This window comes from Echiichthys vipera (genome assembly GCF_963691815.1).
Source record: "Echiichthys vipera genome assembly, chromosome: 11".
In the NCBI taxonomy this organism is placed as follows: Eukaryota; Metazoa; Chordata; class Actinopteri; order Perciformes; family Trachinidae; genus Echiichthys; species Echiichthys vipera.
In genome coordinates this window covers 29,702,676-29,822,488 of record NC_139836.1, presented here as the reverse complement: position 1 = coordinate 29,822,488, position 119,813 = coordinate 29,702,676, and the positions used below count along the sequence as shown (strand labels likewise).

The 119,813-nt window shown below is 42.1% G+C and overlaps 1 protein-coding gene across 4 annotated transcripts; it reads right to left on the bottom strand.

The window, feature by feature from the left end:
• Positions 1-17,400: 17,400 nt before the first annotated feature.
• Positions 17,401-107,287, bottom strand: hspa12a (heat shock protein 12A). Of its 4 annotated transcripts, none has more exons than XM_083923214.1 (12): positions 107,203-107,287; positions 61,552-61,628; positions 60,461-60,588; positions 56,063-56,249; positions 53,467-53,571; positions 52,677-52,793; positions 41,257-41,428; positions 25,133-25,219; positions 21,857-21,961; positions 21,508-21,766; positions 19,051-19,154; positions 17,401-18,689 (listed from the first exon to the last, which is right to left on the bottom strand). In XM_083923214.1, exons 1-12 carry the CDS (start codon positions 107,243-107,245, stop codon positions 18,058-18,060), a joined length of 2,016 nt encoding a protein of 671 aa, XP_083779340.1. In that variant the 5' UTR covers positions 107,246-107,287; the 3' UTR covers positions 17,401-18,057. The 4 variants fall into 4 exon arrangements, with proteins under 4 accessions (XP_083779340.1, XP_083779341.1, XP_083779338.1 ...); XM_083923215.1 differs by having other exon boundaries at positions 60,461-60,585; XM_083923212.1 differs by having other exon boundaries at positions 21,508-21,961.
• Positions 107,288-119,813: the final 12,526 nt, after the last annotated feature.

Here is a 119,813-nt window from a genome sequence, read left to right as displayed (position 1 = left end):
ACCTCTTTAACCTGAGCCTCCACCTTCAGAGAGTGCCAGTGCTCTGGAAAACATTTTGCCTTGTTCCAGTGCCCAAAAAAGGACATCCTTTGGCACTGGAGGACTACAGGCCGATTGCACTGACCTCTTACATTATAAAGGTGAGAGGCTGGTTCTTGCACACCTCAGACCCCTAGTGTGCCAATCACAGGACCCCCTACAATTTGCATATCAGCCCAATGTTGGGGTTGATGATGCACTCACTTACCTTTTACAGGAAGCCTACTCCTCCCTGGATAGACCAAACACTGCTGTCCGTGTCATGTTCTTCGACTTCTCCAGCACCTTTAAAACCATCCAGCCCAAGCTGCTGAAGGCCAAACTGGAGAACATGCAGGTGGATTCCCCTCTCGTCACATGGTTTAATGACTATGGATTACTTGACAGGTCGACCACAGTATGTCAGACTTCTGGACGGAGTGTCTGACACTGTGGTCAGCAGCACTGGAGCTCCACAGGGAACTGTTCTTCCCCCCTTTCTGTTCACCCTGTACACCTCAGACTTTCAGCTCCTCTCTGAGTCCTGCCACCTGCAGAAGTTTACTGACGATTCTGCAATTGTTGGCTGCATCAGTGAGGGGAAGGAGGAGGAGTACAGGGGCGTTGTGGACTCCTTTGTCGACTGGTGTGCAGCTAATCACCTGATTCTAAACGCCACCAAGACTAAGGAACTAGTGGTGGATTTCTGCAGGAGTAAATCTGCCCCCACACCCATCTCCATCAACGGCGTGACTGTGGATGTTGTCCAGGATTACAAATACCTTGGAGTATACCTGGATAACAAACTGGACTGGTCCAAGAACAAGAAAGTCTAAAAACATATAGGAAGGCCCTCCGTAATGCCAGAGCAGCCTATTACTCATCTTTAATAGAGGAGAATAAGAACATCACTGTAGCCAGGCTGACAGAGAGCCACAGCTCTATTGAGCCATGTATTCCTATAACCCTCAGTAGTAACGACTTCATGACCTCCTTTAATGGCAAAATTATAACAATGTTTTCTTCAAACCCAGGAACCTTAGAAACAACTGTACGGCCTGATATATTCTCTGGAGTGCTTGTCTACAGTTCAGCTTAACAAATTAACCTCTACTATTTAATCATCCCCTAGACCAGTGGTTCCCAACCTTTTTCTTAAGGGACCCATATTTTTACCATTGTAATCCCCCATGAAAATAAAAATAAAATAAGGAACATCATAACTTCTTTTACATGAAATACTTTATATTTCAGTTATTTAATAACAGCATTGGACAATGAGGAGAACCTGTGTATGATTAGAACATATTTCTTCAGAACTTGTACTTTTAGTCTTAAATTTGTTAGCCACCTGCAGTCCACACAGTATCTCAGCCATTTTAATGCACGTAGGTTTAAGGTGTTTCTCCGATGTTGTGTGGCTTTTTGGCTTGGGCAATTAGGAGAGAGCACTCAAAGGATGAAACCGTTGCCTGCCTCTGGTCGCTTCCCGCCCTGAAGAATCTCTCCTTTATGTTTTGGCGCCTGCTAGTGACAACAAGCTCTCTTTTTCTGATGAAAAACTCTTTGGGTTTACCCACCGTCTCGGGATGTTTAGTTGTCTGGTGTCGCTTCAGCTTTCAGGGCTTCAAACTCTCATTTGCCAGTTTCTCACAGCAAAATATACATTCTGCTCTAATTTTATCCATTGCTTCTATGAAGCCAAACTCAATATAACTTTCTCGGTAGCCCCTCTTTTTCTTTTTGACATTTTCCGCAGTCTCCTCTACCTGACGCTTCGCCATCTCTCCCTTAGCTCCGCCTAGCAACGGCTGCTGCACGTGAGGCGTTCAAGTCACAAACACGTTCCTTGTGATATAGGCCTATAACTTATTCATTTATCTAAAATTTGAAATACACGAATAAATGTTTAATGTGGCCCTTGGATTTAGTTGATTTTGTCACATATATGAATTAAATGCTTAAATTACATTAAAATTATTAAACCCCTTAAAATCAAGAGGGCTTCGCGACCCCCCCTGGATCTTTGACGCCCCCCTTGGGGGGTCGGGCCCCCCAGGTTGGGAACCACTGCCCTAGACAAGTAGTTAGAGTCTGGTGCTGTAGGAGACGGCTGCAATTCAATTCAATTCAATTCAATTCAATTTTATTTATAGTGTCGAATTATAACAAAAGTTATCTCAGACCCAGCTCTGTGGAGGACGGCCATCTGTCTTGACCAGTTGGGGAGGAAGAAAAGGAGAGAGAAAGAGAGAAAAGACACACATATGGACAGAGAGAGACGGACAGACACACTTCCAGAGATGCAAGCAAAGCCTAACAGTGACTATAATAATATTTATAGTAATGTGAATATAACGTATATGTTAAGACAGTAAATACACAGAACAGAATAGTAGAAACAAGCACAGCTAAGGTGACAGAATATGAAAATGATAATAATTATGGTGGCAAACATGATCAATGATGAGTAGTGGCAATAGCAGCTACGATACAGCTACAGGCTGCCTCTCCAGTAGCTCCTTTTACCCTATTTAACCTCTTTCTTTCTACTTTTTAACTCTTTTTGTGAAGAGATTGTGTGTTTTATATATATCCTATGGATATTTCTAACTTTAAAATGCGACCAAGAGCCATTTTACTCAATTACTCAAGAGAGGAACTGCTGGCTCTATGCACAAAGGGAAGAGCTGGGATAAGATACCCTGTCCCGGCGGAGCTGAGGAGGAGACCCAGGGGCTGCAAGGCTGGGGCGAAGCTAAAGACTGAGCGAGTGGAGAATCGGAAGCGCTACAAGCCATCAATTTCCTCTTTAATAATGTGGATTGTGAACTCGCTGCCGAACAAGAATGACGAGCTGTCCGCACTGAACAACCAGCGGATCTACCGTGAGAGCAGCTTATTCATCTTTACGGAGAAATGGCTAAACCACCTCACACTGGATGCTAACGTGGACCTGCCGGGATTTACTGCTGTGAGAGCTGACAGAGACACAGAAGCGAGTGGAAAAAGCAAAAGTGGGGGACTCATCATGTATGTGAACAACTGCTGGTGTAACCCAGGACATATCTCAGTAAAGAACGTCTCATGTTGCCGGGCTCTCGATATGCTAGCTGTCAGCCTACCGCCATATTATCTGCTTGTGATAAGATCCACTCAGTCACTGCAAGGCTGCAGACACAGCACCCTGAGGCATTTATGGTCATCTCTGGGGACTTTTTTCACTGGGTTTTAGACTGTCCCACCAGAAACAACCGGACAATTGATCTCCTGTATACTGCTAGTTTTAGGGATGCATACAGAGCGACTCCCCTCCCCCCACTGGAGGAGTCTGATCACAACCTGGGTCACCTGCAGCCACTGTATACCCCCCTGGTCCAAAAACAGCCGGTGAAAACTTGCACCATCAGGAGGTGGTCCCCAGAGATGGAAAGTGCCCTGAGAGAATGTTACAACACCACAGTCTGGGATTTGCTGATCAACCCGCACGGTGAGGACATAGAAGGGTTGACACATTGTCTGACGGAGTACCTGACCTTCTGTGCAGATGTGGTCTCCCCTGTCAAGACTGTCTGCTGTTGCCCTAATAACAAGCCATAGGTAAGGCAGGAAGTTAAGGCTGTCCTCAACAAGAAGAAGGCTGCCTTCTGTGCCTGCTGTGCTGCCTTCTGCCATAAAGGCAGCGCAGTAGGAGATGAAACACTGTGTGAGGGAAGCTAAGGACAGCTATAGGAGAAAGGTGGAGCAGAAGCTGAGGGAGAACAACACGAGGGAGCTCTGGGAAGGTAAGAGCACCATCACAGGTCACAACACAAAGACCAGACGTACAGGGGGGACAATGGAGAGGGCGAACAAGCTAAATTACTTATTCAACAGGTTTAACCAGCCCTTGCCCCCACCCCCCACCCCCACTCTCACTGCAGCCATCTCTCCTTTTTCCCTCTACATACCTCCCCCTGACACCACAACACCCCCCTCCTCCTCCTCCACCGCAACACAATCCCCGCCTCACATCACCACAGACAAGGTCAGAGGACAGCTGAGGAAGCTCTGGCCCAGGAAAGCAGCAGGCCCTGATAAAGTGTGTCCCAGACTACCGAAGACCTGTGCTGCAGAACTGGGGGAACCACTACAAGGGATCTTCAACCATAGCCTGCAGCTAGGGAGAGTGCTTACCCTCTGGAGACATCCTGCATCGTTCCAGTACCCAAGAAGTACAGGCCCAGCGAGCTGAATGACTTGCGACCGGTGGCACTCACTTCACACCTGATGAAGATGTTGGAGCGGCTCTTCCTCAGCCTCCTCAGACCCCAGGTACAACCCGCCCAGGACTGCCTGCAGTTTGCGTACCAGCTAGATGTTGGTGTGGAGGATGCCATCCTCTATATGCTGCACCGAGTCCACTCCCATCTGGATAAGGGAAGCGGCATAGCAAGGATTCTCTTCTTGGACCTCTCCAGTGCCTTTAATACCATCCACCCCCCTATACTTCAGGACAAACTTCAGGATGGGAGTGGACCCCTATCTGGTGCACTGGGTTAGAGACTACCTAACTGACAGGCCACAGTACATCAGGCTGAAGGACACCACATCTGACAATGTGGTCAGCAGCACCTCCAGACTGGATAAACTGATCAGACGGGCCGGCTCTGTGGTCGGCATGGGTATGTAACAAGACTCGTTGGTGATGGTGGCAGAGAGGAGGACACTGGACAAACTGCTGGACATGATGGACAATGCCAGCCAACCCCTGCACACTGTCATCAGCAACCAGAGGAGCCTGTTTAGTGGAAGGCTGCTCCCGCCCAAGCGTAGGACCAACAGGCTCAAGAACTCCTTTGTCCCTCAGGCCATCACACTCTGCAGCTTCTCACTCCGGGGGAGGAGGAAATAAAGAGGACGGAAGGGAAGGAGCGGGAGCCACTCACATTGCAATTAGTAATCTACTCTTACATACCTGGACACTTATCTTCTTTTCTTTGCGCAATAACTTTATCCACCACTTAAGTGCAATAATTTAATCTTACTGCTAATTTCTGTCATATACAGTCATACATATTTTATCTTATACATTTTCTCTACATTTAATTTATCTGATTTCATTTTCCGTGATTTTTATTTTACCTTCATTCTTACATCTACCTCATATATATTTGACTGAGACTTTATTGTTTACTGTATATACTGTACAATTTCTGTATCTATTTAGCTAAGAGTTTATAGGTTATCCTATACTGTATTTTTTTATACCTCCCTTGCGTTTTTGTAAGCTGCTGGAAATTCAATTTCCTTGCGGGAGTCATCCCAAAGGGATCAATAAAGACTAAGTGTAAGTCTAAATCTACATTACCGTTCAAAAGTTTGGGGTCACTTAGAAATTTCCTTATTTTTGAAAGAAAAGCACTGTTTTTTTTAAACAGTGCTTTAAACTAATCTAAGTTTAAACTAATCTATACATTGCTAATGTGGTAAATGACTATTCTAGATGCAAATGTCTGTTTTTTGGTGCAATATCTACATAGGTGTATAGAGGCCCATTTCCAGCAACTATCACTCCAGTGTTCTAATGGTACAATGTGTTTGCTCATTGGGTCAGAAGGCTAATGGATGATTAGAAAACCCTTGTGCAATTATGTTAGCACAGCTGAAAACAGTTTAGCTGGTTAGAGAAGCTATAAAACTGACCTTCCTTTGGGCTAGTTGAGTATCTGGAGCATCACATTTGTGGGGACGATTAAACGCTCAAAATGGCCAGAAAAGAGAACTTTCATGTGAAACTCGACAATCTATTCTTGTTCTTAGAAATGAAGGCTATTCCATGCGAGAAATTGCCAAGAAACTGAAGATTTCCTACAACGGTGTGTACTACTCCCTTCAGAGAACAGCACAAACAGGCTCTAACCAGAGTAGAAAGAGAAGTGGGAGGCCCCGCTGCACAACTCAGCAAGAAGAAAAGTACATTAGAGTCGAAGTCTCTAGTTTGAGAAATAGACACCTCACAGGTCCTCAACTGGCAGCTTCATTAAATGGTACCTGCAAAACGCCAGTGTCAACATCTACAGTGAAGAGGCGACTCCGGGATGCTGGCCTTCAGGGCAGAGTGGCAAAGAAAAAGCCATATCTGAGACTGGCCAATAAAAGAAAAAGATTAATATGGGCAAAAGAACAAAGACATTGGACAGAGGAAGATTGGAAAAAAGTGTTATGGACGGACGAATTGAAGTTTGAGGTGTTTGGATCACACAGAAGAACATTTGTGAGACGCAGAACAACTGAAAAGATGCTGGAAGAGTACCTGAAGCCATCTGTCAAGCATGATGGGGGTAACGTGATGGTCTGGGGTTGCTTTGGTGCTGGTAAGGTGGGAGATTTGTTCAGGGTTAAAGGGATTCTGAATAAGGAAGGCTATCACTCCATTTTGCAACGCCATGCCATACCCTGTGGACAGCGATTGATTGGAGCCACTTTCATCCTACAACAGGACAATGACCCAAAGCACACCTCCACGTTGTGCAAGAACTATTTAGAGAAGAAGCAGGCAGCTGGTATTCTATCTGTAATGGAGTGGCCAGCGCAGTCACCAGATCTAAACCCCATTGAGCTGTTGTGGGAGCAGCTTGACCGTATGGTACGCAAGAAGTGCCCATCCAGCCAATCCAACTTGTGGGAGGGGCTTCTAGAAGCATGGGGTGAAATTTCTCCTGATTACCTCAACAAATTAACAGCTAGAATGCCCAAGGTCTGCAATGCTGTAATTGCTGCAAATGGAGGATTATTTGACGAAAGCAAATTTGAAGGAAAAAAAATATTATTTCAAATAAAAATCATTATTTCTAACCTTGTCAATGTCTTGACTATATTTTCTATTAATTTTACAACTCATGGTGGTAAACACACAAAATTTTCTGGGTGATCCCAAACTTTTGAACGGTAGTGTAAGTCTAGACTTTATCCAACTAGGTTACTTAAAGAAGTGTTATCTTTATTTAGCCCCCCGTACTAGATATGATTAATGTGTCTTTATCAGCAGGTTATGTACCACAGTCTTTTAAAGTAGCTGTAATCAAACATCTTCCTTAAAAGCCCAGTCTTGATTCAGAGGTTCTAGCCAACTATAGACCTATATCTAACCTTCCTTTTCTCTCTGAGATCCTCAAAAATTAGTTGCATAGCACTGAGACAGCACTGGTAAAAATTACTAATGACCTTCCAATTCATGCATCTTACTAATTTACAGTTTTTCTCAATTGCTAAAACACTAAACCCTGTTGTTTGAACCAATTTCTCTGTTGCCTGAACCCACTGATTGAATAAATCACTCTTTTGGCAAAACCATGAGCATTTTTCACCTGTTTAGACACAACTTCCCAACACATTTTCATTGTGATGCACCTGTGCTGCATAATGGTAAACACAACAAGTGGCAAAAGTCAAACACAATTAAAGCACGGTTGTCACTACTTGAACACAACAACTCAAAATTGATCACACTTGTGGCTAATGATGTGAGGGAATATATAAAGCCAGTTCAGAGAGCACTGATTTGTGAGGCACTTACAATGGATAGAAATCTGAGAGGAAGAGATCGTGTGAGAGGAGGTCGAGGAGGCCGAGGTGGTCAAGGTGGTCAAGGTGGTTAGCGAAGACAAAGAACAGTAATATCTGATTAAATCAGAGCTACTGTGATTGACCATGTTCTTGTCCATGGTATGAGCATGAGGGAGGCCGGACAAAGGGTACAACCAAACATTGGTAGATTCATTGTGTCCACCATAATCCAAAGATTTAGAGAAGAGAACAGATATTTATCTTTTTTGACATTATAGTACAGTTTGTAAATGTTGAGAGCAAATTACAGTATGACATATTACATTATATACTGTACCACAGTATACTGTAAGTAAATATATGTTTCAGTACATCACTGTGCCAATGTACTGTAGTATTGTAATGGAGGGTTAGTCTAACTGTCTGTAGGCCTAGTATTCCATGTATATTTTTTGTAACTGCATGTTCTCTTTTTGTAGAATTGAAAGACTGCCACATGGGGGTGGGAGGACAGGTGGCGCATGTACACAAGTGGCAAATGCATAAGATTTCTGTTTGTATTATACAAGTGCTGCGTGTAAATGCACAAGATTTCTGTTTTTTGTCTTTGTGTGCAAGTGCTAAATGCACAGGTTTTTTGATTTGCAACATGCATTCAGCTTCATTTCCTGAGCATTGTGTTTTCTATTTTTCTATGTAGTGTTTAGTGACTGCTCAGTAGTGTTTTTAATTTTGATTGACTTGGGGCACGATTTGACAACAAAGTTCAGTTTTGGGCACAGATTGAACTGTTTTGAGGTGAAAGTTTGGTTTTGCAAGAAGAGTCTGAGGTTTTGTGAATGTAGCTTGAAAATTGGGGTCTGTGCTCACAGTTTAGAGAAAAGGAGAGAAGCTTTAAAGAAATGTGTCTTAGCAATCGAGAAAAACTGTAACTGAGTTGTTTGTACTTTGTCGTCTCGCAGGTCTCTGCTGATCGTGATGGTGCCTGCTGCCGTGGTCTTGCATGGCGCTTCCTGCTCCTATTATCACTATAATTCATATATACTGTCATTAGTTGTATAAATTCTAAAATTCATAGCCATAAAAACATTATCAGTCAAGATGATGAGATGATGAGACGATGAGACGAAGAGATGATGAGACAAAGAGATGATGAGACAAAGACAAGAAGAGATGAAGGAGACAATGAGATGATGAGATGATGAGACGAAGACACGAAGAGATGAAGGAGACAATGAGATGATGTGACGAAGAGATGAAGGAGACAATGAGATGATGAGATGATGAGACAAAGAGATGGAGACGATGAGATGATGAGACGAAGAGATGAAGGAGACAATGAGATGATGAGATGATAAGACGAAGAGATGGAGACAATGAGATGATGAGACGAAGAGATGGAGACAATGAGATGATGAGATGATGAGATGAAGAGACGAAGAGATGGAAACAATGAGATGATGAGACGAAGACAAGAAGAGATGAAGGAGACAATGAGATGATGAGATGATGAGATGATGAGACGAAGACACGAAGAGATGAAGGAGACAATGAGATGATGTGACGAAAAGATGAAGGAGACAATGAGATGATGAGATGATGTGACAAAGACACGAAGAGATGAAGGAGACAATGAGATGATGTGACGAAGAGATGAAGGAGACAATGAGATGATGAGACGATGAGACAAAGAGATGGAGACAATGAGATGATGAGACGAAGAGATGAAAGAGACAATGAGATGATGAGATGATGAGATGATAAGACGAAGAGATGGAGACAATGAGATGAAGAGACGAAGAGATGGAGACAATGAGATGATGGGATGATGAGACGAAGACTGGAAGAGATGAAGGAGACAATGAGATGATGAGACGAAGAGACAAAGAGATGGAGACAATGAGAGGATGAGATGATGAGACGAAGAGATGAAGGAGACGATGAGATGATGAGACGATGAGACGAAGAGATGAAAGAGACGATAAGATGATGAGACGATGAGACGAAGAGATGAAGGAGACGATGAGATGATGACACAATGAGACGAAGAGATGAAGGAGACGATAAGATGATGAGACGATGAGACGAAGAGATGAAAGAGACGATGAGATGATGAGACGATGAGACAATGAGATGATGAGACTATGAGACGAGGAGATGAAGGAGACGATGAGATGATGAGACAATGTAGCTGACGGAGATGGGGGTGGGGGTGGAGGTGTGCGGGTTGCTTTAGTGTTTCCACAGTCTTATTTATTCCTGTCACTAGGAGTCAACAAGAGTCATTTTTCAAATCCTACTCATAGGGGCTTAATTGCTGCTGTATGTGAAAGTATTAATTTTCAAATACCCATACAAATATTTCACAGTCATGTTTGATTGCTGGCTTTGTCCTTTCTGTTTATGGAGTTAAGTTAGTTTTTGTATAGCTTTCTGTTCGCTTATTGTTTTTAGGAACCTGTCTATTTCCATGACACACAAACTTTTTTGACAAGCATGAACACCATTGGATAGAAGCTGCGTTGAAGTGAGTCTACACCTGGTTCAAAAGTCTGACACACCAAAGTTTGTTTAGAGGATACTGCTGCCATCATCAACACCAGGCAACACCAGCCTGTGTTTGTGTGTGTGTGTGTGTGTGTGTGTGTGTGTATGTTAAGTGTTGAGATGTACCTTTACACCTCAACACTTGAAGGTTACACAAATATTCAATTCAAACAAACACATTCTAATGAACTTCCATTCTGTCTGTTTTCAACCAAGTAAAGCTTTAACAAGCACAAAGTGTGTCAAGCCCCCTGTTATCATCCCATGATTTCATTGGTTAGTCATGTAGCTCTGAACCCTGCCATTAACTGGAAGAGAGTGCGCATGTGGGAGGGCAGCCGAGCCGGCAACTAAAGGGCCACTTGGAGAGTTTGGGTCCCTCCAGATTGCCGTAGCAACTATTCTACTTCATAGCTATTTGAGGGAAATCGGCCACACCTATCCAACCCTCTCACCCTGTCTCCACAATGCCCTTTCCCTGACCCCTAACACACACACACACACACACACACACACACACACACACACACACACACACACACACACACACACACACACACACACACACACACACACACACACACACACACACACACACACACACACACACACACACACACACACACACCACATCCAAGCTAAAAACAACCTTGCCCTGTAGAGGGTTGAGTGGCTCTCTACTGCCACTTCTGTAAGAATAATACACTCACTGCGTAAATGTATTCAGGTTACTGAATAAGTGCCTGTGTTTAGTTTCATATTCCACTGGATGAATCACTGGTGGGGGTGTTTGAGGGGAACTAAGAGAAAAAAAACTGGGTTTAATGGAAAAGTGTATGGGAGTTTTTTCTAACCTACAAAGCACAGTAACAACAAAGGGAGTTATTTTTTATTTAGAAGCTATGCAGTTTAGTTCCAAATCTACCTGAAGCCATCTCTGGTATGAATACAGTAACTGCTCTGTTACTGGTAGGAAAGAAATAGGAATATGTACCTGTAATCTTATATGGTAAATTGTCTTGATTGTTAATCTGAAGAACAGCAGGTTGTTAGCTTCATTTAGCGTGTAAAATATGTGTTAAAGCCTGTAGCTAATGTTAACACACTGTTAGCCACTACTAAGATAGGCATACATCTATAAAAAGACACTCAGTTATTAAAAAGTGTTCTTTTCTAACTAAGAAAGAGGCAAACTTATTCACACTTCTTTTCATGGTCTTGCTCTACCATCTGTTGTCCAAAAGGAGAGTTTCCAATATGGCTGCCAAAAGGACATCAAAGAAGACCTCCAGAAACTTAATGAAATGGAAATGGACTCTAAAAATCCATTGCAGGTATGAAAACCACAGGTGTGTCTGCTATGTGGACGGGTTCATGTCAAAGTGGACATTTCTGGCTGGTTACCACATCAAGTCTTATTCTCTTTAAAAAACAAAAATGAGCAATAACATGACTTATGATGAAAACATAATGGATCAATTATTATTACTTTGCTAGATGTCATGGTGCTTAATTTCTCACAAAAATACTAATAGATTGTATCACTCTTGTGCACTCAGGACATATAAAGCATACTCTTAGAAATTTAAAAATAAGTATTTGACACTTTTTGTGCTCATCTGTGAAACTCTTCCCTCGTCCACTTGGTGGTAGTGTTTCCTCACAAAGACTTTAGGCCAGAATGTAGGTTTTTCTCCAAGAGATCTGATGTTCCAGTTGAATGATTGTGTAATCAGGATTAAAGGACACGTCAGCATGGAACTGCATTGCTCTCTCTTTAGTTTCCACTCCATACCAATCAGATCTGACTGAACAGCTCAAAGTGATCCACTTTTGCATTGTTTCTTAACCATGTAAAAAAAAATGGACCACCTCCTTAATGTAGCAACTTCCACTGAGGACACTGAGGTCATGTCCTCCGCATTTTCTGGGGTTTCAGGTGAAGCTAGCCTACTTAGAAAGAGTTTACATTCTGCTTATGGTGTTTATTTATTCAACTGTAGTTCTTACACTCAATATAGTGCTATTCTGTCAACTCTTTGGCTAACAAAGAAATGAAAGATTCATTATTTCCTCACCATAATTTAATTCCTGGCAGTGTGCAGAGTTGCAGTCCAATGAAAACCAACTGTATTGTCTAATTTGGTGATTGCTAGATTTTTTTGTTGTTTTTGTTACAAAGCTAAAAACAAGACTGTTTTGTTCATGAATTGATTTATTTCTGAGGAGGTGGGATTAGCACTATTTGTACGGTACATCTGTCCATGCCTAACCATGGTTTGGGTCTGCCTTGGCAATATGATCAAAGAAAACACAAAAGACACTGCACAAAACAATGTTCTTTGAAATACACATACATTTTATTGGTGACAGTCTGACAGTGTATACCTGGCAATTAGCAAAATACACCCATTATTGTGTGAAAATTGCAAGAGAGCAAGACATTAAAGTAACTCAAGATTAAAAAAAACTCCTCTGCATCATCAGTAAAGAACTCAAATAACAAAGTGTACATTGTGTTGTGTTTCAGAGTGGCTGAAATGATCTTAACAATAAGCTCAATCGTTCTAGCAGTAAAGTTTTCTGAATTATTATATATTTTAGATAGTGTTAAGCAGATACTTGTACATGATGCAAGCTGGCTAGACTGCTACCTCAAATCACATCCACTGAACCACATGACGTCAGGCTGATTGACTGAAAAATGTGACATATCAACCGAAATGTCAAAAGCTGCCTGACACACTGAGAACAGAAGGCTAATGTCAGCTAAACATGTCTTCATATTATTTGACCATAGTATGATCAAAGTATAAAGCTGCTATATAACAGTATCATGTGCACCACATAACACTCAAGGTTGCACACAATACATTGTAATTTTCCAACCAAAAAACAAACAAAAAAATGTGTTAATGAATAAAAGGTTTTTAAGTTAAGCATTTGAAGTGAGCTGCTGTCAGTTATGAGCATTAACATTCAGTACATCAGCTCAGCAAGCAGCAGGCTGTTAGACACAGCCCAGGCAGGCTCCAACACTGTGATAAGGCTGCACATAGGTTATTCCAGAAAACACTTCCACCACCACCACCACCATCATCATCATAAGTGGTAAACCTTGATTTTGTGTATTGTGTGTTGCTTGTTGTTGTTTAGTCATTCCTATGCGACACATGCAAAACATGCATTGCAGCATCTTATGCAACTTTGTACATTGACACTAAAAAGCGAGACAAGACTTGATTCACAGTACAAAAAAAGAATTGGCTTAAGAACTGGCTATTGGATAATAATATTATTAAGATATCAAGATCCTGGAAACACTTTAGAACAAAAGTTCTAATATATGTGTGGGGCCTGCTGGGCAATACCAATTGTTTAAAGATTACTTGGTCTTTTCCTCGAGCCAAACGAGCAGACCATCTAAAGGAGGTTCTTCCAGTATTTATCATGGTGATATGGTACCTCTTTAGTCTTTACGGGATGTTTCAGGTCTAGTGCCACACATCATTTAGCTCAGAGACTTGAGAAAGTCTTGTGAACAGCTGCCTCCTTCAAATGTGTTGAATATGTTGACGCTCATGGTTACATATACACATTGAAGTGGAAGTATCCAACTGCAACTGCCACAGTAGGAAGTATGTGCAGCATTCCCTTTGCAGGCGCTGTGTCAGGTGTAAGGGCCCTGTCACACCAACATTTATAACAGCACATTCTTGGACCAAAATCTTTTCCTTTCAATGGAATCATTGGATTCACTCATGGAGGTAAAGCACATTTGTGCAGCACTTTCGTATTGTCTTAAACAGACAATCTGACAACCATGCCTACTTTATCAAGCATTGTCGAAGCATTACTACTACTTTGGTCAGACTTCAGCCAAGACTTTCCTCTGAAATGACAAGTTATTGCACTGCACTGAGACAACAAAGGCCAACAAAAGAGTTCTTGACAAAGTTTAAGGAGGCTGTAACCTACTGCAGTTACTTTGAAGCATTCTGTGAGCTTTACAGACAAATTTGCACTGTTAACCACCACCAACTGATTTGACAGTGTTGTTTGGATAGTGACGGTGGAACTCCAACTTCTGTTTCTGTTATGTTATGCCATGGGGCCCAAAAATACTTTTCCCATTGACTTACATGGTGAAAGAGACGTCTGTAAATCAATTGACACATTTTTTTGGGGTGTCACAACACCCGCAAAATGCCATGTTTCACTATCAGAATTTGATCAATTCAGTCAGATGACATTTTGAAAGTCTGGAAGAGCCGCACACAGGGTTCCTACACCTTTTCTAAGATCAAATTCAAGCACTTTTAAGGTCCATTTTCAAGGTTTTCCAGCACCTAAAAGCTGTGGTAAATTACATATTTCTACGAATACATAATGTTTTTTATTACGTTGAAAGATATGGTATTACGCTATGAACAACTACAATTGTGTCCCGTCATACCAGAAAGATAATAAATTAAAGTAAAAGTCTAGTCTAATCTCTTTGTTGTGAAAGAAATTAGGATACAATTTCAAACATTTTCAAGCACTTTATCTAGAATTCAAGCACTTTTCAAATCTTGAAAACACAACATTAAAATTCAAGCATTTTCAAGGATGTCAAGCACCCGTAAGAACCCTGCGCACAATCAAATCATTTAATCCCCATTCAAGTTAGCTGCAGGGCCTAGGAAGTCTGTAGTGTGCTCGCTCTATGGGCCCCATAGCATGGAAGCAGTGCAGAGCAACTTCCATAGGAATGAACAGGGCTCTGCCTCGAGTGCTGTATACAGTTCTCTTTACACATCCATGGTCACTCCTTCCAACTTTATTAAACTTTATTGCCATCAAATGAGAAGAAACACCAACAGAGCATTTTACAATGGATGACTCTACCCGTAACCAAATGTACCTGCTGCATCACCAGGCTTGTTTTGTTATTCTACCACTGTTGTTCCACCTGGCTTCCAGCAGAGATACGTGCCCCTTTAATTCAACCTGTGTAGTTTTTTACCAGAGGAAGTTCCATGAACATGCTGAACATTTAAATGGCAAAGGCCTTTGATAAATTCACAGTCAGTGTGATGCTCAGTGATTACTTCTAAAGAAACACATATATAAAGAGAAGTCTATTGTTTGGTGGGTGAAGGATGTACTGTATGCTCTGATAGGGTGATGAATCACAATTTATTCATACTAGGCACTGTTTTACTTCAAAACCTTTCATAATCATCTGGAAATTGTATGATTATTGCTGACTATTCCCCTGTCTTTAACAAAGAAATAACACTTTCTAAATGAAATTGCCAGGTTCTTCGCAGTGGGTGTAAACTAACATCTTTTTATTTCTTCAATGGATAATGTAATAAATCATTATGAAACTTCTACAGAACATACTGGCCTACAGTACTGCAGGTGGGATGGGAGAGGGGACTGGACACATTTGGATGCTGCTACCATTTCAATATTTAAATGCTTTTTTAAGGACAGAGGTATTCAAGTTTCCTTTGAGACTGCGAAAAAAGGAGGCAACACATCCAATCTCTCACTGTGAATGAGCAGAAGAATGTTGAGAGTTGTCACACACACACACACACACACTCTCTTGGTTCTAATGCAGAAACAATGCTAAAAGTCTGTACAATATTTAAATACTGTATTTACAGAAATAAACATACTTAATTGTTTGTCTCAACTGGCTTGCACCTTTGTGCAGAATCACACCTGGATACAAAATATTCAGGTGGGTAAGTGGCATTTTGTCCACATCTAATAGTCAGAAGCATAAAGAAATAAAGGCAACATTAAGCGCATTGATGGCTGGACTTGCTTTTCTGATTGAACTTGCAGCACTTCTCACATTCAAGTAGGGCTGGGTGTGCATTCAAGAACCTCACAATGCGATTTTAATTCTTATGGTCAGAGTTCCATTCAATATAGATTTGATGCAATATTGATCTAAAAGCTTCGATATTGATTCAGCGATAAGTGTAGATGACAGAAATACACCAATAAAAAAAACAACAAACAAACTGACCCCAACAGAAATCCAGAGTAGATAGTAGGTAGTATTATTATTACTATTAAAATGACGTTGTACGAAAAGTTATGCACAGAAATTGGTAAATGTTATTGGTGAATAAAGATGGTGACCGGCCGGAAGTCAGTCGCTAAAAGCTGCCGGACTGGAAGTGGGGAGTGACATGGATGCCCCAAAAACACCGTTACGTGACCAAATTTAGCCAGGAAATTACCCCACTCGCCCGGGTGAAAGTCCTCCTGCTGCTATTCGCTTTGGTAGCCATTGTGTTTGAATAAACATGTTTGGTCAAGTGGGGCCTCCGCACAACGCCAAGCACACTACAGCGTTGCCCACAGCTCACACACTCAACTAGGGCTTCATTACAATGAAAATAATGGATTTCAGGATTTTCTGAATTGATAGTGAATTGGAAAATATTATATTGTCCCCACTTAGGCTGTATTATGTAAATTCCACAGGTATGTCACAACGACACTAACATGCAATGATAACAAGTGACGCTGACTACATGTTTACTGCAGTGGATTACTGTTGGATTTCTGGAATGAAGAAAATCAATAAAAAAGTAAAAAAGTAAAATAAAGTGGCATGTTTTGTAAAATGGATGGAAGCGATGTGACGTATACACTGTGTTGAATCGAGCAAAACCACTGGCATGGCCTTCAGAACTAGTGGTGGGTTTCTTCATTTGAATAATCTGATATTGATTCATAAAGAGAATAATCGATCTCCGTTGGTCCCATCCATATCATTCTACCCTGTCAGCAAGGGGGCTAAATAATGCTTCAAAATTAGACATGAACAAAAAACTATGGTGCCCTTTGACCTCCAACATCAAAATATCTGAATGAGCACATTCATGTAACCGCTTTGGGGTCAATCCTAAATGTAAACATTAATGTTGTTATTCTGAGAAGGCTATTTTTTTTTAATAATGCACCAGGTTAAAGGCTTTCTTATACACTTTACAGCATTAGTTCTCTGACAATATATTTCATATCTAGCAGCATTGGTTTTGTAAGTGAAATATAACTGATTAAATCCATAATTAATTTAATGGAATTAGAATCTGAATGGAAACAGGACCTTGTGAATCAGGATTGTATTGGCGATACCCAGCCCTGTTCAAAACTGTAGTGAAGTGGAGCTGACATGTTGTCATGATGACCTTTTATACACCAGGGCTGCCCCCAAATAGTCGACCAAAAAATCATTAGCCGACCAAAATTTCATTGGTCGATTGGTAGCAGGAAATAAACAATACCCTGGGGGCGGGGGTGTTGCTATATATATATATATATATATATATATTATATATTTGCGTCGATTAGTCGACTTATCGCTCTATAGACCAAGAGAATCCTTGGTCAGGGGCAGCCCTTTTATACACAAAATGATTTGTAGTGCACAGATATACAATGATCTGCTGTTGATCTGAGACAAAAATTGAAGCATGGAAAGAATGTGTATCTACCATGTTAGAGTTGGAATATTAAACTGTATGCCTTGTTTTTTTCTGGTGTTGAGAGCCTTTCCTCCAGAATGCAAGCTGACCTCTAAGACATTATGTCTGAGGAGTGAATAAGCCTTCATCTGTCCTGTCAGGTGCCCTTCAACCTGACTCAACAAAGCTGTAGCTTCGGCATTGGGTACATCAGTTTGTTATGAGTATGTGAACACTAAAGAGCTCCAGACTTTTTCTTTTCCCTGTCATGACATGGACTCTACGGTTGAACGTTTAACACTTTAATTCTACCACCTACACTAAACCCAGAGTGACTGAGCCTTGAGATTAATTATCATTAACCGCTTTCATATCCCCAGCTTGTTGTGTGTTTGTTTATGTATGTACTGTATGTGTGTGTGTTTTTTTTTCCATTTCCCAAACATTTTTGAACACTCCCTTCTCAATGGCTTAAGAAGTCAATGCTAGCTTTAACAGTGCGACCAGTGGACACATCCACTGCCATGGCCCGAATCTCTGTGTCACCAAACTGCATGAGCGTCTGGATCTCACGGCGTGGCGCCGTGCTTTCTGTTCCACTCACATCCAAGCGAAGTGTCCCACACTTCCTGACGCCGGGCTCGCTGATGAACCCTGCTTTCTCCTTCTCAGAGCAGTAGACGTGGATGACGATAACCTGCTGAGACGGCTTGGCCGGTGTGTAGCTCCGCTTCACCATCTCACCCAATGCCACAGACTGGTCGGCAGCGATGAAGGTATCAAAGACATCGGTGCACCAGCGTGTGCCGTCCTTCACCAGCAGCTTCTCCGGTGGGTGCTTGCCCTCCACAAAGCGATTGAGGACGCCCACGCCGTATGTGAGGGGTGAGCGTCGGACTTTAATGATGCTGGGGTCGAGGCCGAACAGCACCGCACCTTTCAGAATAGTGAGGCCCACGTCATGGGGTATGATTATGCGGCTGCGGCCCTGGAGCATTTCCTGGACAGCGTGCTGCAGCAGGGGAGACTCAGCAAAACCTCCCACTAAGAACAGGAACTTAATGTTGCTCACCTCTGGCTTCTCAAATAGCTCAGCTGCAGGAGAAAAAAAGACTCTTAAAGAAGAAAACAACTTACAACTGTTAAATGTTCTATGAGCGACTGTTGATGTATTGATGTGATGAGTGATGTATTTAAATTTTTGTTGTTGATGATATGGTCTTGGCTTTAATTCCCATTCATATAAAACGAAGCACCAACAATGTAGTTAGTTAACCCGGAGTCTATACTATCTACTGGCACCTGTACCAGCTCCTCTCATAGTAAAGTCCATTCAAGTGGATTAACAAAGTCAATCCAAAAGGAAGGAGCCCATTGTTGCTTGGTTTTATGTGTAGGGACTCTTGTGTGTGTGTGTGTGTGCGTGCGTGTGTTGTAATGTTGAAATGTAGCTTACTAAGATGTTGGATGATGTGGTCTATGGTGGGCTTGAAGAGGGAATTCATGGCCTCTGGACTCATCCTCAGCATACCCTGAGATGACCATTTCACAAAATCCACACTAGAGAAGATATGAATATATGAATGAAAAAGTTCAATATGATAGAGCTAAAAAGCAAAACAACAATATCAATGTGAATACATTTCAAACACGAATACATCACAATATGGCATTGGACTGTTAAATTATATATTAAATACAAATCAGTTCACACAGTTTTCAGTTGCAATCTGCTTAGAATCATCAACAGCCTTGCACAGCCAGACTACAAATGAATGCTTGGACACTACCACCATAGGAATCTATGCAGCATCAACAGATCAATCAGCAACTATTTACGAGGGGTGGTCATCCAAATGAAGCATCATTGTGTGACTGCAGAGCTTCCAATTCATTCATGGAGTTATTGTGGGGGATAGATAGAAGAAATAGAAATGTGTTTGTTGAAAACCAGAAGCAGAAACCACAGACTCTGTGCTCTGTATAGAGTAGGGATCGACCGATCAGCCTTAGCCGTTGACCCATACAGACTGCCAATTTTCTTGAGCCGATTCTACTTTTGCTCCCTCAATTAACATCAAAAAAATTGCACAATGATGATAACAAATGTTACGAGTCTCAATTTAAAAAGGGAACATTTATTGAACTTAAAAAAGGCGTCTCCGGCAAAACGGCAAACACAGCAGCCTGCATCAGCCGATGCACCATTCTATCAGAAGTCAGTTGTTATAGTACTGTTATTGCTGGAAGTGAAAACTTATGGTGCTTATGTCAGCCGTGCTTTTTCTGTGTATATTGGTATTTGCTATCTTGGTATTTTGGAGCCAGAAGTGACCGAACTTTGATAAGAGAGCAGAGCTGGGCGAGTCACACTGTGGACTTTTGCCAGACGATAAACAGGGAGCTCCCTGCACTGGTTCTGCTCATCTGCATACTGCAGTGACACAGAGCCAGTTGAAAATCAGCAGTTTCCCTTAAGTTACCAGCGCTAGTGCTAGCTAAGTTAGCAAGGTGCAACCGGTCATGTTGATCAAGACATTTTTAGGTGTCTAGAACGTTATAATTAACTTTGATGAAGTGAAAACGCACAGAGACTGAAATAAATAACACTGACAGCACACAAGTTCACGGCTGTTTTAATTTACACAGTGCTGTGGATATATATCGCTAAATCTCTATCCTGATTGACAGGTGGCCTTGTAGCCCTGCCCTAACCGTGCATTCACATCAAAAGCGATGGAGGCGATGAAAGGGTCAAGCTGTCATTCAAAATCAATGTAAATGACGCGATGACACGCAATGTCGCTTCGGGCGATGTGATTTGAGCGATAAGAGCGATGCAATCGTGTGTGTCGCTTGAGGTCGAAAAGTTTGAACTTATCAAGCGTCATTGCGTGATGCTGTGCCGCGGCAGCCAATGGGTGTTGAGATTGAAGTTCTCTGTGAAACATCCAGGGGCTCGCAGAAGCCGCCATTGTTGCAGTCCTTGGGGAAATCAGACTGTCCCTGTGGATATAATATAATGGATATAACTATGAACTGTGGATGGCAGCGACGTGCCTTTAGACATCTAGTCTGCCAGAAATCCAGAAGAAGAAGAAGAAAGCCGTCTGTTCTTTTAAAAGCATTCAGATTCCTGTTAGCACTAGCATAAGTTCCATTTAGCACAACAGCCGTGTAGGCTGAGCCCGGGGGTTAGCTTCAGTTAGTTAGCTGCCTCGGCTGCTACCTGCCAGCTGCTACCTGCAATGAAGTTATGATCAAAAATGTCACAAATTTGAGGTCCCGGTGTAAATGCACGGTAAAGCATCCCCTGCTTTTTGGCCTATTTGACTCTAAATGGGACTAGACTAAATGAACATCTGTCCATCCCATTCTTGTTGACAGAACCTTCAGGAACCCCTGGAGGGAATGTCTCCAAATGTGGCACAAACATCCACTTGGACTCAAGGATGAACTAGGGGTCAAAGGTCAAGGTCACTGTGACCTCATAAAATGTATTTTTGTCCATAACTCAAGAATGTCTGAGCTAATTATGACAACATTTTACACAATGACTAATTACGACATTTTATATCCAAAACAAAGGTCAACTTCACCGTGTCATCGTAATGTTCTACAAAAACAATTTTCTAGCAACTTGATTGGTTGGCAGAGGTTTAAGGCGATAATTGTAGTTTTTTATTGTGTATTTATATGACAATATTTAATACGACTAAATAAATATTCAATAAAAAGGGTGTTTCTCTCTGCTGCAGGTCTTCTTTATGATCCACGTAGAAAAGCTGTATGTTTACACAAAAATAGTGCAGCCTTACCCTCTTATCTTCTAACCACCTATTCCTGTTCAGTATCCTACACACACTCATACCAATATGACAGGATTTGTCTCTGGTTTTCTACATGTACTCACTTGCTTTTGCGCAGGGCATGTTCCACGCTGTGGCCTCTGAACTTCTTGTAGTAGTCAATGAAGGAGAAGGGCAGGTTAATATTGAGTGGGTTGGTTCTGTCAGGAGCTGCTGCCCTCTTCCGAGACTCAAAAGCAATCATCAGGTCCACCCAGGCGGCTGGCCTCTTGATCTTAAATTGGTCAATGAAATCCTGGCCAAAGATCTTACACAGCAGCTTCTCAAATTCATAGTCAATCCCAATAGAGCCATAGGGACCGCCTGGGAAAAGAGGGGATTGTGATTGTGAATCAACTAGAAAAAAGATGCAACCTGAGCTGCGTAAAGCAAAGAAATATGTTATGCCTTTACCTGAGGCCTTGTAGAGCTCCTTTAGATGTCCCTCAGGGAGACGGATCTGATGGACAGTCAGGTCCACTGTTCCTCCACCACAATCCACCACCACATAACGGTCACCTGCACAGAAGACATGGAACATGGTGTGTAGTAAACGCAAGTGCAAGCTGCGCAGCCACTGTCTCTTATCTACCACAACTGTGCTGTATGTACAGTAGGAACATTTAGGAAGCAGACCACATAAAGTACTGCTAAGCTACACTTCTGTGGCTGAAGTATCAGCAGCCCAGTGCTAATGTGATGAGAATAGAGACAGTGGATGAGGTAAAGAATGGGACTCAGGGTTGGCTTTGGCAAAGACAAGATGGTGGCCAGCAGCTGACAGTTTGAACATCAGATGATTCAGAATCAGAATCAGAATCAGGTTTATTGCTAAGTATGTTGGACATACAGAGAATTTGACTCCGACTTATGCTTTGCTCACAGTTTCCAAACATTTAACAGGACAAACCTAAACATAACAATAACAATAACATTTACATAACAATAACAGAACAATAACAGAACAACACAGAACAATAATTTAAGATAAAAAATAGAGGTAATATTAAAAATAGGTTAACAAGTAAATATGAGAAATTTAAAATAGAAAGATAAAATAAGTGTGTAAAGTAAAGTGACCAGGCTGTTATAAATATCTTTGTTATATTATTTTACAATGATATACATAAGGTGCATAAGGTGCATTTGTCTTTGGCATGTGTGTGGGATGTGTCGGTTGGGGTCAATTGTTCAGCAGTGTGACGGCCTGGGGGTAGAAACTGTTTTTATGTCTGGCTGTTTTTGTGTACAGAGTTCTGTAAAGCCTGCCAGAGGGGAGAAGTTCAAAGAGGTGATGTGCAGGGTGTGAAGGGTCTGCAGAGATGTGAACTGCCCTTTTCCTGACTCTGGATGAGTGCAGGTCCTGGATAGTGGGCAGTTTGACACCAATGATTCTCTCTGCACTCCTGATTGTCCGTGTCAGTCTGTTCTTGTCCTGTTTGGTGGCCGATCCAAACCAAACAATGATGGAGGTGCAGAGAACAGACTGAACTATTGCCGTGTAGAACTGGATCAGCAGTTCTTGGGGCAGGTTGAACTTCCTCAGCTGACGCAGGAAGTACATCCTCTGCTGGGCCTTTTTGATTATGGAGTCCACGTTGTGGCTCCACTTCAGGTCCTGGGAGAGGATGGATCCCAGGAACCTGAAGGTTTCCACAGCAGACACGGTGTTGTTGAGGATGGTGATGGGGGGCAGTGTGGGGGGGGCGGCTCCTGAAGTCCACTGTCATCTCCACACATCGAAACAGATTCAGGGTCACATTTTAATCAGTTCTCTATGACTACATTTAACAGAAGTTAATGTGGGTGCGCAGCTGGGTGGTCCATTTGCATTTGACTGGAATAATATTTCTCGGTGCGGTTGTGATGCACGTTAAAGGGTAAAATCCAACTGAAATAATGTCCAAGAGATTTTTTTTTTTTCATTTTTAGTTCAAACTTTTTATGAATGAACGGAAGGAGATCGGTCTTGTCAGGCATGTATCGGAAGTCGTCCCTTTCTCTCAGCTTGTGAGTGGGCGTGTCATTGAACGTGTTTGATTGACAGCAGAGCCAGCAGGTGGTGGCATGAGTTACTAACTGTAGCTCTTCAAGTCCAGTGATAGTTTGTGTGAAGAGTAAGGACCATTTAGACGACAAATGAGTAATGTCACAGGGAGGTGTTCAATGAGCGACAGCTGACCTGCTATTGATCACACTTTTCTTCTTCTCACCGCACTTTTGAAATCCAAAAATAAAAAATATATATGAATCCCTTTTGGGGTACTATTTCTGTATAAGCTTGTATGCTTGATGCTTCCTGCTGCTAGTATTACTATTATTCCTATATATTATCATTAGTTTTATAAATTCTAAAATTCAGAGCCATAAAAACATTATCAGTTGTATTACTCATTGTATCACAGCTGTTATTACTACTACTCATCATTAATCATATTTACCACCATAATTATCGTTATCATACTCTGCCACCTATACTACTACAGATATTATTATAGTTACTGTTACTTTTGTGGTTGCTTGCATCTCTGGAACTGTCTGTCTGTCTGTCTTTGTCTCTCTCTGTCCATCTGTCTGTCATTTATCTCTTTCTCTCTCCTTTTCTTCCTCCCCAACCGGTGCAGACAGATGTCCAACGTTCCTATCTGTTAAAGGGAAGGTTTTCATCGCCACTGTGTGCACAAGATTGTTGGATTAATACTGTATATAATGACTATAATAAGTATGGTTATTATTATTAAATATAGTGTGACTTGTTGCTGCTTATCGGGGGATTGTTGGTTCTCTGTAAATCATGAATAAGTCATAGAGTGTGGTCTTGACTTACTCTATATGTAAAGTTTCTTGAGATGATTTGAATCCCCTCGTCCCCCCTCATCCCACCTTGTCCCCTCCCTCTCTGTAAACTCTGAGCAGCTAGTGATTATCTTAGCAGCTCAGCTACCTGAACTTCTGTTACCATGGAGAAGGAAAAGAGCGATACCAGCAAGAGGCCTCTGCTCGCCACAAAGGAGAAGGTTAGAGAAAATGCAAGTGGAGCGAGGAAAAGGCAGAAATGTTACCTCCATAGGAACCAAAGAGGAGTCAACATGGGGTGGAGAAGGCTACACCAGGATCTGGGACTGAAAACAGATGCTGAGACAGCAGACTTTTTGTTCAATGTGTCATTTTTGTGTTTTATTGTGGTAGATGTTCCATAAATAGCCTCCATTAGTCTGTTAGTTGTGGAACACTGAGGGGGGGGGGGGCTTTTTTCAAATCTAGAGTAAGTCTGAGATGAACCAGGACATGAGTCATGAAACTGATGGAGGTCTACGGTACATAATAAACTGTAGTTTTACATCCACTTTAGAAATTAACTTAAGAAAGAAAGATGTGGGAGGTAAAGCAGAGGCATAGTGTACATGGTCTCTGTGCAATGAATGTTAGCTTAAGATATCATACAATGAAATAAAATAAAATATGATGAAGATCTAAATCATTTGAAAAAAAATATTTAGTTTAAAATCATGACCTTTGATGATACATTTTCTACAGATCAACATGCTCCATTTATACCTCTTTAAATCGAATATCTATAGTTAGTACCTTACAGGACAGAATGGCAGCAGAGGAAATAGCAAGAACATTTATCCTAGAGGAAGAGGGAAAGGAAATCACATCAGAAGTAAAAGAAGAGAAAGACTCTACCTTCTTCCAGCTCCGACCAAAGCTCCCCTATGACATTTTCCACCAAAAAGGTGCGGCTCTGCCGGTTGCGCCGAACAAGCTCCTTTGCTGGTTGTTAACAGAGAGAAAATGTTCTGGTGAGTGTGATGAAGCCATGAAGCTCTGCTGTGTGGCTCATATACAGTGGTATGTGAGGCAAGAAGCAAGCGTAGGTGCACATGTATCCACACTGTGAGCAAGTCTGTCAGATATAATAATAGATTATTCAATCTTCAAAAACAAATTAGTTTAAATGAGAAATAGATCATTCATCTGTCCAACACATACAGTATGTGTGTGGAGTACATACCAGTATAGAGATCTGTTGCTCACAGTGGTAACATGCAGTGGAAGAGACATACACAATTCTACATTCATGCTGAGAGGATGGGTTAAATGCACTGATTCTCACTCTGTTGTGCTGTGCATTCATGTATATGTGACAGTAAATAATAAACTAAACTAAGCTGAATGGGAAGGAAATTGCATTCATTTCACCGAAATCAGTCCCGAATTTAACAAGTAAATATTTATTTTTGCAGAGGTGGTTTTCATTAAAATAACATCTAAAAATAAGCCTAATAACTAATCAAATAACCACCGTCAGCTACTACGGGCCACTCAATATGGAGCACAGGGATGCCTGTGAGCAGAGGCTGAGTTGGAGGAGCAGGAAGACCTGGCAGAAGTAAATGTCAAAGTGACATTTCCTCCACTTATCCTCTCCACTCTGACCTGAACTCTCTTACTGGAACACCGTAAGGCCTCCGGCCTTCCTGAGTCCTGGAGCCCTGGCGGGGCCTGCATGGAACAGAACAGCCTGGAGTAAACAGCTGATCAGCAGACAGGAGTGCCTGCGTTTTCCCCTACAACTACTGGTCACGAGGACCACCTGAGTAGAACAAGGAGCGACCTGATTCCTCTTTTGTTTTAAGAGCAACACATTAAGTACAACAACACCAATTCCTCTTTCCACAAACCGGTAACTAAACTGCAACTGAGCATTAGTACATGTTATGAGACTTACATGAATGGCTAAGCACAGGACTGTAACTTTGTTACGACTGATGTTTTGATGATGATTATGGTATGATCATGTTGAGTAAGTTAGGTTAAGGAGGATTATGTTAGCAGTGCTACACACAAGTCTTTAACAAGAAGAGTGGCAGTCTTACACACCTCTCTGCGCTCCCTGTGGAGCATTTTCCAGCTCAGTTTAGTATACAAACACTGTCTGCCCCAAGATCATATAAATTAAACAGAAAAACTTGATACAAATCAAAGCAAAATCTGCGACTATGCAACAATATCAGAAAATAAATATCTCTGTCATCTATCATTAGTAAACGATCTGATATCAGATAACCATATTGATTTACTCTGTCTGACCGAAACATGGCTGTGTCATGAAGAATATGTTAGCCTAAATGAATCCACTTCTCCCAGTCAAATTAATACTCATATTCCTCGAGGCAGTGGTCAAGGAGGAGGCGTTGCAGCTATTTATCACTCAGGCCTATTAATAAACCCTAAACCTAGACTAAATTATACTTCATTTGAAAGTCTTGTTCTTAGTCTTTCACATTCAACCTGGAAAACTGTGAAGCCAATTATATTTGTTATAGTGTACCGTGCTCCTGGTCCGTACTCTGAATTTCTGTCTGAATTCTCAGAGTTTCTGTCAAATTTAGTCCTTAAATCTGACAAAGTAATCATTGTAGGTGATTTTAATATTCATGTGGACAGCGATAATAATAGTCTTAGTATTGCGTTTATCTCACTATTAGATTAGATTGGTTTTAGTCAGAGTGTATATAAACCTACTCACTGTTTTAACCACACCCTCGACCTTGTTTTGGCTTATGGTGTGGAAATTAATGACTTAATAGTCTTTCCACAGAATCCTATTTTATCAGACCATTATTTAATAACTTTTGAATTTACATTACAGGACTACTCACCTCTGGGTAAAAGTGTCTACACTAGATGTTTATCGGATAGTGCTATAACTAAATTTAAGGAAGCGATTCCATCTGCATTTACTTTAATGCCTTATTCTAATATTCAAGATTCCTGCACTAACGTTAGTTTCTATGAAATTGATCACATTGTTGACGGTGTTGCAGGCTCTCTATGAACAACACTCGACTCTGTTGCTCCTTTAAAAAAGAAGATAATAAAACAGAGGAAGTTAGCTCCGTGGTATAACTCACAAACCCGTGAATTAAAACAAATATCGCGAAAGTTGGAAAGTAAATGGCGCTCCACTAAACTGGAGGAATCTCACTTAGTTTGGCAAGAAAGTCTTAAAACATATAGGAAGGCCCTCTATAATGCGAGAGCAGCCTATTACTCATCTTTAATAGAGGAGAATAAGAACAATCCTAGATTTCTTTTCAGCACTGTAGCCAGGCTGACAGAGAGCCACAGCTCTATTGAGCCATGTATTCCTATAACCCTCAGTAGTAACGACTTCATGACCTTCTTTAATGACAAAATTATAACTATTAGAGACAAAATCAACTCGCTTGGCATCAATTTTTCATCAAACCCAGGAACCTTAGAAACTGTACGACCTGATATATTCGTGGACTGCTTTTCTACAGTCGACCTTAACAAATTAACCTCTACTATTTCAGCATCAAAACCTTCTACTTGTCTCCTAGACTCTATTCCAACTAGGTTACTCAAAGAAGTGTTACCTTTAATTAGCACTCCTGTATTAGATATGAGTAACATGTCTGTATCAGCAGGTTATGTACCACAGTCTTTTAAAGTAGCTGTAATTAAAGCTCTTCTTAAAAAGCCCAGTCTTGATTCTGAGGTACTAGCCAACTATAAACCTATATCTAACCTTCCTTTTCTCTATAAGATCCTCGAGAAATTAGTCGCCAATCAGTTGTGTGACTTTTTACATAATAATGAGATATTTGAGGATTTCCAGTCAGGATTTAGAGCAAATCATAGTACTGAGACAGCACTGGTGAAAATTACTAACGACCTTCTTATAGCTTCAGACAAAGGACTTGTCTCTGTGCTTGTTTTACTAGATCTTAGTGCGGCCTTCGACACTATTGTCCATCACATCCTGCTACAGAGACTGGAGCATCTAATTGGCATTAAAGGAACTGCACTGAGCTGGTTTAAGTCATATTTATCAGATAGATCTCAGTTTGTGCATGTTAATGACAAATCCTCCATGCACACTAAAGTTAGTCACGGAGTCCCACAGGGTTCTGTCCTTGGACCGATTCTTTTCACCTTATATATGCTTCCCTTAGGAAATATTATAAGGAAGCACTCCATAAATTTTCATTGTTATGCTGATGATACACAATTATATTTGTCGATCAAACCAGAAGAAACCGATCAGTTGGATAAACTTCAAATGTGCATTAAGGAAATAAAAAGCTGGATGACCTGCAATTTTCTGATGTTAAACTCAGACAAAACTGAAGTTATTATTATAACCTATATAAATATAAATTATATTATTATTATTATTATTGTACTTGGCCCCAAAGGCCTCCGAAACTCAATAGCTAAAGACATTGTTACTCTGGATGATGTTGTGTTGTCCTCCAGCACCACAGTAAGGAATCTGGGAGTTATTTTTGACCAGGATATGTCCTTCGTTTCTCACATAAAACTAACGACAAGGACCGCGTATTTTCACCTGCGTAATATTGCAAAAATTAGGAACATTGTGTCTCAGAAAGATGCAGAGAAACTAGTCCATGCATTTGTTACTTCTAGGCTGGACTTTTGCAACTCCTTATTATCAGGCTGCTCCAATAAGTCTGTTAAGAGTCTCCAGTTGGTCCAAAATGCTGCAGCTCGTGTACTGACTAAAACAAATAGAAGAGAACATATTTCTCCTGTATTAGCTTCTCTGCACTGGCTACCTGTAAAATCTAGAATAGAATTTAAAATTCTTCTCCTTACGTACAAAGCTCTTATTGGTCAGGCTCCGTTGTATCTTAAAGAGCTCATAGTACCGTATCACCCAACTAGATCTCTGCGCTCTGAGAATGCAGGGCTACTCGTCGTTCCTAGAGTCTCCAAAAGTAGAAGTGGAGGCAGAGCCTTCAGCTACCAAGCTCCTCTCCTGTGGAACAAACTCCCAAATGTTATTCGGGAGGCAGACACTGTCCCCTTATTTAAGAGTAAACTTAAAACTTTCCTTTTTGATAAAGCTTACAGCTAGGACTTACGATAAGATTTTATTCTGCTTAATTATGCTGCTATAGGCCTAGTCTGCCGGGGGATAATACTGTTCCTGATACTCTGAGCTTCTCTCCTCTCTGTCTGTACCATTCATGTCTCAACAATGCATGTTACTAATTCAGCTTCTTCCCCGGAGTTGTTTGTGCTTTGTCGTCTTGCAGGTCTCTGCTGATCGTGGTGGTGCCTGCTGCCGTGGTCCTACATGACGCTTTCTGCTGGTATTATCACTGTTACTCATATATACTATCACTAGTTTAATAAACTATAAAATGTGTAGCTGTATCATAGCTGCTATTGCCACTACTCATCATTGATCATGTTTGCCACCATAATTATGATCATTTTCATATTCTGTCACCTTAGCTGGGCTTGTTTCTACTATTCTGTTGTATTAACTGTCTTAACATATATGTCATATTCACATTACTATTAATATTATTATAGTTACTGTTAGGCTTTGCTTGCATCTCTGGAAGTGTGTCTGTCTGTCTGTCTCTGTCCATCTGTGTGTCTTTTCCCTCTTTCTCTCTCCTTTTCTTCCTCCCCAACCGGTCAAGACTGATGGCCGTCCTCCACAGAGCTGGGTCTGTCTGACGTTCCTGCCTGTTAAAGGGAAGGTTTTTGTTGCCACCGTACTCTACAGAGGAATTGTTGGGTCTATGTAAATCATAAATAAGTCATTGAGTGTGGTCTTTACCCACTCTGTAAAGTGTCCTGGGATAACTTTTGTTATGATTCAACACTATAAATAAAATTGAATTGAACAAGGTCTCATTAACCTTCTTAACTATAACTCTATCTTAACGATCACACATATATAACTTTGATCTGGCCTTTTAAAGCAGTCAAAGACATTCAAGCAGCCTGCTGCTTCTCTATTCACAAAGGTTCCATCTTTGAGCCAATCCCAGCTGACATTGGGCATAAGGTGGGCTACACCCAATCTAATAATCTGTAATACTTTTAAGAAAGCAGCTTTATTACAAAATGTTTTGGTGAATGGGAATTCGGTCAAAAGCAACTGGACTTAGTTATTTGTCTAAGAAGACGTTTCACCTCTCATCCAAGAGGCTTCATCAGTTCATGTATGCATCTGACCAGGCTGGGACTGGTCCAACTATCTGGTGTAGAGATCCAGGTATTTAACCTTTCACAAGGAAAATGATGTCACTGGAACCCTTTGAGTGGCAGTCGTTGGTGGGAAGTTGGTTTTGACTTTGTTAGTGCTCTATTGGATCTTAACGACAATCGTTGGAGTCACAGGAGGCCATTTGTGAACAGTTGTTCTTTGAGGTTAGATTGTTAAATCTCCTGGGAAGGGATGAAAGGTGTGAGTGGGTTTTCTGTATACCCCAATGTGGAGGCTCCTGTCATTCTCCATATGGACGTCACAGTCTAAGAAAGGCAAACTATTGTCCTTGACTTCTTTGGTGAACTTGATGTTTCTGTCCACTGAGTTTATAAGTTCGGTAAAAGTTGGCACCTCTTGAATTAAATTTTAAACCCATGTGACGTCCACATATATGAACCAATGGCTCGGTGTTATTCCTTTGAAGGAGTACAAAACCTTGTCCTCTACCTCCTCCATGTATAGATTTGCCACAATAGGGGATACTGGTGAACCCATGGCACAGCTGTGTTTTTGTCTGTAAAAAGTGCCATTAAACTGGAAATATGTGGTATTCAGGCCCACATCCAGAAGTTGGCAAATGTGGTCTGGTTCTAGATTTGTTCGGTTGTGTAAGGAGTTGTCCTGTTCGAGCCGCTCTCTTACTGTGGCCAGAGCCTCCATGGTTGGAATACAGGTGAACAAGGAGGTCACATGGTAGGATACCATGGTTTCATCTGGATCCATTTTTAAGTATCAGACTCTGTTCACAAAGTCTATGGAGTTTTGGATGTGGGGTGGGGTGTTGCCCAGCAGTGGGGCCAGGATATTGGCTACATGCTTGGCAATGTTGTAAGTGACCGAGTTTATGCTGCTGACAATGGTTCCAGGTTTGCATTCCGGCCTGGGCCTTTCTGTGTGGAGTTTGCATGTTCTCCCCGTGTCTGCGGGGGTTTTCTCCGGGTACTCCGGTTTCCTCCCACAATCCAAAGACATGCACGTGTGAGGTTAATTGATGACTCTAAAATTGCCCGTAGGTGTGAATGGTTGTCTGTCTCTGTTCGTCTCTATGTGCCCTGCGATAGACTGGCATCTTGTCCAGGGTGTACCCCGCCTCACGCCCGATGTCAGCTGGGATCGGCTCCAGCACCCCCCGCGACCCAGACCCTGGGATAAGCGGTTGAAGATGAATGAATGAATGAACCCAAACTGCTGGTAGGGTCTCGTTTCAGAGTGTTAGAGTCACTGAGTAGTGCATAGATCATTGCCTGTTGTATTGTACTGTTGTATCAGTTGTATTAAGAACAACTACGCATCTACCCTCGTCTGCTGGAAGGATTGTGATGTTGTGGTCTTTGCTCAGTGCTGTTACTGCTTTTCTCCCCTCAATGGTGAGGTTGGACCTTAGCTTGGGAAAAGGTTGCTGACACTTTTAACCTTAGCTGTTCAGCCTCAGTTCCACTTAGGTTGTTTTTCTTTATAGCAGATTCTGTAGCTGTAATCTCCACTTTTTTAAGTTAACTCCACTCTGGGTACCTCTTTCGGTGTCATGGCAAAGTTCAAGCCCTTGGCTAAGACCTCCTTTTCTGGGTGGGTAAGATCTCTGTCCGAAAAAAATTCTTAACCCATCTGTTATCTTTCTTTTTGTGCTAGAGTGTCAGATTTTTGCCTCCAAGTGAGTATTTCTGTGTTTTTGTCAATATTCCGGGATTGTAAATTGTGAAATATCTTTGTTTGTCTTTCTTTGCTCTTGTTGTGTTGAGATAGTTGTGCTTTCTGGGTGAAATCAACAACTTTCTCCATGATAGAAACCAATAATATTGATACTACAGTCTCTCTTTTTAGCCCTCCTCGCTCATTGAGGAGTTGGTTTTGAGTCTTTTCTATGATTTTCTCCACTCTAAGCCCGCTCATAGTGGAATTCAAGCATAGGCTAGTTGATGTAAGCCTTTGTTGTTTGCATCTCAGACTAAACTGTAGGTGGTTTCTGTAATCTGCAATTTTCTGAGCCAACCTTTCATGTTCCTGCACCATTTTAAGGGTTGCCGACCCAAATAGGTGTGCAATAAGCCTGTGAATATTCTCATTTGTCCAGGTCATCGTTAACCTTTGATGACAGCAATCCACATCCTGGACAGAGAGGACAGATTGTTTGAAAGAGGAGTAAAAGAAGAGAAGAGTAAGGGCGCACTCACACTGTCCTTCCGCACCGCGCCCCGGGCTTTAGGGTACTTGTCCCCCCCTCCCTCTTCCCCCCGCTGGCCAACCCGTTTGTACTCACACTGCCTGGGCCTCGCGCAAATGCTTCTTGCCTGTCCATACGTCATCACGCCGTAACATGTCACACGCATTGATGACGTCATCGCGATGCGTTGCTTTGTTTACAAATCTCTCCATAGACCTCATAGTTTTTGTGCGTCTTGTCCGACTGTTTTTTAATATTTTCATCTGACCAAATCTGCAGTAAACACCCCACCTCCGCATCACACCAACGTGAACCTTTCGCCGCCATTGTTGTTGTTGTTAAATGTCCCCACATGGTCCGTCGTTTTTTTTTCTATGTCCGAACAGGCGCACATAAATGACGTGAGAGCCGTTGTGCTGGCCGCAGCTAGGTGCGGAGCGGTTGCACTCACACTGGTCAAACGCACTAGGCTTTACCCGCAAAACCTGTTTTGGCCCAGTGCGGAAGAACAGCGTGCTCACACTATCCTTTTGGCCGCGGCCAAAACCGGTTTTTCAGCTAAAGTCCAGTACCTTTAAGTAGTGTGAGCGCACCCGCTCCGCGCTCAACTGGGGCCAGCTGGGCCGCCACGGCCCGCTTGAAAGAGGTGGGCTTTAGCGGAGCCGTTTGCACATGTACGAGCACGAGCGTGCGCACGTGCACGCGCACGCGCACGAGCCCTACGGCAGTAGCTTTATGTCCGCCTGTTCCGACATGTAAATAGAAGGAGGGACCATGCGCGAACATTTAACAACAACAACAATGGTGGTGAAAGGTTCACGTTGTGTTTACTGCAGATTTGGTCGGATGAAAATATTCAAAAACAGTCGACAAGACGCACAAAAACTCCGAGGTCTATGGAAAGATTTGTAAACAAAGCCACACACACGCGATCAATGCGTGTGACGTGTTACGGCTTGATGGCGTGTGGACAGCAAGAAGTATTGGCCGAGGCCCTGGTAGTGTGAGTACAAACGGGGCTGGGGCGCGGGGGGGAGAGGGAGGGGGGACAAGTACCCTAAAGTCCGGGTCGTGGTCCGGGAGGATAGTGTGATCACGCCCTGAGTGGGCCCTAAAAGAGGCCGTCTTTCTCCAATTTACAATGCTGCCCTTTCATCCCTTCCCAGGAGATTCAACAATCTAACCTCAAAGAACAACTTTTCACAGATGGCCTCCTGTGACTCCAACGGCTGTCGTTAAGACTCAATAGAGCACGAATGAAGTCGAAACCAACTTCCCACCAACGATTGTCACTCCAGCACTCGTTGGCACTTGGAGCCCAAATGGTTCCAGTAACATCATCAGCCTTGTGAAAGGTTAAATACCTGGATCTCCACACCAGATAGTTGGACCAGTCCCAGCCTGGTCAAATTGGTACATGGACTGATGAAGCCTCTTGGATGAGAGGTGATACGTCTTCCTAGACAAATAACCAAGTCCAGTTGCTTTTGACTGAAATTGCTTTGGGGATAACAATGACATGAACAAATGAGATTCACAGGCTTATTTGGTAATATTCTAATCATTAAGTGAGTCACTGCAAATCTATTACTAATTATTTATACACTACAAAGCTATATCAGCCAGGAAATCTGTGTCTAATAGGAGAAATTTAATAACAGGGGTAACATTTGCAGTGAAATGTTAGGTAGGGGAAGCATCAGTAAGATTGCCTATTATGGGAAAGTCAAAAGGAAATAGCAGTAGTAGGTTCAAAGTTGGATGTTTATATTGTTTTCCCCACAGCAGCTTAAGACTTGAGCTGAAAAAACTTATATAATATCCTGATACATTATTAAATATGGACTAAAGGACTTTTTTATCATCCTTAATCACTGTAGCATTTTAACACATAGCTCCGACACCTCAGACCTAAATAATAACATACAGCATCCTTTCCAAGCTGTGGGTAAGATTTCAATCAGGTCATCAAGTATAATTTCAGTTAAAAAACAAAACTAGGTAAAAAAATGAATGGCTTGAATTATGTCGTAAGGCCCCCAGGACTGCACCCTGGCAAAACCTGTTGTTCAGCCCTTTACTGTGATGCTTGGTAAATTAGCGAATCACCAAATGTATCACGAAAATTGGAAAGTAAATGGCGTTCCACTAAACTGGAAGAATCTCGCTTAGTTTGGCATGAAAGTTTAAAAACATATAGGAAGGCCCTCCGTAATGCCAGAGCAGCCTATTACTCATCTTTAACAGAGGAGAATGAGAAATCCTAGATTTCTTTTCAGCACTGTAGCCAGGCTGACAGAGAACCACAGCTCTATTGAGCCATATATTCCTTTGACCCTCAGAAGTAACGACGTCATGACCTTCTTTAATGACAAAATTCTAACTATTAGAGACGAATTCAACTCGCTTGGCATCAATTTTTCTTCAAACCCAGGAACCTTAGAAACAACTGTACGACCTGATATATTCTTGGACAGCTTTTCTACAGTTGACCTTACAAATTAACCTCTACTATTTCAGCATCAAAGCCTTCTACTTGTCTCCTAGACTCTATTCCAACTACGTTACTTAAAGAAGTGTTACCTTAAGTTAGCACTCCTGTACTGGATATGATTAATCTGTCTTCATCAGCAGGTTATGTACCACAGTCTTTTAAAGGAGCTGTAATTAAACCTCTTCTTAAAAAGCCCAGTCTTGATTCAGAGGCTCTAGACAACTATATTCTACCATATTTACCATATTCTTTCTAACATACTCAAAAAATTAGTCACCAATCAGTTGTGTGACTTTTTACATAATAATGAGTTATTCATACAGCATCAACTGTATAAGTTATGGAAACAAAATTTTCAGGGGAGGTATAGACTGGTGCCCCCACAGAACACACCAAAAATTACATGTTCACCACAAGGTGGCGCTATAATCAAGGAAAATGCTTTTTTGGCCTCTAACTTCCTGTTTTCTGCAAATATTGATTTCTTAGATCCACATCTTCTCTGAAAGGCGCTGAATCTTGGGATTATCACAACGGCACATGTTCGCCGAGTATTTTTGCAGAAATTGCAAAAAAAAAATGAAAAACCTGTTTTACGAAGAGTCCAATCACCAAGATACTTTGCAGGAATTATCCTTTAGTCATCTTGATGAAAAGTTATCAAATATTTGAAATAATCTAAAACATTTGTATTTTATGAAGAAACAACTTCCTTTATGTTGTACTCATAACAGGAAGGTTTTGTATATCTTCGCAATAATTAGTCCGAATAACAAAACTAGGACTGATAGTTCACCATGGAAACTTTAGGCTCTGTGCAATCAGACATTAGTTGGTGCTGTAACACAAAACTGAAAAATACACAAACGTGCAAAAAATATTCAAAACCTACTTTTGCAAACTCGTCCTAGGCCAAGAGTCTCATCAGCACGAAATTTTGCACACATAATCTTTATAACCCTACGATCAAAAATTATCAAATTATTTTCATAATCCAAACAATATGAAAGTTATGGAGGAAACACTTGGTACAATATCTACTAATTGCACAGGAGTCTAGCGCTGCACGGTCACACGTGTCAGGCAGAGAGATGTGATATCTGATTTCTGATAGGAGAATCTTATTAAAAGTATTTATTGTTATAACATAAATGTGTTTTGTTTGTATCTTTCTTTGACAATAACTGACGGTATATTTAGAACTGTAGTTTCACTTTCACAGCGCTGTGTCAGACTGTGTCGGAATGAACTTCTATAATGAAAAACAACAAATGAGCAAATGTTCAAAGGAAATGATGCTGAGGATTAAACAGCAGCAGACTGTTGTATTTCTGACGCCCAGATAGATTTAAAGCCCAGCCAAGATGGGCTCTGATGGTGCCGGTTCCTGGATAGTAAAACTTAGTCTTTAAGGGGGAGGGGGTTATTCCTGCACATTAAGGAGTTCAAGCCCTTGGCTAAGACCTCCTTTTCTGGGTGGGTAAGATCTCTGTCCGAAAAAAATTCTTAACCCATCTGTTATCTTTCTTTTTGTGCTAGAGTGTCAGATTTTTGCCTCCAAGTGAGTATTTCTGTGTTTTTGTCAATATTCCGGGATTGTAAATTGTGAAATATCTTTGTTTGTCTTTCTTTGCTCTTGTTGTGTTGAGATAGTTGTGCTTTCTGGGTGAAATCCACAACTTTCTCCATGATAGAAAGCACATGAGTTATTTTCACATTTTTAGCAACAGTATTTATTAATAGGCTTATATTTATACCCAAACAAGCTATTTATCATGGTTAATTGGGAGAAACCAAGCATATACGTAATATAAGACATTCAGCACCAAAGCCAGAATGGAATAATCCATTGTTTCATATTCACATTTTGCGCATTTTGCGACTATTCAACTGTGAGATTGGCAGTCGAATCAGGCTCCTCTGAGCGAATCGTCAAAAAGTTGACTATTTGTGGTCACCCCTAGCTACATGTATTTATTTTTATTTAACAAACTAAAAACTAAAATTATTTTTTAAATGGCTGTCTGCTTTGGATAACAGAATCTGACCTGTTGTTCGCATGCAAGTAAATGATAATGTGACAGTCATTACAGAGAAGATAAGAGGTTGGACTGAAAGGGAACTTTTAAGGCTCATTTGTGATGGTGGTGATGAACAACAACTAAATAAAAGTAAAAGAAAAAAGGAAGGAAAGGTGGGTATTTGCTGTTGCTGCTTCACATTGCCAAAACTGTGTGATATGTAATGTACAATGCAAGAATAATGACTAAAAACAGCCATGATGGTACAACTAGAAGTGTAATGGATGGTCTTTATGTAATTTGTAGGGCTGGGACTTTAACATGTTAATTAATAAATTAATTAATTATTGAAAAAATAACGGGACAAAAAAATAACGATAAAAATTAATTGCAATTTATTTTTACAAAGTGCGGAACGTTGCTCATTGCACAAGTTCCTGCACGACCCATAATATTGACATTGGATGCAACAGGAGAGAAAGGAAACCGATGAAAAGCCAGATGATGAGTTGTTGGTGGGTTCAGTGGGTGGACATTTGAGTTCTAAGAAACGACCAAGTGGAAACATGGACAAGAGCATGGCTGTGTAAAAATTCACCTCCCACCGGTGCTCTTCAGCCTCCGCTCCACCCAAATGCTGAACATGCTGCAGCTAACATTAGCACAGACAACGCTGAACATGCTGCAGCTAACCTTAGGACAGACAACGCTGAACATGCTGCAGCTAACGTTAGCACAGACATAGCTTCTAGGACGGACTGTCATTAGATGATGGATCATTTTTGTTTGTGTTTTTTGAAAACATGGGAGAAAAAGCAGTCTATGTTAAACTGTTAATTTTATGCTAAGGAGTTCTGCCGACCTTCCAACAGTACGTGCGCTGTCCTACCAGAGAGGAAAGGACTCTTGACCTGATGTATGCTACCATTAAGGATGCATACATCTCCTCTTCTCTCCCCCCTCTGGGCAGGTCATATCATAACCTGGTTCACCTCAAACCCTGCTCTGTGCCTCTGGTGAAGAGGAAGCCTACGACCACATGGACTCTGGGGTGGTCTGAGGAGACTTATGAGACACTGCAGGGCTGTTTTGAAGTGACAGACTGGCCTGCACTTTGTGAGCCGCACAGGGAGGACATTCATGGGCTCACTGAGTGCATCAGAGACTACTTTAATTTAATTTTTGTGTGGACTGCAATGTCCCAGCTCGGACCTTAACCTGCTACGCCAACCATAAGCCCTGGATCACCAAGGACATTAAGGCCATTCTGAATGAAAAGAAGAAAGCGTTCAGAGATGGCAACCAAGATGAGGTGAGTGCAAGGGGTACTGAAACTGAAAATCAGGGAGGCTAAAGACAATTATAGGAGAAAGCTGGAGAATAAAATCTAGCATAACTACATGAGTAATGTGTGGAGTGGCATGAGAACCATCACCGGGTTCCAGAAGACTGGTAGCACAGGGTTGGACCATGTGGACCAGGCCATGACTCTGCTGCTGGCTGACCTTCAACGACTGCCACTTTACCTCCCCCTACTCCTCCTCCTTACAGACCCCTTGTCTGCCCCTCACCACCTCACTTCACACCTACCTATTCCACCCCTCCCCCTGCTCTACATTATGTCCTACACAACCTGACGACCTCAGCCCTCCCCCAATGTTCACCTCTACAGTGTCCTTTACGCCTGACCTGGTGAGAAGACAGCTGACAAGACTCCACTCTGGTAAAGCTGCAGGCCCCGGTGGCGTATTTCCCAGGGTGCTTAAAGCCTGTGCCACCCAGCTGTATGGACTACTGAGTCAAGTCTTCAGCCTGAGCCTGCACCTCCAGAGGGTCCCTGTGCTGTGGAAGACGTCCTGCCTCGTGCCTGTGCCAAAGACGCCATGTCCCAGTGGTCCTCAGGACTGCAGACGTCCCACATCATGAAGACCATGAAGAGACTCATCCTGGAGCAGCTAAGGCCTATGGTCAGGCCCTTCACTGATCCAGTACAGTTCACCTACCAGCCCTGCCTGGGAGTTGAGGACTGCATCACCTACCTGCTGAACAGAGTCTACAGTCATCTGGACAAACCTGGGAGCACTGTGAGAGTCATGTTCTTTGACCTCTCCGGTGCATTCAACACCATCTGTCCGGCTCTACTAGGTGAGAAAATGGCTGCAATGCAGGTGGAGGCCCCCATCGTGTCCTTGATTGTGGATTACCTGATGGGCAGACCACAGTATGTACACCTACAGAACTGTGTGTCTGACAGGGTGGTCAGCAACACTGGGGCCCCACAGGGGACTGTCCTCTCTCCCTTTCTCTTCACCTCAGACTTCAACTATTGCAGTACTGCCACTTTCAGAAGGTTTCTGAAGACTCAGCAATAGTTGGCTGCACTGGAAAGGGGGATGAAAATGAAAACAGGACTGTTGTGGGCAACTTTGTCACTTGGAGTGAGCTGAATCGCAGTTCAACGTGACTAAAACAAAGGAGCGTGTAGTAGATCTGAGGAGAGTGAAAACACCTGTGACCCCTGTCTCCATCCAGGGGGTCCCTGTGGACACTGTTGAGGAGTATAAGTACCTGGGGGTGTACTTCAATAATAAGTTGAACTGGACTAGAAACGCAGAGGCTGGCTACAAAAAGGGCCAAAGTCGACTCTTCTTCCTGAGGAGGCTGAGGTCCTTCTGCCGTACGATGCTGAGGATATTTTATGAGTCTGTTGTGGCCATTGCGATCTTCTTCTCTGTCACATGCTGGGGCAGTGGGCTGAAGGTTGCAGACACCAACAAACTGAGGGCCGGTGATGTTGTGGGGGAGGAGCTGGACACCCTGACGACCGTGGCAAAGAGGAGGATGCTGTCCAGGCTCCGGTCTATCCTGGACAATGTCTCCCACCCTCCCTACGACACACTGGCCTAGCAGAGGAGCACATTCAGCAAAAGACTCCTCACACCCAGATGCACCACTGAGCACCACAGGAACTCTTTTCTGCCTGTGGTCATTAAACTATACAATGCATCCCTAGGAGAGTCTGTCACCTCCTCTCTGTGATTCAGACTCAACCACCGACAGTCTGTTCTTTTGCACGTTAGTCTAGTATTTTTGATCTTGTATGGATTTCACTACTGTAAATATTAATTTCTGTAAATTTAACTTTGATATTTAATATATATACTTTATACTTATATTCTGTTTTTCTAATATATGTTGTTTGTATATCTTTTGTAACGGAAATAATTTCACCCTGGGGTTATTAAAGTATTTCTGAGTCTGATTCTGATTGATATGCGATTAGCCGCTAATCAATTCTATTATTTTTTAATCGTGTCCCACCACTAGTAATTTGGCATATAAATAGCCAGGTAATAAGCTTGACATTGTTAAGTTAATACCTTTCAAAGTTTCTGTTAACCATTACCTACACCTGATATACTGTAGTGTAACTGTAACCATAACGCTCATCTTTTATCAAACGAATGCAAACTGTATGATGTAAACCAGTTAATTACGTGGACCACTGTGGTAATGTTAAGTTGACAGGTGCTGCATTCATATGTGCTGTTTCAGCACCCACATTTCCTCTCAGCTTACTAGTGATGACTTGAAACACAGCTCAAAAACTTCAACTGTGAGCTGAGAGAGCCTTTGGGCTTATAAGAAAGTCAGAGATGTGAATAATGCATTAATCAACCTCCCATTGAAATCAAGGAAATGCTGTGCATGTGATTGAATTTTGGAAAGAAAGCAAAAGCAAGTTAAAACATGATGGTTGAAAAGAAATAAAAAGACATGCATTTCCTGTGTGGATTTAAAAAGAAAGCATGTTTACCATGGCCTGGAGAAACTATGGAAGAAACAGCATTTAACACGAGAAAAAAAACTGCATGTTAAAATGTCAGTAGTAATAGGGTTATTTAAAGAGAAACTGTATATAGTGGGAAAAATCAAAGCAGTAAGCAGTACAGGAGTGTGTATGATTGATCAATGGAGCATGGAGTCAGAGGTGAGAAATGAGAGAAATGCTCTATGAAAGCTTCATGGTATGAGAAAATTCCGCCTAATGTCAATGTGCCAGGGATGTACCTTGGGTCATTCCGCTGCCCACGTTGTCAGTGGGGCTGCAGTCGTTCTGGGTGGTATGGGTGCTCAGGTCCACCATCTGGTGGAGGCGGAGCTTGCGGCAATAGATGGACGCTGCCTCGGGTTCTAAGGCGATGATCAGCTGCTCTGGGTTTTCACGGGACATCAGACCAGACTACAGGGGAATGGGAAGGGAAAAGTACAGACAGGAAACACACTTTGAACTTACAACATCAACTTTTGTTGTGTTCAACTTCTTTCCCATGAATGAGTCATTATCCCATTAATCTGTCTGTCACTAACCACAACACACACTAGCTGTGTGAAAAAGTTGCTGGTATTATAACACATAACAGTTGTCAAAGAGGTAACCAGTTGACTTTTGAAATAGGGTCGTGTTGTTTAGGATATTACATGTTCAGAGTTGTGCGGTATGAAAAGTGATGAAAAACTACAGAAGAAGAAACCACTGTTGTGGTTACACTTTGATTCATAAGTGAATTGTAGAAACTAAGAAACACAGACCTGCAAACCGTCTATAGAGTAATACAAACTAGCCATACTGTACATAGCATCTGTTATGATCTAATAATACAACATTCTGAAACAGGAAACTCTTAATGAGTACCTTCACTCTTAAGCTAACAATTTGAGGCTAATACTTTTGTAATTTAACTTACATAACACTTTGAATGTCGTACTTTTACTTGTTTCAGTATGTATTTAAAAGATGAGGACTTCTTCCTCCACTGTCTAGTGAGGACTAATAATATTGTAGGTGTACTTGTGTCTTTCCTGGGACCTATCATGATGCACATGATTTACAGCTGTCAAAAGGCGTGTTTCTATTAAAAGTAAAATGCAGCCGCTGGGAAAGTTTCAGGCCATGCCATCTCAAATGGCCGTTCATTGGCTGTGTTTCCATTACAAAAAAGGCCCACCCATTCAGTGTCTTATCACTCTGAATGGGTTTTGATCGCCGGTGATCAGCTGATCAGTGATACAGCGGTGCATTCTTCCTCAAGAGAAATAAAGAGTTTGATTTGATTTAAGGTGGTCCGTATGATTCACAACGTCAACTTATGTACCAGTAACATGAAAGAAAACACTCCACCTTTAACATTCTGGGCGCTGTAAAAGTGTGTGTTGACACACAGGCTGTCACCCTGCTTGCAGTACGGTGTGTGTGTGCGTGTGCGTGTGCGTGTGCGTGTGCGTGTGTGTGTGTGTGTGTGTGTGTGTGTAAGGAGAGAGAGGGAGCATGCAGCAAAGGGCCGCAGGTCAGAATCCAACCCGGCTGCTGCAGCACTCATTTTAACAAGCCCGTGCACGTGAACAGATCATTTTCTGTGCTGCGTTCTTCTTCACCACTGGATAAAAGTGTCTACTCTACCTCAATGTGTTGTTGTGGCGTCTGTACTACCACACGTCATATCCTGCTGAGAGCTACATCCAATCAGCAACCAGGCTTCTCTTTTCTTCTTTTCTTCTGGGGAGAAAAATGGCCCTGCTCTGTGACAGGTAAACAAACGGCTGCTTGAGCGACTCACATGCACATTAGAGGCGTTTTGGCGAGGGGGACCTGCCTTATTCCGCATATTCAACCCTAGTAGAAACGCACCTTAACAGAGCTCGCTGCAGTTACATATCAGACCAAATTTAATTATTAACTTACGACAATGACGTATGTTAAAATCAGTTAACAATACAGATGCCCCCCCAAATAAAAACCCTTCGGATCTAGGGGATTTACGTGAATGACGAGTTAAGCGACTAGTTTGCAAGTACGGACTAATGTTTTGGTTAGTCTAAGAAGGTGGTGTTCAATAAGCTCATGAACTTAGTAAACTGAATAATATAAGAGGTAATAGGCAGAGTATTTTCCTGCTATGTAAAAATGTTTTCACACCACTGCGTGGTAACTTGCCGTCTCCAGTCATTTAAATCAATGCGTTTTCATGCTCATCAGTAACCCAAAAATGGTTTTACCCCGGTTTAGGGAATGATCGGATTATTGAAGTTCCCAATGTATACATGAAAGGGGGTTGAATGGGGAAATGACGGAGTAACTCTTCCTCCGGTACAGTAGGTGGAGCTCCGCCAACATACAGCTGGTCGGAAGCTTTTTTTTCCGGTTCACCTTTGTCAAATCAAAAGAGGAGGGAAAACGGACGACTTTTGGACAGAATAACGGCAGAAACGGGTCTTCTTGATAGTGGTGTTACTGGTTCCTGGTAAAGCGTTTACATGCAAAAGAACTCTGGTTACTAGTTAGGAGTTATCTAGGTCTGTTAACGGGGGTATGATAACTCCTATTAAATGGTGTATGAGAAACCGAAGTATGCCCTTTACCCGATTATAATCAGGTTTTTAAGCTGCATGTAAACACACTGCATGAGGAGCAGATGGCAGGAGGGAAGTGGTTTTGACTAGGCATGGGCCGGTTTCAAAGTATGAAAAAGCCACAGTTTCAAAATCACTGAAATTTTCCATCATACCGTTCCTGGTGAATTAAGTCATTTCAACGACAGAAAGTGCAGGTCAGGAATCCTCCTACTGCCAGTTTGCAAAGAGTATCTCAACCCTCCCCCCACTATTTTTGCTAAAGGTTATCATTCCGTCAGAATCTTAAACCGGCCCATGCCTAGTTTTGACCAAAGAGGAGCAAAAGCTGAACATTGGACAGTAACCGCATTGCTTGATTGGGAAACGTTCTTGAAGGGAGTTGGGAGTGCATTTAGGGTTGGACACACCCTAATGCACAGACCACACACTATAGATCAGGAGTGCCCAACCAGTCGATCGCGGTCTACTGGTAGACCGCGGACTGATTCCAAGTCGACCGCGAGGGGTGTAGGAAAAAAATAAAAATAAATAAATAATGATAATAAAGTTTTTGTGTGTGTGCTATATTTTGTATTATATTTACACTACAGCCAATCATGAGTCCTTTCCTGCGCAACCCATCAGTCTTTTAAACACAAAAGTATTTTTAAAAAAGGGAAAAAGAAAAACGTTGTTCACGTTTGACCTACGGCAGCGCGCGACATGCGTAACAGGAAGTTGACAGCTGTCAACAGTAGAAGCTAGCTAGCAATCAGAGCGGTTACGCACTACTAAACGTTAACATGGCTGAGGGGAAACGAGCCAAGACCTACCATTTTCACCCTGAAAGGGAGGAAGAATACTTTTTTGTTTATTCCCATTCAAAGCCTGTTTGTTTAATCTGCAATGCAACGGTGGCGTTGGCAAAGAAAGGGAATCTGGAGAGGCATTTTAAAACAGTACACAGGAGCTACGAGAGGGATTTCCCTGCAAAAACGCCTTTACGTGGCTCAAAAGTGCGGGATCTGAAAGCACAGCTTGCAGCACGGCAGTCAATCTTCACCAAGCCGAAGACCCAGAGTAAGGGCGCAACTATTGCTTCCTATCGCGTCAGTCACGTCCTTGCTAAACACATGAAGCCATTCAAAGACGGTGATATTGTGAAGGAAGCCTTTCTCGAGGCAGCGGATAGCCTTTTTGACGACTTTAAAAATTAAAACAGAGATCGTGAAGGCCATTAAAGAAGTGCAACTCTCCCGCAATACTACTACAAGGCGATGTGAGGGAATGGCTGTGGATGTAGAGGAGCAACTGAGGAAGGATATTGACGCATGTGAGTGCTTTTCCCTCCAATTTGACGAGTCGACTGATATGGTGGATGTGGCACAATTGTGTGTTTTCATCAGGATGGTTTTTGAAGGCATGAGCGCCAAGGAAGAGCTCCTCACCATTTTGCCATTAAAAGGACACACCAGAGGTGAGGATATTTTTAATGCTTTCATGGGATTTGTTGGCGAGACAAAACTGCCACTCTTCAAGCTGATCTCCATCACAACTGATGGGGCACCTGCTATGGTGGGCCGCACCAGTGGGTTCGTTGCACTGTGCAAAGAAAGTGAATCTTTCCCGGATATCCTGAATTATCATTTTATAATTCACCAGCAAGCGTTGTGTTGAAAAATTTTAAATATGAAAGAAGTTATGGATATTGCGATGATTGTGTGTTCAGTTCATGCCAGGAGTCTGCAGAGAAGGCTTTTCCGTGCTCACTTGGAGGAGAATGATGCTGAGCACACAGACCTGCTGCTTCACACAGATGTTAGGTGGTTAAGCAGAGGTAAATTTTTGGCCAGATTTACGGAGCTGTTACCTGAAATCAAGGACTTCCTGAAGCTTTCGAAACATGTCGATTACCATGCAAAGCTAGAGGACAACCAGTGGCTTTTAGATTTATCATTCCTCACTGATCTCACTGGCAAGCTCAATGAATTGAATTTAGAGCTACAGGGTAAGGCTAAAGATGTAGTCAACATGAGTTCAGTGAACATGTTTAAAAGCAAGCTACAGCTGATGTCCAGCAGGCTGCAGCGTGGTGACCTGCGCAACTTCCCTCACATGCAAGCAGAACTACAAGGTCAATGTAAAGGTGTGACACAGCTTGACAGTGCAAGCTATGAGGAGCATGTTCAGAGCATCTGGTCAGAGTTTGAGAGGCGTTTTACTGACTTTGCATCCATCGAGCCTGTAGCCAGCTATATGTGTTATCCATTTGGTGCAAGTATTGATGTTGGTGACATTGCCACCAAAGTGAAATCACTTTTCGACTTGGAAAGCTCCGCTCTTGAGGATGAGATTCTGACATTGCAAAATGACATTGAGATCAAAGCCAGATCAACATCCGCTCAACCTGGAGAGCATGTAGTGTTCTGGAAACTACTGATGGAGGAGAAGTACCCCAATCTCAGAAGATGGGCCTTGAACCTGACAGCTCTTTTTGGATCAACTTATTTGTGTGAGTCTGCTTTCTCGCACATGAAAATCATCAGTAGTACAGATCAACAATGACTGATGACCACCTTGCAGCCTGCCTACGCCTTGCAACCAGCTCCTACACTCCTATCTACGAGAAGCTAGCCTCCTCCTCCCAGTGCCAGGTGTCCCACTAAGGTAGGAAGTGATTTCCTTTTTTCAAACTCAGAGATCTACCTGTTTTTGTCTAGTTTATTTTTCTGTCTGATTCATATTAAGGTCAGTTATTGCTATTGCTCATCATGTAGATTGGCCTGTGTGTGTGTGTGTGTGTGTGTGTGTGTGTGTGTGTGTGTGTGTGTGTGTGTGTGTGTGTGTGTGTGTGTGTGAGAGAGAGAGAGAGAGAGAGGAGCAGAGAGAGCATGTTTGTGCTACAGCGCACTATGCAAACTGGCAACTGTGTGAGAGGATTCGTGTGTGTGTGTGTGTCTGAGAGAGGGAGGGTTTGTGATGTGATGTCTAGTGGTTGTGTGACAACAAGAAAAGGTGTTGTGAGGTTAGTTACTGCAGGCTGGAAACGATGTGTGTGGGTTTGCGATGTTGACACTGGACTGGTAGATCTCGGGAGGTTGGCTACTTGAAAAGTAGATCTTGGGCAAAAAAGGTTGGGCACCCCTGCTATAGATGGTTTAAAAAGAAACCCTTTTTTCCAATTTTGTTTCAATTTCTTCTTGCTTTCTTAGTTTATTGGTAAGCTCCATTTAACGTCCAATAAAACTGCACTGCTTTTACGGTTTGAGGAGCCGGAGAAAAAAACGATGCTTGGTGTTAGGGGTGGATAAAAAGAGAAAAGGGGTGAATAAAGTGCAAGAGAAAGGGCTGTGGGTTGTGTCATGGCCCAAGGAGAACTACCGGATGATGTGATCACAGGAGGCATAGCAGTTGGTCCCTCCTTCTGTCCTCCATGAGCAGCCAATCAAACGCTCCACACAGCCTGATGCTGAGTTACTGCAGACACCCAGCTTTCCCTTTGCCAACTCTGGGTTTTACTCCCATCCTCTCAGTCAGCTGATCCCTTCACCCCTGCCTGAAGACTCACTGCAGGACAGATCTCCTCCATCTGTTTCTGCCCTTGTCTACATTCCCCTCCTCTAGCTAGCATATACTTAGACTGCTGTTTTCCTGCCATGCACCACTATCACTTTATTATTTAGTATCTGCACATAGCTTTTAGTTATATATTATATTTATACTCTATTACTGCACTATAGTTCTGTTTACGTCTGCTCATTACATTACATATATGTATCATGCCTGACCACATCTGAATCCGATCACTGTCCACTTATATATTTTCTGCACTACAGTTCCGTTTTTACCTGTTTCAACAGTCTACTGCATGTTTACATCATATACACCCGTTCACATGTCTGCTTACATCTGATACACGCATGTCCTTCTACATCTCACGCCGATGATGTTCTCTGTATCTAACTCTGTGACTGGATTCTAACCTGTACTAACACACTAACATCCTGACACTTATTCTACCTGTACTAACACACTAACATCCTGACACTTATTCTTCTTTTACACTTTATCTTGTTGTTAGGTTAAAAGGTCTTTGTATAGTTGCACTGTCGTTATTTGCTGCTCTGTGTGCCCTGAATTGCCCCGAGGACAAATAAAGTTTTTTGAATTGAATTGAATCTTCCTCCTCTTTTAGCTCACACACTTTTAGCTCTTTTAACTCAAGGATGTGATCAGAACAAACGGATGAAATCATTGGGAAATCTCAATCGGTCCAAAACCACTGTGCAAAAATGTTCATGTGTTTTTAAGATTTTTTTTATGGCACTTTGAAATCATTTTTAGTTAAACATTTTGGGAAATGCACTTCTTTGCCTGCTTTCCAAGAATCTGATGAGAGGATTGGCATTAACCACACACCTATAATCAGCATTTTTACAGAATCAGTGGATCTTATAACAAGTTGTATTATGAAAGGTACAGAGTTAAAAAAAACAAAAAACATCCCATTCGTTGGTCAATTTGCTACTTCAGGTACGTTACACATGGATTATCATTCACAAATGTTCATATATGGAGAGAAATGGGGAAAATGCTGAAACGCTGTTGTGTAGCAGTTTAACCAATACTTTCACACTGAGATATGAGGCTCATAGAATATATGAATAATCACTGCCAGTAAAGTAAATGGTTAAATGATGCTGGTGACAGTTACTACTAATGGATAGCTAGTTTGAGTGAAAGGCTGCTGCAGTACAGTCATCCACTTGGACAGGAAGACTGAGGGGACAAAGATCAACCTTGATTTAATAAGGTATAAAACTATTTTTTGTTTAACAAGACATAGATGCGCATAAACTTGTCAAAATGATGATCCAAACACATGTATTGAAATCTATTGGATCTTCTGTTCTATCCTCCAGAATGGAGGCATGGCCTTGACAATGACGTAATGCCGGTTTGCTCAATGAGCTGAGTGGACAAGAAAGAACTCTCATTGCCAAGTCGTATCTAAGGTCCAGCCTGTTTACGGGAGCAGTGAACTATTTTTCCATTGTATAAGAACCTTATGGGATGCAAACCATTGTTCCAGATATTAGTCAAACCATCAGCTATTATCAGAAAAACAGAGATATTGTTTAAAAAAACTTAAGATTTTGATACAAAACGCATCAAAATATTTTGGCAATTAATCATGGTATAAGCCGGTTCATGCCCTACCAGGTATCCATTAGCAGGAATTAAGGGACGACAGGGATGCCAGTTGGTCCAAAAATGCTGCAGCTTGTATACTAACTATCAATGTCTCATCAATGCATGTTACTAATTCAACTTCTTCCCGGGAGTTGTTTGTGCTTTGTCGTCTCGCAGGTCTCTGCTGATCGTGGTGGTGCCTGCTGCCGTGGTCCTGCATGACCCTTCCTGCTACTACTATAACTATGAGTCATATATACTATCACTAGTTCGATAAACTATAAAATTTGTAGCAATTAAAAACACCATCAGTGGTATGTCTCGCTGGACCGTAGCTGCTATTGCCGCTCCTCATCATTGATCATGTTTGCCACCATAATTATTATCATTGTCATATTCTATCACCTATGCTGTGCTTGTTTCTACTATTCTGCTGTATTAACTGCCATAACATATAAGTCATATTCACATTACTATAGATATTATTATAGTTACTGGAAGTGTGTCTGTCTGTCTTTGTCTCTCTCTGTCCATCTTTTCTCTCTTTCTCTCTCCTTTTCTTCCTCGGTCCGGTGCAGACAGATGTCCGTCCTCTATAGAGCTGGGTCTGTCCCACGTTCCTGCCTGTTATAGGGAAGGTTTTCGTTGCCACCGTACTCTACGGGGGAATTGTTGGGTCGATGTAAATCATAAATAAGTCAGAGTGTGGTCTATACCTACTCTGAAATTGAATTGAACTGTTGCATCCGCTGGAGTACATATCTTTCAACCACAGCAATAGCCAGAGACACTGCACAGAAGTACTGAGTGGTCTGTTCATGTTTTTACATTGCATAAATAACTTAGCTAGATGTATTACATATATTAATATAAGACTATGTGTGGGTATATTTTTAAACTTTGAACAGAGCGAGCTGTTTTCTCCTGCAACATGGATGTTTCACACACATATTCAGATCTACACACTCAGATTTGTGTCACCAATTCAGTATCTGGGGCTTGGCATTGTTAATGTACAGTATATTCTCATGAATAGGTAGTATTCATATTCATTCACGTGCAGTAGTCATTTTACAGCAGTTTTCTAACGTATTGGAATCTAATATTATCATCTCAGTCTCAAAGAGAGATGCAAAAAATGCTAGTTGGCAATTCAGGTTCATAAAACGAATAGAGTGGGGGATGTACAAATTTACTAACGCACATACACACATACACACTAACACACACCAGACACACCCTTGATTCCCCCACCCTCGAAGCTGTCGTCTCTCTCCTCCACCAGCTTGTTGCCTCTTTCTTTACTGCAGACAGCCACACCCATGTCACCACACAGACACTGCTGCTCTGAAGAGACTTGCACACACGCTTAAAATTCTCTGCTTGTGAGGACCCTCCATCCATTAAATGTAATGTAACCAAGCAGACATAAGCAAAGTGATCAGACTACGCTGAATCGGAGTGCATTTCACAGCAGAGGGTATCAGAACATATCAGATCCTAACCTTGACTTGATCAGATTTTGTTAATTACCACTAATGATCCTTTGATAGCCTACGTGGCATATCTATTGCAGAGCTACTATTACAGAATTGGAAATTTCCCGACTGTATGTTCGAGTCCTCTGGGTTCTGAACACATGAAAATAACTGTCTCGCTACCTGCATTGACAGATAATTAATACTCAGAACCATGTATTCCATTTTAACCCCCTGGTAGCAACTTATATTGAAGATATATACAGAGTGTCGCAAGGTTCTGTCCTGGGTCCACTATTTTCCAGTCATTCAAGATTCAAGATTCAAGAAGCTTTATTTATCCCGAGGGAAATTATTGTGCAACAGTTTCAATACAAAGATGGGAAAGGATCAGAGTGACAATAAGCTAACATAATCAAATCAAATAAAGCTAACATCAAATAAATCAAACAATAACTAAGTGTGACAGAGTGCAACAGACATTGTGGTTAAGCTTAGGTACATACAATATACAACAATACGCACTTTGCAGTTTAGCAGCATATTGAAATAAGACAAGTACAAACTAAATAAGTGGTAAGGAGCGATAAGTGAAAACAGTGTTAAAAATGTAGCAGCATTTCTGACTGAACTAAGTTACAGTAAAGTACAGTGAAGTGTAGCAGCCTTTCTTACTGAAGTAAGTTAGTTATAGTAAAGTACAGTGAAGTGTAGCAGCCTTTCTTACTGAAGTAAGTTAGTTACAGTAAAGTACAGTGAAGTGAAGCAGCCTTTCTTACTGAAGTAAGTTACAGTAAAGTACAGTAAAGTGTAGCAGCAGTAAGTTACAGTACCACTAATAAAGTGATGTAGTGGTGATATAAAGTGACAGTGGAGTGTAGGAACCTTTCTTACTGAAGTAAGTTACAGTAAAGTACAGTAAAGTGTAGCAGCATTTCTTACTGAAGTAAGGGCGCACCCACACTGTCCTTCTGTACCGGGCCAAAACCATTTTTTCAGCTAAAGCCTAGTACGTTTAAGCAGTGTGAGTGCACCCGTTCCGCACATAACTGCGGACAGCGGGCCGTCCACGGCCCACTTGAAAGAGGTGGGCTTTTGTAGAGCCGTTTTCACATGTACGAGACAGGCGTGCGCACGTGTACGAGCACGAGCACGAGCCCTACGGCGGTAGCGGTATGTGCGCCTGTTCGGACATAGAAAATAGAACGACGGACCATGCGCGGACATTTAACAACAACAACGGCGGTGAAAGGTTCACGTTGGTGTGATGCGGAGGTGGAGTGTTTACTGCAGATTTTGGTCGGATGAAAATATTCAAAAACAGTCGACAAGACGCACAAAAACTCTGAGGTCTGTGGAAAGATTTGTAAACAAAGCCACACACACGCGATCAATGCGTGTGACGTGTTACGGCATGATGACGTATGGACAGCAAGAAGCATTTGCGCGAGGCCCTGGCAGTGTGAGTACAAACGGGGGTGGGGCGCGGGGGGAGAGGGAGGGGGGACAAGTACCCTAAAGCACGGGGCACGGTGCGGAAGGACAGTGTGAGTGCGCCCTAAGTGACAGTACAACTGAATAAAGTGATGCAGTGATGATATAAAGTGACAAAGTGACAAAGTCACATTTTCTCAGGATACAGTGTCTCCACTGTTCCTTACCTGTCCTGTAGATGAATTATACAGATTGATGGCCACCGGAAGAAAAGACTTCCTCCGGCGTTCAGTATTACACCGGGATTATTATGTTATATCCCCAAGTTTGGAGGACCACAAGGGACATGGAAATTGAAATAGAGCATTTCTTTGTTGAAGATCTAATTGCACATTTAAAACAGGAATTAATAATTGTTTTTTAAATCTATTCATTAATCCATTATTAAAAAGAGGAACTCTAAAAAGATTTTCCGAATGAAACTTTAAAACAGTGTTTAAATACATTACTTAAAAATACATTATTGAATTCCTACATAAGTGAGAGCATTTACAAATCCATTTAAAGATGCAGTTTTAAAAACAGAAATAAATAACTGAATTCACAAACCAAATTAAGAATACAGCTTTTAAAAGGGGGGATACCTTTTTTCATTTTCAAATCCATTTCCTTGCAGCTTTTCCTAATCAGATTCAGAATTGGATTTTGAAAGTCTTTTCTTGTCTTTTCACATTGTTATGTCATATCATTATAGTAATTGTTAATTTTGTGGTTGTTTCGCATCTCTGTGATTGTCTGTCTGTATTTGTCTCTGCCTTTCCTTCTGTCTGTCTGTCTCTTTCTTTCTCTTTTTCTTTCTCCCCAACCGGTCAAGAGTTAGGGTCACATGTTTGTTTTAGGCCACTGTGGAGATGTTTGCAAACTGGTTGTGTTCAGACTAGAGATAGAAGCTGGAGTTTGGATAATTGTATCAAATGAGGTTTCTCTGCCTACCTTATAGGCTGCCTCCCTCATGAACTGCTTTGCAGGCATTTTCCAGATGGCAGGAACAGTGATGACCCATCTCACATCATTGTTGTCAAACTCCCCGCCTGTCTGGTCACTCAGCTCCTGCAGGAGGAAACGTGAAACACAACCAAAAGGTTAGAAAACTCACGGCAGGGTGAGAGTCCCACTGTGGGCTCAGACCAACATCTTTTACTGGTCAGGTTTATTCCTTATGTTTCCCTTTGCTCCCCAAGTACCGCCCACACAGATTAGTTATTTTTGAATGCTAGTATATTGAAAATAAATAATTGGAAGAAGCTGAACATTGGCTTCAGAGTTCATGCTGGGATTGAGTCCCAATTCTACAATTTGTAGATATCAAATTAGCAAAATAAAACATGCATTGTACATGTAATACATCAGAATATGCTGTCTACCCTGGGTTACACCCCCCACCCTCACCCCCTCCCTGTTGCTAGTCTTGAGTTTTTCTGTTGTAAGAGTGATTATGTGCTTTTGTTGCTGAGGTGTTTTTTTCCTGTTCCCACACTGCACTCCCTCTGGAGTACAATCTGGGGGTTGCCTTTTTTTCTCTCCTCCCTCTCCTCATGTTATGCTGTAACTTTCTCAATCCAATCCCTGCCTCCTGTCCTGTCTACCCCTCTGTCACATTGTATGTACATGTATGTTTGGACAGCGCCGCAATTTCGCTGGTACTTGTGACTAGTGACGAATAAAGGGCATCAATCAATCAATCAATCAATCAATATACAGAGTTCTGACAGAGATTTGTTACCTTTAGTGCTTGCTCCTTAAAGAACGCCAATGCATATGCAAAAATATCCAGAGCTTTCACTCGCTTCCCATTGGCTGCGTGGAGGTCTGTGTTGATGGACAGATTCTGATTGAGAGTAGAAGATGACAAAGTTAGAGATGAATGAAGGACATACAGACTGCAGAAAAAGAGAACACTGAGGTCAGGTCAGGTCAGTTAGTCATCAGTTAAGTCATCCACCCACCGAATGAAAACCTGCAGCCACACGGCCCTTTACTGGATCAGTTTGACACCCATGCTCTATGAGAACAGCAGTATGAGCGTCCGCTGACACCGGCAATAATGAGGTGTAGAGAGAGAGAGAGAGAGAGAGAGAGAGAGAAAGAGAGAGAGAGGGAGGTGTATGTGTGTCTCTTTGAATATGAAATTAACAGTAAAACCGAAAACACATCAAGAAGCGTGTCACACACAAAAATAATTACATCTTTCAGCGGCCGAGAGGCGTGAATGTGTTTCTATCGTGAAGAAGTTCTTATTAAACAGGTAAACGTGTCACAAGGTGTCACAGGACGCTGTCACTGATTGGCTGTGTCTGTCACAATTGAACCATCTGCTCCCAGAACTTTTCCGTTCAACCCGCCTCTGCCCCACTCAGCCACGCCCACCTCATCAGTCTCACTCTACTCACCTGTGCACACAGCTGCCCCTCATCACATGCAATCAGCCCACCACCCCCCAGTGTATATTCACCAGCTCCACACTCAATCCTCTGCCAGATTGTTCTTTGCCATGCAAGACTCTCCAGGGGTTTCCTGCCTGACTTCTTGGTATTGACCATGCCTGTCACGGATTCCCCTGCCTCCTGGTAATTGCCTCAGCCTTCTGGTAATTGCCTCAGCCTTCTGTCCCTGACCAAGATTTCAGTCTCCTGCCTCTTCCGTCTGCCATTTTGTCCTCTGCTTAGGGAACTCCTAAGCCGCTTAAAAGTCCTCTTAAAAGTCCTCTTCCCTGAACAGATCTCAGCTTAAGAGCTCTCTTAAAAGCTAAGATTCTTTAGGAACAGCCTTTATCTTTACTGGGATCTACTCTTCACTTTTAGGGGAAATTCTAAGAAAACATCACGATTCTAAGAATTTTCTCAGAATTTGGCCCCTAGGAGCAACTCTTTGCACTAAGAATCATTAGGAATATGCCCCAGGTGTCTGTGGTTGAGCAAGGAGAGAAGTGACAATATTGTGTTATTTCTTACCATCTAAAGAAAAAATTTGTTTTTTAATCATATTTCTTAGAAATGGTACGTCTACCAAGTACTATCTAAATCAAATACAAAAACAAGTAGGCCTATTTAGTATGATGAGGGTTTCACTACCCATATTGTAATACACTTAAATTGTACACTGGCATAGATCACATAACTAAAACAATAAATAAGTGTAGCGTATCAAGTTTTAATGTTTATATTAGCCTACCAATGTTAGTAAATTACGTCCCATCTCAAAGAATCAATACGTCCGTGCCTAAAACAACATCAATTTCACATAGGTCATGCTGCTAGAAAAAACTTTGACTGTGTCCATGAGAAACGGTAATTATATAAATATCGGACACAATGTTTTAAAGTGTGAGCAGCAGAGTTGGGTCTCTGCCGGAGCCTGAAACTGGACCTTTACGGAGATGGGAACTAAGTTGCGGAATGTGTTTCACTACAGGACCGCCACTTAAACAGGTGCTGCAGTACCACGCTTGGCTGCTAAGCCCATGTTGGCATACAGTGAGAGCGCCGGTCCTGGGACCTCCTGTTCCTCCAGTTTCCTATCCCTTTTTTCTGGATCCAATCACCAAGCTGGCTTTATTCTCTTTTCTGGATTTTTTTTTTTTAAAGTACCGTCCAATTGCATGCAGCCATTTGATGTACGCCCGCCTCTTGTGCTGAAGAAAATGACAGCAGCCTTTCCAGACCAACGTGCAATCATAGCTTCCGCTTGGTCTGTCAGGCTTTAATATCTTGTGTGGTGGATATGATTGTATAAGAGCGCACTACATTTTATTATTATTACAGCTCCCTATGACTCTACACATTAGGGAGCTATCAAGCAGTGGTCATATCTGTAACTTTGGGGAATTACTTTTCTATGACAGCATAACTGCCAGTTGATGCAGAAGTTGATTCTTATTTGTTAGAATAAGAATCAACAAAGAATCTGTTATAGGGAAGGTTTTCGTTGCCACCGTACTCTACAGGGGAATTGTTGGGTCTATGTAAATCATAAATAAGTCAAAGTGTGGTTAATACCTACTCTGTAAAGTGTCCTGAGATAACTTTTGTTATGATTTGGCACTATAAATAAAATTAAATTGAGCCACTTTCAGCCATGTCTGTCTCTGTGACTGTTTGTAACTATAAAACCTGGCCCACTCTGGCTGCCGGCAGCAGAGAGGAGCTGCACACAGACACGCTGCCCCGCTGTCCCACAAAGTTCATAAAGTACAGATACTAATAAAACGTGAAGTAGTACCGCAGTGTTTCTACTGCTGCTCGACATGCTTGCAGGAAGCGTGACCTGGAGAACTGCTTTTAATGTATACACTGTGTAAATACTGTGTTTTGTATCCTTACTGCAGTGGTGTGGAGCTTCATTTTGAACTTTTCCAGATAGAGCCAGTGTTTGGACTCGCTGGGGTCCAGGTCATGGTAGAAGTCACGTGCTGCGTAGCCAAAACTGTGGAACTTCCTGTCCGGAGTCAGCAGGATTGTGGTTGGAGTCTTCTGATTGGACACACCAGGGTCTCCGCCTTCCCACCGCCTGGGAGAAAGTCAGTTATTGATACATGGAGCATAAATCTGTATTTCTGCTTTGTAATCAAATATAGACTTTTGTAACTAAATAAGTTGTTTGCAGGAACATGCAGTTATGTGTGTTATGTAGAACTATAAGCATAGTGAAAAGTTCATGCTTTTTGTAACATTAACAGTTAACTTGTAAACACTGCTGTGGGGTTCAAATCACTCATTAAATTGTGTCAGAAAAGCCATGTCATCTTCTCTAGTAGGCTAATTGGACTCCCACGGTATTTCTGACAAAGGGGGGGTCAGCTAATATTAGTGTTATCTGTTCCTTGGGAGAATTGCATGATGGGATTATGGAGGCCATTTCACTAAGAGCACCTTATGTGAAGAGGATCTCAGAGATGTGGGTGGATGGAACCGCTCTTAGCTGCTGGAAATATGGGTACAGTTGGATAACTCTTTACTGTGCTCTTGTGAGAGTAATCTGCCATCAGCTTTCTGTTGTTGCAGTGTGTGTTTGTCTCAAGCCCCCACAACAGTGACTTCCTGCTTGATCCAATAAGGAAGTGCCCTAATTGCAGTTTGTCAAGTGTCCACTAGGGGCAGGTTTCATAATAGAGCAGTTTCTCATTGAACCCCATGTTAAACAGGCCATTTTCACAGCATCATTAAACCTGTTTAAGGCCTGGGACAAAAAAAACATTCTAGTCTGTATGTTAAGGTCATATCTCCATGACAACACTTAGGAGGGTGAATATTTTTGTACCAGGCTAGTTTTTATTTTATTGGAGGTTAAAGTTCATGAATAATTAGGGGCGTGGCCTCTTGAGTGACAGTCAGCCTCTGGCCCTCACTTCTCCTCAGAGGCTAGTTGTCAGGATTATGCTAACTCCGTCATTTCGACCTAGACTGCGGTCATTCGTGTGCTGGTGTTTCCATAAGTGACAAGATGGTTTGCTCTTCGATCGACTGTACAAAAAGATGGTTTAGGAACACATGTTAACGTTAGCTTTGTTATGCTAATTAAATAGCCGCACTTGCACCCTTACTTGCAATATAAGTAAGCCTACTATCTATGACACACTAGATGCAAATCCGGAGCAGCGGGATGATTCGGCCCGTGAGGGTCAGTGTTTTACAGTCTGTGAGCATGGGACTGTGTTGAATATCAGGTCGCACTCACACTGTCCTTCCGTACCTGGCCCAGAGCGTTTTACGGCTAAAGTCTAGTTCGTTTGACCAGTGTGAGTGCAACCGTACCGCGCCTAGGAGCTTGCCGTCCACGGCCCCTTTTTGGAGAGGTGGGCTTTTGTGAAGCACGTTTGCACATGTACAACACGAGCGTGCGCACGTGTACGTGCACGAGCACAAGGCCTATGCCGGTTCTGACGTCTTTTTATGTGCGCCTGTTTGGAGATAGAAAAAAGGAGGACGGACCATATGCGGACACTGCAGATTTGGTCAGATGAAAATATTCAAAAACAGTTGGACAAGACGCACAAAAACTCAGAGGTCTATCGTTAGATTTGTAAACAAAGCGACGCATCGCGATGCTGTCAATCAATGCGTGTGACGTGTTACGGTGTGATGACGTATAGGCAGGCAAGAAGCATTCGCACGAGGCCCAGGCAGTGTGAGTACAAACGGGCCTGGGCCGCGGGGGGAGGACAAGTACCCTAAAGCATGGGGCACGGTACGGACGGACAGTGTGAGTGCGCCCTTAGTTTAAATCATAGATCATAAACGCTGGCTGCCTGCAATTCAGTTATTATCCAGTCAGGAACAATCCCTGTGCAATACCTGTCACACCAAACATCCATCAACAATCAAACTATATATTTCATAGTTCAAATACTCACTGTTCTTTGATAAGTAAACATTTTAAAATAATGTATTTCATATCAATTCTATTTGGAACCTGCATCTCTCTGAAGAAGATTTGAAGTGATCAAACCAGATCTTTAAAAACATCAGCACCATGGACTGTTTTTCTGTGTTGGTGGAGTTGTTACTCTAGCAGTCTGGGTTCTGCTCCATTTGTGTCCCTCATAACAAGTGCTAACAGCTGATGATCGCTAATGTCCAATCTTTAGGGCGAAGCCTGTCTCATACGAGCACACCAGTACGTCCCCCACCCCTCTGATAATGCTTTTCAAGAATATCTTGGTAGAAACTAAAAACATTCTCAGTGATACAACACAGGCAGCCTCTATCTGCTCTTTGTTTGGGTAAGGATACCAGCAGAGGAGGGGCTCACCCAAACTAAATAATCACAGGGATCTAGAGCTGTTTTCACTGCAAATCTAGTAGCACTGATTATAAAGGCCCAACGCCTGTGTTGGATAATTCTCTTCTTAAGGTAAAGAATATAATACATTTTTTATTATCATATACAAGATTGTTATTGGAGACAGCCCCACCTGAGGGTTTTATTTCAGGGGGAGAGGGGGTCTGAAAGGCCTCAAGCTCACAATGCTGCTGGTCACTGCTGCAGCAGAGTTTCATTTTTTCATCAGGCAAATGTGTCCCCTTTAAGAGACGCTGTGTGCACATTGATGCACCGGGAACAGCAGCTTCATTGATTATTTCAGTTTAGTTCTGCTTCCTCTTTCAAGTTTAGAATTACAGATTTTGGTTTTGCTACTTAAGGGGATATTTTTGCTTTCTCCCCTGATGACAAATTATTTAAGAGTATGTGCAGATTCCGATGGTATCAGAGCTGATCCGTGCATCTCTACTGCAGACACAACAAACTAGTCTTCCTTTTGTGTTTTATTGTCATCTAAACTATTTGTGGTAGATGAGGTTACAGGGGTTTAGCAGGTGTTATCTGGATTCTCTTCACATCTACATAATCTGCATTACTTAAACCACCACTTCATTTAAATGATTAGATTAAATTAATTAATTTAGGGTCACACATGGTGTTACAATGTATGCCTCACTTGTGTATATTGCTGCTCATTCTTCAGTCACATTCCAAGAATTCCCCAGACCCCTTCATTGTCTTTTTCCATCCAGCCCTCTGACTTTCCCTCCTTCCTCCACCCATCTACACACCTGTTTCCACTTTCCTCATCAACCCTGCACTTTATTATCTTTTCCACAGATTCCACCATAATTTGTCAAGGTTGCTATTTGCTTTATGACTTTGCTTTCTAACGCTGTATTCTGCGAATCTGTTTATCTGAGACCAGAAACCTTTTACCTGCCTGTTTTGAACCTTTGCTTAATGTGTTTGGGCTTTAGATGACTTTTAGATAAGTTTGCCTGTTTGGACTGCTCCCCCGGTTTTGATCCTTACCTGCCTCATGAGCTAATGCACTCCAAGTTTTCGCAAGAAATCCTTTACCTCTATCACTCTGCCTCTATTGTCTGCATTTGGCTCATTCCCTTGTTGCCTGTATTCATCGGTTGTGACTCACTACTATTGCAGCTCTAGAGAGCAACGCAAAGAATGTGAAGAATCACATGTGGCGGTCAACTAAACACCTGTCAGCCTGTTGTGGAATGGAAGATGTTAACTTTGTGAGGTCTGACACTGAAGGCAGCAGAGCTGACCTGAGGGGGCATGGGACTCTCTAGGTAGGAGTCCAGCTTCTTTCACTACTTCCTACTCTGCCTGCACTACACACAGAGATGGAAGACCCTGATGAGAGCTCACTGATTTAATTTTATCATCCAAAAATGTGTGACTTAAGACTGATAAATACGAAATTACACTCACTGCATTTATTAATTCAGGCACATTTTACCGACCTCTTCAATGCTACAGGTTAGGAACTATGTGTCAAGGTGTTCTTAATGGCTTGAGACACTCCGCAAAGAACCTGGCAACCTGACTGCTGGAATTATTTTTTGTTGTTGTTGAGACTACGATCTTGAGACACTAGATGGAGGTGTTCTGCTCATTCTACATATTCAACCTTTAATAATTAATATATACGTAAATAGAAGAATACAGATATCTCTCAAGTGAAAAAAAAAGTTCTATCTTTGGCAGAAAATGTGTTCACATTGGACCCCATCCCTCATAGTTAGAAGCTGATTGATAAAATACATTATCAGGGCCTATTATAAACACATCTCCTGTCTTTGATTTAACTGTTTTCAAAGAAGCTAAGCCACTGTCAGGATAGCAAATATGTTAATGTAGCTCCAGCACAAACCCCCACTCCCAACACACACTTATTAGCTGTGAGTGCCTGCATTGCAGTGCTGGCCTACCTCATAGTGTGAATGCACTCTGGCTCCTTAGTGAAGGCGTAAGCATAACCGCTGGACGTAGTGCCAAAGTCGATGGCAACCACCACCACAAAGGACGGCCCCGGCGGTACCTGCTCTGTGTCATTCTGCTGTCCAGAGAAAAGATAGTTGGACAGGGTTAGGACAGGTACAACAAATGCATTTACATTCACAAAAGCCATCAACAGCAATATTTCAGAAGCACAGAAGAACAGTCATTTCAAAATGGCAAACTCATCCCAGCATGCTTGAATAGAGCTGCAGGATGAGTCCCTGCTAAAGAATAGTGGCGTTTCCATCCCAGTCGAATACCTGGTATAAGGCGAAACGCCCCTAATTTGAAAGTAAGTCGGCACTAGCAGCCATTTGACTGGGCTTTTGTTGGCTCTGCTGAAGAACAGAGCCTTTTTTCTCCCCTGAAAAAAGCCTGGTTGCTTATAAGATATATCTTTAAGCAGGATGTGACGTAGGTATTACTCGACGCCACAACAACACGCAACAACATTTTTGAAAGCCGGCGAAGTAGAAAGTAGACACCAGGGCACAGAAAATGATCACACACATCTGTGCACGTGCTTGTTAAAATGAGGGCTGAAGCGAGCCTGGGTTGGATTCCAACCTGCAGTCCGTTGCTGCATGTAATGACAAACTCTCTTGTTTCATCATCTTTCTTGAATGACATACAGTACATTTTAATAATGGTTGGATCCTGAAGTGTTCATAAAACTGTCTGAATGTTAATCAAACTACAAATATTCTTTGTATCTCACTTGGAGAAAGGGCTGCTGTGCCGTTCAAAATGTTCCCTCAGTCCCCATCAGGAGGATTGTGACTTTCTTTGACACTGACACTACTGTCTGTTGAAAAGAAAATGATCCTTACACCATTGGGCTTTCTCCCCCTGTATCGAACTTGCACGGAACTGTGACTCTTAAACACGGGTATGAACTGAACTGTGACTTCTGTGTAGTGTTACAAACCTAATGTACTGTAGTTTATTATACACTAAGAAAGCATAACAGAGTAACACTAGGCATATAAATTAGTGAATGTGCATAAGAGAAATGAGCCACCTGAGTATGTGAAGGAGACAGTGGGGTGATTCCAGGGTCACCCATGCTTTTTGCTGGAGAAGGATTAGCCATCGCATCTGCAGAGGAAGACAGAAACGTATTCCTGTTATAATCACACACTACCCCTACCCATGCCAGGGATCGAAATGGTCCTTGGAACTGAAAGTGCGAGGAAACCTATTGTTTTTGAAGACATTTTTTTTCTACCGCGCCAAGGATGCACGAACGCTCACAGAAATTGGCATACCGGTCTGAAGTAACTCAAAAGTCATTGGGGTCCAAACGCAAACAATGGTTGGGATGAAGCTCCTTTGATGTTCATGAAAAGCATATGTACATTTCAGGGGGGGTGGTGGTGGTGGTGGGGGGGGGGGGGGGGGGTGTTCTCATCGGAAATTATGTTGGCCATCTTGGATTTCAATTTTCATTTTCCGAACACATTTGAGGATTAGGTTAAAACCTTTGTAAAATGAATGAATACAGCAAATGGAAGCCATTTATTTTGAAAAAGAACAATATAAAACAGTAGTGCAACAGCAACTTAACTCAATAAATATAGGAATGATCATTAGCAAGAACTGCTAAGAATTATTAAACTGATGCTTCTCTTTGTAAAGAAAAATCTACCATTAATGTTCAAGTGTCTACATTAAGCTTCTCACAACAAAAACAACAACCTAAAGGTGCCTTCTCGTCCTTCAAGTGTTTCCTAGTGCACTGCCCGTAGAAAGCAAGTATTCCTATGGAAAGGTGGTAGCCCAATGAGCCTATACATGCCCAAAGGTTGCGTGCGTGCGAGTGTGCAAAGGTAAGAAAACTCCCACTAACGGACTGAGAGCGCGCTTCCAAAAGTATGTCGCGTTAACCACATAAAAAGCAGACAAAAAGATCTGCATCTTTGAAACGCTCCCAAGGTGGTGAAGATGGCAACACTCGCTCTCGTTTAAATAGTAGCTTTTCTTCTCCGAGTCCAAGTACAGAAAAGAGCCCGGAATGTCTGTCTGCCCCCTCCCAAAGCTGTAAACCTAGGGGAAGGAGGTTCAGAAACCCAGAGGCTCTGCCCAGCTGCTGAGCTCGAAACCTGGAAAGTCTCAGGCTGTAAAGGCTTGAGAAGTGAAAATTTGTCTTCTTTCATGGTGCAGAGCCGCAGACAACGGCAGAAAGCGTCTGTTGCACCTGTCTTTAAAACACAGTGACATTTCACTTGATTTGGAGATTGTCTCCCTATTTGCTAACATCTTTAATATTTGTCTGGCTTAATAGCTTTCACAGAAAGTGGTCTTTGAACGCACACAATAATAATACTCCCTTGACGTATTGTAAGTGTCTGGCAGAATTGTCTCACGACGGGACGTCATGTTATCCATCCTATTTTTCCGCCCCACTCACCCTTTTCTCTTGTCCACCCCTACAGAGTGGATGAGTGCTCTGAAGACCCATAATACATTTTGCAAGGCAATTATGGTGCAGAATTACAGACCACCTGTGGCTAGAATCCATCTAGCCACCATGCAGCCCGTCTCTCCGCAGCCCCATCAGCCCCAGCAGCCCACTCCCAAAACCACCTTTACAACCTTGAGTTTCTATTCCCAACAATTGTCATAAAAATCCAATCACCATTAGAGAAATAAAGGGATTGCTCTTGTAGTATATAACATCTTAAGTGCTGTATAACTGAGGTTTTGGCTGATGCATTCTTTGTCATTGTGTTTGCTCTTATGGCCGTAGTTTGGTTACGGCCGTACAATAAGAAATGTCATTGCTGAGTTTCTAAACAGGCAACTGTGTATTGTGAATGGTCAGCAGTTTATCTAACAACTCAGATTTTTCATTCCTTCTTTTAATTCAATACTAATAAACTCATAGTAGTCAATAGTGTTTAGTCACTTTTTAAAGCTAAGTGTATAGACCACAGACTGTATATTAGAAGTGGATGTAGCTAATAAGACGTCCCCCAGAGGTATATGGACTACCATTTTAAAGCCTCAAATTTGGCATCAATTCTCTAGCGGCAAAAAAATTGTTCAATGAAACACCAAATCTGCATAACAAATAGGGTTGTCACGATACTCGAAAATCAATGTTGATACTGATACCTAGGAAAACACATGATACCATTTTCAATACCAATGGGAAAAATTACAAAAAATGAAGGCAGAATTTTTAAAATAAAGATTTTAACAATACAAAAAATATCAATAACACTTAAAAAGTTTTCTGACGTACCGAAAATGAAAATGAAAACACTGACTAATAACTGTAGGGTGTAGATATGACAAATATGTTGAAATTATCTTGTTTTGCCACTTTGCCATAACACAAAAAGAGTTACCCATAGTGGAGTTGATCACAGCTACAGAATCTGCTATAAAGAAAAACAACCTAAGTGGAACTGAGGCTAAACAGCTAAGGTTAAAAGTGTCAGCAACGTTGTCTCAAGCTAAGTTCCCCCTGTCCAACCTCACCATCGAGGAGAGAAAAGCAGTAACAGCACTGAGCAAAGACCACAACATCACAATCCTTCTAGCAGACAAGGGTAGATGCACACGGGGGGAGAGGGAGGGGGGACAAGTACCCTAAAGCCCGGGGCGCGGTGCGGAAGGACAGTGTGAGTGCGCCCTCAAAGACAAAGACTAGTACATCCCAAGGACAGAGCACAACACACCACAAAAGCAATCTGGTTAATGCTGTCCAATGCAACGAAGAACGCAAAGATCTCTACAGAAACAAAACAACAAGCTAACTCCTCAGGCCTGGACTCTGCTGTCCACTTACATCTCAAGGAGAAAGCCCACTCCTTTGAGGACAACAATGCCCACATCCTGGACAGAGAGGACAGATGGTTTAAAAAGAGGAGTAAAGGAAACCATCTATGCAAAAGTAGAGAAACCATCGCTAAACAGAGGAGGAGGTCTAAGACACCACTTATCTCCAATTTACAATGCTGCTCTTTCATCCCTTCCAAGGAGATCCAACAATCTAACCTCAAAGAACAAGTGTTCACATATGGCCTCCTATGACTACAACGACTGTTGTTAAGACTCAATAGACCACTAACGCAGTCAAGACCAACTTCCCACCAACGACTGTCACTCTAACGACGGTCATTGGCACTTGGAGCACAAAGGGTTCCAGTGACATCATTGGCCTTGTGAAAGGTTAAAAACCTGGATCTCCACACCAGATAATTGGACTAGTCCCAGCCTGGTCAGATGCGAACATGAACTGATGAAGCCTCCTGGATAAGAGGTGAAATGTCTTCCTCGACAAATTACCAAGTCCAGTTGCTTTTGACTTAAATTTCTTTGGGGATAACGATGACCTTGAGAAATGAGAACATTCACAGGCTGATTGCACAACATTTTGTGTCGGCAACCCTTAAAATGTTGCAGGAACAGGTTGGCTCGGCAAATTGCAGATTTCAGATTACGGTTTAGTCTGAGATGCAAACAACAAAGGTTTACGACACCTAGCCTATGCTTGAATTCCACTATGAGAAGGCATAGAGTGGAGATAAATCCTAGAAAAGGCTCAATCAATTTCTCAATGAGCAAATAAGACAGGTCAACTTCACTATCGAAGGGCTTAAAAATGTTTAAATGTCCGTTGCAGGGAACAGCCGCATATTAGACAAGAAGACAGCAGTCAATGCGGCCAGCAAGCGCCGTGCCTGGGTGCGATACAGCTGTACTCACACTGTTAAAAAGAACTAGACTTTAGCCATGAAGCATGCTTGGGCGCGGTACGAGTGTGAGTGTGCCCTTAACATTGCACTAACATCCTGACACTTATCCTTCTCTTACACTTTATTCTTGTTGTTAGGTTAAAATGTTTTTGTATAGTTGCACTGACGTTATTTGCTGCTCTGTGTGCCCTGAATTGCCCCCCGGGGACAAATAAAGTTTTTTTAATTGAATTGAATTAGACGGGCAGGACTGATGTAGTTAGCTGCTTAGCTCTGCCATTTACGTTACTATTTAGAATTAGATGGCAGCCGCTAGCTTAATGATAACTTAACAGGCGTAACTGTTTAATACTTTTGATGTTGAAACGGGAACTTTACTGTCTCTCTTAATCCACCATAAAGACGGAGGTGTGGATACTTGCATGTACTTGCATGAAATCTGCTTGTTTTAGTCAAGATCATGCTAAAATCTATTCTCCCCAATTATATTTTAACCTATATTAAACCTTCAATTTTTGTAAATTCTAGGTTTGTTCCTTATGTTTAATTCCCATAAATTCCTAAACCCCATCGAAATTTTCCAACTTTTAAAATAACCAGAACTTGCAATCCTACTTTAGTGCAATGCTTGTGCCACAGACATTAACACAATATCTGAGCCTGTGTATTCCTCATGATCTCTGACCTGTTATGAATTTACTATAGGCTAATATTTGTATTCAAACATTTTGTACAATATCCTGATGGCAATGTTCCAAGATGCAAACCATAACCACATCCTTGGTTCTTGTTGAATTTCTCTCTCCCCATATTTCTTCTGCCTCTCTGCTATTAACCCATTAAGATCTAAGTCAGCCTGAAAAACCTCAGCATTGTTTCAAAACAATTTGCACAGAAAGTCAAAGTTGTTATATAATGGGTCATGGTCAGATTGTCGTTAACGCTGTAGTCTGCCTCAGTGGCTCCCCTCGCTCAGGTCGTCTGTCATTGTCTGTCACTGGTCAACTTGATTTTCTGTCAATACTTCTGTGGGGAGATGGAGAAGAATTTCTTTGTTTTTCCACCCTTCTGCCTTCTTCACATATGCAGACTTCCCATCCAATCTAAATGGGTTAAATAAATATATCTAAAATATAATAACAGTATTTGAAATGGTCTAATGATTCCTCATTAGACCATCCTGTCACTTGCAAGTTGAATGCAAGACAGCACTGCATAACCTAACCTACTCTTATCTTAGCATAGACAGCATAGATGAGGGCATCCCGGGCCCGGATGGGCTGAAGAACACCCGTGTTCCACAGTCGAGAGGCATAAGTAAAATTAAACAGGACATTTTGTATTCCTGTGAAAGCCTGCTGAACTATAGTTGTGATTGCAGCACTGACTGTGGAGCTGAAAAGGATGTGAAGACTTTTTTTTTCTCTCCTCTCAGCAGGAGCAGTGACTTCCTGTTGGCCTCGCATTCCATCTGTTCCCCAAACGACTGTAACTCAGAGGCCTGAGCCACCAGAACATGTTAGTAAAACGATCATGCACTTGACTTGAAAAATCAATCTGTCTAAGAACAAGTGAAAACAGGTTCCTTGGAGTTTAAAAGGCTCACATCAATAAAAAAGGCCAGTCTTTAATTTTCTGATGACACTGCTGCGTCCTTGATCTGTTTAACTAAGGTCACTTTCACCAAGGGTGTGCATGATGAAAAGAGCAGCTAATCCAATACACGCTTTGCTTTTAGCCTGCCCTCAAGAGAGAGTATGTCACCAGCTATTCTTCAGTAAACCATGACCCAGACAGCCGCCACAAAACTACAGTAGAAAGCAGGACCAGTAAAAAGGCTTGTACACTTTAGAACTACACACCTCTCATTATCTAATCTGACTAATATAGGTGCTGCATGTTTCCTTGAAAATTTGCATGTTGGTAGCGAATTCAAAATGTGAGGAGGATGATGTCACTGCACTGCTCATGAAGCTTGGCAACTAGAGCTGCAACTATTATTATTAACTCAATGACAATTAAATGAATTTTTTTGAGTCACTTTTTAAGAAAAATCCAAATTGTATGATTCCAGCTTGTCAAATGTGGATATTTTTTGGTTTCTTTCGTCCTCCATGACAATAATCTACAGTTATATCTTTTGGTTGTGGACAAAACAAACAACAGACATTTATGGAAGTCATCTTGGGCTTTGGGAAATCCTGATCCATATTTTTCAGCATTTTCTCACATGTCATGGACCTAACAACTAGGGCTGCCCCTGACAAAGGATTTTCTTGGTCAGCCAGTGGTTGTCATTTAGAGTGATTAGTCGACTAATTGACGCATATATACCCCCCCCCATATATCTGTAAAAGTACAGATTATTAAACTTGGCAACTCGCATCTAACGATATGACATCAGCTACTTCAATGTTGTCAAAATGTACATTTGACGTGACAACCACAATAAATGCAACGTTACGAAAGCAGTCAATGTAGAGTATTAAACACAATATAGCATTAACTGTAAGGTTACTCATATTTATTGATACATTGACTTACCTGTGAGGTGCGGTGTGTTTTTTGGGGGGTTTTCACAACTTTATTTGCATATTTTCACAAATATCATAATAAAAAAATTTGTAGAAATTATTTTGAGTCTATCCAATTTATTAATAATAAGAAATGTATTTACCACTGATATATTACAAGTTTTTTTAAGGAAATGTAATAATATAGCCCACCTTTTCATTTAATGTTTTTTTAAGTACTCTCTCTTCCTACGTTTACTGATGTTATGTCATTAGAATTTAAGATTGTAATGTTCATTGAGGGGAGAAATGACTGCCTTATGTTTATATTTTTTTTCTCTTTTGAGTATGATGCCAAAATGTTCTACAAATGTTTGTACTGTCATATTTGATAAATGAAAAATAATAATAGAATGAAAATTAAATTTCCCCATTGCAGGACAAATAAAGGAATTCTTCTTCTTCTTCTTTATGAAAATATGCAAATAAAGTTGTAAATAAAATGCTATAAATGTTAATGCTATATTGTGTTTAACACTCTACATTGACAGCTTTCGTAACGTTGCATTAATTGTGGTTGTTACGTCAAATGCACATTTCATTAACGTCGAAGTAGCTGATGTCATATGTGTAGGCGCGGGTTGTCAAGTTTAATAATCCGTTCCCTCAGTTTAGTACATGGCTTTTTTGACACTGGGGGGCTCCGTACCAATGAAATTTTGGTCTGCTAATGATTTTTTTGGTCGACTATTTGGGGGCAGCCCTACAAACAACTAATCCATTAATCAAGAAAATGATCAAGAGATTAATCAATAATGAAAATAACCTGTATACAACCGTACTTGCATTACAGAGGTGGCAGGTATCAGCAGGTGCTGCTTTGAAACAACGCTCAGTCCTGGTGCCAGTGTGACTTCCACCACTTCAGTGGGTTTTTCCGAGGACCAATGCACGGCTCACAGAAACAAGCTTCTAGCTCGTTGTTATCCATATTTTCGAACTAGACCTGAAGATGCTGTCCAGTGCCTCGGCGGTGCGGCCACAAACGTCACTGCTTTCACCCTCCATGTCGTCTGGGCCTGTAGCTCACACAACTTCTCTCAGATGGTGAGGTGAAGTACTAGTTCCAAAAACCAAAAGTGTATATGCCTCGGGTAGGGCTGAAACAATTACAAAAATGCGTTGAGGCAAAATTTTTGCCTCAATGATTCGTTTAATTCCTATCTGGCGCGTTATGCGTCTTTTGCGGATGCACAACACTACAACCGGAAAAGGCAGAGAATCATTTCACACTTAAAAAAGAAGCCAAAAAGAACTAGAACTGTTAAGCCCCAACAGCAGAACATGGATGACTCAGCGTCTGAGCTGAAAGCAGCCCGTTGTTAACGTCACTTTACTGAGCGCCGCTGTTCCGGTTTAAGGAGGGTTGCTGAACTACAGATAAACAGGGAGAGAATTGGTAACGTTAGCTGTCCTTGTGAATGCCTCTATGTTTAGTTTTCATGAATGTTAAACAGAACGTCACCTATCATCTGGTCTTTAGAGTTTTGTTCGCCTAAATTGTTACAGTAAACAAAGAGAGCAACTCGTTCTTCCTGATAATATCTATCTCTAATTCATTTTCTAAATAAATCTATTTGTGTTTGAGTCGACACCTGTGTCACGTAGAATTTGATGCACCACTTTGAATTGTTTAAATAGTAAACTTAATCATGGTAAATTGCGAGTGTATTGCCTTCAACACACACATCTCGTCTCTCTCTCTCGCGCCCGCACACACACACAGTCAAACACAAACCAGACATAATATATTTTTTTGAAAAATAACGCAAATTATATTATTTTTTTACGCAGGATTATAAATATTGTTTTAATCGGATTACTCAATTAATCAATAGAAAAATCGTTAGAATACTCGATTACAAAAAGATTCAATAGCTGCAGCCCTAGTCTCGGGTCAAGCACAGAAACAAGAGGTGCACACACTTAGCGCACAAAAAAAAATTGTTTACCAATTAAGTTAGTTTGACTCATGTGACCCACATGGAAGTTTTATTTCCACCTTGTCAAACTGTCTTCAATGTCAGGTGCAAGTGTCTCGTTGAAAAAAACACTACCCAAACCTGCCTCATTATGTGGAGTCTGGCACTCTTAGTCCTTGAGCACTTGCTCTGAGCTTCTGATATCACAGAGGGGTTTACAGTTGAAAGCCTGGTGCCAAATGCCAATTTAGAAAACGCAGATTTGTGACAAAATGGCAGTATTTGATGCCCTGGAAATGAGAATTGGCTGATATGATATACAATAAATAACAGATATTAAAGTGTACTCAGTTACATCTTTCTGCTGCTTTCAATATATTGCTAAAATTCAAAAAATTGCTTGTTAACTAAAAAAAACTCAAAGGAAAGTACTTCCAGCATTTTATTGAAAAAAATTACCAGTGAACTAAACATAAAGAGCCCCATATTTTTTTTAAAAGAATGACAGTAACTTTTTAAAGTGCATGTGTTCATATTGTGATGATGCAAAATGTTTAAAGACTTATTGTGTAGCCCCTAGTTTGAATATGTTCCTAAATTTCTTAATAAAGCTACATACAATCTGGGGAAAAGAAGAAGACAGTGGCGTGATGAAGCCCAGACACAAAGCGAAGCACTGACTGTTACCTACAATAGCAGAAGAGGGGCCTCATTAAATTCACTGCGGCAAGCTGAGAGGGACAAACACAACAAAATAGACTATCAAAGAGCCACATTCATGAGGGCGACAGCAAAATGAGCTTGGGGAGAGAATGTGCCGTTTCTTCTTTCCATGTGAGATCCCATTCATTCGTGCACGCACGCACGCACACACGCACACACGCACACACACACACACGTGTTGTTCTTAACTATTGGACTATTTGCTTACACGGTTGTTTTCAAAATGGTGAATCTCACTCGCTCCTTGCTTGTGAACGACTGAACTGTTCAGGAAGGCTCCTTTTATGCCCAATCATGACACTCACCTGTTTCCAATGAGCCTGTTCACCTGTGGAATGTTCCAAACAAGTGTTTTTGAGCATTCCTCAACTTTCCCAGTCTTTTGTTGCCCCTGTCCCAGCTTTTTTGGAGCGTGTTGACGTTAATGTTTATCAGTTTGAACATAAACTACCTTGTCTTTGTAGTGTATTCAATTGAATATAAGTTGAAAAGGATTTGCAAATAATTGTATTCTGTTTTTACTGACATTTTAAACAATGTCCCAACTTGGACAAAGTTTTTTTTTTTTTTTACCTTTATTTATTCAGGGGGAGAACACTGGGAGCAATGCTCTCTGTTTCAGGAACGCCCTGATCACATTCACACAATTACACATTCACACCTGTAAGCTGCCCAGTACAACTCTGTTCTGCTGGCCACTGAGAAGTTCCACTGGAGAGGTTTGGGGCCTTGATCAAGGGAACCTCAATGGTGGTAATGAGGGAAGGTCAAGTGCTGCTTGTTCACTGTCCCACCCGAGGTTCTAGAGATTGCTTACTAAACATGCTTTGTGTTGCTCTGTATTGTTGTGGGAATTTTGGATATTTGTAATTCATAATCATAGTTTTGTCAGGTCAGACACAGTTCAGTGTCTCCTCTGTCTCACCTTCTTAATGGATAATGCAAATAACTAACTCATGATGATATATTGGCATATTTGTGCATCTGTACCCTGTGTTAGAGACCTTGTGATGAGAGAGGTTCAGAATGTTCAGAATTGTAATGTCTAAGGCATGTTTTTGTTTGGTCTAAAGACGTCACCCAACCAAGGCTTATCGCGTCCTGTCTCTTCATCTAAAAGACTGTGAACGATTTGGCTCATCTTCATTCCTGCTAGACTCTAACTTTGTGAGGATGCAGGGGTGAACGTATTTTTGTCTGCAGAGGAAAATGCTTTGGCAAAATAAACCACGGAGAAAAGCTGATCCTGTTTGTTGATCTTTATTGAAGAATCCATTTCCACAACAGTATCAACATGTGATGTAAATCGGATGAAGTTTGCCATATTAGGCTGACTTCCCGTTGCCAGTAGGTGGGGCTGTGGCTTTTGATGAATACTGGCATGTGGTTGTCTTTAGGCCTGGACTCTTACCATGTCTGAGAAATTTGGTGCAGTTTGGCCTAGGGATGAGCGAGTACAGCATTATCTGTATCCGGTCAAGACAGATGTCCGTCCTCCATAGAGCTGGGTCTGTCCGACATTCCTGCATGTTATAAGGAAGGTTTTTGTTGCCACCGTACTCTTCGGGGGAATTGTTGGGTCTATGTAAATCATAAATAAGTCATAGAGTGTGGTCTTTACCTACTCTGTAAAGTGTCCTGAGATAACTTTTGTTATGATTTGGCACTATAAATACAATAAAATTTGGGGGCTTCCGGTTCCGGTTCAGAGGGGATGGCCGCTTAGTTAGAGAGCTCTCGACTAGAGTTAATAAAACTGCCCCAAAGTGATTAATTTATTTAGTGAACTGCACGAAAAGAAGGGTAAAGGGGCACAGATGACGTCTAAAAAGTACAAGAAGGGAAAAAAAACACCTATCGAACAACTTGCAGACCGCGAGGAGCAGCTAACAGAGGAAGCTAACATTAGCTCCCCCGGGGCTAGCCGCGGGGCTTCACCTGCTCCCAGCTATGATGGCGCTGATACGGAGGAAGAGGAGGAACCGGTTAACCTGGTGACGATCCTGAAAGTGCTAAGAGGCGTTGGGAATGAGGTGAAAGAATTTCGAAAGGACACAAAAATACAACTACAAGACATCAGAGGTGAGCTGGACAAAACAAACGCGAGGCTCAACGAGGTGGAAGACAGGGTCGCCGGGCATGAAGATAAGCTCCAAAACACAGACGAGATACTGGCTGAGATGATAACATCACAGGAAAAACTTCAGATGAAGCTGACAGCGATGGAGGCCTACTCGAGAAGGGAGACACTCAGACTGTACGGAGTCCCGGAGGGAGCGGAGTCGGGGGTCACAATCTATGAGCCAGTTCGTGGAGAAGCTACTCCGAGAGAATTTAAACATCCCCCCGCTAACAGCACTACAGATCCAGAGGGCGCACAGAGCGTTAGCTCCCCTCCCACCAAGCGGCTCCCAGCCCAGATCGGTCCTGGTAAAGTTTCTGTGCTTCACTGTTAAAGAAGAAGTGCTCAGGCTGGCCTGGGAGAAGAAAGGCTTCACATGGAACAACAACAAGATAAACCTCGATCACGACTACCCCCCGGAGATCATGGCCATGAGGAAGGAATACACGGAGACGCGGAGGATCCTGAAGGAGAAGAACCTGCGGTTCCGGACCCTCTACCCAGCCCGCCTTAAAGTGTTCTTCGAGGAAGGAGTGAAAATCTACAACTCGGTGGAGGAGGCGACGGCGGACCTGGCGAGCCGGGGGCTTCCGGTGAGAGTGATTAAGCCACCGACGACCCCCACAGAGAAACTACATAGATGGGCTTCGTGGCGGGGGGCGGGGGACCGGGACCAGAACCGAGGAGCTGCAGGATACAAGGAGAGACTGCAAGTATTTAGGCGAGATGAGAGTTAATGTTAAGACATGATTGTGATTTGGACGTCATGGTAAGAACTTAATTAATGTCGAGCCAATGTGGGTGGGGACTCTCTTTTTTGAGGACGTCATCACAATGGAAGGCCCCCTATCTCAGGGAGTTAGTAGGGGTATTCCTTCAAAGACCAAGGGCAGCAGTGGAAGAGCGTCACTGCTGGAAGTTCGGTTAGGAGCTTTTTTGCTTCAGTTACACACCACTTCTGTTCGTTCTACGTTTGTTCGCTCGTTGTTGTTGTTGTGTTTTTTGTTTGTATTTCTTTCTTTTGTTTTTTTTGGGGGGGGGGGGGGTGCCAGCCGCAGTTGGGGAATATTTTGCTGTCAGTTAATACAAAAACATGTAAACTGAACCAGTGAAAATTATTTCATTTAACGTAAATGGGGTTTTGAATACGATCAAGATGAACAAGATTCTATCTAAATTAAAGAAAGAAAGAGCCCAGATTGCATTACTCCAGGAGACACACATGAACCAAACAGATCATTTGAGGTTAAAGAGAAAGGGTTTTAAATATGTATTTTCATCAGCTGTCAAATCCAAACATAAGAGGGGAGTGGCAATACTTATCTCTGGTGGACTTAACTATGAACATGTCTCAGAAATCGGTGATGAGGAAGGCAGATTTGTCAGGGTAACAGGTAGGATAGAGGGATCTGAAATTACAATACTAAATGTATACGCTCCACCTGGGAGTGATTGGGTATTCTATAGGAATATTTTTGATTTAATGGTGGACTCTCAGGGCACGGTTGTCTGCGGGGGGGACTTTAATTTTAGACTTAATCCTAAACTAGACTCATCCAACCCGACGAGCCAAACTAACCCACTCATAAGGAAAATCAACTCCTATCTGGTAGAAATGGGGATTATAGACGTGTGGCGAGAGCTGTGCCCGTCCACCAGAGATTATACTCATTATTCTGGCTCATTTAAAGTATACGCTAGGCTGGATTACTTCTTTATGTTCAAGGTGGATAGTTTTAAGATTAAAGATTGTGATATATTAATAAGGGATTTGTCGGATCACAGTCCTATCTGTATGTCTTTGCAAGTGGCTAGGAAAAAACGAAACTCCTTATGGAAACTCAACTCAAATATATTCAATGACCCTGCCATAGTTTCCGAAATAAAGGAAGAAATAAAAGGATTTTTAGAAATCAATGACACAGGTGAGGTATCAACAATTATTATTTGGGACATACTTAAAGCGGTACTGAGAGGCAAATTAATTTCTATTACCTCTCACCTAAAAAGAACCAAAGGGCAGAAACTAGTAGATCTTCAGACAAGGCTAAAACGGAAACAACAGGAAGACTCTAACAACCCAAACCTTACTGTAAAGCAGGAAATTAGGAAACTACAGGCAGAAATCAACGATGTTTATACACAGGAGGTCCAGAGGAATTTAATTTTCCTGAGACAGAAGTATTATGAGATAGGAGGGAAATCAGCAAAATACTTAGCATACAAACTACGGAAGCAACAGGAGGAAAGCACTATTTATAAAATTAAGAACCCTAAAACTCATATACTAGAAACCAAATTGGAAAGGATTCAGGAATGTTTTGAGTCCTTTTATAGAGATCTTTACACTCAACCTGACGCCCCTGGGGAAGATTGTTTTGAAGGCTTTCTCAGCCACTTGAACCTACCTTCACTTTCAGACTCTGAAAATGACAATTTATTAAAACCGATTTCGACAGAGGAAATTAATGCTGCTATCACCAGACTAAAACCAGGCAAGGCAGTGGGGCCGGACGTGTACAACTCTCAGTAGTATCGCAACCTTAGGTCAGAACTAGTTCCACTATTGGCAAAGACGTTTAACTATGTCCTGCAGAAGGGAGAAATCCCTCCTTCCTGGAGGGAGGCCTCTATCTCAGTTATCCCAAAAGAGGGGAAAGATAAACGAGAATGTGGGAATTATCGACCAATTAGTGTCCTCAACTTAGATTATAAACTATTTACTTCTATTCTTGCCCGCAGATTGGAACACCTGCTACCTGAACTCATTAACTTAGACCAGACCGGTTTTATACACCACAGACAAACAACTGATAACATAAGAAGAGTACTACACATCCTTGGACAGATACAAAATGACAAATCTCAAGTAATTATAGGGAGTTTAGACGCTGAGAAAGCTTTTGATTCCGTCAGATGGGCAATTCTATACAAGGTACTGGGGAAATTTGGATTCCAGGATAGGTTTATCAAAGTAATCCAGGCGCTGTATGACAGACCTTCAGCCCGCATCAAGGTCAACGGTAATCTATCAGAGGCCTTTACTCTAAAACGAGGGTGTAGGCAGGGCTGTGCAATCTCGCCCCTCCTTTTCAACCTATTTATAGAAATATTAGGCCAATTAATTAGACAAAATCAAAATATTAAGGGTATTATATTATCAGGTGTTGAACATAAGGTAGCAATGTTCGCTGATGACGTGCTGGTCTGCCTGGGGGAACCAGAGAGGTCATTTAGTGAATTGATGGCTACTTTGAATGATTTTGGCAAGCTATCTGGCTACAAAGTCAACATTTCAAAAACCCAGGTGATGACTCTTAATTTTTTAGCTCCTGTGACTCTACGTAAGAAATTCAAGCTAAATTGGGAAAATGAAAATATTAAATACCTAGGAATACATCTGACTAAAGACCTCGCCGGGCTTTTCAGAGCAAACTATGAGCCAATATCTTCAAGTATAAAAGCAGACTTACATAGATGGAACCTGGTCCCCTTCCTGAGTCTTAGTGCGAGGATTAGTGCAATTAAAATGAATGTGTTACCACGTTTACTTTACCTGTTTAGGAATTTGCCTATAGAGGTGGGTGAAAATCAATTTAGGGAGTGGGACAAGTGGATCTCCAGATTTATCTGGCAGGGCCGGAAGCCAAGGATTAAATATGCCACTCTCCAACTCGCTAAGGGAAGAGGAGGGTTGGGTCTCCCCTGCCTAAGGAATTATTACAACGCCGCACAGATAGCTCCCCTCCTATATTGGTGCAATGAAACATACAAAGCTAAATGGAAGGAGCTGGAGTCCAACCTATCAAGCCAGTTCCCCATCCAAGCTGTAATTGCGGACCAAGGTTTAATATGTCATTTGGAAAGGCTAGGGAACCCCTGGTTGAGCCACACCCTCCGAGTCTGGCAGAAGGTGACTAGTATCTGTGGGATACAGAGAATGTTGAGACTATTCAGATGGTTTGCTTTTGATTCGGATTTTACTCCCAACAGACACGATTCCAGCTTTAAATCATGGACAATATATGGGCTTACAACATTTATTTCACTTACTCAAAAAAACATTGTGTGCAGCTTTGATACCTTGCAGGACAAACATGGCTTAGCACGGATCGAATTTCATAGATACCTTCAATTGCGCTCCTACATTGACCATGAATGTAATTTAACAAATTTCTCAAAAGTTGAATTAGAATTTTTCCACATTCTGAAAAATGCTATGACCAAGATCCCTTCCAATTCTATTTCAAAGCTATACACAACGCTTTCCAATGCTAACAATAACAACACTCAATACATTAAAAATAAATGGGAAGCAGAATCAGGGATTGAGATTTCTGAGGAGGCTTGGGATAATATCTGGTCCTTTCAATGGACAACATCCAGCTCTATGGACTGGAGAGAACACTGCTGGAAGAATATTATTAGATTTTTCAAAACACCGTATCAGGAGAGGTATAAAGGTGTAACTATGCCGTGCTGGAGGCAGTGTGGCTCAGTTGTTGCCAACCACTACCATATCTTCTGGGACTGCCCCAAGTTAAAAGCCTTCTGGAGGGATATACAGGTTTCTTTAAGCGCAGTCTTTAACACTCATATTCCCCTGAGCTTTGATGTCCTGTACCTGGGTCATGGTCTTGTTCTCCAAGGCAGGAGAGAGATAAAGCTGCTGCAAATTCTCTTGGTGGCAAGTAAGAAATCAGTTACAAGAAGATGGTTGAGCCCGATCCCGCCTACTCAAGATGACTGGATTGGAATTATTCTGGAGATATATAGAATGGAAAAATTGACATACCAAATAAGACTTCAAAAGGACAAATTTGACCAAACCTGGAACAACTGGATTTCGTTCATTGCCCCCATGAGAGCAGACTTTATTTGATTTCATTGGTAACATTGCTCTACTATTCGCTCGTTTAATTTATGACTTGTTTCTGAAGATTATTTATATGACACTGACGGCTGGGCCCCCCCCCCCCCCACATGGGTTTTATATTGTTACTTGTTCTACTCTCTGTCAAGTTGTATGAGAAGTTTCCTTAATGTTCTAGTCTGGGCTACATGTCAACTTGGGCCTGAAGAAGATAACTGTGCTCCCTTGTTGAAACTATAATACCAATCTCACATAGTTTATGCTACTACAGGTGAGCGGGATCTGCTAAGTCCCAACAGGGTCTGGCCCCTGCTCTATGTTTGTACACTCTTTGGACTTATAAGCCCTGATGACTAATGTTGCACTTTTTCTGTATATAAAACAAAAACTGGAGTGGCTTTTATTTCTGCTTTACTGTAGTTACCATGTGGATGTATTTTACTGTCCATTCCAAATAAAGATACAATTAAAAAAAAAAAAAAATACAATAAAATTTAATTTAATTTAATTTAGAGCTGGTTAATGTGGCCGGGAAAGGGAAGTTTGGGGTCCCCTGCTAGAGCAGCTGCCCCCGCGACCTGACCCCGGATAAGCAGTTGAAGATGAGATGATGAATTTAATCTGTATCTATTAACCAGAGATGGGAATTGTGGCTTCAACAAGTCATCTCCATGCCATGTATTTGTTCTGCTCAGTCACTGAACCAGGTGCATTTACTAATTGGATCATCTCCCTGGCTGTAGAGCTGTGCTAATTGCAGTCAGCTGGTTCAGTGACTGAGCAGAACGAATACATGGCATGGACATGACTTGTTGAAGCCACAATTCCCATCTCTGCCATTAACCATATGAATTATCTCTATCCGCAGCTGTACACGGAGTGGGCGGGGCCTAACCTGAAAATGGGTGGAGTTTAACCCAGACGTGGGTCAGGTTGTCTTGAAATGGGCGAGGCCTGTATGTTTTTTTAAGCATGCAATTGATATGAGTTGATCGGAAATTGTTATACTTAGATTATATTAGATTAGAAAACTATTTACAGTAGGGCTATTCAATTCATTTGGAATTGGGGCCAGTTGACGAAAATAATTCAAAATGAGGGGCTGGAAAAATATGATCATCACATTAATAGATATTATAAAACCCTACAGTGACATAGTACATATATATATATTATCAATATAAATAGTAGTGATAGGCCTCAAAGTGCAACAGCATAACAGCTGATCAAAACAACTAGTGATAGGCCAACTCAAAGCAACAGCCTTATCAAAAACAATCCTTATTAAATGAACTGTTAACCAGAGGTTTTCACTCAATTATTGGACTAAAGTACAAGTTTGAGGCTCTTGTCCTTTACTTGAGTATTTTCTTTTCATGCTCCTTTATTCTTCTACTCCACTACAAACCAGTGGAACTATTCTACTTTTTAACTCCACTGCATTTATCTGATTACTTCTGTTACTAGTTACTTTGCCAATTGAAATTTTTACACATGAAACATATTCGGGGTTCATAAAATATTATATGATTCCCAACAGCATGTAGGCTTACAAGAATATATGAAACATTAGTTTATTCATCATAAATCAACTGGACTGACAAAAATGAATGCAACGTAAATGCAGAGTCTTTTTTAAAGTTCAGTGAGAAAATGATGTTGAATCTAGCATGATTTTTCTTAGAATACCTTCTCAACGTATCCTCTTTACACACAGATATGGCTGCAGAGTAAACACAGGCTTCACAGTGAAAGAAACTAAAACTTCTCTGTCCATTCTCTAGTAAACTTTTCTGTGTCAACCTTTCTGTTTTTCAGAGTAGAAAGATACATTGATGTGGTGATTTAACCAAGGACTTAACAAGACTGAAACTAATGCAAAAAAAACAACAGAGACACAAACAACACCAAGCGGAGCTTGGCAAGCTGTTGCCAAGAGGATTGAGAAACCCACGAACCCACGGGAGCTAAGCTAATAGAACACATTACTAGATAAACGGAAGTGGGAGTCAATGTGGGGATTTTTTCCAAAACCAGGAGGGAACGGGATTTTTTTTACCAAAACCAGGAGGGAACGGGATTTTTTAGAGACTGACACGGCAACCCGTGTCTCTAGCAGAGATTACACCAGCTTGGCGAGTCGAGTCCCAGCAGCCAGCATTTATGGTCTATGATTTAAACTGATATTCACACGTGCTCATTACCATGCCCATAGAGGTAAAACACCGACCGTCACGGCCCGAATCCTCCTGCTGCTCCAAATTGGCATCTCTAGTATGTGTTATCGATAGTAGGTTAACTTATTTTGCAAGTCAGGGTGCAAGTGCAGCTATTTAATTAGCATAACAGAGCTAACGTTAACACGCTGTGTTCTTAAACCATCTGTTTGTACCATCTGTCGATCGAAGCGCAATCCATCTTGTCATTTATGGTAACACCACCAGATGACAGAGTTAGCATGCTAATCCTGACAACTAGCCTCCGAAGTGAGGGCCAGAGGCTAACTGTCACTCAAGAGGCCACGCCCCTAATTATTAATGAACTTGAACCTCCAATAAAACTAGCCTGGTACCAAAAAAATTCACCCCCCTCAGTGTTGTAATGGAGATATGACTTCAAAAATAAAAGACTAGAATGTTCTTTTTTTACCAGGCCATAAATAGGTTTAATTATGCTGTGAAAAACAGCCTTTTTTACATGGGGGTCAATGAGAAACTGCTCTATTATGAAACCTGCACCTAGTGGACACTCAGAGAACTCGGGGGCATTGAGAGGTAGAGTGCGTGTCAATGGGGGGACCCAGGCTTTGATGTTGATGAGGCCAGTTGCAGAGGGGAAGAAGCTGTTCTTGTGGCGTGAGGTTTTGGTCTTTACAGACCTCAGCCTCTTGCCGGAGGGGAGTGTTTTAAAGAGTCTTTGTCCGGGATGGGAGGGGTCTGCCATGATCCTCTCTGCTCGCCTCCTGGAGGCGTGCAGGTCCTGGAGGGATTGCAGGTTGCAGCCGACCAGATGGTGATGGAGGAGGTGAGGGTGGACTTAATGATGGATGTGCAGAAGTGCACCACCATTTCCTTTGGCAGGTTGAATTTCTTCAGCTGCGGCAGGAAATACATCCTCTGCTTTGCTTTCTTGGTGATGCAGCTGATGTTTCGCTCCCATTTAGGTCCTGGCTGATGATTGTACCCAGGAAGTGAAAGGACTCCACAGTGTCCACTGTGGAGTCTGTGGAAATGGTGGTGCACTTCTGCACATCCATCATTAAGTCCACCCTCACCTCCTCCATCACCATCTGGTCGGCTGCAACCTGCAATCCCTCCAGGACCTGCACGCCTCCAGGAGGCGAGCAGAGAGGATCATGGCAGACCCCTCCCATCCCGGACAAAGACTCTTTAAAACACTCCCCTCCGGCAAGAGGCTGAGATCTGTAAAGACCAAAACCTCACGCCACAAGAACAGCTTCTTCCCCTCTGCAACTGGCCTCATCAACATCAAAGCCTGGGTCCCCCCATTGACACGCACTCTACCTCTCAATGCCCCCGAGTTCTCTGAGTGTCCACTAGGTGCAGGTTTCATAATAGAGCAGTTTCTCATTGACCCCCATGTAAAAAAGGCTGTGGCCGCAGCCAAAACCGGTTTTTCAGCTAAAGTCTAGTACCTTTAAGTAGTGTGAGCGCACCCGCTCCGCCCTCAACTGGGGCCAGCTGGGCCGCCACGGCCCGCTTGAAAGAGGTGGGCTTTAGCGGAGCCGTTTGCACACGTACGAGCACGAGCGTGTGACGTGTTACGGCGTGATGGCGTGTGGACAGCAAGAAGCATTGGCCGAGGCCCTGGTAGTGTGAGTACAAACGGGGCTGGGGCGCGGGGGGGAGAGGGAGGGGGGACAAGTACCCTAAAGTCCGGGTCTCGGTCCGGGAGGATAGTGTGAGCGCGCCCTGAGTACAAACGGGGCTGGGGCGCGGGGGGAGAGGGAGCGGGGACAAGTACCCTAAAGCCCGGGTCGCGGTGCGGAAGGACAGTGTGAGTACGCCCGAAGTCGAAACCAACTTCCCACCAACGACTGCCACTCTAACGACGGGCGTTGGCACTTGGAGCACAAAGGGTTCCAGTGACATCATCATCCTTGTGAGAGGTTAAATACCTGGATCTCACACCAGTTAGTTGGACCAGTCCCAGCCTGGTCAGATGCGTACATGAACTGATGGAGCCTCTTGGATGAGAGGTGAAACGTCTTCCTAGACAAACAACCAGTCCAGTTGCTTTTGACTGAAATTGCTTTGAGGATAACGATGACCTGGACGAATGGGAACATTCACAGGCCTAGCGAAATGGATGTTTGAATGATCCAAGTGGTGCATTGTTCATTACAACAAAGACCTTTATATCAAGCAATGAACAGATGTCAGAAAGACAGCTAGTTCCTGGAGAGGACAGAGTGTTTTGGTCACACTCTAAGGAAATACTTTAAAACTTTCTGCTGAACAATGGCTTTCCTTCCTGCCTGTCTAAATGGAAAAAATGATAATGGGAAAAGCTCTGCTAAAACTGTCCCTGATTACTAAAGACAATTCTCTTAACCCAAAAATAGATCACTGTTGTGCTGACATCCCTGTCAACACGTCATTATCTGTAGAAATCTTATGGATTCCTACGAACAAGATACATATGGATTAACAGAGTTTTGTTATTTCATGTGTTCATTGTTCTATTATTGGATCAAATACCTTCCTGTTTCAGATCTGGTTTTGCAGCCATGCTTTTCCTGGGGTGTGTGCATATTTCAACAGCCTATGAATTATTCACCAGTGTGGAAGTATTCACAGCTTAGCAGTGCAGCCTCATATTTGAGAGAGGTGGGCATTGAAATGGCACACGCATAAAGACCGTCCTGATGTCTGTTCATATGCGTCCTTTCCCTATGACGGAAATTTAAAAAATGCAGCTGAACGGTTCGCGGTGGTGTGATGCAGAGGACGAAACATGCAGATTTGGTAAAATGAAAAATTTTTAAAAGCAGTTGGACAAAAAATAAACTCAATGGGGTGATGATTTATAAGCAAGAAGCAGTCAGCCATATTGAGTGCGTAGTGTGAGTGCAGGCCTGGCCTGGCCTGCGGGGGAGGGGGGACAATCAGGCTTAGGCACGACACGGATCAACTGGGCCGAACGTGAGCGGACCCTAAGTAGTGTCAATATCATTCTAATGATACCAGTTCATAATCACGGGCCTATAATAACATATAGAGTGTCCGAAAGCCCGTTGTGATCCGTCACAATACACATACATTTTATGGTGCATATAATTAGTAAGCTATTAAAAAAATAGCTATAATCAAAAGTTTAACTGTACCTGTGGATGGCTACATTAGTGGCTACCTCACCTCAGCCAGTAAACCTGTCATCAATTTGTGTAAATGAAATGTTTGTTCTTTCTCGAATAGGCCTATCTGTCTTTGTCTGAAATATTTAACTTCAAATATTATCTAACGATAATTTGGCCACCCCTGCAGTAACTCTGAGTACCCCCTAAGGGTCCTGGACTCTCTGTTGAAAACCTTGTAGACCTGCTCCATATGTCAGTGTCATGAGATAACTTATGTTCTGATCTGGTGCTGTTTAAATTAAGTTTACTTGACTTAAAGTGTAAAGTTAGCCCATGTGTGTATACAGCTGCCTGGTGTATTTACGGCGAGTGAGTAGGGCATTAATGATGTTTCTATCATGCACATGCCCAAACCGGAGGAAACTAAACCTTCCAAAGGTGAAAAAGAAGGGTGATTTACACAAAGATGGCCACCCAAATGTGTAACTGGAGAGACAGAGAGAACATCTGGTGTCGAAATCATCAAAAAATTGTGTGTAGCTTTTGTACAACATTATGACGTTTTAAATGTGGTACTGAAAATACTTTTGACAACCTTAGTGAATGCCTTACTATGTTTTTTGCTACAAAGCAAACACTATGCTGATCTACATACTGCAACATCTGAAACCATTTACCATAGCACTGAAGACGCAGCATTGCTTTTGAAATCTTGGTGCTTATGGTATGCATTTAAGATCAAATAGTTTGTAGTAAGACACTGTTTCAATGCGTTCACAGAAGGAAAGATGCGTTGCACAGAGAATATTTAGAACTGTGTCACAGTACAGACTTCTTCTCATTGTTTTCATTTTCCAAATAAGTGCTGTTTCCTCCCATTTCATCATCTCCTATCTAATGGACTGAGTTGCACCACCCACATCCTGTAACACAGATAACCACCTCTTCCACATGGCTCATGTCTGAGAACTGACAGTGTTCCCACTTTCCCTCAACATTCCATGAAATAAGATGATCTTGTTGCAGTTTTGCAGTTTGTGTTGGTCAGCTGGGGGGCTGGGGTCATTCATGCCATATTGGCCATACTTTTATTTCCTGTAGCTGTGTGTATTTTATTTGTGTCTTGTGTGTAACCACTCTGCTTTTGTGCTGCGGTCTAGGCCAGGTCGCTCTTGAAGAGGTTTTGATTCTCAGTGAGTTCTTTACCTGGTTAAATAAAGGATATTGAAACAGGATGGGGATGAGAAAGCCTCGTCACTGCCTGTAGTTCGATTGGTCGATCGGCGTGTTTTTAGGGCAGAATGAGGCGGACTAACCAATACTGGGATTTGGCTGAGGAAAAAAAACTGATGTGCCTGTGCAGAGCATAGAACAGCAGTGGACAGAATGTGTCCTATAGACCAGTGGTTCCCAACCTGGGGGGCCCGACCCCCCATGGGGGGCGTCAAAGATCCAGGGGGGGTCGCGAAGCCCTCTTGATTTTAAGGGGTTTAATAATTTTAATGTAATTTAAGCATTTAATTCATATATGTGACAAAATCAACTAAATCCAAGGGCCACATTAAACATTTATTATATTTTAGAGCGCGTGTGACTTGAACGCCTCACGTGCAGCACGTTGCTAGGCCGAGCTAAGGGAGAGATGGCGAAGCGTCTGGTAGAGGAGACTGCGGAAAATGTCAAAAAGAAAAAGAGGGGCTACCGAGAAAGTTAGATTGAGTTTGGCTTCATAGAAGCATTGGATAAAATTAGAGCAGAATGTATATTTTGCTGTGAGAAACTGGCAAATGAAAGTTTGAAGCCCTGAAAGCTGAAGCGACACCAGACAACTAAACATCCCGAGACGGTGGGTAAACACAAAGAGTTTTTCATCAGAAAAAGAGAGCTTGTTGTCACAGCAGGCCCCAAAACATAAAGGAGAGCTTCTTCAGGGTGGGAAGCGACCAGAGGCAGGCAACGGTTGAGTGCTCTCTCCTAATTGCCCAAGCCAAAAAGCCACACAACATCGGAGAAACACTGATTAAACCTACGTGCATTAAAATGGCTGAGATACTGTGTGGACTGCAGGTGGCTAACACATTTAAGACTAAAAGCACAAGTTCTGAAGAAATATGTTCTAATCATACACAGGTTCTCCTCATTGTCCCATGCTGTTATTAAATAACTGAAATATAAAGTATTTCATGTGAAAGAAGTTATGATGTTCCTTATTTTATTTTTATTTTCATGGGGGGGGGGGGGGGGGGGTCACCAAAGTTTACAATGGTAAAAATATGGGTCCCTTAAGAAAAAGGTTGGGAACCACTGCTATAGACGATACTACGATCTCTCTCCTCTGGCAGATCGTCAGCACGTTGTGATCCGTTACAATCTTAAATCATCATATCGCCCACCCCTAACCGAGATGATAAGTCATAACGGAGTCATAACCACCATCTACATCACCACAGCATTATGTCAACCCTGTCTCTCATTACTTTTTAAAAAAAGGTTTATTAGCAGACTGTTACATTAATGAGAATATGACTTTTAGAAGTGTGTAGTGTGTAGTGTGTATTGCATATCGGCATGCTTGTGGAGCACTGCTTGTTGAGCATTGTGTGCTTCTTTTCTTCTTAGTGGAGTGAGTGTGGACGCTGTTTTTGTTTTTTGATATCTCTTCCGGATTCTGGTGTTATTTTTGCCACTTGGCGCTGTGATTGGTCACCTCGTCATCAATCCGGTGCTGTGATTTGTCTCCTCGTCATTGTCATCAGACGCATCAGCCCCGCGATCTTCTGCTTCAAGCAAAATGCCACCAAAAAAGTCCATTATCACGGAAGAGGAGGTGGAGGACATAAAGAAATCACTTAACGTCATGTCTGGGGAAATTTCAAACATCCAAAAACCAGAAACTGCTTTTAGATATGATGGAACGGATCAAAGATCTGCAAAAACAAAATGCTGAAAAGGATAAAAAAATATCAGTTCTGGAATTTCGGGTGACTAATTTTGAACAGTACACTTGCATGAATGACTTGATTATCGGTGGGGCTGGAGACCAGACCCAGATCATACGCAAGGGCTGCTGGATCTGTAAATGGGGAGCCCACCGAGGCTGATTTGGACTCAATAGAGCAAAAGGTTATCTCCTTCCTTGACAGTAAAGGAATAACTGTGAACAGAGGCCTGTCATCCCCTCCCTAGGAAAAATAAAAATTAGCAACCATCCATAATAATTCACTTTGTGGACAGAAAACATAAAATAGCATTGCGCCGGCAGGGGAGAAAGCTGAAAGGAACAAATGTGTATTTTGACAAAGAAAAACTTATATTGCAAGACAGGCCCGTTTGCTGAGGAAGCAAAACAAAATTCAATCAACATGGACTGCTAGCTGTACAGTCTTCATAAAACTAAACCAAACACAGGTAGGAAGCAAAGGTGCTGGCGATCAGAGACATCTCAGAACTGGATAAATACGTGTGATGACAATTCGTCTCTTTACTGTTTATTGTTTACATCGACTGACATGGTATGGGTTGTCATGGGACAAACATCCAGCGATCATACTGCATCTAACCGCATTTCTTTGCGTGTGGATCCATGTATAATTATTAGCTTTAAATTATGTCAACAGACTACATTCAATTTACTTCTGCACAGGAGCTCTGCCTAAAAACTCTTGACTACACTGAACATAGATAATATAATATATATATATAATATAGATATATATATCTATAATATATAATAATATAATATAATATAATAAAGACCTGGATAATTCTTTTCTCAACATTTTTCATGTTGATTACCCTATAACAAATAAGACATTCTCAATCATACATTTAAATAGTAGGAGTCTCTCTTTTATAGAATTTACCACATAGTCAATCACAAATAACGAAATTCATTAACTCAGTTTTGTATGGGTCTGGACCCTACAATTACACATCAAAGCACACACACAGCAACACTTACTGACAATATATTAACGAATGTCACTAAAGGGAACTTAAAGGTTGGATTACATATAAGTGATGTCAGTGATTATTTACCTATTTTCACTGTCTTTGAATCACCTGTTAAATAAAATTCTCGAAACTTAAGAAGGAAAATAGCCATGATGCAACCATTGAAAATCTTAGAGCAGACATACTGCAACAAAGCTGGAACGACGTTTATGTTGAGGATATAGACAAATCTTATGAATCGTTTATTTCTATTATTTCCAAATGATATGACAAACAGTGCCCCTTGTGGCCAAAGTAGATAAGAGTCGGTATGTTGACAAACCATGGATAACAAAGGGGCTACAAAATGCATGTAAAAAGGAAAATTTATTGTATAGGAATTTTTTTTTAATCTAGAACTGTGGATACAGAAAGTAAATATAAGATATACAAAAATAAATTAACCAGTATCATGAGATTGTGTAAGAAGCAGTACTACAGTGAATTACTGAAAAATAGAACCAACATCAAACGCACCTGGAAGATTTAAAATGAAATTATTAAAAAGAAAAAAGTTGTTAAAGGGCACCCACATTTTTTTATGCGAATGCTGACACAATCATTAAGGAAAATAAATCTATAGCAGATCACTTTAATGAGTATTTTGTTAATGTGGGTAAAAATTTAGCTAATTCTGTTGTATCCCCTTCAACCAAAATGCAATACAATCTTGGATTCAATCAAAAGGAAAAAAAATGACTGATAGTTATAATTTTTTTTATATTCTTGATTAAGAGTATTATTGATTGTATTGTTAAACCCCTAACTTATATCTGTAACTTTGTATCTGTCACTAATGACCTTCAGAAATTAAGATTGCTAAAGTGATTCCACTATTTAAATCTGGGTTAAATGATTTCATAGCAAAAAATCAAATACTCTGAACCGCAATATGGATTTAGGAAAAATCGAACCACCTCATTAGCTCAAATGGACTTTGTTGAACAAATAAATGCAATTGAGAAAAAACAATATACAGTAGGGGGATTTTTTTATTTAAAGATAGCATTTGATACTATAGACCACTCGTCATTAAATAATACAGAGGTATGGCATCAGAGGTTTGGCACATGATTGGTTAACCGGCTACTTACAAAACAGATATGTCCATATTAATAAGATGTCCTGAAGGTCACATGTGGGGTGCCTCAGGGTTCAGTCCTGGGTCCATTGCTGTTTCTTTTATATGTTATTAATATATGTTTGGTTTCTAAATCCCTGAAATGTATTTTATTTGCTGATGACACGACTGTGTTCTGTAGTGGGGATCAGTTGGGACAGCTTCTGGATATAGTAGAGATGGAGCTACAGAAATTCAAAGAATGGTTTTACTTATATAAATTATCACTCCATCTCGGTAAAACAAATTGTATTATATTTGGAAAAAGAGCCCAGGAATTCAAGCAGAACCTTAATAATAAATGATGCAGAAACTGAATTTGTACCTGACAAATCCGTAATAAACTTTCCGTGAGCCGACCAATCGACTATTTAGTCGCTTGAACATTTTGAAACTCTGGGACTTAGTTGATTACCTTACAATACCAACCAAGCAAAAAATCTGTTTAAAATAAAGGCTTCCAGTTCTAACCTGAGAAGACCACTATTATTTGAGAAACCAAAGACTTGAACTACAGTAAAAAATCCCTGTCCTTCTGTTCGAGGGGTTAAAATCTGGAATAACTGTCCTGACAGTATTAAATAATTCTGCACTCTAGCCATTTATAAAGACTTTTAACATCATTTCTCATTACAGTATAGAAAATTAAGTTTAATGTTTTTGTACTATTTTGGGTTTCAAATGTCTGTGATCTGATTCTTTTGTATTAATTTTTAAGGGAAAAGGGGTATAGGAATATAAGCCTTGGCTTCAACCTACACCCTTTTGGTTATATATATACACAGTATACCGAAATAAATTAATTAATTCATTCAAGTTGAAGCTGACTTTTTGACAGCTGAAGGGCTAGCTAATGTTAACATTAGCTGTCTCCATGAAGCTCTCAGCTAAGCTCCTAATAACTTGCGTCGCTCTCTGTCCACACTTACTTACAAACCTGCCACACACACACACACGCGCACGCGCACACGCACACGCACACGCACACACACACCGCGGCACTTTCAACGTGCTCGACAGGAATAAAATGGAAACCAGGTAGTGTGCTGAAAGTGAAAGGGTGAAGAGTCAAGTCAAACCACAGCAGCAGAGGAAACGGATAGCTTTAGGCAGTGTTTTTTTTTGTTTTGATTCAAATCTGTTCAGCAAGGTTCTTTGGCCTAAATGCTTTATTACATGTTTTCTTTTTAAGGGCTTTGTTTTTACATAGAGAAATACTTTGGTTTCACTGTTCAGCAACTTGCAAAATAATTCAAATTCAATATAAAAAAAGGAATAAAATAGTCATCGCGGGTTTACCGTAAAAACTTGTGATATATTTTTGCCATACCGCCCACCCCTAATCTCGGGAGCTTCAAGAAGACAGCTACCTAGCTCTTCAGCTGACTCAGAGTCAGCTCATAATTCATATATTAACTTCTAAAAACTGTGTTCTCATTAATGTGACATTGCAAGAAACTGTTTGCTAACCACTGAAGATGTTGTAGCAGCAACAGTTGGCAGAGTTAGAAAAGCTGTTAGCATGGTGCTTCACTACACTTCCTAATTTTTCATTAAAGTTTTTTCCCTGTTGAATTGTGTTTGTTGTTTCCTTGTGGTGTGCTAGTGGTTGAAAATTAATTAATAAAAATGTTTTAACTGAAAGTGCAGGTCAGGAATCCCTCTGCCTCCCAGGTAAAGTTAAATTGAGCTGGTATCACGTCTGTAGTCTTGTTTAAGGGTTCGACCACACTATCTTTTTTTCTCCCCTCATTCTTAAAAAGTCTTCCGTAAAAGAGTGTGGTCTATACCTACTCTGTAAAGTGTCCTGAGATAACTTTTGTTATGATTTGGCACTATAAAAAAAATTGAATTGAATTAAATTAAATTAAAAAGCGTCGTCTCAAGAATATCTGTGTCCACACAAAACCCCAGAAACCGACTCAAAACACTGTAAAAGTCAGTGTGTTTCCATGCACATCAGTAACCCGAGAATGGCCTTACCCCAATTTAGGGAATGATCAGATTATTGAAGTTCCCCTTGTGTACATGAAAGGGAAAATGACAGAGTAACTCTTCCTCCGGTACAGTAGGTGGAGCTCCGCCAACATACAGCTGGTCTGAATACAGATTTATTTCTGGTTCACCTTTGTCAAAATTACAAACGCCGACTTTTGGACAGAATAACTACAGAAACGGGTCTTCTTGGTAGTGATGTTACTTGACGTTGCAAAGTTCTCCCTCAGTTAAATGGGAACGCTCTATTATTGCTGTTTTTTTCGCGTTGTTTTCGGCGCTGTTTCTTCCTGGTTTATTCTATTTCCGGGTCAAAAGCCACTGCTGCGGCAGGGGCTGCTGGCCCATAGTGGGCGATAGTGCACCCCCCTCCTTCAGCCGCACAAAAAATATATATATTTTGCCGGTCTAAGTCTTAAGCATAGACTGTATAAAGGTCTTAATATCATTGTCCAATCAGCAGCCTGAATATCACTCTCCAACCAGTAGCACCACCCCCTTGGGTCTCTCATAGACTTACACGTTGAGATTGTTTTTTTTCAAATTTTGGACTCTACAGTACATTTTTATGGGCTCAGGGAGAGCTATCCCCAACGTGATTTCATCATACACATTGATGCATGCTCAGACCACACAAACAGTGCGCAAAAGCGCAGTGAGAGAGTGAGACGAGACATGACTGAAATGGCGAGCAACTGCTATTCCATTATTTCATTGAGGAAATTACCATTCAGTCTTCGAAGCAATATTGATAGTGTCTATTAAAGAATTTGGTCCACCCCGACCAAATTTAAATATCAAGCAGGTGTCAACAAAAGCGGGAAAAACGTACAATCGCGGATTTTCCATTCATGCCAACTACAGTAGAATATATTTTGTTTGTTAATTGTGTATTACTGACTATACATTTTTCTAAGAGATCTGCGACACAATCCTGGGCCAAGCCACAGACAGGTTCTCCTTCACCAGTAGAGGGAGAGCTGTTTGAGCGGCATCTGAAAACATTCCCTGAAGAGGCTCTGAATACCAGCGTGAGGGCGTACCCCATGCTACACAAGGAGAAGATCAGGATGGAACTTTCTCTCATCTATTAAAGTCCAGACTTCAGGGGCTGCTGTGGTGCACTGGCTCTGTACCAGGTTCTACAGAGATACAACCTCCTGGAAACCTTCTCTGAGACTGTGGCGACTTTGAACATCCTTATAACCACTCCAATGACAGCTGCAGCTGAGAGGTGTTTCTCCACCTTAAAGAGAATCAAGACGTTCCTGAGAAATACAATCGGACAGGAACGTCTGAATGCATTGGCCATGCTTTCCATGGAGAGAGAACTTGTCAGGAACATGCCTGGATTTCAACGGGAGCGTAATTGATCACTTTGAAAGAGAGGCGAGCAAAATTTCAATACAAGTGATGAATGAGTGAATGAGAATGTTATTAAATGATGAGTTGTGTTATATTGAACTCTCCAAATTTTGAATTGTAAATAGCTGTATTGATTGCATATCACCAGCCAAATATATACTGAATATGTTATGAAAGATTTGATGAATTACAGTTTTGATGATAGTATAATATGTTTTGATTTGATTATCGCTATAGCATCTATGGGTGCACCCGTTCCGCGCATAACTGCGGACAGCGGGCCGTCCACACTTGAAAGAGGTGGGCTTTTGTAGAGCCGTTTGCACATGTACGAGCACGAGCGTGCGCACGTGTACGAGCACGAGCCCTACGGCGGTAGCGGTATGTGCGCCTGTTCAGACAGAAAATAGAAGGAGGGACCATGCGCGGACATTTAACAACAACAACAATGGCGGTGAAAGGTTCACGTTGGTGTGATGCGGAGGTGGAGTGTTTACTGCAGATTTTGGTCGGATGAAAATATTAAAAAACAGTCGACAAGACGCACAAAAACGCTGAGGTCTATGGAAAGATTTGTATACAAAGCCAGACACACGCGATCAATGCGTGTGACGTGTTACGGCGTGATGGCATATGGACAGCAAGAAGCATTGGCCGAGGCCCAGGCAGTGAGTACAAACGGGGCTGGGGCGCGGGGGGGAGAGGGAGGGGGGGCAAGTACCCTAAAAGTACCCTAAAGCCCAGGGCGCGGTGCGGAAGGACAGTGTAAGTGCGCCCTATGATGGCTAGAAACTGTAAACCATCTAAACATTAATGTGAGTGAAAGAGGTAAGAGTTGATCTTGGAGAAGTTAATGGCCACCAGGGTGTTAAATCACCCAACCCCCTCAACACCCACCACCAACAAGTCACAGGCACATGTCAGCAACATGCAGAAGCCACTTCCTTTACTCAACAGCTATGTAAATGAAGTACCTTTTGGTTTTCTATCTTGCTGATCTTCAGCTTTTTTAGATTAACTTGATTTGCAGCAGCAACGCTGCATTTGAATACTAAAAAAAACACAGGGTCATCTAGTTAACAAGGTGAAACTTCGAGGTGAACTTCATCCAGCAACGCTCTGCATTGGCCAATCACATACATGCAAGTGCATGTTCCTGACACACCTCTTTGTAATCTGAACACCATACTGTTTACCTCACAACCATTAACACAATGAAAAAAACGATTGTCATTAAGCCCAGTTCAGACCAATGATTCGCAACGCAACAAAACTATTGTAGAACGTTGCAGGTGAAAGCTGCCGCGGTGTGAACTGACCCGTCTCGCCTGGACTCAAACCGGCTGGTGTTGTCACCTGTGACTCAACTTGTCAAATCACCAGCAGCTGGTTTTAGAACGTAACACACGTCACCTGTTTCAGCAGCCTAGATTTTTTTCAAAAACTCAGCTATGTTTGTCTGCATTGGGGCGGAACTCCGCCGTGCACAATACAGAGAGCAGAGGAGAATTGTAAACGTGCAACCATATAGAGACAGAAAGGACATGCCGTCATGTAAATAAGAGATTTAGTTTGTTTAAGGACTAGATATAGACCTGTTCTATAGGAAAGGTATCCTTTATAGATATCCTTTATCTTCCTTAAATGACTTCCGTTGTGATCTGGCGCTGTTGGGCCCATGAAACTAGTCAGTGAGATGGGATTGTGGCTCCTACAGGGCTCCAGTCAGAGGGTGAGACATCAGTTGATTTAAGTCTTTTACTCCCAGATTAACAGTAAATACAAGCAGTACAGAGGATAAGCTCGTCAGTGCACGTACAGTTTCTGAAATAAAACACAAATAAACAAATGCATGAATATATGAGTTATTTCTTATATCCAGCATTATATAAGCATACTACAAGATGGCGCCGTCTATGGCTGCCTCTGTGTTTTGCTGCGCAGCGGTTTTTCTTGTTTTGATAGTCAGTTTAGTGTTTTTTGATAAGACTCGAAGCTCTTTCTCACTTTCTCTTTATTTCCCAATTTTCTCATCCCATCTGTGGAAATACTGGACATCCACATACCAGCATTATATGCGCGTTTAAGAAGTTTTACTTAAATCTGCATCTTCTCTACATCAGTATAAAAGGTAATATTGCCCCCTGTTATAATGTTATAAAATCACACTGAACCACGTTACCTGAATATTTAAAGGAAAACAAGGCAGCTACAGGAGCTAGCCAGTTAGCTTATCACTTAGTGCAACTAGTTTGGGATCAGACCAATTACTCAAACGTGTCTTACAGCAACACAATGTACAGACTTTACCCAGTGCATACACTTAAGTAGAACAACATACACAGAGCGTCCCCTTAATTTAATGGTAGGGGAAACACTGATATACCATACCTTCAGAATAAGGGGTGTGACGATATTGAGTCCACAAGAACGAAACACAACAAGATTTCAACACTATTTTAAAATTCAATATTTTCTTTACAGGGCTTAAATGATGCACTAATGTCCTGGAAACCTAAAGAAGACCGACAAGTCCCCAATGACGACGGACAGCAGCACAAATATGATCAAGGCTCTGAGACTGAATGACTGGCTCAATCTACAGTGCTTTGGACACAAAGTAGCGTAGCCTACAAGTTAATGGCAGTGCATAATTGTATGTATTTAGTTAATTGAATTGTGTATCAAAAAAAAGTAACTGATTTTCCTAAATTAATAAAGCAAGCCATATTTCTTTGGCTACTTAGTCATAATTGATGAGTCTTAGTCACACTGTACTGATTGTTAGTTTCTTGTTTATCTATTCTTATGCAGGGCCATAGGAGTGTGTAAAGCAGGTTGTAAGTTCTTTTTCATTCAGTTGGAAAAAAAGAAGGGAGATGGCTGCAGTACAGGCTGAGCTCGGCCTACCCACTCACCAGCTCATCACTGAGTCCCCTACAAGATAGGGATCCAGGCAAAAAATGATTGGCCGTGTCCTGGAACAGGAGAAGGCAATAGCACATGTCCTTGGGTCAGACAAAAAAAAGACACCTGGTGCTAATGTGGCAAGACATTGAGGTTTTAGAAACAGTGAATAAAGCCATTAAGCCACTTCAAGATTTCACCGATGCCCTATCTGGGGAGGCTTATGTGAGCGTCTCTTGCATCACACCAGTGCGGCACCTGTTCAGAATCAGTCTCCTTCAGCCAGAAGACGAAGACACTGAGCTCACACTGGTCAAACGAACTAGACTTTAGCCGTGAAACGTGCTTGGGCACGGTACGGATGGACAGTGTGAGTGCGTCCTTAATGTAGGCTATTAATGAAGGCTAACTGCAAAATACGTTTTCCCAATACATTCTTTGAATATTTGTTATTTTTAATTGGACTGTGAATGTGTGGAAATTATAAACCCTCCCATTCTGATAGGGAGCACCTGACACAGGAGAGCTTTGGGTGCTTGAGTCCAGTGTTGCGGTCACGCAGCTGGTTACTGAGTGATGTGATTTCTGATATGGGAATCTTATTAGAGTATTGTTGTTATCACATAAATGTGTTTAGTTTATATCTACGTGTGGTATGCCTGTGTCGTACGTCTGGTGTGTGTAGACTGCTTTGTGTGTGTGTGTGTGTGTGTGTGTGTGTGTGTGTGTTACAGTTGTTTTCTGGCGATTTAATGAAGGGAGAAAAACAGTCTATGCCTACCTAATAACCCAGGGAGCAACTTCGGCTCACTTCATCTTCAGACACCCCTCAGCCTGTAAAGTGCATGATTTATGACACCACAAGATAAATCATAGAGCAAAATATGAAATGATGAACGTTTTCGATCATCATACAATACATATCGTCATATCACACAGCCCTAATTGTCATGGTAACTTTCCAGAGCTGTAAAATTCTTAAACCTCTATGAACCTCCAACCTCGTTAATCTATTTCTTAAACCTGCCTTCCTGGTACATACTTCATCTTGTCACTGCTAACTAAAGTAACACACATTTTAATGCACTGATGTTTGGTGTTAGTGGTAACATGAAGTAGCCTGGCATCACCAGATGAATCGCAAATGTTTAATAGTCTGGGCCTTCTCTGTTCATTTTTGATTGCCATGGGGCGTTATCAACAGTGCAGAGCAAAGTGCTTCTGGATGCATTGGGATAGACCTACAACCAATCAGTGCAACAAAACGTGAGCTACAACCAATCAGTGCAACAAAACGTGAGCTACAACCAATCAGTTCAACAAAATGACTGTGCTTGCTCCGTGAAAAACAATGGCAACCTGGAAATAACCAACTGATCAAGTCTGTTAAAACGGTGATGACAGCAACAGCGACTGTAAATTGAGGAAGGGTATCAGCTGACATAGACACTACCAAATGACTATTGTGCTGATCAATTTTGAGAGAGGAATGACCAATGGGGGAGTTTCAACTCAACTGTAGACATTATTCACTTCGACCAATGGTGTAAATTTATCACTCAGTGACAGACTAATTGACGACTCTTGCACCGAGCCGGTCTCACATTGCTGTGGTCCAGACCAAAAACGGGACCATTTGAGTCATCCTGTCACCTCCTTCACATCCTGCCTTTGTTCCCTAATGGAGTGAGGGGTTCCTGTTCGCCCTGATTTTGACATACTCCAGCATTCTTCCTTGATTTTGAATAAAAATATCCATAGTTGTAACAGTCTGGGGTTTCAGCAGTGCTGTATTTGGGTGTGTGTGGATTCATTTTTTATATGCCTGAGTACATGCAATAAAACACTTGATAAACCAGTCATTACCCCATTATGAAATGCTCTTCATGGTGTAGGTAATTAGATGAGTGGTGTTCGAATTGATGTCTATGTTCAGCGTTTACTCTCTGTACTGCTCTATACTGCAGTCCCCAGAAAGATCAGAAAACCTTTAATTTGAGAAAGACTTGTGACTAAACTGACCTCCCACTCATGGATGATCATAAAATGAACACCTTTAATGTTATATCTCTATAAATGTTTCTTACTTTTCTTACAGTTTCATTAGGAACATAAAAAGAAAGATGTGGAAGATGTATTACTATGGCAACCAGCACTTAGCACCTGTCCTTGACATTACATGTAAGAATGACTCAATTTAACATGACATTGAAATGTATGGCCCGCAACATGTCATTCAGCATCATTTCTATCAAGAGACCACTGCAGAAAGGGTTCAAGTGTGAAGCGTATTTCAGTATCTTGAAAAATGCAATACAAATATTATGTATTATCATTATTTTTATTGTTGTTGTTATTATTTTTATCATTATCATTAAGTCTCCCACAACAATAAGACCAGTAATTTTCTTTACAAAATCGATAAGAACAGTGAAGGAAGAGACATACACAGCTACAGGACTGGGATGGTGAATACAAATCATCGCTCCGCAGTCTGTTTGAATGTGTATCATTAGGAACACAACACAGTGTTTCCCCTAGGTTTAAGGCTTGGGGGGGTATTTCCGCCATGCACGATACAGAGAGCAGAGGAGAATTGTAAACGTGCGACCATATAGCGACAGAATGGACACGCCGTCATGTAAATGAGGGCGCACTCAAACTGTCCATCTGTACCGTGCCCCATGCTTAAGGGTACCCCCCCCCCCCTCCCTCTCCCCCCGCGGCCCAGGCCCGTTTGTACTCACACTACCTGGGCCTCGGCAAATGCTTCTTGCTGCCTATACGTCATCACGCCGTAACACGTTACACACATTGATTGACGTCATCGCGATGCATTGCTTTGTTTACAAATCTTTCCATAGACCTCAGAGTTTTTGTGCGTCTTGTCCAACTGTTTTTCAATATTTTCATCCGACCAAATCTGCATCACACCTACGTGAACCTTTAGCCGCCATTGTTTTAAATGTCCGCGCATGGTCCGTCATTCTTTTCTCTATGTCCGGACAGGCTCACATAAAATTACGTCAGAACTGCTGGAGGCCTCGTGCTTGTGCTTGTACACGTGCGCACGCTAGTGCTCGTTCATGTGCAAACGTGCTTTACAAAAGCCACCTCTCCCAAACGGACCGTGGATGGCAACCGTACAGTTGCACTCACACTGGTCAAACGAACTAGACTTTACCCGTGAAACGTGCTTGGGCACGGTACGGATGAACAGTGTGAGTGCGCCCTAAGAGATTTAGTTTGTTTAGGGACTAGATATAGACCTGTTCTATAAGAAAGGTATCCTTTATAGATATCTTTTATCCTCCTTAAATTACTTCTGTTGTGATCTGGCGCTGTTGGGCCCGTGAAACTGGTCAGTGAGATGTGATTGTGGCTCCTACAGGGCTCCAGTCAGAGGGCCCTGGTCAGTGAAACATCAGTTGATTTAAGTCTTTTACTCCCAGATTAAATACAAGCAGTACAGAGGATAAGCTCTTCAGTGCATGTACAGTTTCTGAAATAAAACACAAATAAACAAATGCATGAATATATGAGTTATTTCTTATATCCAGCATTATATAAGCATACTACAAGATGGTGCCGTCTATGTCTGCCTCTGTGTTTTGCTGCGCATCGGTTTTTCTTGTTTTGATAGTCAGTTTAGTGTTTTTTGATAAGACTCGAAGCTCTTTCTCACTTTCTTTTTATTTCCCAATTTTCTCATCCCATCTGTGGAAATCCTGGACATTTTGGTCAAAGGTGCGCTCACCCTTGCTCATGCAGTGAAACGGCACAAGACGGGAAGACAAGCCGGTGCGCTTGTGCGCCTCGCAGACGTGGCCTACGCAGACGTGGCCTACGCACTCCGTTACTGGGAATATTCCTCTCTAACGGGGTGGGCGCTCTCCTAATATAATGGTATATAATGGTAGGGGAAACACTGCAACAGCAAAACCAATTATGCTCTGTCATAAAACTATGACAATAACATTTGATGAATCTATTCTGGGTGTTTTCACATATAGTCCGCAAACCAAACTCAGTTCTCTTTAACCAAAAAGTAGACCAACAGAAAATACTCAGTTGATACTCAGTTGTTCTTACTTTCGATTAGATCTCTGTCATCTAAAGCTGTATTAGTAAACGATCTGATATCAGATAACCATATTGATTTACTCTGTCTGACCGAAACCTGGCTGTGTCCCGAAGAATATGTTAGCCTAAATGAATCCACTCCTCCCAGTCATATTAATACTCATATTCCTCGAGGCAGTGGTCGAGGAGGAAAGCTTGCAGCTATTTATGATTCAGGCCTATTAATAAACCCTAAACCTAAACTAAATTATAATTCATTTGAAAGTCTTGTTCTTAGTCTTTCACATTCAACCTGGAAAACTGTGAAGCCAATTATATTTGTTATAGTGTACCGTGCTCCTGGTCCGTACTCTGAATTTCTGTCTGAATTCTCAGAGTTTCTGTCAAATTTAGTCCTTAAATCTGACAAAGTAATCATTGTAGGTGATTTTAATATTCATGTGGACAGCGATAATAATAGTCTCAGTGTCGCGTTTATCTCTCTATTAGATTCGATTGGTTTTAGTCAGAGTATACATAAACCTACTCACTGTTTTAATCACACCCTCGACCTTGTTTTGGTTTATGGTGTGGAAATTGATGACTTAATAGTCTTTCCACAGAATCCTATTTTATCAGACCATTTTTTAATAACTTTTGAATTCATATTACAGGACTACTCACCTCTGGGCAAAAGTGTCTACACTAGATGTTTATCTGATAGTGCTATAACTAAATTTAAGGAAGCGATTCCATCTGCATTTACTTTAATGCCTCATCCTAATATTTAAGACTCCTGCACTAACGTTAGTTTCTCTGAAATTCATCACATTGTTGAAAGTGTTGCAGGCTCTCTAAGAACAACACTCGACTCTGTTGCTCCTTTAAAAAAGAAGATAATAAAACAGAGGAAGTTAGCTCCGTGGTATAACTCACAAACCCGTGAATTAAAACAAATATCGCGAAAGTTGGAAAGTAAATGGCACTAAACTGGAGGAATCTCTTAAAACCTACAGGAAGGACCTCCGTAATGCCAGAGCAGCATATTACTCATCTTTAATAGAGGAGAATAAGAACAATCCTAGATTTCTTTTCAGCACTGTAGCCAGGCTGACAGAAAGCCACAGCTCTATTGAGCCATGTATTCCTATAACCCTCAGTAGTAACGACTTCATGACCTTCTTTAATGACAAAATTATAACTATTAGAGACAAAATCAACTCGCTTTGCACTATTTTTTCATCAAACCCAGGAACCTTACAAACTGTACGACCTGATATATTCTTGGAATGCTTTTCTACAGTCGACCTTAACAAATTAACCTCTACTATTTCAGCATCAAAACCTTCTACTTGTCTCCTAGACTCTATTCCAACTAGGTTACTTAAAGAAGTGTTACCTTTAATTAGCACTCCTGTATTAGATATGATTAACATGTATTTATCAGCAGGTTATGTACCACAGTCTTTTAAAGTAGCTGTAATTAAACCTCTTCTTAAAAAGCCCAGTCTTGATCCTGAGGTACTAGCCAACTATAGACCTATATCTAACCTTCCTTTTCTCTCTAAGATCCTCGAGAAATTAGTTGCCATTCAGTTGTGTGACTTTTTACATAATAATGAGTTATTTGAGGATTTCCAGTCAGGATTTAGAGCAAATCATAGCACTGAGACAGCACTGGTGAAAATTACTAACGACCTTCTAATAGCTTCAGACAAAGGACTTGTCTCTGTACTTGTCTTACTAGATCTTAGTGCTGACTTCGACACTATTGACCATCACATCCTGCTACAGAGACTGGAGCATCTAATTGGCATTAAAGGAACCGCACTGAGCTGGTTTAAGTCATATTTATCAGATAGATCTCAGTTTGTACATGTTAATGACAAATCCTCCATGCCCACTAAAGTTAGTCACAGAGTCCCACAGGGTTCTGTCCTTGGACCGATTCTTTTCACCTTATATATGCTTCCCTTAGGAAATATTATAAGGAAGCACTCCATAAATTTTCATTGTTATGCTGATGATACACAATTATATTTGTCGATCAAACCAGAAGAAACCCATCAGTTAGATAAACTTCAAATGTGCATTAAGGAAATAAAAAGCTGGATGACCTGCAATTTCCTGATGTTAAACTCAGACAAAACTGAAGTTATTGTACTTGGCCCCAAAGGCTTCCGAAACTCAATAGCTATTGTTACTCTGGATGATGTTGTGTTGTCCTCCAGCACCACAGTAAGGAATCTGGGTGTTATTTTAGATCAGGATATGTCCTTCGATTCTCACAAAAAAACTAACAACAAGGACTGCATATTTTCACCTGCGTAACATTGCAAAAATTAGGAACATTGTGTCTCAGAAAGATGCAGAGAAACTTGTCCATGCATTTTTTACTTCTAGGCCAGACTATTGCAACTCCTTATTTTCAGGCTGCTCCAATCAGTCTGTTAAGAGTCTCCAGTTGGTCCAAAATGCTGCAGCTCGTGTACTAACTAAAACAAATAGAAGAGAACATATTTCTCCTGTATTAGCTTCTCTGCACTGGCTGTAAAATCTAGAATAGAATTTAAAATCCTTCTCCTTACGTACAAAGCTCTTATTGGTCAGGCTCCGTCGTATCTTAAAGAGCTCATAGTACCACATCACCCAACTAGATCTCTGCGCTCTGAGAATGCAGGGCTACTCGTCGTTCCTAGAGTCTCCAAAAGTAGAAGTGGAGGCAGAGCCTTCAGCTACCAAGCTCCTCTCCTGTGGAACAAACTCCCAAATGTTATTCGGGAGGCAGACACTGTCCCCTTATTTAAAAGTAAACTTAAAACTATCCTTTTTGATAAAGCTTACAGCTAGGGCTTACGATGAGACTTTATTCTGCTTAATTATGCTGCTATAGGCCTAGTGTGCCGGGGGATAATACTTTTCCTGATACTCTGAGCTTCTTTCCTCTCTGTCTGTATCATTCATGTCTCATCAATGCATGTTACTAATTCAGCTTCTTCCCCGGAGCTGTTTGTGCTTTGTAGTCTCGCAGGTCTCTGCTGATCGTGGTGGTGCCTGCTGCCGTGGTCCTACATGACGCTTCCTGCTGCTATTATCACTGTTACTAAATATATATTATCACTAGTTTAATAAACTATAAAATGTGTAGCTGTATCGTAGCTGCTATTGCAAATAATCATCATTGATCATGTTTGCTACCATAAATTTATTATCATTTTCATATTCTGTCACCTTAGCTGTGCTTGTTTTTACTATTCTGTTGTATTAACTGTCCTAACATAAACGTTATATTCACATTACTATAAATATTATATTTACTGTTAGGCTTTGCTTGCATCTCTGGAAGTGTGTCTGTCTGTCTGTCTCTCTCTGTCCATCTGTGTGTCTTTTCTCTCTTTCTCTCTCCTTTTCTTCCTCCCCAACCGGTCGAGACAGATGGCCGTCCTCCACAGAGCTGGGTCTGTCTGACGTTCCTGCCTGTTATAGGGAAGGTTTTCGTTGCCACCGTACTCTACAGAGGAATTGTTGGTTTCTATGTAAATCATAAATAAGTCATTGAGTGTGGTCTTTACCTACTCTGTAAAGTGTCCTAAGATAACTTTTGTTATGATTCGACACTATAAATAAAATTGAATTGAATTGAATTGAACTTTCAATTAATTTCAATTCAAATTCAGTACAATTCAATTATCTTTAATTTTATTTATAGTGCCAAATCATAACAAAAGTTATCTCAAGACACTTTACATATAGAGTAAGTCAAGACCACACTCTATGACTTGTGAGGATGAGGCCTTATTATTTGCCCTGGGAATTCACGTCTGCCATCCTTATCGGTGTGTACGTTCCTCCTTCAGCTGATGCAGCTCTGGCCTGTGACGTCATCCACTCCGCTGTTGCCCAGATACAGACGCTGCATCCTAATGCATTTATTGTCATCACTGGGGATTCCAACATTTCACCAGTATGTTGACTGCCCCACCATCTGTTGTATGCAAATGCTAAGGATGCATACAGTCCCACAGCCCTCCCCCTCTTGGAAGATCTGACCACAACCTGGTTCTGCTGACCCCTAAGTATATTCCCCTTGTTCAGCGGCAGCCTGTCCACACTAGGAGCATGAGGAGGTGTACTCAGGAGGCTGCTGACGCACTACAGGACTGCTTTGAGTCGACAGACTGGGATGCACTTGTTGAGCCACATGGAGAGGATCTGGACAGCATGACCGACTGCATCACAGAATACACGAGGTTCTGTGAATACACCACCATGCCAACCCGGACTGTGAGCCGCTTCCCTAGTAATAAGCCTTGGATCACCAATGACCTGAAAGCCCTTCTTAACAAGAAGAAGAGGGCATTCAGGTCTGGAGACAGGGAAGAAGTGAGGAGAGTGCAGCATGAACTCAGGGATATGCTGAGGACCTGTAAAGACATCTACAGGAGGAAGCTGGAGGCCAAACTCCAGCAGAACAATGTGAGGGATGTGTGGACTGGTAGGAAGCAGATCACTGGGTGTAAGGTGAGCGGCAGACAGTCATCAGGCAGCCTGGAGAGGGCAAACGAGCTGAACAGATTCTTCAATAGGTTCAGCTCACAGCCTTCTGTCTCCATGACACCTCCAGACCCCCACACACCCTCACTGCCCCAAATGCTTCAACCCCTCCCCCCTCACTCCCCTGCTGTGAGCTCTCCTGTGCAGCACCTCACCTCCTCCTCCTCCTCTGCCTCCTCCTCCTCCACCTTCACCTCCTCCTCCACCTCCTCGTCCTCCACTGATGACACCAGCAGCCTCCCTCGCATGACTGTGACTGCAGGCCAGGTTAGGAGACAGCTGGAGAGACTCCACGAGCATAAGGCTGCAGGCCCTGACGGTATCAGCCTCAGGATCCTGAAGATACGTGCCAGCCAGCTGTCTCCTGTCCTACAACACCTCTACAACCTGAGCCGTAGGTGAGAGCCCTGCTAGACCCTCTGCAATTTGCTTACCAGCCCCACTTGAGAGTCGATGACGCTGTCATCTACTAGCTGCAACGAGCCCATTCGCACCTGGATGGTGGAGGAGGTACTGTGAGAATCACATTCTTTGTAAAATCTAGAATAGAATTTAAAATCCTTCTCCTTACTTACAAAGCTCTTATTGGTTAGGCTCCATCGTATCTTAAAGAGCTCATAGTACCGTATTACCCGACAAGATCACTGCGCTCTGAGAATGCTGGGCTACTTGTCGCTCCTAGAGTCTCCAAAAGTAGAATGGGAGGCAGAGCCTTCAGCTACCAAGCTCCTCTCCTGTGGAACCAACTCCCAAGTGTTATTCGGAATACAGACACTGTCCCCTTATTTAAGAGTAAACTTAAAACTTTCCTTTTTGATAAATCTTACAGCTAGGGCTTACGAGCCCTTAGCAATGTTGTTATTTTTAAGCTGATTTTGTTCTGCTTAATTATGCTGCTAGAGGCCTAGTCTGCCGGGGGATAATACTTTTCCAGATACTCTGAGCTTCTCTCCTCTCTGTTTGTATCATTAATGTCTCATCAATGCATGTTACTAATTCAGTTTCTTCCCCGGATTTGTTTGTGCTTTGTCGTCTCGCAGGTCTCTGCTGATCATGGTGGTGCCTGCTGCCGTGGTCCTGCATGACGCTTCCTGCTACTATTATAATCTATAACCTTAGCTGTGCTTGTTTGTACTATTCTGCTGTATTAACTGCCATAACATATAAGTCATATTCACATTACTATAGATATTATTATAGTTACTGTAAGTGTGTCTGTCTCTGTCTTTGTGTCTGTCTTATTCTTTCTCTGTCCATCTATCCGTCTTTTCTCTCTTTCTCTCTCCTTTTCTTCCTCCCCAACCGGTCGAGACAGATGGCCGTCCTCCACAGAGCTGGGTCTGTCTGACGTTCCTGCCTGTAATAGGGAAAGTTTTCGTTGCCACCGTACTCTACGGGGGAATTGTTGGGTCTCTGTTTATCATAGAGTGTGGTCTTTACCTAGTCTGTAAAGTTTCCTGAGATAACTTCTGTTATGATTTGGCACTATAAATAAAATTTAATTGAATTGAATTGATTTATCTAGTGCTTTAAACACCATTCAGCCACTGCTACTGGGGGAGAAGCTGCAGGTGATGGGAGTAGATGATACAATGATCTCCTGGATTACTGACTACCTGACAGGCAGGCCACAGTTTGTCCGTGTGGGCAGTGTTCTGTCTGATGTGGTGGTTAGTGATACAGAGGCTCCACAGGGGACTGTACTGTCTCCTTTCCTGTTCACCTTATACACCACTGACTTTCAGTACAACACTGAGTTGTGTCACCTGCAAAAGTTTTCTGACGACTCGGCTGTTGTTGGGTGTATAAGTGAGGGACAGGAGGAGGAGTACAGGGCACTGGAAGACAACTTTGTGAAGTGGACTGGACAGAATCACCTGCGGCTGAACATCAGCAAGACCAGAGAGATGGTGATAGATTTCAGGAAGAAGAGGATGACGGATGACGGCTTTCCAACCTCTGGCGGTGGAGGATTACAAGTACCTGGGTGTCACCATCAACCACAGACTGGACTGGAGATCTAACACTGAAGCTGTTTACAAGATGGGGATGAGCAGATTTTACTTCCTGAGGAAGCTGAGATCCTTCAACGTGTGCAGCAAGATATTGGAGATCTTTTATCAGTCTGTTGTGGCCAGTGTAGTTTTCTTTGCTGTGGTTTGTTGGGGAAGCAGCATTAGAGCAAGCGACACCAACAGACTCAACAAACTGATCAGGGAGGCTGGCTCTGTGATTGGCTGCAAACAGGACACTCTGGAGGCTGTGGTGGAGAGGAGGACACTGAAAAAACTGTTATCCATCATGGATAATCCTCTCCACCCTCTCCAACTCACACTGGTCAGACAGCGGAGCACCTTCTACAGAAGGCTGCTTCAGCTTCGCTGTCGTAGCAAGGAAATCTTTCCTGCCACAATCTATCACTGTATATAATAACTCTCTCACCTCTGCCTGACAGAGAACTCTGCTCTCTCTTCTGTTGTATATATTATTATTGTTATAGTATATTTTGCATATTTTGTTGTATATATTATTATTGTTTATAGTTTATAGCACACTGTGCACTGTATATATACACTATGTATATATTGGATTCTATGTATGTTATGTACAAAGTTTTTATTTGCTGACCCACTACTATTGCTGTTACAAAATAATTTCCCAGTCTGGGATCATTAAAGTAATTCTATTCTATTCTATTCTATTTATGATTTACAGAGAACCAGCAATTCCCCCATGAGCAGCTACAAGTCACTTTATTATCTTTAATAATAATTATTATAGCTATTATATACAGTATTAATTTAACTCTATGGAGGACGTCACTGTCATCTGTCTTGACCAGTTGGTGAGAAAGAAAAAGAGAGAGACAGGCAGACAGTCCAAGAGATGCAAACAACCACTAAAGTAACAGCAACTATAATAATATATATAGTAATGTGAATATGACTTATATGTTATGGCAGTTAATATACCTGAGTTATATAGATAGTAGAAACAACTACAGCTAAGGTGATAGAATATGATAATGATAATAATTATGCTGGTAAATATGATCAATGATATAAGTGGTAGTGATAACAGCTGTGATACACATAGTCACTTCATATGAAAGAGCACTCAGTTCTACTTCAGCTCTCTTAATAGATAATATCTTATCTTACACCATGTATTAAGCTCTGCCTTCACAACCAAGTGCTAATAACATCCATGTAACAGTATTGTGGCTGACAACAGAATTAAGGATGTCCCGAGACTCGATACTTGCGATACCTTGCGATTCTAAAATAAAAAACCACAGACCGGAAGCACCGAGGCGCCATACGTTTTGGTGCTGTGACTCTCCCTTAACTAATGGGGGCAGTACAGCGAGTGTTCCAGTCATACTCTGATGTTTGTGATGGCTCACGGTCACATCGAATATTTAGCAAATTTGCTAAAAAAAGAAGGTTATGTTTGAGTAAAAAGGGATCTTAGAAAATCTTTTGACATCCCTGACATCGAGAATCATGTAATTTCACTGGTATTGGTACAGACTACTGGATTTCTGCTATTGTGACATCTCTAAACAGAAAACAGAGCTAGTATCGGTAATCTTTCCAGCATGAGTGTTTTAATCCACATGTAACCATGTTTAGCTTTAGAAGTTCAAGTTACACTAATTCTGGTATTTAACTCTCATCCATGCAGGACATCATATGTGTACCTATGGCATCATACGTGTACCTATTGCAGTAGGAAGTGATGTAGGGCAAACCTTTCTTCCCTCTGTCCACGGATCAGACACAAACATGTTGGACTTAATAATAATAAACACCGATCTGACACGCACCTCCGAGCACTGCTCTGCCAGACAGCACGCTCAGCAGCACAGTGTGGGCGGGGGATGGGGATGCGTTACCTGAGGACATGGTGCAGACTTTTTTTGCTGCATTGAGTCACAACTCCAGTGGGACGGGTCATGTGAGCTAACTCTGCACCGTTATGGTGAACCGAACCGAGCCCATGTGTGCCCCAGCGACCAGGCTTACACACTGAGCTCAGCCTCGAAGTCGGAAAACCCAATCCAGGATGATAAACTTGTAATATCGCCATGTTTTTCCTGGAGAGTGCTACTCGGTTCAGGCCAGTAGGCGAGGTCCCGTACACTGCGGTTGCCCTTGGAAAGCCGGGGCGGTGCTTCCTAGCTCATATACAGCCTGTCCGCACCGCGGCGGAGCTGTCACACAGACTTTTTGAATATCACCGTAATTCTACAATATTTTGTGTGAACAGCTCTCACTAACATCCCAAATCTCACCAGAGTGCACGTGAACGCGCCCCCAGACGACCACCGCATGCGACATACGTTTGCGCGCACACTGATTGCTATCAGAGATAACCACTGCTAAAAAAACACACTAATAAAGCCCAGTTTGGAGCGTGCACGTGCTGCTTTACCTGTGATTATCTTCTCTGTCGCCGTCTCTTTCTCCGTCATCATATCCCGCAGTTTCACCTCCTCCCGAGCCTTCTCACCGATACAGCTACACCAAGCAATCTTCCTGCTTTCCTGGGAATACCGGGCCAAATAAGACAAAAACTTCAACAAAGACAGCCTCCGCGCCGCTAATTCGATGTCCCCTTCAGTTTCTCTTCGCCGAACCGCTTCCTGTTTTAGGGAGAGGTCGTTGAAAAGCACATGGAGAAGGTTTGGGGTCTGGAGGTTTCTGAAGTAAGTGGGGGCAGTGAGTCTTCGCAAAGAGGATGTTGGACCCCAGACTGCTGCCGCCCCTCCCACCACTCTCACGGCTGTCCTGTCCTGCTGCTGCCCGGTCTGCAGTCTGCAGTCTGCAGCAGCTCTGCTCAACACAACCGGTAGGGATGCTGTGCCCTCCAGGAGCCAGACATGAGGAAGTCCACTGGGTTTGAATGGCAAACTTAAATAAATAGACAGACGAGTAGCCTCATTGAAAAACTGGATAGGCTACAGATCTTATTGATGCTTCTCCTTTGTGTGCTATTCACTTTGCTGCTGTAAAAAGGAAATTTCCCCCTTGTGGGACTAGAATAGAATAGAAATACTGTAATGATCCCAAGCTGGGAAATTGCAGTGTAACAGCAGCATTACACAGACACATCAAAACAGTATAAAAATACAATATAAAAGATACCTAAAAAATAAAATGTATAAATAAGCGGACTCATTGTAGTGCAAATGTAAACATATAATAATCTAAGGAGCCGTGGACAGATTATGAGAAAAACATAAGGTGCTTCTGATTGTATTGTTGTGAACAGTTGAACTGTTATTGTACAGTGTGATGCATGTGCCAGGAAAGATTTCCTTTATCTGTCCCTTGGACAGTGGAGCTGGAGCAGCCTGTGTGAGAAGGTCACACATCAGAGAGTCCAAATATTTTGGTAACACTTTTCTATAGACCTTTTCAAAGATATAAACATTCTAAATGTGTCCTAGTATATTTCTTGTTGCAGTGTATGTGAATGACATCACCTGACAGGAAGTTACCAAGGACCAAGGCTGTTGCCTAGCAATGGAATTCTGTTGAATTCTATATATTCGTCTATAGACGAATCTGGCGAGCCGTTTGTGCGTTTCTCCGTCTAGCGGTGTCGCCATTACTGCGGTGCCGTCTCCCTCCAGTATGTGCACGCTTCAATGGGAGCAGTCATTATAAGTGCACCTTTTCTACTTTTACCTGTTCTTTTTATACAGCATTACTTTTGACAACGATGGCTAGCCCTGCATTCACACTCAAAGTGATGGAGGTGAGGAAAGCGTCAAGCTGCCATTCAAAGTCAATGTAAATGACGCAATGACACGCAATGTTGCTTCGAGCGGCGCGTTCCCAACGATAAGAGCGATGCGAAGAAGCGTCCACCGCCTCATCACGTATGTCACTTATAGTTGAAAAATTGTAACTTTTCAAGCGTCATCGCGACAGCCAATCAGCGTTGAGATTGCGGTAAGCGTCAACGAAGTTCTCTATGAAACATCCAGGGGCTCGCCGAAGCTGCCATTGTTGCAGTCCTTGGGGAAACCAGTCTGTTCCTGTGTATATAATATAATGGATATAACTATGAACTGTGGATGGCAGCGCCGTGCCTTTAGACATCTTGTCTGCCAGAAATCCAGAAGAAGAAGAAGAAGAAGAAAAAAGCCGCAACTGCAGAGTGAAGCGTCTGATCTACCGGAGAGCAGGCAGCACCTGTACAGCTACGGAGGTTAAATCACTGACGGCCGTTTCTTATGTTAGAAAAATGTATTATAAAAATAGAAAGGTCTACAAGAAGGAGTCAGCAGAGAGGTCTCACAGCAATCAAGGGGGATTTATTGAATCAAGGTTTAACACACTCATCACAGAGTTCCAAGATCCAAAATCCCCAAATTCATAAATTTCAAGTGTCTCTTAACAGAACTTCCCGTCTTATATGGATGTTCGTGTGCTGACAACGTTAACAAGCCCCATCAGGTCTTTCCAATACACACCCACACATTTACAATGAGTAGAGTCCAGACGTCATCATGCCCAAAAACAGTTTTATTGTTTTCTAAACAGAATGTGTGTTTATAAAGCCTATGTCCCCAGTACACGATGATCTCGGCCTGTTATTCACTTTCTCAATCATGTTTTCTTCCACATATCCCTCCTGTGAGGGTTCATAACCCTCATTAAAGTATTATCGTTAGAAATCAATTCGCCATCCGCGGCTCATGCAGGTGAAAAACCTCCGGCCTTCATTTCGTCATCATGTATTCATTCTTAATCATCTCATCATTCTGTGGAGGAGAAAAGTCCTGCATAGTCCCCATGGACTCTGTACATAGATAATGGGTGACTGCGCTGGGCGCGAGCAACGTCTGCATTGAGTTCTTCATGTTAATCTTTCTGCATGTGATAAAAATGAATCAGTGACAAAACATTTGTAAATTAAACTATAAAAACTGTAAATTATAAACTGTAACACTGTAAATTATAAACGCAATCATGATATAGTGTGAACTGAAATCATCAAGTGTAGTGTAAGCCTGAGCAACTTTAGATTAGCGCTCGCCTGCGTTGTGCAGTTGTGTTAAATTATGTTTTGACACATGAAATTCATGAACATTCTTGTACAGTCTTAAACAACAATGGAATAATAGGTGGGTTAATATGTGGGTGCATGAGTCGGCATCGCCCATCATCAGTCCTTGAAGTCGCCGACTCCGCCAATACCAAGATTCAGTGGTGCAATTTTTCAGCGTGAGAGGATGTCTCATGGCACAGTCCTGATGAGCTCTCTCTCAGTAAGTTTGTGTCCATTTCACCATCCTCCTTACTGCTCCAAAAGAGAAAAAAGAGCATCAGAAACCATGTAAACATTCCATAGTTCATCTGCCCTGGGTAGTAGTTCAGTTAACCAACTCCAGTTGAGCCATTTGTAGTTTTGTATCTTCCACTGCCCGCTTATACAACATTCCCTGGATCCACCTTTGCAGTATGGGTATGATGCAACAGTGTAGGGATGCTACAATAATTAAAACATATGAAAATGATCGCAATAGCTTTTATACATAGCGCTCCCCACTCTCCGGATATTGCTTCTAGTCCTCTCCACTCACGTGCAGCTCTGCCAGCATTTTTGTCCTTTCGGCCTTCAGCCCCTTCAATTTGTTCATAGCTTTAATCTTGTCCCGGCCTTAAACTCGTATGGAATTCCTCGTGGTTGTCCTATAACATCCAAATACACTTCCCTGTCCTCCATTAGACTTCTTCTCATTCGTGTCTTGTATTATCTACTTCCATGATCCATCCAAACAACGCCTCTCGCACTACCGGCATTTTACTGCCCTATAGTCCCACACTGACGCTCCGTACTTATCTGACATCCACTCACATATAACTTGCCTACTTTCATCTTTGAGGATTTCTGAAATCGTCACCTCTCTTCTTTCTACCAAACCTATTTGTTCTCGTGTAGTCTTAATCTCCCTCCTGTGGCCACCTCTGTCCTAAGTCGTTCGTTCCCTTCTAACTTCTCTGGTACCTCTGGTCTTGTAACTTGTTCTGGAAGTATTATTTTATCTTCCCAAATCCATGTTGTATGACTCCGTCTTTTCTTTTGCATTTTTATGCTTTCCTGTGTTAGACGCTCAAATGGGTTTGTACATTTATTTCTATCTGACAATGCTGGCAGGTGGCACAGAGTGTTTAATTTTGCATCATACTCATCTGTTTTAGACTGGTGGATCCCTGTCTGGGGCTCGATCGCCTGTTCCTCGTCTCCGACTCCTTCTCTCTGTGGAATCTCGCTTGTTGGTACCTGGCTTGGCATGGTTCTGCTCTCCACAGTCATCATACTCTGAACACACAGGAACGTCAGAGTCAGTTTTACCACATTTCTCATCTCCCACTTCTGCCGTTGTGTTCCCTTCATCCTTGATTCGCGTTTTTGCGCAGTGGTTCAGATGATACCAGGTGGTGCTCTCTTCGACCTTGTCCGCTGTCGGCGTGGCCCTGACCACCTGGTACGGTCCTTCCCAACGCGGTTTATGCCACTTCCTCCGGAACACCTTGATCCACACCAAGTCTCCTGGTTTCACTGGCCACTCCCCCTTCTGCTCCAGGCTCTTCTCTCGTGCTCTTTCCTGTGTGTAGATAGTTCTATGGATCACAGTTAGATATTTCATATATGCTTTCAGCTCATTATGCAATTGTTCAAGCGGTGGTCCTTTAAAAAGACCTCTTAGCTGCGGTGCTGGCATAGCTCAACCTGTTAGCATTTCATGCGGTGTTAAGTGCGTTATTCTATGCGTTTGCATGCGATAGCTCATTAGCTCATTAGTGGCGGCACAAATTTTGTTTAGCTTAGCCTTCAGGGTTCCATTTACTCGCTCAACCATTCCTTGGCTTTGCGGATGATACACTGCTCCTAAACGTTGTTTGATTCTCAACTGTTGTAGGATACCTTTTGCAACTTTCTGCACAAAAGCAGACCCATTGTCAGAGCTGATTTCTGATGGAATCCCAGATTGCGGGATTACTTACCTTATCAAAAACTTGACAACAGTCTCAGCGCTCAAGTGTTTTGATGGTGTAGCTTGTGATAATCTCTTGATTATCACAAGCATGTATCTTTTGCCTTGAACTGATTTTATAATATCGACATGGTCCATAACTAAATGTTTAAATGGACCTTCTGGTACTGGAATATGTCCAACAGGTGTTTTCACACCTTTCTTTACATTATTTTGAGGACATATTTCACATTGATTTAACACCTCATTCACCATTGCTTGCATATAAGGCGACCAGTAACCTTTTTGTCAAATTTTCTTCATCACTTCCCCCCTTGCACAGTGATCTAGACTGTGCACTTCAGAAATGAACATGGATAACAACGTCCCTGGGGCAACCAACAAACCGTCTTGTGACATCCATTACCCTTGTTCACTCATTGTTGTGCCTCGCCTTCTCCAAATGTCTTGTTCATCCTCAGCCACTTCTTTTTGTATCAAAAGTTGTACTTTTAAATATTTCTCCCACTTCTGGAGTGCTTGTGACACTGGCTTTCCAAGCCAATATACTTCAGCTCATTCCGATTGAACGGCCATTTGACCGTCAAGGGTGTTTTCTACTGAATTTTGCATATTTTTTGACAAGCACAAAATTGTCATGTTTAATTTACACAATGTATCTCTTCTGATCAAATTGACAGCTGTTTGTTTCGCAACCAGAATTGGGATTTTAATTTCTTAGTTTTCTGTGGTTATTTTCACTGGAGCCGCCATTTGAATTAGTTCTTAGTTATTAGTTATTCTTAGTTTTCTGTGGTTATTTTCACTGGAGCCGTCATTTGAATTAGTTCTTAGTTATTAGTTATTCTTAGTTTTCTGTGGTTATTTTCACTGGAGCCGTCATTTGAATTAGCTGCTCTTGTCCCAAGAATCCTTCTGTCTCAACAAGTCTGTCTGACATGGGGTGGTGCGTGGCAAACTTTGGACCCTTGCAGCTCGTTGAGTTGTAACTGTATCAGTCTCCGCTTCAAGTTTCTGTCAGCTTCCCCTTCCCTTTTTATGTCCTTACGATGTTTTTCTATTGCGTGTACCACATTGTCCCGAAAGTTGGTGTGACATTGATGTTAGCCCTACCACCTCTTCCAGCTTACTCTGGACTGGGGCTGGCATGGCCTCCACAATGCCATCAGCACTAGGCTACTCTCAATCTCCTCCTCAGTTTCCTGCTTCCACCTTTTCATCTGCTGTGATGTACGTGGCTTCTCAGTCACCAAGAGCAACTCCCCCTTAAGAGCCTTTGGTTCAACTCTCGTGGGGTATACACTTCGCAGCTCCGTCCACAGCGTGGTACAATATGCGTTAAACTCGGTTCCATCTGCTCTGGGTTCTAACATCCACCCATTTTGGCTGTGTTTGAAAAGGTTCTCCATTGCTGCCGCCCCAAAACATCTTGCCCATATCGCTTTTATGTCACCGAGGGCCAGCATTTTTCCCACAGTTTCCTCTTCAAATGCTTCGTGAATGTCAGGCAGCCTTGGGACAAGACCTGCAAGGTCGACTGTTTGCCACGGCACATAATGCCCCTGAGTGCCCTTTATTAAAATTGGATACTGGCCTGCCTCATATCTGTCTGGTTTATGTATGTTTGGCCTGTTTCTTTGATAATCTTGGGATATCCTTAATGTATTCTGGGTATTTAGCCCCCATTATCTCAATTGGTCGTGCAGTCATTGTTGCGTTGCTGTGTTATTATGGCGATGCTAATCTTTCATAGCACTTTTGCAGAGGTGAATGCTATTTCTATGTTTTACTGGTGGTAAGTTTAGGCGTAGCTTACCCTGGTTATGCTAAGCTCGTCTTTAGTGATATTTGAAATCAATTGAACCGTTAATTCTTTAGCTTTAATGCTAGCTAGTTTAGCCTTAGCTATATTGGTTTTCTTATATTGGTTATGCTAAGCTAGGCTATGGCAATACCCACAGTCTAATTTGATATGCTAGGTTTTTTGCTTTAGCTCAATGCTAATTAGCTTAGCCGTAGCTATGCTAGATATGCTAAGCTAGTCTATGGTTAAGTCTAATTTGATATGCTATTTTTTCAATGCTAGTTAGCTTAGCCTAGGCTATGCTAGTTATGCTAAGCTAGGCTATGGTAATAGCTGTAATCAATTCTTAATGCTAACACTTAGCTTAGCCTTTCTGGTAGCTATGCTATTTGGGCCTATAGCTAACTGCTAGGTCCTCTCAGCTGGTGCTATCTGTTGCACTCCCCTCCTGTCTGGCGGTCTTCCAAGCCACTCCTGGAAAAAATGAGGTCTACCAAGAATTTAAGCTGCACAACGTTTGATCCAAAATGGCCATCAGGTTTTACAATGGCGGCCCTCCAAGCCACACCTAACTCCTAAATTTCAACTCCGCCCCAACGTCAAAATGCCGATTGATAGCACAACCACAGCTATTTCCGATTTTCTTCTGCCACACTGCTTCAAAATGGCGATTGGCCTTTATATCTGAATTCTAACTGCGCCACAACCTAAAAAAGACAACGCCCGCAAAACCCCATTTGTTTAAATCACAGTATGTATTTGAACAATTTTATTTGGCTGTGTTCTCTCTGAATTTGGATCACCTGAGTCACATGAACTTTTGTACTTGGAACCCTGAAAGCCAGCTGCTCAACATGCAGATAGCAGTTTGTTAAAACACATACAGTATCTCAATACTTCTCTCCCCAGTCAAAACACGTCTCCCACCCCTACGAACATCCTTGTTGAAAGAGAGTCAGTGAGTGATTAACCCGTTCCGTCAAAGATTCTCTAGAATCCAGTTTATGGATCTAGATATATATTTATAGGTTATAGATAGATTTTTACAGAACTACAGTTTATATATATTTCTATGGGAGTTTTCATAAGCAGTGTGTTCCTTACTGACTGAATTACTTTATTTGTGAGCCTTTCAATAGACCTCTTGAGACACTTTTTCCTGTTTGTGTGTGTGTGTGTGTTCATATCTTTATACGGTGCTCAAACTGATCGTGCTCAGTTTCTAGTGAATTTCCTTTCACGTATATATAAATGATTTAGTTGACTCTGTAGTACCACGGTGATCAGCCCGTGGCGGTAGCGGGTCAGCATGTGCGTGTGACCTACATAGACAGACTCTAAAGCGCACGCCCCTCCATATTTTATTTCCAAACTCTTTGGAAATATTCTCTTAAGCCAATACCAAAAATCCAGTCCGGTTTTGTATTGAAACACTCATCCACTCCCTCTATCACAATCACAATCACAATCACAATGACCTGTCATCCACACACACACAATTTCTTTTTTCTGGCCAGTATTCTTTTTTCTTATTCTATCACAGCTGCTGACACAGTCCAATGTTTCAAATTCTTGTTATATCATAGCAAATTTTAAAGAATTACAGCAGCTTTCCTGCATGCAGGAACACACAAGACAGCCAGAGGCCTCCCAGCTGACTCAGCCTGTTCAACTTGACATACAACTGTGCGAGATAGGAAAAAAGTTCCTACCTTTTTGGGGCCTTCTGCACAGCCCTTGCACTGGTGAGCTCAGTCGTCGTCCCAGCGAGCAGGTCCAAACCGATCGAACGTCCGGGATCCCCAATTTATGGTAGAACAATGTGTTATAAAAAAAGAAAGGTCTACAAGAAGGAGTCAGCAGAGAGGTCTCACAGCAATCAAGGGGAATTTATTGAATCAAGGTTTAACACACTCATCACAGAGTTCCAAGATCCAAAATCCCCAAATTCCTAAATTTCAAGTGTCTCTTAACAGAACTTCCCGTCTTATACGGATGATCGTGTGCTGGCAACGTTTACACGCCCCATCAGGTCTTTTCAACACAGACCCGCACATTTACAATCAGTAGAGTCTACTTTGTGTCCAGACGTCATCATGCCCAAATACAGTTCTATTGTTTTCTAAACAGAATGGGCCTCATTTATCAATCTTGCGTGAAAACAGGCGCAGATCTGAGCGCCGAATTGGTCGTATGACAGGACCCACCAGTGATTTATGAAACATTCGTATCTGACCAATCTCAGCGTACGAATGAGCGGGCCTTGATAAATGCGGCGGCTGAATTCGATCGTCATTAACATGTTACGCCCTTAAATATTCCTGGTTCGGAGGCCTCGCCCACTGAGGTCAAACATGCAGAGGAGAAACGCTGGGAAGAAAAGACACTTTTCCGACACACAGATCGGCATCCTGACATCCGAGATGGAGCAAAATAAAGATGTGTTTTTTGGCAGTCTTAAGAGTGGAATAAAAGGGGCCCATAAAAACGCTGTATGGAAAAGAATAACGGAGGCAGTCAACCCGAAGCAGCGCTCCACTGTGACCCGTGTGCGCCTGTGCGTGTGTGCGCACTGCTGAACCTGCGCTCCTGCTCTGTAGCTGGGTTTGCCAGCGAGGTTATTAGGTATTCCGTTAGAGGATAACCTTTGTCGTCTAGAAGAACCATACCAAGATGTTAATCATCTGATACCTTGTTTGATTTAATGCAATTTATCGAGGGTAGCCACTAACCGAGGAGATGACTTTGGCTCTACAGTGCGCTTTCCTTTTCATTCATTCATCTTCAACCTTGTCCTTGTCGGGGTCGCGGGGAGCTGGAGCCGAGCTGTTTTAAAATATAAAAGAATCATGTGTCCCCCCCTGGCCACCTGGCCACCACGTTAAAAAGCGATAGCTTGGCATCATAAATCACCTGCACATTTATCGAGTGGTAGCGATTGATGAATGCGTAATCATTCATGGATGGTGTCTTCAGACGCACATGAGTACAATCAATCGCTCCAACCACAATTTTGTTTTTTTATATTCGTTTTAAGAATCCGTTTTGATCTGTTCTTAATATTTGACTGCATATGCTTAATGACAGCTGAGGCTTGTTAATTATTTTCAGCCAGGTTTTGCTGTGCTGCACCGCAAATACACAGGCTCAAATTTGCGTACATGACCTCAGACCAGACGTGAGATTTGATCGTAGCTCCCGCTCACGTCCAAATTGATAAATGCCGAAGTTTGCCAGGAAATGATCGTATGCACGTTTTTCTGCCGTACGTTCGTTTGATAAATGAGGGCCAATGTGCTTATCAGGCCTATGTCCCCAGTACACAGTGACCTAGCCCTATTATTCACTTTCTCAATCATGTTTTCTTCCACAATCTCACTACAACACAACGGCTCTTTGAAGAGCCACACACTTAATCTGAGAGCTCAGTCTGTCTCTCAGTTAGCACTAGCATAAGTTCCATTTAGCACAACAGCCGTGTAGGCTGAGTCGGGGGTTAGCTTCAGTAAGCTAGCCGCCTCGGCTACTACCTGCGATTGAAGCAATGATCAAATATGTGACAAATGTGAACAAGCGACACACATTCCGGGCGATGTAATCGCCTCCATCGCTTTTTGTGTGAATGCACGGTAAGAACCTATGCAATTCTCTGCTCTCCAATTAGAGTGGGAAACTTTGGAAAAAAACTCGATGCGAACTACACAAACCTTTACCTCATGAAAAGCGCCCCTGTCTGAGGCCGTACGGTCTACATGGATTCAAACCTTTACCTCATGAAGAGTGCCCCTGTCTGAGGCCGTACGGTCTACAGTGATTCCCTGGGCATGCAAATGTTCGCCAGAAGTGGATCAAGAATATTAACACTTCGGGTTTGGCTGAGATGGAGTAGACACGGGCCGAGTCTTGCTCTTGCAATTTTTGATAATTTCAGGAAAACCGCGAGAGTCACCACAAATAGTAATATTAGTCTCGTTTGATGGATACATCACCTAAATATGCAGGCACATTGGATCAGGCAGACTGTAAAAGACCAGGGGGGCGAAGGCTATCCCCGCAGAGAAGGATGGCGGCAACATAATATAGCAGCCATTACTAACCCCTTGGAGCAGCCCCGCACAGCCCTCTTCGTCGACCTCAAAACCTCCATTTCAATGCTCGGAGCAAAGCTGGACCACGTCCACGCCACAGTGTTCAATCATGCTCAGAAGATAGGCTCCCTCAAGATAAATGCAAACCTACAAGACAAGCGTCTGCAAACGCTGGAGGCCTCCTGTGCCACGCTAGCAGAGAGCAACGCTAAGCTGCTGGCTAAAGTCAGTGAACTGGAGTCCTGCAGCCGGCGCAATAATATCCGTGTTGATTGACCTGAATCACTGGAGGGTCCGCGGCCGAGGGCTCATCACACACTCTCCGAGAAGCCGAAGGCAGGGCAGGAACCACGGACAATCATTATCAGGCTGCACAGATTCCAGGTGAGGGAGAAAATCATACGCAAGGCCCGCGCCAGGAGAGGGACACTGCAGTACAGAGGCTCTCCCATGGACATATACAACGACTATGCACCGGAGGTAGTGGCAGAACGCCAGAAATACCGAGAGCTGATGTCAGAGCTTGACAACCTGGGCTTCAGACCTGCTCTGCTGTTCCCTGCCAGGCCGGTCATCACGATGAAAGACGGAGGGAGGAAAATATTCTCTTCAGTCACCGAGGCGAAAGCCTTCATAACATCCACCTGCACTGAAGAGACCTGGGGCCTCATGTACTAAGACTTGCGTGGATTTCTCACTGAAACATGGCGTACGCTAGAATCCAGAAACTGGCGTACGTACAAAAAAAATCAGATGTATTTTGTTTCTTTTCCTTTGTACAACCCAATCAACGTGGAATTGAACGCACATGTAGAAGAGCTAAACTCCTCCCTGTCCACGCCCCCATTTAAATATGCTAATCAATTTAAATAGGGCCTGCACCTGGGATTCCCTCTCTGCACCATCATATTTAAACAATGAGTAGAGGTAAGAAGCACAACTTCAACGAGTCTCTAAGTTTTATTAAATGAAGTGGAGACCCGAAGAGCTGTATTATTTGGTAGCCTCTCTTCGGGGATAAACACAAAGAAAAAGAAATTTGAGTGGGAGTGTGTGTGTGTGTGTTTGAAGCAGTGAATGCTGTGAGGTCGGAGCAGCGCACAACCACTGAAATAAAAAAAAAAGGTCCGACGTGAAGGTGGAGGTGAAGCAGAGGATTTCGACCCAACGCCGAAGTATCACCGCAACGAGCGGGGGGACAGGAGGGGAGGAACTGACCCCCTTTGACCAGAGAGTGGCGGCTATTGTGGGGGACACGGCTCTAAGCGGAGTTGTGGGGGTCCATGAAGGCGACACAGATCATCCTCAAGGTAAATGTGTTAAACTCAGAAATGTCATTATACTGGTTGGACAATAGGCTGCTCACATTAAACATCGTGCATTAAGTTGCCAGGATATAAACACATTGACTCATGTTTAATTACTTCATTTTTTAATTATTATTTCTCAATAGACGATGAGCCAGGAGAGGGCTCCTCCCTCTGCACCGTGCGCCCTGGCGTCTCCACCGGCACCTTGAACCCTGGCTCCTTCACCAGCACCTCCACCGGCACCTCGCACCCTGGCGTCCCCACTGGCTCCTCCAGCACCACGCGCCCCGGCGACTCCACGCCAGCTGCTGACGTCCGCCCAACTGGCCGTGTCATTTCACAAGCTGTGCTGGAATCACAGGAGGAAATAGTGAGAGCAATCCGTGGCGTTAGTGATTGTATGATGATATATGTCATGCAATAAATGCACTTAAAAAGTAAATTGTGGCCTTGCCTCTTTACATCGTTGAAATCAGATGCTGCCGGTTCCTCTGGTGGGGGGATGTGCTCTGGCAGTGGTATGCCATGGCGGTGTGCCAAGTTGTGCAGGACACCACAGGTCAGCACGATACGGCACACCTTCTCAGGTGTGTACAGCAGCACCCCGCCCGACCTGTCTAGACAGCGCCCCTTCAATAGGCCAATTGCCCTCTGTACCACTGCCCGAGTTCGGGAATAGCGGTCGTTGTACCTCCCTTTTTGGTCGGTGCCGGGGTTATTGAGAGGGGTCAACAGCCACGTTCTCAGGGGGTAACCACTGTCCCCTTGTGCCAAATAAACAAATAAATCACACTACTATTCGTAGGAAAACAAACAGGACAAAACAACTT

Coding starts and splice junctions, on each gene's coding strand:
- hspa12a (XM_083923212.1), bottom strand. CDS start 107,245: ATGATGACGGAGAAAGAGACGGCGACAGAGAAGATAATCACAG. Junction 25,220..41,256: donor GGGCAGCGGAATGACCCAAG/GTACATCCCTGG, acceptor GTTAACAACCAG/CAAAGGAGCTTGTTCGGCGC. Junction 19,155..21,507: donor CATGCCCTGCGCAAAAGCAA/GTGAGTACATGT, acceptor TATCTTCTCTAG/TGTGGATTTTGTGAAATGGT.